Below are 108,133 nucleotides of genomic sequence, written 5' to 3' on the forward strand. Positions count from 1 at the left end.
TCTTGGTCGAATTTATATGTATATACTTATATTGAACCGAATAGTTTATTATTTCCCACTTCTTCGATATTAATTTACTTCTAGGACTTCTTATCTTTATACTTATTTAGGTGTTCTTTCTTTGTAATTTTAAATAGTTCCTTAATGGAGTGAGAATTAAAATTACTATAGTATTTTAGAAGAGATGGAAATTTAATTTAATAGAGGGTCTTTAATATGCTCTTTACTTTATAGCGGTTGATAATATCCTTTATTATTTTTAATTTAGAACTATAATTGGAATTAGTATCGATATCCTTCTCTCCTACTTATTCTAGGAAGGTTTGGTTTATAACTTTGTTTCCCTAAAGGTTTATAAGTCGACTACCCTTTATAAATACGAACGACGCGGCCTAATAAAGGTATTAATTTATAGTTAGCTATAATTCTTTATTGGAACGAGAGAAGTTGGTTATTAGAAACGCGGTTGGATTATTAGGAGGCGTAGGGAGATAGCCCTCTTTTTTATCTTTCGAATTTAAGATTGTATTTTAGAAGTCCGATGGCGATTATACGGGTAGTAATAGTAAGGGCTCTAAAGGCTTTTACAGTATTTTTAGACCTAGTGGTATTTTTAATACTTATGGGACCTTTAAAAACCTAGATTAAGTTTGTATTTTTAAAGACACTAATTCTTCCTTTTCCCTTAGTATATTCTTAGTTTTGGTAGGAAAGTCTTAGATAACGGGGCTAAGAATTCTGTTACTTACGGTGGGTATAATTTCGATTTATAGGATGTTTATTGATATGATATTTATTTAATAAAAGTCTTTTAACTATATAGCTAGTTCTTTAAGGGAGATATTAAAGGTATTATAGATTTCTTTAACGTTATTATTAGAGAAGACTTCGTTTTTATTAAATACGACGTTTTGTATAATAATAATACAGTTAGTATAGGGATTCTAGATCTTATAAATATTTGTTAATTGGTATCCAATTAGATAATCGACCTAGGTACGGTCTTTAAATTTTATTAATTTATTCTATTCTTTTATAGTTTCTATTATAAGAGTAAAAGGTTTACAATTATATATTTTAAAGTATGTGATAGTAAGAAAGGGGTCTAATTGAGAAACGATATTGTTTTTGAATTAGTAGTACGTTTCGAATCGGTTTTGGGGAGATTTTTAATAATATTCCGCTTTAGGGGTTAAGTTATATAAATATATAATTACTCTAGTAATTCTTATCTATAATTCGTAAGGAAAATTTGTATGTAATTATATTATTATACCTTTAGTTTTAATTATACCCCCTGAACGTTCTACGCCGCCGTTTTGAATTTACATATAAGGCGTTGAGGGTTTAATATTGGTTCCCTTAGTAGCAAATTAAGTAGTAATCTTCTTATTATTAATTATTTTATTATTATATTTGATTACCCGAAGTACGATTTAATATTGAATTTGTAGCTTTATATAGAGGGATTCTAAATATGTAATAATAGATTCAGTTCTTTATTGTTTAACTAATATATTTAAACGAATTTATATTATTGGTTAACGATTATTATTAAATTTAAGTATTTTAACCCCCTATTTTTATTTTTTTATAAAAGAAGAAGTCAATGGCTAATTGTAGTTTAAGGCCTTCTAAGTAGTTATAAGCTTCTCTACGTATTTAGCGTTTTAATTTAGTCTTAGTATATAGTTTGTAGTGTATTATATCCGGTCTTTTAAATTGTACGCTATATTTTTACTATATTAGTTCAATTAAAATTTCGGGTCTTAGGTAGCGAAATCGAAGATACTAGCGAAGGGGTTTATTTTTTTAGGGCTTTTGTTTAATATAATTTGTGTATTATATAGTAAAAGAAGGTTCATTCATGTTATTTTGTAGAGAGATATATTTTAAAATAAATTACTTGTATTTAGAATAGATATAATAAATAAGGGAGTTTGTAAGGTGGGAATATAAGTAGTTATTTTTATAGTTCTAATAGATTTATTTATTTTCGAATTATTTTAAGGAGACGAGGTCATAAGTTATACCTGGTATTAGGATAACGTTAGGGAGTTAGAGCTTTCTATTTTTAACGTCGTTTTAAATTGTAATTGTAATAATATTATACCCCTCGATAGGAATCTGTTTATTTCTAATTTATATATAATTACTAATGTTTAATAGGGTAAGGTCTTTAAACTGATTAATTTTATTAAAGTTATATATTGTTATACTTAAATTAAAGATTATAAAGTTTTTTAGTAGGTATATAGTATTACGTTTTATTGTAGGTATTAAGAAATTACTCTTGCTTACCCGGCGTTTATAGAGTTAATTATTTTAATCTTCGTTATTCTATTACGTTCGTAAATAGTTGACGGCTTCTTTAAGTATTTTATCCTTCTTTAAGTTAGTAAATGTACGTTTCTTAATGATAAGATTTTCGACCTAGTCTTTATAGGCTAATTATAATTTGGCATAGTAATATTTATTTAAATTATAGCCTAACTATTTATAAAGTTTGTATAGGGATTGTTGTAGTTGTTTATTAGTTTGTAAGAATAAAGAGGAGGTATATTTATTTTGATTAGTATTTTTCTTAAATTTATTATTTGTATTTATAGCTTCTCCCTATCCCTTTACTTCTGGGCTAGGGTTTTATTCGTCGCTAGAAGCGCCCACTTTAATAGGCTTACTACTTAATATAGTTGCGAATATAATACCTTTAAATAGAAGGATGTAACTTTTTCCTTAAGTGGTATTCGCTATTATTACTTTACGAAAGTGCTTAGTTATAGTACGGAAAGAAATTTTAAAATAAGAATTCCTCTCAATCTCTTTATTATATTAAAATTAGTAATTATTTGCCTAAATAATATAAGGATTCGATTTTATAATTGTATAGAATTCTAGGGATTATAAGTTTAATTTATTTATTTTAATAATTCCTCTAATAATATAGAAGGCTATAGCCGCTTCCTAATAAAAAGTCTAATTATATTAATTATAATTAATTTTATTAGGAGGTTTAACGATATTAATAAATTTAGCCCAGGCGAACTTTTTTTATTTTATAGTCGTTAAAAGCAGTAGATTTGCTGAGATTATCGTACTAATCGTATAAATTAATATATTTGGTAAAATTAGTTTCCCAGTAGTTATTTCTAATAGTTTTAAATATTTAACGATTTAGTGTAGTTTTCTTAATACCTAGGTTAGAGAAGGTCTTGACCTCTATACGCTAGTCTGACTTTTTAATTATATAATTACGGTAGTCGCGCTTATAATAGAAGCCGTAAAGTTTAGCAATAATAAATAGGGTAGTTTCCTTGTCCTTTTTAATTTCCTTAATTTCTTTAGCGATAACTTCCCCTTAGTAGTTAGCGATATTAGGTTCTACTAGTTTAGTTAGTTAGGGAATGTGGTTGATTAAGTTAATATACTTTTAGAAATCTAGGTCTTGGGCTATAGAAATGAAGGTATCTTCCTAAGCCGGCCAATCCCTGGGGCCGTTGAGGGTAACGCTATTGATTTTAGTCATAGATATTATTGGCAATCGTTTAGTCAGTTGTCATTGTTAGCGATAGCTTCAATAATCAAATTAATGAAACTCTTAATTGTAATATTATAAGTAATAATCGATATGGGGTTCAACGTAGCTTGATTGTATATATGTGTAAAACTGGCTCTGTAGACTCGAAGCTCTGGCATTTGGATAAATCCCGTATATCCCAGCCCAGCTGGGCACGTGCACGCCCAGTGGATCCCCTGGCCTCTGACAACACCCGGGATAGCCTACAGCGAGCTGGAGAATTGTTGGGCATAACGTCATTGGATTGACACGTGAAACTCAACTCGACTTGCCCATGGAAACTTCCATTCCAGTCCCATCCATCCGATGCTTCCCATGCGGAGGGAGTCCCAACATTCTTTAAAGGCCACCATGTCTGTCCTCCAGCTTTTCTTTCCCTCTCGATCTCTTGACAGCCCAACCACCAACGAACCAACAAACCAGACGCACCTGTTTCGAACACCTCCCCCAAATCATCGCCAACATGCCTCTCGTCGCCAAAGGTGTCGCCGACCTGTTCAACTTTGTTGACTACAGCAAGCCGAGCCTCGCCCGTATGCGACTCCACCAACATTCACATGCCATTTTCTGTTCGCGATCTATCTTGCTAACCTCCTTGCGCCAGTCTCTGCTGCTGCCATTGTTTTTAACCCCATCTTCTGGAAGTGAGTATCTTGTGTCCTCGACCTGATCGCGACGTCAGCTAACCCCTCCCTAGCATCGTTGCCCGCAGAGGTTCGTCCGCGCAAACCCAACCATCCCAACGGCCCAACGGTCGATAACGAGACTCCCTAACACATATCCACAGAGCACCGCACCAAGTTCCTCACCCGCGCTTTCGGCGGCAATGCCCAGGTAGCCTGCTACTTCCTGGCCGCCACCATCTTCGGCCTCGGTCTTGTCCGCGACTTTCTCTACGAGCGCGCTCTCCGTGACCAGCCCTCCCACCCGCTCCTCGAGGGCACCAACGTCAAATACGCCGCCTATGCCCTTCTCGCTCTCGGCAACACCTTCGTCATCACCTCTACACTGCGCCTGGGCATCACCGGCACCTTCCTCGGTGACTACTTTGGCATTCTGATGGATGGCATCGTCACCGGCTTTCCATTCAACGTCACCAGCGCTCCCATGTACTACGGCTCCACCATGAGCTTCCTCGGCACCGCCCTTCTGTACGGCAAGCCCGCTGGTCTTCTTCTGACTGCCTGGGTCCTCTTTGTCTACATTGTCGCTATCCAGTTCGAGAACCCCTTCACTGCCGAGATCTATGCCAAACGCGACCGCGAGAAGGCCAAGGCTGCCGGTACCGGCAAGAAGGAGCTCTAAATCCGAGCAAACAAACAAATCTGCAAAGGAAGGCGGTCCCTGAGCTGTTGACTCAGTCTTGGGGATCGCCGTGCCCAGCCGAAAGGTTGGGCATGTGGGCATGACGTAGGTCCCTCCCCTCCCTCTCAGGCGTGGACAAACGGAACACCAGCTGACTCAACTTGTGTCAACAGGAAAATTATACATCGCCGGGCTACGTACGCATACAGTCAAGTTTGATGGTGATAGTCAAACTGGCCTAGGGTCAAGCGTAGCCTCCGCTCTCAACGAACGGCTATGGTGATTGTTATACTGGTGCGTGAAAAAAAGCAGCGGACGAACAATGTTAAATACCTGCCAAGATATCAAAGAGAAGGGTGATGATGATGATGATGAAAAGTGCGAGAAACAGGTGCGTCCGGTGCGTTGGCCATCAACTGGTTCCAATAGAGACCAAAATTGGTGTGGAAAGATATTTGAACATATTACACAGATGGATTTACATAAAACCAAATGATACGGCTTGATTCGATATGAGTCAGGTCTTTTCCCCTCTACTTGTTGTTCCTTCTGTTTGTTACATTATGGCTTCATGATTGCGGCCAGGGAGAAGAAACCCGTCATGCCTCAACAGCGAAATGACCCATGCCCTACTAATGTGTCTTACTTCATGGCCATGAGGGATAGGTATAAAACGGCCCATGAGCTGCCACATGATGGTCCTCCAAATTCATTACCTACCTGGTCAGGGAACCTGACTGGAAGTTTTTCTACATGGGCCCAGCCAATTTAGCCAGTTCTTGACATCATCCAAAAGCAGTCCAAGACTGTAAAAATGCTAGGCCACCATATCTAGTTCATCAGGACAGACTCTTTCTTGCCAACGAATATTTTTCTGTACATACTGATACCACCGATCCAATCATCCAAATGTGGATTTGACACCCTTCTCATCATCCTGTATATACGCACATCCAATACCACTACTTATCACGCCGTCGAAAGACAGACCAATGACCGCGTCCACGACATGACCGACATCTTCCACAATATCTTACACCATTTGTCTCTCGCCCCCGTCACCGTCTTCAAAACAAATACGACGATATCAAAATCAGAGCGGATAGGACCCTCCGCTTCCCGAGAATCTGCCCAGCGGCGGACTCAGACTGAGACAAGTGAAACTTCCCGGCTTATCCTGGAAGCAGGAAGCTGGCCGTCATCGACGGCTGCCTACCTCTGCTCAGAATCCAACGGTTGCGGTTGGAAGAAGAAGCCGACCTGGACCTAGGACCGCTGGCCTAAGGAGCTGGATTACATGCCCAGAACACTCAGAAGAAACCAAATGAAGTGAAGAGCGAAGTAAACTGGTCCTGGTCCTCGCTCGGACTGGCGACTGGACCGAAGACAATCGAGACTCGGCTTATTACTCTGCTTACTCTGCGACGGATGCCTCAAGCAAGCGTCCGTCAGTTTCCGTCCTCGGTACTTACCTCAGGAGACCTCAGGAGATGAACCTGTTGGTGACTCTCGGCGTCCAACAACCTCTCGGCGTGCGTCCATCGAACCTCTTAGCGTCAACGTCGCACCGGCACAGCAAGCTCCAGTTGCTGTGCCTCACCCTCAGGCCCAGCCCAGCGCCCGGCCGTCCAGGCCCTGTTCACCGTGACACCGGCCACGGAGACTGAGGAAGTACATAGAACGCATCATTAGCGAGGCTTTGCAAGCGTCTTCCACGCAGCGGACGTGCTGTACGCCGGAAACGGGCAGTGCAAGCGATACTCGCCCGACAGGAATGGTGTAGAGCAGCCAGGCGGTGCACCGCACGCGTTCTGGAAGGCGCCCCGCGGGCGCTATTGCCTGGCCCATCTTGGAAACCGTCTTAGTCTCGAAAGACAGGTGGATGGATATCCATGAGAAGGGGGTGTCGTCGTGCCGGGTGCACCGTCCGCGTTTAGAAGGCGGAGTCGGGGGGCCGCGCGCCCGCTCGTGCCTCGAACACCTGGGCAACGTGCAAGCCCAGTTTGGATCTCAAAGTAGAGATCCGGGAAGCTGGCGAGGATCTCTCCTTGTTGAGGGTATTGCTGGTCTAGCTGTCTTTGGCTTGGCTATTCTGGTACCTCAGGAAGGGATATGACGTCCTTAGAAAGTCAGGATAGATAACCCGCCCCCTAACTTACTACCTACTCTCAGATCCGGGCCGTCTTCTGACACTCTGCCTAAGGTACTCTGCCCGCTCTGCCTGAGATCCCATGAATGACTCACTGGATTAATAGAACCGGCTTATACAGGAGCGGGAGTAATACCCGACCCTAATCGCTCCTCCCGCGGCCAATGCACCGGCCACCGAGTCCTTAAAGCGTCTAGTTGGATCAAAGTATGCTGTTTTTCACATCACATCACATCGCATCACATCACAGCATCAACCCTAAAGACCTACCGAGCCGAGCCGAGCCGAGCCATGGCCGTCAACTTGTTCTCTATTGTTTCTCGAGAAAATGAAACCGCGGAGGTCGACCCGTCCCATGACAGGCCGCACCAGGGACCACCTCCTCCCCTCTACCTAGGAGCCAACGAAAAAAGGAGCGAACGAACCCCCTTTCGATCTCGACACGGAGTCTACGAGTCAACCAACCACTGCATATGAGCATGTGATAGCTGGCTGTCTTTCACCACCGGCTGTGCGATGAGCACCTGACTTTTGGGGTCCTGGAGAACACCCTTGGACTCATGAGCCTCTCGAGCCCTGCTTTTGACACCCTTTCCGATCCTGCTACTCTCCCTCTTCCTATCATCCCGGATGAGGAAAACATGATCTGTTCTTCCATTGCTCGGGTCTTCCCGGAGGTTGTAGTCTACCGCTCTTTAGGTCGTCAAATGCTCATCCACTGATACCTTTCTTTGTCGTTTCTGCCAAGCCTAGTGTTCCGCTGGTATCGTTTCAAGCGGAATACCTTCGTGCTCCATCAGCACTCGATACGCTTCTCGATGATCTTGGGAATCCCCCTTCATGAGCCCGCTCAAACAAGCTCGGCAAATTGAAGGAACCCGTGTCCATCTTGGCCCCGTAACGGAGTAACACTTTCACACATTCTACCCATGCCCTTAGGTGGTCACTTTAGACCACATCGCTCGGACCCTTGGCCATGATGAATTTCGTCCCGAAGATGGCTCATATTGCCCCGATTGCTCCCTCTCCAGCCGATATCCGGGCGGGAACAGGCGAGGAGGTATGATATTCGGGGTGATATGGATGTTTGCCGTTCTATTGTTGCTAAGGATAACGTCGTCCTGATATAGAGAATGGGCGTAACTGGACCTGAGATCACATTTTCATAGGACGACGAGAGTCTCTCGCGCCTCCTCTGAATGTTATGGGGCCCTTTCACGGGCGTTTTCGGTGGGGCTTTCCCGTTGTTCATAGTTCGCCATAGCCACGCGTTACCATGACATCGGTGTTGTTGCTGTCGGATCCATCATAAAAGGGAGGACTGGGTCTGTTGTTGTTGTTGTTGTTGTTGCTACCGTGGAATTAATTGTAGACGTGGAAACTGCCGTCGGACCAAGCGTGAATGGGGTGATTGGAGCCATTGTGCTTGTTACTGTCGACTCCGCGTTACCGGGGATTGCGATAACGAAAATGTTGGACACTAGAGGGCATCAGAGTATCAGCAACCTAATACACCAACAGCCAGGAGGAACTCGAGTAAACGGAATAAAGTAAAGGGTACAATAACTTACGCCAGGCTGTGAAAAGGGACTTTCCGCGCCGAATAGCTTTGGCGGCTTCTGCGACGCTGGTGGTGCTCTCTTAGGTATAGTGAAGGTCGCTGAGCTGGATACCGTTTGAGTAGTTGCGTCTTTGTTGGACTGGAAGGAGAAACTTACGGTTATCCCCTTAAGTGCGCGCACCCAGAAGGATATTTTGGCTCCTTCTTCATAGCCGAAAGTCACAATAGCCCCGCAGACCGTGCTGGTCCCTGATCGTCCTCACTGACATGCAGGCCGAGGCGAGGTGGTAACCTCAGATGGGGTACTGGGCCATGACTGGCGGTTGCGGTCGTCAGGACAGATTGTGGCTTAGATGAGGTGAACAGAGGTGACGCGTTGGAAGATAGGATGCCCTAACATTTGCGACTGTGCCAAAGGTGATCGTTTGGTGAGGACGGTGGGACTCCGAACTTGTCGAGTTGAAGTCGGTGCTGGGTCATCTGGTGCGCCGTTGTTGGTGGGTTTTGCTTGCCATCGGTGTTTGGTGGTAGTTCAGGCCATCGTACGGGGAACCAGATGGGTGAGAGAGATGCATAGTGGGAGGAAGAAAAAAAACGCGTGCCAGACCAGGACGAAATACTCCACAGTGGCTACCGAGGAGCACGTTGAGAATATGGCACAAGGTTTTGAAGAAGAGTTAGGTATGTACATAGCGCCCGTTCTAGGAAGGAGCTAATTGAGAAACCGTTTAAGACGAAGTGTTCCTTCCTCGGGTAGGAGATGTTGTCGAGTGTTCCTTCCTTAGGAAGAATGGAAAACTCTGCTGCTGCCGCTACTGGATATTTTACTTGCCCTCCTTGTTCTCTCTGATTTTGTTCCTCTTCTCTCAATGGTTGTCCGGGGGTCCCTACCTATCCATCAACCGACGCAATGGTTACGACGAGAGCAAAGGCGGCTATTGCAGCAGCAACAATCAACGTTGACGATAAGGACAACCAAACCACACCAAGCTACGAAGAGAGCGACAATGAGTTCAGCGAGGATGAGGACGACCAAGCGCCACCAAACTCAACGTTCGGAGCACGTTTTATTAGCAAAGCTTATAAAGCATATTGTGAATATGCCGGCAATCGCCCACTCCAACTCAAGGAACGACCAAGCCACATCAAGCTACGAAGGTAGCAGCGACGAGGTTAACGATAACCAGGACGACCAAGCGGCATCAAGCTACGAGGGTAGCGACAATGACCTTGACGATGACCAGGAGGAAGAGTGGAACCGGCAGAGAGAAGGCACCACGCTGTAGCGGCCTGGCCACTCCTTCCACCAATCTGTCACCAACTCTGAAACCTCCAACTTCACGTCACGCGGGCAGGCCGTGGAGCAGTCGTCCCGCCTCCAGTAGCAGTAGCAACAACAACAACAATCGTCCCGCCCCCAAAACTCCCAATGCCAACCCAACAAACCGCCGAAATCCGCGCTCTACTCGTAGCCATCGAGGCTACGATGCATTGCATCTTCTGGTCCATGAAGAGCAACAAAGTTTGGGGCTTCCACGATGCAGATGGCAAGGACCTTTGTCCTTGACCGAAGGATCACTACGAATACATCGGCATCAATAGATCAAACCCTCTACATTGGGCCATTGCAGGACTCAAGAGGAAGCTTCATGCCATTGATGGGGAGGAAGCTACAGAGAGAAAGGCAGCAATGCGTGCGGAAGGAACAGCATGGGCTACCTTAAGCAATCGCGAGAAAACAACAAAGCAACGAAGCGGTTCTTCTGCGAGCATTGCCAGTAGCAGGGGCAGAAGTCCGGGCAATAGCGGCGGCACGGGTCATAGTGACAATAGTAGCGACAACCGTCAGTCTGGTAGTAACACTGCTCCTTCCCCAAGGGCCTTTTCCTCTGAACAGGCCACATCGTGGAGTTGGGATGGAAGGAATCACTCGGCAGGGAAATAAGATGAAAGGACACGGTGTTTTCTCTGAGAAATCCGGTGATATGATAAAAGAGACGCGTCGGATCCTTTTCAATTTTCAGGACTTCAGCGAATAGCGTGGGAATCTCGGGGCATGACCACGGCCTTCCACCTCTTTGACACATTCTCTCCGTCATCATTTCAAGCGTCCTCTCCTTTCGTCACACGACACTTGGACAAAATTCCTTTTCTCCTTTCGTCATTCAAGTCTCAAGCGATCGGCCCGTAAGTTTCCTCTGTCCTCCTCCTCCGGCCCCGAGACCCCGTGGTCGATCAACAAGACTCACAGGTGGGTATGCGATTGTTCTACAATTTCATCAACATTGCTGACAAGGCCGAGGTCAGAAACATCATGGCGAAGGTTACCACCCCGGTGCCTCCCACCAAACTCAGCCAAGCGAAGTACTACAAACATTGCACCACCATGAGAAAGGGAGTCGAAGGCGGCACCCTCAGTTTCAACGACAACCTTCGGTCAATGGATAAGAAGCCCGTGATTCATTGCGTCATGGCTACACACCGGGTGTTGGGAGGGGGGAGACGAGATGTGCAAAGTAAGGCCTTTCGGGTAATTTGATACCCATTATCGACCCGATCTTGACAACGGACAGACAAATTTCGCAACTTATCATAGTCCGAAAATCTCGATGCTACGCCAAGCGTCGCATTCGTAGCCGATCCCACATAGATAGCCGGGCGGGCATCCTTCTTCTCCAAAATCAGAACGTAGATAGCCCACTCGCGTGGGCTATAGTGATGGAGAGTAGGGAGGCTTTTCAGGTCATCTATGGTCGGAGGATGGCGGCGAGAAAGCAAACCGGCATTGCCCATCAGATGATGGGCGACACCAGCTCGTTTGAGACTTGGTCCACTGCCATGAAAGACGCAGACAGCGGTGACTGACGTACCCTCCAAGAAATTGGTGGTGTTGCAGGCGTGCCACATATTGATGAAGCCCAGAACGACGGTCTCCCATAGCATGGCACCAGGAAGTGCCTTTTCAGGCCAATCTAGAGGTGGCGGGGGGGGGATCTCCTCCGGTCGCGACTTCCAAGGTCTCGCTGTCGCCCTCTCTTGCTTGGACTAGGAACGGAGCTGATCTGTTGGTGTCGACTTCCTGATGTTCATCCAGTCGGGCGTATCTCCAGTCCGTGTTCCTATCGAAGGGCCTTGCGAGCTCGTTACGGGGCGGGCAGACTTCTCCAGGCTCAATTGGAATGCCGGGCCAGTTTTGCGCTTCCCTGTTCCAGCATTTCAGGTTGTCGTAGACCACTCGGTGGGTGTTTAGGGGGAGCCCAATGATAGTGGCAGGGGGGAGCGGATTATCTGGAGGAACGCCAGACATGCTCCGCGTGCTCGACCCATACCCCGACCGCATCAACCCAGTCGCCCCTACAAATCAGATCATATCGCGAAAGGATGGCCCGCGACCCCGTCACCATCCAGCATAATGGTTGAGGCAAAAACAACTACCATCAATCCAATCGCTATAGGAAACGATATTCGGACTAGAATTACATTTCAGCCCCAGCCTTTCAACTATCCTAAAAGCGCCGCATCCCCCGACCTTAGAGACACGCTCAAGTCCTTGCCCGAGTTCTCGAGTTTATAATAAGCCGTTCCGGACCGCCCAGACTTTACGCAAACACAAGACAAGAAGCAAGGGGCACAAGGCCAAAGTAGCCGGTGGAGCTTATGCGCCGTCTAGGAGGCGGCGCCAGCTGGGAGGGCGAATTTGATCACGTCCGTCGCGCTATGCAGATCCAGCGCTCGGTCACAGAGATGTTCAATTTCACTTGAGACTGGGGAGCCATCGCTGAACGTAGTGACGATGCCCGCAAGGGACAACCAAGAGGCGCCAGCCTCAACACCACCATATCTGTCGCCCTCATCTTCACACGATTCGTATTACTCCTTCAACCCCGTACCATTGGGTCACCAGCCATCACAATATCGAACGAGCAAGATATTGAGACCGGTGAGGAGGTGGTGAACACCCTGACATCCGCGGTAGTAACAGAGGATGCCCCGGATTGGTTTGTGCATCCCTTCTTCAAGCAGCGCCTCGGGACACGGGAGCTTTGGTCGAAGGCAACAGCCTGGCCCCTAACAGTCGCTCCTAGACTTGGGAAGATGTTGCTGGCGGACTCTCCGCCGAGCTTATTGATCTTCTTTTAGCTCCGCCGGCATTTTCGTCCACCCGCAGATACCCCTCGCCGCGGCCGCGGCCGCCCGCGGGGCAGCCGCAATAAAATACCATCCGCCCAACGAGTTAGAAAACTGGAGGAATCGGTCATGAAGGCCGAGGCGGCGGCCTCACAAGCACGTGAAGACCTTCTGGCTATGAAGGACAGAGAGGCACGCCGCATCCGCAAGGAGCACACCCGCCTCATCCTCCGCAAGGAGAAGCTGGCTCGCGCGGGAGCCCTGCTGAGTGACATCGGAGTAAGGAATTCCCGTCCTTATTTTTTTGTCATTTTCGTGCTTTTGTCCCTTTTTGACCTCGTATTTACGCTACCATTAATAGGGCCCCGCTACTCTTTCTCGTACTAATTCGCTGGTTTGTTTCTAGTGGCGCATACCTTTGGTCCTTTTACACACCTGAAAACATCCTACAACATCGGCGACAACACTTTAGACCGGTACCACGTTCAACAATTAGACCGACATGCTTAAACAATTTCCCGCGTACTTTACGAACCCCCAATACGGACACATCCTAACGGCAATGGTTCAACAAGACAATTTGATTCATACGTACTAGGTATCCTATATACAATCCGGATTAGCGATTTAAAGAACCCTACTAAGCAACAGCAATCGCCGGCCAACAAACAAAAGATTCACATAACGGCCACGTTTTACGCCATATATCTCACCTATCTTAAAACGTCTCGGACCGGCGTCAATTAGTCTAGCGACCTCTACTTCAAACAGTCCGAAGACTTCGACAAGAAGCACCACTAGGGTAGCTTCCACGCAGATGACTGGGTACGTGCCATAGTACATTATATTTATACCTTACTATCGGTCGTCGTTCTAGCAAGAATTGTTATTTTGTAGGATGCCGTACCGCATTCTGTTATCTCCCTTGACGACCGTCCCGGCATTATGAGCCGAGAGGGACACGAAGCGTCGATGGACAACGTCGCCCAAGTCTCGAGCAACAACCTGTTCCTGGAAGCGCGGAGGACCCTCAAGGCCGTCGACGATTTATCAGACGTCGACAAGCTCAGAGTATTGCCCGTGCTCACGAGGAGAGCGCTTAGAATGCGCACGTTTTGACCCGGCAGTGGCGTCACGAGGTCTTCCATCACACTCCCAAAAACGCCTGGATCATGAATGGGATTGCCAGCAGATTGGAAGAGTTTGCTCAGAAAGACAAGACCCGCAGTTCAAGGCCACATATGGTGAACTTTTTGTCCATAAGGTAAGTTCCCTCCCGTCCCCCCCCTCGAGTTCGAGGACGACGATGTTCCCAGCTCCCCCGACGTCTCCGACATCCCCAACTCCCCCGATGCCCCTGACGCCCCAGGTACTCCTACCCCGGCTCCGGGCGCCGCCGCTACACTATGAGCACCGTCCTTTTCCGCAGCCTCCTCGTCGCTCGTCTCACCGGCCTTGAGGCTTCGTGAAGGCGCTACGGTAGCGCGCGGGGGTAAAGCCTTCGAGGAGCAGGTTCGACTCCTGTATCAGCACAGTGATTCGAGTCCATGGCGAGGATTAGATAGAATGTTATACCTACCTTAGGCAAGACTCTGCGGGGCTGGCCCGGGCTCGTGTTGGCGTCTTTCTATAGTCATGCCCGGAGAACACTCTTACTCAAATCCACAATACAATTGGGCGAGCTCGAACAATTTGCTCGGCGCCCTTACGGCTTTGTTTTGCTGTATGAGCAGACGCTGGTTGACAAGGAGATTTCTGGAGAATTGCTACGAGCAGTGTGTTCGCTTCGTAGGCCCTCGAGCAAGATTATATCTCGTCAATATTTCGACTGACAATTTTCACGACGGTGTGATAACAGGTTTCGACATGAGTGATAGAACTGAGAAATGACAATGTCAGTATCAGAAGCGAGGGAAAGCCATGGCCTCGATTGCCTTCTCCTCCCCCAGGGGTTCTTATTTGAACAAGTTCAAATTACCTTCGAAGGGTTCGTGGACTTTCACGAATGCGACATCCCGATGTCTATCACCATCCGCAATGTATTGCGATGGGATGACTACCTTCGAGGCAGCGCGGCATTGTACAGTCGGATCACCAGTTGCATCTCTTTGCCGTTGTATCCAATATATGTTTGGATTTCCGTGCAACGACCGAGACCTTTTCGGTAAAGCCGCATTCCTTCCGGCGTGTCGGCGGCTCTGAAAAAGGGCTATACCATCACGTCGCGTGGTCTGCTCTGTTGGCGCCAGAGCCCGATGTCGTGCCCTCATAGGGTACCGACGAGCCGCTCCATTGGTTGTTCGTCAACGTAGTATGGATAGTTTCTCTATCCTTGGATGCGTATAATCTATATATCAACGCAGTTTCAAGAACCAAGCGAAATTCCTGCACCCAAGGCTGCCACAACCAAACCCGAGTCGGAGGTCACTGCTCCCAAGTCTGCCACAAAGCGCAAGCTCGACGAACTTACCGTCGAACCCGCGGCCACAAAGCCTATCAAGGCGAAGAACATCATCGGGCCTCTGAAAGGAGTCGTCGCCAACAACTGGGCCTACGACACGGTCAATGAGGAAAACAATCCACGAGCAGATAGAATTGAAGAAGGAGTTGTTGTAGGGCATGGTGCTGATACCAGAATTTTCTTGTGCGTAATTTGATAGCCCTTTTGGTATGCGATTGTTGTTAGTGTGGAAAGCTGTTCACCCTTGTCGTAATCTTGGAACCTGTCGTGTGTGCCTGTGGTTTTATTGATTCCGCTACTAATATAAATCAATGGTAGTTGCTTTGGCTTTTCAAGGATCAAAAGGTAGATCGAAAAAGCGTATTCGTCCTTACAAGCAAATTCCGTCAACAACTTTAGAGCAGCCAAGGTTGGAGGGTTTGGTGATTGGAGGATTGTTTTGAGGTTTTTGTCGAAATTCAACTCCAAGTCAAAGTATGTTTCCCAGAGTGATGTCGCAGTGGGAAGGTGTTGCTTGATTTGAAGTGGGCGATTGCCGGCAAATACCACCGTGTTCTGTTCCGACGCCTCGAGGCACCACTCGCCTACCAGAGTGCGTACTCACTTACACTCTACCTCAAAAATCGAGGTATGAAAGTGGGTTTTCCAGAGACTTAAACATTCTACTCCTTGAGGCGAAGAAGCGCGAACGAGCTGGGCCTCAGTCTGAGCCGGAGCTTGGGGGACAAGAAAGCTCTCAAGAGAGCGGGCATTGGGGGCAGCGGTCTTCTTGTTGTGGGCAGTGGCCAAACACAAAAGAGTTGGCGTTGAGATTGAGATCGAGACCTATGGGGCAATTGTTCGACGCCTACTTCGGCGCGACCTACGATCCCAGCAGTATGATGTGGATGCTTGGCAAAGAAGCTGTCATCAAGATCGGCGAAGTAGGACACTGCCCAAGTGCTCTCAAAGGGTGTGACGAGGACAGCGGCTTGGGCAAACGCCCCTTTTTCTCGTACCTCTATTCCCACACCACCGACCATCGAGGACTCTTGCAACTCACCAACTTCAATGCCACCCTGCTAGCGGGTGGGGTTCAGCGTTGGGAGAATACGGTGTCTCAGCAAGAGACGGGCGCGTCCGACTTGAGGTACGCCAGTATTCTTCGTATTTTTTTCGTAGTGTCGTTCGTGCCTTGGCTCAACAGTCTTCCGCCTTTTGGTAGGGCGTTCATCCTTAGGGTCGTCCGGGGGCAGGCTGAAACTTATACGGGCAGCATCTCTGACCTCCTGGTGGAGTTTGTCCATAATTCCATCTCTCTTTTCGGGAAGCAAATCTTCTTGGCTGTAGATGGTGGTCTCTTGTCCCTACAGCCCGGCGGCATGGTCGGCGATAACCGCGCTCAATGTGGAGCACCGAGGCATCCAGTGAATTTGTACCTTGCAGCCCTTGTCTGCAAGGTAGTTGGAGTCCAGTTATTTGTCGCGCTCCGCTCGGGCTGTCATCTCGAACCTTGGCCATATCAAGGTCGATCAGCATGCCCTTGAAGCCATCTGCGATTTCGGGGTCCGTGATGATGATGTTGTTTGGAGAGATTGGTGCGCCTTGATCGCATCTCGCATCGATTGTCGGGATTCCGTTGGGCTTGGGCGGGTTAAGTTCGGAAAGAGGCAACTTGCTATGCAGATGTCGGTCGTTGGCGCCTACCCGCGGCGCCTACCACCGACCACTGCCCCGCCGACACTCGTCATTCCGGAACCGGCCAACACCATTCCCACCCTCAAACGCCTTGACAGTCTTGGCACGCTAGTTGGGTTGAGCTGGCCACAACACCGACTTGAATATAGATTTGATAGATTGACTAGATTTAACCGTTTTAATCAACGCAAATTAACCACATCGCATTGTAAATTATTGAAATCTGCACCAAAAAGCCAGCATTTCAATATTGGTATATTAGCCATCGTTTTATTTAGCATTTTTATTGTCTTTACTAATCTTTTCATCGTACAACATAGTAAAGGTTCCTAACGTAAGCTAACGAGCTGTCGTAAATCTAATACTCTATAATGACGAGTATATTGATGATATTACAACGGCCGCTGGCGTGAGCGTACGTATAGTATATCGATATAAACGAAATTTTAATATTATTAGCAAGCCCGTCTTATAATCTCAATCCCCCCAAAATATTAGAAAGCTCCTTATATAGGCTATAGAGGTATATTCGTAACTATAGTAACCGTTTATCGTTTATTTATTATAATTAACGTTATAAAGAAGGTTATAAAACTATTAGTATTAAAACTATCCTTATACTTCGACGAGATCTATATTTTCGTAGTTAACGAGTACGATATATACGTATTAGACGAGACTATACAACGCTATTTATATTAAGAGCGTTGGAAAAAGAAGAAGCTAGCATTCAAAACGGTATAGTAGGAGCCTAAGTTAGTAATAAAATAAATAATAAAAATATCGATATTTATTATAAAGATATTCGTCTTTTATGATGAATTTAGTATAGACTGACGCAATAGAGTTTATTATATTAACTAAGTTCCCTACGGTGCTATTATAATAATATCGAATTATTTTAAATATAGTAAATAATATTATATTCTCCCAATTATATTAGTTAATAGCGTATTCGAAATACTAGTTTTTAAGAGATAAATAAATACTCTAAAGTTTATTAAATCATTAAAAAATCGCCTCCTTCCTATAATAAATCCCTTTCTTAATTATAATAATATTTTAATAATAAATAACGCGAATTAATATTTACGTAATAAGTTTTATTATACGTATATTAGTACGGGTGTATTATTCTAGTATTTACCGCTATATTCTTTAAAATTCAACTCGATTGAAGCGTACTCTAATAATTTTAAGAAGTATATAAAGTAGGTATATAACGACGAGGGTAGCGATAGGATAGCTAATAAAGATTTCCTTATCTTCTTCTATCGAACTATTAAAAGTATTAGGTATAGAATATAATAAATCCGTAGCTACTTTAAAAATGCGAAATTGATTATAGAGGGTATTAATAATATTGATAAAGACTATGCGATTTTGTTTACTAGCCAATTGGAGGAGTTTAAAAAGATTAATAACGTTATTAGGCGAGGGTAGATGGGGAGGGTAATTAGGTAGTATAAAGGGTAATATATAATTTATATTATAATTTAGCATTAGAAATGCTAGAAGTGCTAGAAATATTAGAAGTGCTAAAAGTGCTAGAAGTATTAAAAGCGCTAGAAGTACTAGAAGTGTGACAGCCTGGTCATCCGTCGCAACTATATAAGACTACTTGAGCAACCGAATTGCCAGCTTCGGTTACTTGTATCCTTTGCGGGGACACGGGCTGGCTAGCGTAGTGGTCTGCCACCGCCGCGACAAGAAGTGTATTTATTTATATAATAATGAAAAGAGTATGTGAAATTGCTAGAAAGCGTAGAATCCCCCCTTATAGCTAAAATAATTTACTTCTTTTATTATATATCGATTCGTTATAATTCGTTTAATATATTACCATTAGCGGTCGTATTACTTATTAGAGAGGTAAATATTTTCGTAATATTAAATTCGAGGGCGGTAGTATCGGTCGGTCATACTATAAAGCCGTATTAAGAGTTTAATATGAAATAATAATATTTAATTAAATTTATTAATTAGAAGGTAGAAGGTATACTATAGAAGCAATTTACTTGGGCGATTATTAATTACTCTTATTTGAGGAAGGTTTTAATACTACTTTTTAAGGAAGTGTAGAATTCTATTATAAAACCCAATTTTATAAACTATTTAATTAGTTAGTCTTTAAGCGCTATAATATTTATAGCGGGGGCGTTTAATCCTTTAAATACCTCCTATAATACAATTAGAGCCTGCGATGCCTACGTTGCTACTATAATTTTCTTAAAATAATATTCCTAGTAAAACGTTTTAAAGAATTTAGTAATAAATTCGTTTAAGGTATAGTTATATAGCGGAGGTAATAGCGGAGAGGAGGGAATTAGAAGGGATTTATCTTCGTCGGTAATAAAGGGAGGTATAATTAATAGAGGAACTAGAAATATAATTAAAAATAAAATAGAAGGTACCTATATAAATATAATAGATAAAGGTAGAGTGTTACATTTAATTACTAAAATTTCGTAATTAATAGGGTAATTATAGAATATAGTAATTTAATAATTAAATGGCGCGTTTGAAGCGGCGCTTAGTAGGGTTATTATAATACTTAGTACCGGTATAGTAATAATAGAAGTAGCTATAATAGAAGAAGGAGGAAAATGTCACGGTGCTGGCAGACCACTACACTAACCAGCCCGTGTCCCCGCAAAAGGGTACAAGTAACCGAAGCTGGCAATTCGGTCGCTCAAGTGGTCTTATATAGTTGTAATGACAGATGCATCCCACAAATGCCATTACAGAAAAGGCGGGAGAATTAGGTATTAAGGGTAGCTATATAGAGGGTAATATATTAGTTAGTATGGCGGGTATAGGTATAATTAATATAAAGGGTAATATAGTACTAGTAATTTCTCTTCCCTTTTTAATATTATTTATAAAAGATTATTAATAGATTTTATACGAGTATTACTATGACCGCTATTAACGTTATTAATAATATTAATATATACTAGGAGTTTATTACCGCTACGTCTCCCGCTATTCAAATTAATATTAGCCGCGGCGGTCTTTATTATAATTGTCTTTTAAATAATTAAAGTAGGGGGATTTCGTACGATAATATACACAATTGCGATAGTTTTTACTTATTTACCCGTATTTTTAATAGAGAAGTTATAATATATTTTATTATTATCAACGAGGTAATATATTTAGTAATTAATTCCCTTATTATAATTTTTATAATCGTACTTGGTATTATATTTCTACGTTTAAAAGAATTTATAGTACGTAGTGCCGCGGGACTTATATTTTCTATGTACTTCTCGTTCGTAATTTTATTTATTAAATGTATTAATCTCCTTTAGTATTATATTAATTATATTCCTCCTCCCTATATTAAATTTAGGGGTGATAAATGCGTATAATAATTACGATATAGTAATTATAAAGGGATTAGCTATATTATAAAAGGGGGTAAAGGTAGAGGGTACGCTAGTAACCGAATTAGTAATTAAATTAATAATAAAGATAGGCGTTAATATTATAGCGAGCGGGTCGAAAACGTAAAAAGTAAAGGCGAGCGTAAAAGTATAGTATTAAACGGTATTATTACGAAAGTATACCTTTATAATACCCTCGCTGTTAAAATCGCAATTACTACTATTAAATTAGGCAGCTATAATAATCTTTATATAAATTGTAACTTTATTCCTCCCGTTATTATTATAAATACTAGTAGTATATATAATATTATAAAGGATGACTTAGTGCCTAACCCCAACGGCGGCCGCGTTAGTAATAATTTCTTAAATATACCCTATCTATAAACGGAGGACCTCTTTAAGTAAAATTGTCCTAAATTATTAATTATATATTTTACTATTCTCTTATTTAACTTCGATTTTTTTATAATTATTGCGGTTTAAAATAGCAGGGGGCTTAACTTTAAAAGTAGTAAAGTATAACCCTATAATTATAAATTCTACCTAAATATAAAAAGGGAGAGCGGGCTTAGGAAGTAGCGCGATTTATTTATAAGTACGCGGTTGGGCTAGGGTTAAGAATATTATATTTTCGTTATTATTGTTAAAGAAGTAGAATAACATATTAATAGCTTTCTTTTTAGGGGTAAAGCGGACTGGGAGATTAGGGAGCTATTATTCTTCCTCTTCCTCCTCATCTTCTTTGTCGTCGTTATCTTCGTTATTATTGTCAAAAAGTTTAATAAGGGCTAGCCGTATAAACGGGGAGGAGGGTACGGAGGTAGCTTCGGCTTCGATTTCAGGTTTTAGAGAGGGCTTTAATTCTAGAGTAGGCGTTTTCCCTTTCCCTTTATTCTTAGGGGCGGCCTTCTTAGGAGTAGCCTTTTTCTTAGGGGCAACCTTCTTAGGAGCTTTCTTAGGGGCGGCCGTCTTAAGGGCAGCCTTCTTAAATAAATTAGCGATGTATTCAAATTCGATAAGAGTACGACTCTTTTTCGTAGGGCGGGTAGAGGTACGTATTGGATTCGAACCCTTGATTCCACTAGACATGGGACTCATGTATGCGGCTCTGTTGCTGGAGATGGACATTCAACGACAGTGCAGTTATTGCAAATATTCTCCAGGAGTTGTACGGGTTTGTTGGCTAGGAATTCCCGGTATGCCTTCGATACTGGCTTGCCTACCTGGAACGTGGTAGAGATTGCCTGCCGCGTGCCCCTTTTCGGGACCCCAAAACACCATTCACTCACGTCTTGCGCTCCTTCCTCACGCGTCAGCACCTGACCGCCTCTGGACCTTCCGTCTTTTCCGTCTGAACTTGCTGCCTAAAATTTTGTCGAGGCTTGCCCCTCCTCAATCTTTCTTTCCCGGCCTTCATTCTACACCAAATTGCTCACTTCCATTCTCCCAGCTTCGCGCAACCAAGCATCGATCAATTCAACTGCAACCCCAAAAGTAGTCCAGCGACAACCGCAACCATCAAGATCGGCTTCTATATACCACACATAAGAGTAAGTCACTACCTCACTCGTCTCCCGGCTCTCTGTTTTGATCTAACAAAGTGTCAACACACAGATCCAAAATGTCTTCCAACAACAACAACTTTTCAACCCAGCTGCCCACCGAGCGCGCTGCTTCTCCCTAAGAAGATTTTTCGCTTCCCCTCGAGCAAGTTGCTCACTCCTCTCGCGAGCATACTCTCCAGGGATCCAGTGACCAAGCGGTCCCTTATTCCAGCGAGCAAGTTGCTCCCTCTGCTCCCCAGTATGACACCGATCATGCTACTGAGAATGCGGTTCACCCTGCTGCAAACCATGCTGCCCAAGTTCACGTCGAGATTGAGGAAATCATCCCCTCAATTGAATCACCCACAGAGAACCTACCAAACGACGATGACTACGCCACGGACCCAACGGGCTTAGCCGAGCCTGAACTGCGCAGGCGGGCAGTGGCGTGGATGGAGCGGACATACAGTCACCTTCCAAATGGTACAATTGTCCAGCCTCCAAGCTACTTTCGGCGCACTCGATCCAGTCCGGCTGGTAGGCCGGCGGTCTGGATCAAAGATTTCGTTTGGGGGCATATCAGACCGCGACGGCTGACTAATGATCGCCTCGCTAATATGCCCCTGGCGAGAAGGGAGCGCTGGGCTCGAAGTCAAAGGAGGGAGTGTGAGGAGGAGGGCGACGAGGACGGGGAGGGAGAGAGTGAAGAAGAGGGCGATTAATTGTGATATTACTGGGAATAATCGATATGGGTTCAACGTGGCTTAATTGTATATATATGTGTGTAAGACTGGCTCTGCAGACTCGAAGCTCTGGCATCTGGATAAATCCCGCATATCCCAGCCCAACTGGGCACGTGCACGCCCAGTAGATCCCCTGGCCTCTGACATTAATCACCTATGGAACCCGCACATCGTCAACTGTGCAGACTGTTGTTCAGGAGCAGATCGGCCGGTACGTGGGCCCGGTTGAGAAACATGGTCACCGTCTCGGCTTTCTCGAGCCTAAGCAACACGGCAGCGGGAGCTTCCGGGATAACCAACAACGCCCAGCACAGCTGTGTCTTTGATAGGCGTGTTTTGGTATTTGAACAAGTTCAAAGTACCTTCGAAGGGTTCGTGGATTTTCACGAATGCGACATCCCGATGTCTATCACCATCCGCAATGTATTGACTGCAGAGAATGGGAGAATTCACCAAAAAACTGGAGGCGGTGCGTGGGGAGTTGGCGGCGACCAATGCAAAGTTCGCGGTGCTCTCTTTCAGCGGCGGAAGATCTGGTCGGAGTTTGGCTATGCAGGGAGAGAGTGTGATGCCGCTGCTGCGAAAGAGGACGAGTAGGAAGGAGACTAGAACAGGAGACTTGTCATTAAAGAAACATAAGGTGGAAAGTCTACAGCGGAATTGAGAAAAACATGTCCCCCAAGGCGACACTCCGCCATGAAACCGTGAAGCGCACTTGAACGACATCACAGCCATCACCACTCACAATGTCGAACTCCAAACAACCACCTCCTCCTATGTAACGAAGACAGCTGAACGCAACGGATGCCTCTGCTGTGTCCATGACAGACTCGGTAAGAGAAGCAGTCATGACGAACCTATCATTAGAACAGCGCCTCGAGCATCAAGCGTCGACATATTGAAGCCCCGAGGAGCTCCTCGTCCGAATGCCGTCGATATGTCAAATGTTCCAATGTGTGGGATTACCTACGAAGACTACTTCATGGAGCAAACCAGAGAGGCCACCACGCTGGGATAAGAGCTCACCCCCACGTCTTCCAGGCCTTATTCCTGATGATCATCGAGGCCCGCCAACGTTTTCACGACTTCGCCGCCAAGCACTTGCCGGCATAGGACCCTTCGCGGCACTCGCCCCTAGCCGAAGCTGTGTACGGATTTCTAGAAGCCGCTTTGTTTTGGGATGTAACCATTGTCCCAGAGTGGGCTGCCCACTATGACGTCTCCGGCAACCACGGAGGGAGTTGTCTTGCAGGTTGTGGGAACCTCAGATCTCCCCCCTCAGCCAGCCGAGCCTGCCATTAAGGAGTCATCGCAAACTTTGCAGATCCACAGTCCTAACGTGGGAGAAAAGATGGCGAACGAGGCAGCTAGCATTGAGGAGGCTAAGCTAAAGGAGAGCGACCACCTTCCATTACGCTAGACAGCAGCTTGTACTCGTCCTGCCAGTCCACACGCATGTGTGACTTTCAGCCACATTGCCTTCACCAGCCACGCCTTTTAGCAGCAGGTTGTGGCCGCCCGACGCAACGCCCCGGGCACCGGGGAAAGAATTCAACAAGCAGATGAAGGAGGCCGAGAACCGACTTTGCACTACCGGAACAGTGCTTTGGGGTGCCCACCATGAAGTATCTGACATGGACAACGATACTGGGGTTCTAAAGCACACCGGCAACCTCGCCGCCAACCTTCGTACCAGTGCTCAGATTCTCGTCACCGCCATCCACCGTCGCCTGAGTCGTTTGTGCTTCCTCCCGATTACTCCAGAGGAGCTCATGAACCGTCAACTCGTCTGCTTCCAGAATTAAAACTTTCGCGGCAACAACAACCCGGCCGCCGTCGTGCCCCAGGCTCATAATTGGGGCTTTCCCCCGAGCCCAATACAACCTGTGGTACGATTGGCCTCCGTCCCTTTTTCATCCGCTCGGGTGGCTCGAAGGCAACCATGGGAGCGTAACGCGCCTTATTCAAGGAACCCCCCTCTTCAGAACGAACGCCCAAAACGTCAGGCTACAATGGAACACTCGCCGCGAGAACATGCGCATGGAAGGAAGGGAGAAAAAACCGTCAAAAAGTTTGGATTGGCTCCAGGACCTACGCCAGCTCAAGACGCTCGAGTTATCCATTGACATAGACAGATGGTGGGACCTGGAGCGGCGTGAGCAACCTCTTGTGACTGTTGCTGAAGAGGTCAGGGGCACCCAACAGCCGGACTTTTTGGGAGATCAGCACGAAGATGGTTAAAGTCCATCATTTCTTCCCGCCCTTGTTTGGGAACGAAGTGCAGCCCCAGAAACCGATGGTTTGGGCGGATTTTACCTTTGCACCTGGGCTCGAAGCCATCCTCAACGTGATTCATGCATCGGAAAGCTAGGTACCACGCCCTGTTGGTTTCGCTGGATGGAAAGCTCTACCTTTCACCACTTGACAAGAAGAAGATTCATAGAGTGCTCGACATTGCGACAGCAAGACCGCCCCCGCTGCCAAGCGCCAGAAGAACGCGCCCCCTCCCCCTCTGAGCAGCGCCATGCTCCGCAAGCTTGTTGATAGGGATATGCGCGGCGCCTGAGTACATCCTACTCAAACTGTCGCCTTTTCGGCCACTTTTGCTTTGTGTCCCTTGCTTCTTCGCTGGTGTTGGCTTAATGCTTGGGCGTTCACGAACGGAATATTGCAGTTTTCGCAATAGTATTGCTTCAAGTTCGCGGGTTGTCTAGGAGCTACTGGGGAGCTCAGATTGATCTTTGATTTTGGGGGGCGGGAGTGCGTCTACGACACCCCTGAACTAACTACCCGGATACGAAGAGATCCCACGAAGGTGCCAACACGACACCAAGACGACGCCGACAAGCTACCGACCAGGACCAGTTTCGACCACCAAAGACCATGCAACAAACACAACCCAGAAGTACCACGGAACCGAAACGGAACCAAGTCGCCAATGTAGAGGGGGCGAACGCCACTCACCAACTACTCAGGGCCGGGGCTGTCGCGAGCATCGGGAGAGCCCAACTCGGGATCGTCAGGCTCGCTCTCATAGCTACCCTCGGACTCGTAGTTGTCCTCCTCGATATCACCATCATCCTCGGCAACATCGGCCTCGAAACTAACACGCTTCGGCAGACCCTTGCTTCCGACATCGCCTGCATGCCTTGCAGCTGCTTACAAAACTTTTGTTGGCCTTGGCTCTGACGAATGCAGTAGCTGCACCTATGGTAGTGGGCGATTATTCCGTTGGTGAGGTCTGCTCCAGGGGATAAAATGTTTAGTGATGGTCTCCCGGTGGTGGTCGCTGTCCGGTAAAGGTACATCTTCAGCCTTCCGTAGAATGTAGAAGCTCCGAGAGCAAATGAGAACTAGCTCTCCTCGCCTCCGATCGTGTTATTTCTCTGTTTGAGGAGGAGATGTACGATCTGTATGGCACAGAGCCTGAGGACGAGGACGTTCTTTTGAGAACTTGGTCTCGGTTTCAACCTCTGTGACGAATTTGAGAGGAGACTATTTGCCGGTTTGGACAGCTTCAGCTCAAACTTATAATCACGGCGACAAGATGTCGCAAACTTTCGTTTTCCTCTTCTTTAGTTACCAAGGTAAGTTCGAGTCCCCACACCCAACCTGTGACGCGTCCCAACTCCTCCCAAGACGTTTTGATTTTTAACGCGCTTCCCAGATGATATCAACAATATGTTTCGAAGGGTCGAGAACCTCTTTACAATGGAGGGGGGTACGAGGAGGATGAGGAGTACGCGGAGGGATTTGACGGTGGGGTTGGGGAGGATGTTCAAGGTATGACCGAATATTGATATTCGGATCCCCATCGCATTTTTCTCACTGACCAGTTGGTCTTTTGCGTAAACGTTATCTAACCGCTGCTTTGTCCAGACATTCTTCCATACCTTACGCAATATGGCCCATTCAAGCTCGAATGCCCGGGCTGCTCTAGCCGAATCCGAAATCCCAGAAATCATCGCCGCCGAAATCATCGACCAGCCCAATATCAACCATGCAGCCTCCGGCACATCTAATACCGATAATACATCCTTCTGCTAGGCCCGAGGCCCCCTCGGTTGTGGCCTCCCCCAGTGTCTCCAAGGCCTCGCCCCGTTACCCGCGTGTCGGCAATCCGGCTGTCGTTCCCCGCGGAGCTTTGTAGATGCTCGTTTTGAGCCCACCGCGTCTGCCGCTCGCGCTGACCGTACTACGGGTACCTCGGCTTCCGGGTCTGCTTCTCGGGCAACCCATCGGCGTTCTCCTCGTAAGCGTAATGCTTCGGGTCAGATGGCTGTTGGTAGTCCTTCCAAGAAGCGCAAATAGGGGTCGGGTCCCTTGGGGTAGGTTTGCGTGATTGGAACTTTCACCCGGTACATTTTCCGGCACATCTTCCGGCACATCTGGAGCTGCCTCCGGTCCGGGTACATCAAGTACAGGCGATGCCTCCAATGCTAATGACGATGAACCCACAGACATGGAAGCAACTGCGAAACCTCGCTTCGCACCCGACATCAAACAACCAAGTAAACTCGATGGGTTTGCAAAAAGTTCAACAACTGGACGCCGCAAACAAGGGGAACCTGAACGAAGGACCAACCATTACAACCTATCTGGGAACAATACGATGGACGAATTGCTCAGAAGCCTTCCCTTCAGCAATCAGCAAAGCATAGGAGAAATACTGCAACGAATACCCAGAGTCGGCATTGATATTGAGGCTTTCGGCCGCGGAAATGCGGCTGGTATCAGAAACCAAATGGACGGGAGGATAAATGGCCAACAGGCCGGTCAACGTCCCTCCACCCCATCACGCAAAGCCCTTCCGCGTTGGCCTCCCTGCGAATTGACAGGCGGCCCCGAAGATAGTCTGCTTCACTAGACTGGTGTCTCTATCTGCAGAGGACTTGACCGGACAATACCCCGGGAATACATTCACATCCAATCCGGATGCTCCTGTCCCAGACCAGAGCACCCGCTCCACTGCCACCTGCGACCGCACTCAGAACTCCCGCATTTGCGATTTGCCCGTCGCTATAGCGCCCCTCGGAGCGCAGCTGTAGGCCAGTTTCGCTTCCTGGGCGCTCGCTAGCTTCGACGATTGCGCCGCCGATGAGGTCGTCGCCCGCAAGCGTAGGTATTGTCGTGGTCGCGGCCACCGAATTGTACGAGGTTTAGTATAAGTACCATATAAACCACGCGGATGTCACGGAGAACCCCCTTCCCCGTGGTATTTTGGGTTGGACCATCGGCAAATTGGTCACCGAGGGCTGGCGCGCTCCTGCCCACCGCGCTCGCCTCTACAAGGCGGCTCCTATACCTCCTATTATAATTGAGGACGACGATGCCCCCGGCTCTCCTAATGCTCTCGACGTCCCCGGCTCTCCTGATGTCCCCGTCGCTACCGGTGCCTCCGCTCCGGTTCCGGACGCGGCCTCCATGCTTTTCGGCAGCCTTTTTGTCGCACGTCTCACTGCCCTCGAGACTAAGATCGACGAAATGGGCACTGCTATCGCCTCTTCCGCCGAAACCAGAGACTCAAACGGTGGCGCCGCGCACGACTGCAGGCTCCAATCCAAACGACCTGCAGGTGCTATAGCAACGGTGCAGCCTACAAAAGCTAAAAGGGCGAAAAAGAGGTCAAGCAGTAACATACCAAATTGTGGCTGCATAGCCCGGTCCAGGAAAGCTGTTTAGTTCGTTGGCCAATTGCAAAGGGTGGCCAAATTTGCGTAGGGCCTTCTGGGACACTCTTCGGGATGCATGGCCTCAGCATCAGCCAGGCCCTCCCCAGCTGAGACCTTTGCTACCTCGACCCCAACATCGTGAAGAAGAGTTCGATGAGCTACCAGAACGGGCACCGGAACCATTTCGGCCCATGGCACCTCCCATGGCACCTCCGCCCATCCCGATGGCTCCAGGTCATCGTCCTCTGGCACCTGCTCCCCCAAGACAACAAGCACACCTTCCTACTGCGGCAACTACTACTACCCAGAACAACGTCGACAAGGCCGATTCAAGGCCGAAAACGACCGAGCGAACCAGAGCCCGGTTTTCGGGCACAGGGAGAGCACAGGAAGCCAACATAAAGTGATGGCGAAGATGGAAGCCCTCTTCCTTGGCCACCACGATCTTGCTCGGAATGGTTTGGCCGGTACATGTACCCAAAACATGTTGCCGAAGACGAAACTTGAGACCGCTATTGTCGCCGCAAGTTCACACCCCACATACAAGCAAGGGGGTTCCCCATCCTTCTTACCTCTACCCTGCTTGTGCGAAGGGTATCTATGTGAAATCTCATCTTCGATTGAGGTCCCACAAGCCTCCGTGATCGGTATCAGCCAGTTCATCATCGTCAAATGCAACAAGGCCGAGGAAGTTGGTGTGTGCTTTGTCCAGGCAACCCTTTCTTCCATGTCTTGCCACGTCAATCTACTCGTCGTGAGCCATTATTATACAACGCTTGACATCGCGGGGCAAGGTTTCCTCCAAATAGGCTTCGCCAAGAGAGCCAAAAGTCTCCGGACGCGCGCAACCGACACAAAGGCCAATCCATCCTGGGTTTTCTATGTTGCCATTCCATGGTTCCCCATTGACCAAGTCGACAAGGTCGGGGTCCTCATGACGATACCAACCTCTGGGGATGTATACAGCCCGATGGTGGAAAGGGTTCTCCTCTGCAGTTGGCATATCCTGGTGGGCAAGCCACAACCAACATGGATGTCCGTCAGGTCGCTATCCTGCATCAAGTTAACACAAGTTCAGCATATGAGTAGTACAATAGAGCCAACTTACTTCTTCATCATTCAGAGGGGGGGCGGGCGTACGCGGAGGCGACGGCGACTCGAGGAAATCGGCGGCGGGTTCTGCCCATTCCAGGATATGCTGCAGAGGGTTGACGGGAACCTTATGGCTGTTGACGAGAGTGCCGTCTGTACGTTTGGTATAGAAGACCTCGAAGTTACGTCCCTCTTCATCTTGTTCAACCTTGAACGTTCGAATCAAGCGCTCGCCCCTGGGGAACGACGGCTCGAACTCCCGAAGACCCTCTAGAAGATCAGAGACCGCTTCAGGGAGGTTGGGCTGGACATGGGGAGTAGGCGGCGGCGGAAGTCCGGCCGCGGCGGCAGCACGCACGTGGTGCAAGTGAGATTTGCGGCGGTGTGCATCCCGTTCGGTTTGTTTGGCCCAAGTTAAACCCGGGCAAACATCGCAAATAAAGGTTTGCGTGTTAATGACTGCGGCGAGGAGTTGTCTGACATTCTCCGTTGAGGAGGTACCTATGTTGTTCTAGATTCGCCTGTCGGCGGCGTAGCTCGTTTAGCTCCTTCGTGATCCGCATCTTAGAATCGTCTTCTGTAACTCGTCGATGGTCAAATGCATTTCCTGCATCTTCTCGTTGGCCTCCGTTTGTGTCTGCATCTCTTTGTAGTTTGTCTTGTGAGAACCAACATAAAGGAGCGGCAGCTCATTTGGCTTCTCTAAGATTGTAGTAGATAAACAGCCCACACATTCCCATCCGTCAATTTCTAGTCGACTAACGATTGAAGGGTGCTCAGTGCTGATGATTGTGTGGCTTGTAAAATGGTAACTAAGCCTGGGTCGAAATGAAGTTCCAGATCAGAGATTGTTTCCCACAACGCCGAAGTGTTTGGTCAGTGTTGTTGGGGCCGTTACTTGGACGTAACGGGAGATCGAACGCATCATCGTTGTTATATGGGGGACTGTGTTCGCATGCTGCTTGGATACAAGGTGTCCGACCTCACAAATGGTCCATTGCAGGTCGTTCAAGACCCGGGCTACGGGCGCCGATGACGGAGAAATTATTATTGGTCTTACACACGCTAACTAACTACCTATGTAGTCCACCCAGTGGGTATGCGGTGCTGCTTCCGTTCTTACAAGTCGGTGGGAAAAACCGTACCGCAGCCGGCTGAAAACCCTCCGCTACTGTCAGCAGTTCCTGGACGAGCAGAAGGAGCAGGAGCGTGAGAAGAGCAACACCTCCACGGCCCACTATCGGATCCCCAGCGACAACGTCTGGTGCGTCCTGTGCATCCGCGCCTTGCACCGTACTGTTCCTCGCGTCGCCCTCTCCCACAAGTCTTTCTGCAGTGGCTTCGATGCTGCCCGTTGCTTCTCGGATCCGTGTAGGTCTCTCCTGCGTCTCTCTTCGTCGTCGTGTCTAACCCTCAGGCTAGTCAAGACCAGAGGCACTTGTCGCAAGTGCAAGAGGGGCAAGAAGACCGAGAAGTACCCGAAGGGACGCCGCCTCGTCCCCGGCCGCAACCTTGTCCAAGCCGCGAAGGCCATCCGGGACTCTGAGCTCGACCCTAAGTCGTCGATGACGGAGAAAGAAAGGGAATTTCCTTCTCAAACTCGGCTCGCTCGGCTCTCTCAATCATGATATCCAGCATTCTGGATCCTTCAACGTAATCGACCCAAAGGGGATCGCTTGTAGGTACCTAGGTAAGGTACCTCTCACCCCAACGGCTCCAACGACATCTGGTCCATTTCTTGTATTTGCCTCTCTTATTCATCATCGTCTAGCCGATATTCAAAGGGCACCAATTCTACAGATATATGAAGGGCCATATTCTGACGGCAGCCCCTCCGGCCCCCAACGTTCCCGACCATGTTGAGACGAACAGGTGAGGAAGTAATTGTGATGTTTGATAGTGAGATATCCGCAAGATACGCCATCTCATTTCTCTTTGACAAGAGAATTTCCTACTAGGATGAAAGTTCTTCTGCTGTAGATATTGTTGGAATTAGTTTGGACGATGTTTCCTCTGAATCAGATTTCATCCGAAGAATGACACAACTACAACCCAAGCGTGATAATATGTTCCCGGAGTTGCTGTCTGTTACTGACCTTCGCTGCTTAATGTCTGATCTGGTGTTTGCGATACTTCTAACATTCTTTGAACATGAAATTCTGAAAGCTTGAATCGTTGGTGAGGCCGGAAGCAACTTTGTCTTCCATGTATGGATTGTCAGCAGATTCTTACTAAGGTACCTACCTATGCGGCAAACATTCAGAACCCGCCAACACTTACCATCACAGAATACGAGCTTGTTCTTCGACAGTGTCCTACTTCGCCGATCTCGACGACAACTTCTTTGCTCCTTTGTTCCTGCGTCTCGTCCCAACTTCTCTTTTTCTTCTTTCTTTTCCTTTTTCCTCCCCAACTTTTCTCTTAGACCTTCCTCCAAGTTTTGAGTCCACCACGATGATCTACCTCCACATCTTCGCGAAGCGTTGGTGGCCTATCTCAGCATTTGGAAGCATCCCGGCCAAGCTTCCTCGGCGCGTGGTCTGATCCGTCCAACGATAGCCATGCCGTGGGCGTGGCTTTCGAAAAATACCTCGCCAGCCGCCACTTCAAGCAACCCTTGGCTCGGAGCCCGGCAGGTAGCCTCTTACCCGTGTTCTTCCATATGCCGAACACAAAGGTCTACTCGGTCGGAACGTCCAAGCTCAACCGGATGCAGGTCAAGGGCGCCCTAGAGCTGCTCTCAGACTTTGTCAAGTGTACCGGCAGGCCATCATCGAGGACGAGTCCGAGTCGGACGCAGAGTTGCTCCCGTTTGTCAACTTCTAGACATATGTCTCTCATATGTGAAAGTCTTCAGGTGGTTGGGTGAAGGGTGATTTCGGGATGGAGTTTCAAGTTGCTAAATGGAGCGTGTCCCCAAAGGACTTTGTCGTCATATCTGCCCACAAGCCGAACGTGGAGTATGGCAACAGGATCTTGAAATGCTTCCCGGAGCTGGAAGGCATGCGGCTGTTACAGAGTGCTGATTCATTCCAAGGCCGAGAGGGCTCGATCTCGGTAGTCATCACGCGCTGGGCTTGCTCCTTGAGTTGCACGCCTAACTCTCTCCTTGTGCCGGCTTTTCGTGAATGTCGAAAGGGCCTGAACTATACGCCCCAGCCCGATCGAAGATCCAGAGCTCCATCTTGGAGGCGCAGAGGGAGAAGGCGTGAACGAACGAATCGACTGGTCGGCTGGTCAGCGAAAACACTTCGTACATGACGGGTGAGTTGCAGGAAACCCCCCCTTGAACCTGCGAGTGGGTGACCGCGCTTCTGCAACTGAGTCACGATAAAACCGCGCTTCTGGTGTTCTGTGGCTTGTCGATCCCACTCGGCCCTATCTTCATCGCACTCCTCGGTTTCGTACCCTAACCGCTCCTAGTCGGCAGACGCACTCTCCTTGAGACGCTGGACAAGTTTCTCGTGGACCTCGCTATTCTCGTCGCGCTGCATGTAACGTTCCAGTTCTCCGCTGCGGAAGAAAACGGGGTGGATTTGGTCCACAGGGGACAGCGTGCTGCTGTCGACTGGTGAAATAAACCGGCAGACGACGCCGTGTTGAGTAGGCTCTATGAGCTGTCCGTACAAAACCGCAATTGCCGACTGCAAAGCTGGAATCGACATTTTGAATCGCAGGGCGGACAGCTGCTGCGCGCCTTGCCGATTCAGCCAGTCCCGCTGGCTCCTAGTGAGTTTCTTCCGCCTCGAAAGTTCCAGGAAAGTCCTGCCCAGCTGTTGGAAGACAGCTAGGTTCTGCATGGAGTTTTCGAGGCGGGGGGGGTTGTCGATCAATGCTCTGAGCTTGTCGACGTCTGATAGATCGTCGACGGCCTTGAGGGTCCTCCGCGCTTCCAGGAACAGGTTGTTGCTTCTGGGTTATATGATCTCTTGTGCTCTCCGACAACAAGAACGTGCTTATACTCAAAAGGGGTGGTCGCTGTCGTAGTTGGCGTTTGTATGAAAATATCCATCTGGCCTTTCCGTTCCCCAAACCGGTTGGCAGATGCGGTGGTATGGAGTTTGTATGGCGCGTCGGCGCTGATCCTTTGTGCCAGTTCCTGGAGGTTATAGTCAAATATCTCCAGAACAACCAGCTCGGTCAGCGGAAGAGTGTACTACGACACCAGAGCCCAGCTCTGTATATTCCATGTCAACATGAAGCCAGTTTGGCCGCCACCTTTGCTTTGTGGCGCGGCTTCTTGTTGTGGTTGTCGAAGTGCCATTGGGTCGCAAACGAGAGGGAGCAAGTTCCGCAAAAGAAGACGCGAGCAGCTTTCACAAGCTTTCGCCTTTCCATCTCAACGGGGTTCCACTTTTCGTTGGACCTCGCTGTTGAAGCTTTTAGGGCGGCTGAGTCCCGGTCCTCCCGTTGTCGAAGCTTGTCGTGGCGCCGGGCATTTGCTTGGCCGTCGTCGTAGAGCTTGGTAACCCTCTCAGCGGGCAACACCGGCCACGAAAGACCGAGCTGGAAATGCCCATGTCTCGGTCCAACACAATCACGGATCGGAACGAAAAGAGTTCCCACCGACAAAGAGAACCACAACCGAAAGGTGCGAGTGGGCGCCGATTGTCGTGAACCGTGCCATACACGCATCGAGCAGTTTGCGGTCCTCCGGGACCACATGAGGCCTTTCGATGAGCGCCCAGCATTCCTGCCGACGCTCGGCAACATCATGGGCTCGGCCGCAAGCGTCGGAAACGCGATGATGAGCGTCGCGTTCTACGACGCAGGAGTCGTCCACTTTTCGCTCCAAGCCATAGCCCGGCAATTCCAAGTCCCGGCTCAACCAGTTCCTGCCGTCCAGCGCGTTGCCGGCGCCGCTCCCGCTCCAGCTCCCCAGCGGAACGCCGTGCCCACATCTGCCAATTAACCGACTGACTGATAACCCCTCCTGCCGCCGCTCCAGACGCCCCAACCGCTCAGAGGGAGTCCTGGCTGTGGTCTCTTGGGTTCCGAGGCCAGCGGAAGAGCTGCGCCGAGATACGCGGAATGTAGTTAGTATTCTCGTGGAGGGGACGGTTGGCTACCGTTCATCCGGGTGGGAGTAGGTCAAGCCTACGAGCAGGAACTGCTCGGTGCTTTCGTCTGGTCCCCGCTGTCGGTTTCCTTCTCTTGAGGAGTGAGCTCCAGGTCACTTCGCCGCTCGATTCCTTCGTCGATCGCAGAATTCAAGCTCGTGGTTGTAGGATGTTTCGCGGTCAACTTAACCACGTTGTTTCCGATTGTGTCCGGGATAGCTATAGCATATGCCATAACATTGAATGCGTACGCTTCCAACTGTTGCGCCATAGCAGGTTTTGTTTGACGATGGGATGAACGCGTCGAGGTGCGTTCATTTCCACCACGGCTTGGTTGAAGTGATGTTGGGGGAGCCAGTATGGCAGGGAGCTCAGGAGGAGCTAGCTCGATTTCCTCTCTCAATGGTTGGTCGATGATGGTAGCGTCGGTGCTAGGCTTATTCAAACCACGGCTTGATTGTGCCGTTGAAGATGAGTGAGCTTGCGTTGCAGGGATCTCGGGATTGGCTCGCTCATTTTCCTCTCTGAAGAGTTCGTTGAAGTCGGCGACTGTTACACGCCTGTGATGTGGCTGGTTGCTGGTCGTGATGTTGCTGGCCATGCGTTTTTGGCGAGCTTGTTCTGCACGTCGGTCATGGTAAACGGGGCATTCAGTTCATGCCAAGTTACAGTCTCGAATTCTTCCCGTCATACTTCCCTTGCCTTCCACTTGGATATATATATGCCCTTCACTCACTCTTCCTTCCCATCTGTCGTCTCGGTCCCAAGCTGCCGTGTTCCAAATCCTCATCACAGCCAATCAATCATAACAGCCTTTTACCCGGGAAAGGGGTATATATACTAGTTCGACCGGACCCAATTCCAACAACAGAAGACGGGGCGGGCGAGCCCGAGGGGTCTTATGGCGCAGTGGTAGTAGTGTTGTCCATGGAACGCGGCAGTGGACTCAGGCTATCCTCAGGAGCCACCTATCCAAGAGGGCGTCCTAGCCTCAAGGATGGTTCAGGCTATCACCAAGCTGATCAAACTCCAGTACCTCGGGCTCGACATTGTATCTATGGAACAACAAGAATGCAATGCACTGGTGCGCATTACTTCGACCGCGCGTGACTGTGAGAATTGGGAAACTCTTTTGCCTGGTGTTGCGCTTAGGCGGCATTGCTGCGTCTTGCACTGCGAAGCAGAAAACGGCCGTTGGGTTTGAGTTTGTGTTGTTGGAGTGCGAAATCCGAACAAAGCGGCTTGGGGTTTGTGGAGGTGAAGGAGGGAAATTTGGTGGGGCAGTCTTGTGTGCCAGCAAGTTTCTGAGCGCAGTTGTGGCTGCCTCAGGTTGCCCAGCGACCTGAGATTCCGAGAATCGTTCTCATGCACAGAGACCTTTTTTGCGCGATTCCCAGCGCTGAAAGCTCTCGACCTCCACGTGGCAGGGCAAAGCACGAGGAAGTGGTTTCGAAACCGGGGCAAGTCGCTGTCTTCACCATTTTTTTTGCCTTTTTACCCCCTTTTTTTTTTGCTGTTGGCTTTTCTTTTCCTCAATCCTGTCTGCCTTGTACCTTGCTCGACCCTCAGTACAGCGACGCTATCCCAGTAGCATGATTCCCAGTGATCCTCGAGTGTTCGTCGCATATGATGGCTGGGTGTCTCTAGGTGGAGGCTTGCTGGAAGTATCGCCCTCTCAAGAGTCAACTGTGGTAGTAGAGGGTGCCGGACTGGGTGACAAGGGCGTAACAGACATCCAAGATATTGTCACGACCGTCTTCTTCGATGGAAGGGGCGCGGTAATCGTACACCTTCTGTGGTAGGATTTAATCCTGCTCAGATGATTGAAAGGAATATGAAGAAAGGATAAAAGACATAAGACACGCTGTTGAGGAGTGATCCCTGAGATTGTTAACCGAGATTGTTGATGCGGTTTTCTGTAGGTGTGCATAACTGCATAACTGCATGCATGATTTTGCATCCAGCATCACCTAGGTTGTTACTCAGTTTCTCGGAAAGACTCGACTTTTGCAAGCAGCTGCAAGGCATGCACGCACAGGCAGGCACATGAGAGGCATAGGCAGGTACAGGGTACATGATGGGCAGGTACTCTATGCGGTAGGCAGGAGGTATTGATACGCCCCCAGGCCTACATAAACCTGGCCATCCCCCCCCTGTATTGATGCTCCTCTTCTCTTCTCTTAGTCATCAGACAGACCACAATACATCTTGCATCACATTGCATCTCCACTTCTGGCTTACAACTTTTGTCCTCCGAGGCGAGGCCAGTGTCGTGGGTCCCCACTTGCCGGAATCGGGTGGGCTGCCCCGCGGCAAATGGCCCTCCCAACTTGGTTCTTGGACACTCTCCTTTTTTAATTAAGTGTTACCTAACACAGCGCGAATGGGTAAGGATTGCTTTCGAACGCCCTCCAGTCTCCTCAGCAGCCAAATGATCTTTGATCTACAAGCTAATTGCCATTTCCCTCCAGGCTCTTCCCCACCGTGCACGCAAAACCCGATCACCTCTTCGCCGTCACCCCTCGAGGACACTCCGTTCTCGTCGTCCCTTCACGTCCCCTTTTTGCCCCCGCGGTTTGGTCAGAGCAAGAAAAACGCCCCTGCCACGTTTGCCAGCGAGCTCCAAGATTCCAGCATACGATCGCAACCGTCATGACTCTCCGAATCCTGGCTCTGTTCTGGGTCAGTTCGCCAGCCAGAAGGACCACTACTACAAGATGATCAAGATGGAGTACGAGGCCGACAACAAGGAGAAAGGAAGTGACAGCGACGACGCTCAAGACGTTTATAAGTCAGCATTCTTATTCTCCAATCTCTGATAGAGTGGCCGGCGCAGACCACCAGGCCCAGCTGAACAACGCGACAAATCTCGAGCGTCCGGGTTCAACTTGGAATGACCTTCTTGGAACTTTGAGTTTCATTCCCTAGGCTCCATTTTGCAAAGACTTTCTTTGCGTGTTGTGCGCCCCCAGCCGGCTGGGAATCGTCCACCTCGAACTTGAAGTGGTCGAAAGACTCGAATAAGTCGGTTTCAAGGTCAACAACAACATCGTGAACGTTATCGCCGTCTTCAAGAAGAAAGGGGAAGACGAGGTCAATGAGGACGTGTCCAGACGATTCACATTCACCCCAACGGCTCCAACGACATCTGGTCCATTTCTTGTGTTTGGCTCTCTTGTTCATCATCGTCTGGCCGATATTCAAAGGGCACCAATTCTACAGATACATGAAGGGCCATATTCTGACGGCAGCCCCTCCGGCCCCCAACGTTACAGATGGACGACCCTCTTACGCGGATCCGGCTCCAAAAGTTACGAACGGATCGCCGGTCTCTGTCGTCGGTCCTTTCTTCGCTCTCCAGTCACGATCGACTGCGACGGACGAGGACGACGAACGACAGCATCATGACCGACACGGCCGACAGCACGATGGCCAGCACCACCAATACACTTGTGGAAGAACTGAGTACCCAGCTTTGGGCACTTGTCAATGTCGCGGAAACCATGGGCGATACCCTGAACCATTTGACCGGCGTAGAGGCGGAGAACCGCGAGTTGAAGAAGCAGAACTACGAGCTGAAGGAATATGCCGTGTACTTCTTCAGGAAGAACCACGAATTGCGTAATTGTCTCCGGTTCATCGCCAACATTCCCGAGAAACCCGCTGACGCCACAAACTTGTGGACTAACATTAAGGCGGCCATTACCAAGGCACTCCACGACGAAAGGGATGTTGTGGCAGATGCGTTGGGCGCAGACGACCCGGCGGAAGCGTTGAGGGTCTGGGATCGCATGAACTGGTCCGACGATGCGGCAATCGACACGGACGGAACGAAGTACCCGGTCATCCACATCACCCGCGATCGGCATACATTTGGCGTCGTCCAGCGCGGACCGTAGAAGCTACGGGAGAAACTGTTCAAGCGTAAAGTAGATAATATAGAGGCTGCTGAACCAGGCGCCTCTGTATCCGACGACGATGACTCCGATATGGGCAGCTTCCGCTCGGCTAGTTCGCGTACCCCTCGAGCCGAATCCGACTCTGAACTTTGATGAGGTGCACGACAAAGTCTGGGGATGGGAGGGGGGGACATATTATGAATAGGTATCGTATACAATAACACCACCGTAACGTCTGAATCAACAAAGCGTCGAAGTTGAAGTTGAAAGTGGCGTCTACTGGAAAATGGATCAACCCCCGCTTCCAGCAATTCTTGCCTAGTTTGGCAGTCATCACCAGCCTCCTCGCCAGTCTCGAGGTTACTTTCTGTCCCGGCCTTGCAGCTCTTCTCGCGTCCTCAGTTCCGCCGACACTGTCTTGGTTTAGTTTCGCCTACATTGTCCTTGTTCAAATCACTCCCCGCGGGCGGCGCGCTGCGGTTTACATTCTACGTGGGGAGGCTACGGCGTTGAGTTTCGGAACCCGATCGCCGACCCAGGCTACTCACAACCTGGATCGCCTAGTTGAGGTTGCTCAACACCTAGCTCAGGCTGCTCGCGACCAAGCTCAAGCTGCTCACAACCTAACCCAGGTCGCTGACAACGTTGTTCAGGCTGCTCACGATCTGGGTGCGCCTAACGGCCTAGTTGCCCATTTCCCGGAGGGCTACCAGCCCAACTGGAACCAAGCAAAAGCCGTTCAGATGCCCCAGGAACAATGGCGCCTACCAACTTCACCCAATGTCCCTGTCCCTCAGAACCCACACTATATTCAGGGCACCCGTGGCAATTCTGGGTGGTGCTAGGTTCCCTCTTGTGGGTAGCGCTAGACCTTGAGGAATTTGTCAGGGCGGAGTACACTACGAAAGAATCTGGGTACGAATCGTCGAAGAGCAATGGCCGAATCCCACAACGAACTCCCAAGAGTTACGAAAAGTACTTGGCCATACAGAATTGCCACAAGGCTTGCGAGCTTGCCCATCAAATGGGTAATGATGCTCAAGACATCTCTGCAGCAGCAGCAGCAGCAGCAGCAGCAGCAGCAGCAACAACAGCAGCAGCAGGAGGAGGGGGATGAGTTGCTAAGGAGGTGGTTTGAGGCGGAGGCGGAGGGGGGGTGGTTTGACGCGGAGGAGGATGGGGATGAGTGAAGAGGAGGACTTTTGCGAGGCACAGGGCCATAGGGCACCAGGTCTCGGACTGGTCCTACTGGTTCGATACACAGATGCTCCTCTCTGGAAGGGTGAAGGGGGTGGGAATAGGGATGGAAAAGGGCTGGGAGATTTACGGGGGAGTGAAGAGGGAGTGTTTGGGAATTGTTGGAGGAGGGATGGAAGAGTGGTCGGAGAGTGATGTAGGAGGGATGGAAGAGTGATGTAGGAGGGATGGAAGAGTGATGTAGGAGGGATGGAAAAAAGTCACTAGTGTGATTGTAAATGCCAGGGCAAACCTTCTTCTAGGTGGAAATCTCAATGAAGACGCTGATGAAGTCATAGGATGCTCCTCTCTACCAAGCGAACAAGCCTCTGTTCATGTCCTTACGTATCTTCCCAGTCGTCCTCCCAGTCTCAAATGTTGAAGTCGTCGTTGCCTTGTGGCCATGAAGTTGAGGGGTTCGAGAAGCAGCATGAATTGAGGCTTCCATGTTTGTCGATGAATATTTGTCGGATTTCGTCAACTTGGCCCTTGAGCTCAAGAATATCCTCAGATCCCTTTGCCTGATACGGGCTGATCCTTCTTTGGAGATTGGTTGGGGAGCAGTTATCGCTCCTCGCGAGCGATACTGATGAGAGTTGTAGGACGGAACGTTGCTCCAAGCCTCGAACCATGGACTGGGCGAGATCCCCCGTTCAGGAGCTCCTGGCCACCGCCGACCACGGGATAGCAATCATGTTGCGCGCGCCGTTTGGATGGTGTCTGGGAAGTTGATGGTTGTGATTCCGGTCCAGTTCGTTATGGTTCCGGAAGACGCCAGGATAGGGGAGTTCGATCTCGCCGAGTCTATCAGAAAGTGCATTCCGTGGATCAGGCAGTACGGGATGTCGGGTGGCTGAAGGACGCGCAGAGGAAATCCTGTAGCTCATAAAAGGCTGAGCAGATCAATAAGGACTTGTATGGCGGGCCTTTCCATTTGGCGACTGTTGATGACGCGGGAGTGAATGCTGACCTTGAGCAACGACCCATAGGAATCAGTTGAGAGACGACCTTTTGGCCGTTCATGCGGTGATGTGGAATAAGGATAATTGTTATAATCTTTGGTACGTCCTTTCTCGTGCCTATCTGATACATGCACTGATGCCTCTCAAGGTTCTGGTTACGAGTGGGCACGTGTCGAAAGTTACCGTTCCTTCCTTTTCAGGTTTGCAACTCTGGAAGGCACCCTTCACTGACGGTAATCACTTGACCGCGTCGTTTCCTGGCAACCCCAGAGGTAAAAACCCTTTCACTTGGGCCCCGCACAAAGGACAATTCTTTCTGCCACTTGATCGCGCCCGGAAATCTGTCGCACCCCTCTGTTCTTCCTCCTCACCACAACAATCTTCACCAGTTGTCGCAGCCAACTCAGCAGAATTGTTGAGAGCCCTTTTATGCCCCTCTTTATCAGCGCCTTCTCAGCGTTCAGGTTGCCGTCGTCGCCCTTGTTCTTTGTTGCGTCGCTCTTGTCGCCCCGTCTAGCGTCGTCGTCATCTTCACACGAGCTTTCTCCTTGTCAAAGTCTGGCATCATAGACTGGATCTCAAAGGTACCATCAGCATCTTTCAAAGTCGTTTGAGATACTGAATTGCCGGTAACAGTCACTGTAGGCATCAACTCCCCGCGCCGTTAAAATGGAAGTCAACCCTCCTACTACTCCTCGCGTTCCATCGAAGAGGAGGTCCCCCTTCTCTGACACCACCGACTTCCCGCAATCCCGCAACCACAAGCGTCAGAGGACCGTCGAGCGCAAAGAGCCCGCAGATAAGCCCGGCGACTCTTCTCCTCCAAACCAGCATACCACGTCGGCAGAGAAAATCGTCGAGTCAGAGCACGAAGACGAGGAGTCGGAAGGTGAAGGAACGGTGTCTGACCCCATGGACATTGAGTCCGAAGACACAGCCGGCAATCATCTTCACGTCGCCGATGACCTTGAGCGCGCCCTCGAAAGAAACACTCGCAGACCCATTTTAGCCCCAGTCGAACCCGACCTGTCGACAAGTGACATCGACGACTTACTCTCCGATTCGGAGTTTGACTTGGACTCTGAAGACGAAGAGTTCAACTCCGTCACCAAAAAATCTCCTTCTCATCGAAGCCCCAGTCGCAACGAGGAGGAATATTACATCGCCATGTGTGACATCGACTATTACAACTCCCTGCCCGAGCCGGAGCTCCGACGCGAAGCCATCCGCCGGATGGAGGACAACTCCAAGGCTGATCCCAAGGGCACTGTTGTCTATCCTCCGCCGTGGTACATCGCTACCCGCTTCGATCCGCCCCGTCCTAGGGTGTGGATCAAGGACTTCTTCTCGGGTAAAGTTCGCCCGCGTCAGTTGGTTAATGACCGGCTGGCCGAGATGAGCGTTGCCCAGAGGGAGAAGTGGGCGAGGGAGCATGGAATGGGAGGGTATGACGATGAGGACACCGAGTAGGAGACGGAGAAGTGCCAGGGAGGGGCGAAGGGTGAGCGAGGGGGTGGGAGAGGCGATGAGCCTGGGTAGGTGAATCAGAGGGGGGTGGAGGGGGGGGTTGGTCAGAGAGAAGTGCCTGTTTGTTCCCGAAGGAATGAACAGAACTGGTCCAAGTAGCAAGGCTACGAGGCGGTCCGGAAAACATTATGCTGCCTATCAAGCAAGGTCTTGATAGTGTCCCATGGGCAAGCATCCTGTTCTATTTCTTGTAGTTTTCTGTTGGTTTGGCCCATTGGTCATCTCACGTCCTTTGTCCCATTCATAGACAAAGCTCTCGAACTGTTGTACATATTTTCAAACTTCCTGTTTGCCCTATCCATATCTGTCATCTCACTGTTTGAACTTATTACATGTCAAAAGATGAGCTGTTCGACATCGATTGACATCAAGCAAACCTTCTTTTGGCACCTACTCTTCTTCGGTTCCTCGGTTTTTACGTCCTTTTTAGGGCACACCATTCCAAGAAGGTAGAACTATCGTACTCGTCGTTGGTGTCGAAGGGTGCGGTGTTGAGGCATGATTCTTCCGATTCCTTGAAGCCTTCGTCTTCTAAGTCAGTGTCGTAAGAAGACTCGAAAGATATAAAGTTTACCCAATCATCGATGGCCATAAGCGCAACATCCCAAGCGTCGCAGATTCATCACTACTAACAACAACGACCAAGAAGTGAAGACAGACCCTTCCCAGCGGTCGTCTTTACTGAGATGTCACCGAACACCGAGGATCATGGCAAGCGAGCCCAGACGGCATGGCGTTCAGATTTGACACAGAGATCCAAATTGCAGAAGCTCTGGCAATCGTCCAGGTTGTGCACCCTCCCTGCCAGTCCAGACGGTTCGAAGCCTGCCACGGTGCAGATTTTTACGACGGCTGTGAGGTGCTCCGGCACAGCCCGCTCCACAACAACAACCGGAGTACGATTGGAGCGTGGATCCTCATGGGCATCTATTCGCATCCATCCACTCCTTGATTCTCTAATACTGACACATCCTTAGCCAGATTCCTGGTTTGGAGGCGTCGGACAAAGGACCAAAGCCGACAACACAAGCATGATAATCATGTTATACCAAACGGGCCAGCTTAGGGGTGAAAGAGTCACATCAAGCTGTTTGACAAGTTTGACTCACGGTATTACCATGACTGAACGGAGATGTATTCTCTCTTTATTTCCTTCCTATAAGAACGTCCAGACCCCAAGCCGATTAACGACTACTTGTTAGACAAATATTCTTAGATTCCAACCCACACATACATTTTCTCCTTCCCTTCAGCCCACGCTCCGTTTCCATGAACTTCCTTCTCAAAAGCCCAATACTGAGACTCGATAGCAGATGCCAACAACCACCAAAGAAAGCACGATGGCTGACGAAGTCCCTCCTCCACCGCCACAAACGGCAAGCCACCAGCCACGGATGCCGCTGTATATACTCGAGGCTTACTGGGTCACTCAGTACTTTCGTAACCGGCAGTGGCATTTGGACCTCATCCATACCATCCATCCTTGCGGCGAACCCCCTCCTCCACAGGAATGGGCATCCGATACGACAGGCTGGCCTTGTGGCCAACCGCCTCCTCCACGAGAATACTAACTGTATTCCGGGTATCTCGGCGCAGCTCCTCAAGCTTCTGCATATTTCTCTTATGCTTCTGCTTCTTTCGGTCTTGGACCAGGTCGCTATTACTCCCGAAAGCATGGTTTGGGTCGCAAACGTTACAAACGAACGTCTTGTAGGCTATATGTTTGAGCCTGAGAGCCTTGGATGCATTGGGAATACCGCCGTTCTTAAGTCGCAAGGTTGAGGTCCCAGACCTCCAAGAGAACGGGGTGGCCAACATGACGGGGCCGCGGATGGGCAGGACTGGGACGGGAATCCACAACGGAGGAACCATCTACCTCTGAGTCCACCTGGCATACGCACAAGGGTCTACCAGACGGATCGAGACTCACACCTCCAACACGCGAAGTAGTCCTGAGGCTTCGTCTTTTGCTCGGCCCGGCGACATCTATCATCTTTCTCCTGTTATCTTTCTTCTTCGCTTGCCTGTGGATTTGGGGGTGGAGGGCATTGTGCGAGTTGCGATAGCGGGAAACAAGTGACGCGAAGTATGCGAGTCTGTTGATAATTCAGAGATCCCTTGCGGAGTGGTCGAATCTTGACGGTCAAAGGAAGACGCGCACTTGAAAATGCCAGTGCAATACACCATTCACCGGTGATTTGGGCTTGGCGGTTTGGTTGTCGGGCTGGTGCCGGCTGACGGCGAAATAACATGACCTATCGCCTTGTGGACAGTTCGGATGAAGTTAGGTCGTCTTTCCAGTCACCGGGCGCACAACATACTCGCTTCCACTTCTCTACCCTTGTTCCCCTCGCCACTCCTCGCACCCTAATACCCAATTTCACCAACACCAGCGCGCTCTTCATCATTAATGGGAACCTGGGGGTCTATATCACGGTACTCTCATAGTACGGTTGAATGTAAGCAAACACCATCTTTCAAAATAACCGCACACCTCAGAGAAACCATTCAACTCAGAATAACCGTTACAGGCGGATCCCTGGGCTCTGATTGGCTAGCTGGAATCTAGGAATGGGTGCTCTTGCCTTTTTTCTACTCTACACTACGAAACTACTCCACGAGGTTCTTTTCCAAGGGTAAGGTAATCAAGACCTCGGTACCTTCCCAAGATCTCGTCGCCCTCCCAAGACCTCGTCGCCTTCCAAACTTCGTCGCCCGCCCAAGTCCAAACCACCAAGTTCACCACCACTGCACCACTTTGTATGGCCGTCGCCGTCGCCGTCGTTGTCGCTCTCGTTATCGCTATCGTTTCAATTGAGCCTGCATTTCAATAATGGAGGTTAGTTGACGAATTGAAATGGGGATGCAGCCGTACCTAGGGATGTGATGGCCGTCGCTGTTGTTGTTGGTGATGTATTGATGTTGGTGTTGGTGAGAAGGTTGATGTTGGGAGAGTTGGGGAGTCGATGGGACTTTGGCATTTTGAACTCCATTTCTCTCTGCTTCTCTCTACTTCTCTTTCCTTCCACCTCCTCTCCCCATTCTTTTTCCCATTACACCTTCCTAACCTTCTTTTTTCCATCGTCCCTTCCCAAAAAGGAGTCCCACCAAGACTCTTAAACTCCCGTCCAACGCACATGGCGCCCCAATTTTCTTTCAGCCAATCAGAGCCTAGGAATCCGGCTGCAACGGTTATTTTGAGCTGAACGGTTATTTTGAGGATCACGGATCTCGCCGTTCTGTGACGGTTTTCTTGATGGCACGGTTTTCTTGCTCCCCAGATTCCGATTAATGATATTTTCCGGGTCTTCTGCGCCAGTGAGCCTCCATCGCTAGATATACTTTACATCATCGCCTTGGACCTCGCCTTCGCGATCCCTTGCTTCACTCGCTCTCGCTATTCTTTTCTTTATCACCCGTTTTCGTTCTCCTCGTTGAACAGATCGACTCAAAACAGTAAGGCTGCGCCATTTTTGTCGGCATCCCTTTGTGATGCGTTCTAGGCATCGTAGCGAACCGAAGAAACTGCATACAAGAACCCCATCTTTCTGACAAACTCTCGTCAGGGAGTCTAGGAACATTTTCATCACCAACGGTACCTTTGAATGAACAGTACCAATTGTATGATAGGTTCCCTTTTCCTTACCATTTATATACATAATGAAGTCTAACCCACACCTCAGACAACATCCAGCCATCAACATGTCGTACCAGACCCCGGTTGGCACTTCTCCCTTGAAGGCAACGGTTGCCCACGATGCAAATCAAGAACCCGACCACGCCCCCCATCGACAAGCAACCGACCAGATCAATCCCCAGGACGAACAAGAAAAGCATACGGACAACGTAGCTCTTTCCGATGACAAGCTTTCGTCTCCTTTCGACGGCACCGAATATCAGGAAGACAGTGAGCAAAACACGGCCAAACAAAACAACAAAAACCCGACGAACCAAACCGCAAACACCACCGTCGAAAGCCACGCGTCTGTGCCCTGCCACGGAGACCTCAGCGCCTCGCAAGCAAGAGCCATCTACACATGGCTGGAGAACCAGAACAACCCCGTGCCTGACGGAACCTACCACAGCGTTGAAGAGCACAGCCTGGTGGGATTCAGTGAAGAGGAACTTCGCCACAGAGCCGTGGATTGGATGGAGTTCACCCACAGTGATAAACCGAATGGTATCGTAGTCGTTCCTCCGACTTGGTACAGCTATTCCCGATTCGGGCCAAATCGTCCTCGTGCCTGGATCAAGGACTTCACCACTGGCCGGGTACGCCCACGACGGATGACTAATGATCTCCTCGTGAGTTTGTCCCTGGCTGAGCGGGAGAGGAAGCTGAATAGGGAGAGGAGGGATAGGGGAGAGCCGGCGGAGTAGGCGGAGTGGGAACAGGCTTCTGGGGAGATGGAAGTAAAGACGAGTCATTGGGATTTGATGTTGTGCTATTGCAAAGCAATATGACCTTCGCAGGAGTCATGGGTTTATCTGCTATTCAACTTTTCCTCTAGTTCCAGGTTGTTGCAATCTGGCAAGCGCTTTTTATGATTAGTTTCTACCTACTGGTAGCTTTCGTACCCCTTTTCCTTGTTATGTTTGAGGTAGTTCCTCTCGAAACCGTATTTTTGCCTTGCTGCTTTTCCTCTGCATTGGACAAAACTGGTCATGTCTGTCAATTAAAGTCCAAAAGGCAAGATGAAACGTCATCTGTTCTTTGGACTTTGACCACAATTCACCAAAAACCTCGGCCGGGCGAGGCTGAAAACAACACGTCCCGCACACGGCAGACGCCCCACGGCGGGACACTTGTAACCACAATTCACTTGTATCTACGGCCTGACCGCCCGATGTTGTTGCCTTGGTTGGTCTTGGAGCCCAAGCCCTAAGGACCGCCCACATAAATTTGCTTTCCAACCCACTCCCTTTGGGTTTTTTCTTCCCCTCTGCAACACCACGCTCTGCAAGTTCTCCCTATAGACGCAGCACACCCACTCTCAATCTACATACCACCTCCTAGACGTTGACGAGACATTCTATCGTCTCTTCGCATACATTCCTCGTAGCTTAGCTACTTCAACAAGCGTTACTATCGCCTTGACGACCGGGAGTTTCTCGCGCCGCACGAGGGACTTGCCCCGCAGACAAACACATTCACTCGGCTCTCAAACAAAAGAGTAATACACTCACCACCTCATTAATAGCTTTATATACCAGTTCTCTAACAAACACAACAGGACTATTTCATTCAACATCATGGCGCCCACTGCTGGTTTCCCGACCCTGGCAGACTCTCTGGAGGCCAGGGTCGACCTGATCTGGATGCCCGACAACAACGATCAGTCCTCGCCTCCTGATTCTCCTGGCCCCTCCACCAGTGCACAATCAGACCATATTCCCGAGAGCGAAGACGGTGATGAGGGTGTTCACAACAATACCGACGTGGAACATTCAACTCAGGACACTTCCTCTCACGTTGACAACACCGAGTTGTCGCAGGCTTCGGGTTCGAACGACATGTCATCCAACACGGCTTTATCCGACAGCGTTTCCTCAAACACCCAAGACGCCACCGAGGACGACGATGACGTCCAGGAAATCCTCCAAGCCCCTGATGTCCCTCCGCCCTCGGAGGAAACCCTTCGCAGCCAGGCGATAGCCTGGATGGAGGCCACTTACTCCGACGTTCCCAACGGCGAGGTTATCCAGCCTCCTCCCTGTTACGCCTACTCGCGTACTGAGCATCCTGAGCGCCCGCGCATCTGGATCAAAGATTTCTTCACGGGACATGTCCGTCCGCGTCGCTTGGTTAATGACCGCCTCGTAGACATGTCCCGTGCTGAACGGGAACGCTGGGCAAACCAGCAGAGGAGGATCCGAGGCGAGCCCGCTGGGTCAGCGTGGCAGATTTTACGCCGGTGTGGACATGGGAGATGTAATGAGATCCGGTGGGAACAGCGGTTAAAGTAGTTCGGCGATAGATATGAGGTCCAGTCCAGTATCAAAAAGGGTCAAGGCATCAAAAGCGTTTTATATCCCAATCTCGTTTCTTGTAGTTGAGCGTGTTTTTCAGTCAGGCTCCCAAGTGGTTGCAAGGCCATTCGGAAGCGATCTTCAATCTCCTGATACCCAGCAGGAGTAGTCGGTCCGTGATCTTGTTTGCTTCCAGCACTTGTTCAACCATTGCGTGGTCTTCATTTAACAATCAACTTTTCGTCCTTCCAAGCACGCGTAAGGAATACAGACTTGGGTTTCTTAGACTTTTATATATCTAACAATTGCACCAGAACCGTCTCCTCATAATCATGTCCCGCCGACCTACATCCACGGTCGCTTCAGGCTCCGACAGTCATTCCAACCCAAGCGAGAACGCCAACCATCTCTCTCCCTCTACTGAACAGCTCCCTGGCGAATCCGCTACTCTGATTTCACGGTCCAGCATCATCACTAATTCTCAGCTCCTGAACGTCCAGGAACAGAACGATGATCGGGACAACGACCTGGACAACACACAGATCAACAGCGCAACCTTCTATGACGCTGACGACGAACATAGGTCACAATCTCCTGATTCCCACAGCGGCTCTTGCACTACAAAAACGTCGTCGAATACATTCAAGAGCCGACCGATAACGGAGCCGACATTCCCATTCAGCAGCCAGGCCATAGCCTGGATGGAGGCCACCTAGAGGTACTCAAACATACCGAACGGCGGCGTTGTCCAGCCTCCCCCTTGGTACAGAAAGGCCGCAGTGCCCTAGGGCTTAGCCAGCAAGAGCCCAACGGCTCCACGCGTACCCTCACTGACAGACCCGTGATCTACGACATGAACACCATCCCACAACCAGTTTTTTTCCCCGTGATGCGCCTGCGAGCCCGATATCCCTTCTTCAGCTTCGCGGCTGCTGACACCGAGGTGTGACTTCGGAAGAGGAGATGAAGGACACCAAGGACAAATGTGCAATCACCTTTTGGGGAGGCTCAGCGCCTTCTCTTTCGGATACGCCTATTCCCGTATTGAGCATCCAGATCGCCCACGCATCTGGATTAAAGATTATTTCACCGGGCGTGTCCGTCTTCGGAGGCTTGTCAATGACACGTCACCTCGAGATGCAGCATAAACTGCTCGGTTGCCTCGCAAACGCTCAAAACCTGCCTACCTACGAGCCTTCCCTCTCACAGCACAACATAGATTTCCAGTCGCATGGCCCAGCGGCAAGCAGGCTCATGATTATTACCTCTTCGATCTACTGGTCGGACAAGAGAGTGGTCCCATGAACAGCGCTGAGTTCTACCTGCCAAAATCTCGTGGGCTGTTTTGAGCCTCGAGAGCATCAGCTATAGCCAGGCGGGCCTTGAAAAGTTTATCACGCGTCACGCCGACACTCTACTTGCTTTCTAGTTGTTTGACTGCCACCTGGAGTTCGACACGCCTCGTGGATTCTCTGTTATGTCTATATACTAAAAGCATACTACTCCAAGCTCAGCAGCGGCAGTTACCACAACACGTTCACCCATCGTGATCAAGAAGGAGTGTTCTGTTGACCAAGCACGAACGCGTCCTCCTTCAACGTGTTGCGTTGAAGCTGCCTTTTGATGCTTCCTCTCCGTCCGGGCCGCGACAGCAACCACCAAAGTAAAGAAAGACCTCGGGTAGCTTGCGACTCCTTGATCCGAGCCATCGAGGCCCAGTCACACAGCACTCTGCCGCTGTCTTCCTCGAGACACTTCACCTCCGTGCCGCGTGAGGGGCCAGTTAATAACCACGCTAGCTTTGGTGTAAACCGTTTAACGAAATGTTTCCAAGTCCCCTGGCACTCGAACATTCCCTCAGCTCCAGTCTCAAGAGGGAGATGTGGCATACCGTCGGGTCCCTTGGCAGAGTCGCAAACCCCCGCATTGCCCTTCCTTTCGCCGTTCCCTTCTCGCAGCAGGAGCAAGCTCCGTCCGTTCGTCGAGCCAGAACTCGACCAATCGACAGTATCGCATGGGAGAGGCCGCATCGCTGGCCGGTATTCTCGGCAAGAGGTCTACCGTTGGCGAGGCCGTATGTACTCACTTTCCTCTCGGAGTATGAGCCCGAGGCAGCAGCTGCGATTGCGACACTCGCAGAGATCGTTGCTCTTCATGCGCGTTCCTCCGCCCACCTCATTAGTCGTCACCTCCAGTCGCCCCCGACAACCAGACTGTTGACCAGTTCGAGAAGAGGGAAAGGAGTACCACCAGCCCCAGCCCCTTGACCAACTAATACCCCTCAATTACCTCGCGGGGGCACTTGAAAGAGGTAGGGAGGTAGGGAAGCTTGCGTGGGGAAAGTTTCATTTAAGTCGCGAACGAGGTAGTGCAGGGCAGACTGCCGTGATGGCAGATCTATTCCCGATTGCTGGGGTGGTCAGCAAGCGTTGTAGTGGGACTGTGAGGTTACGAAGTTTCAAGATAGAGGTAGGGAAGGATAGGAAGTGAACGGAGGTTCATGTTACGCCATGTCTCCGCCAGGTCAGATATCTCCTCCTTCAAACTCAAGGTTGTAAACAGCGGGAACTAGAGGTACCGAGTCGCGTACGGGGTCAACGGATGTAAGGAGATTGAGTTCGAGCATGTTTGGAAGTGTCTGTAATATCTAGATGATAGAACTAAGGTACCTACGGATGGTGTAGAAAATTGGGCGGGGTGTTTACGACCAGGCGGCACCGCGGTAAACGCCATGTTCTATAACTGGATGTATCTAAATAGGTGGGCCGTTCTACCGATGTGGCCGTGTTGTGTGAAGGCATCACGAGTTGCGAATGAAGAGGAGGTTCGCTTGATGGTCGAGTATTGAGTTGCAAGCTTTACTGTAAACACAAATTTGGGTACAAATAAATTTGTAGATCCTCGCAACAATATCATAGCCTGTTCCCTCGCAAAGTCCCCCTTCCACTCCTCATACTCTTACTTGTGATCCAGACGCGCCTTCCTAACGTCGTCTACGAGCGTTGTAAGACCCAACAACTTCTCCACTTCTTTGTTCACCACATCCTTTAGTTCATCCAATCCTAGATCTTTTAACTCCTCCTTCCACTTCTGACATGCTTGTGTCTTCTCGTGGCGTCTGTGGTCGAAGCCATGTTGGATTGTGGTCTTTGCTTGTTCGCGCGGGTCATCTTCTGGTTTGCGGATTGGCTTCTTTTGGGGACATGGAGGGGTTGTGCTTCTCTGCCACGGAGTTACACCCGTTGCATCCGCTGGCCTGGTTGAATCCGTTTCGGTCGTTGTGTTTATTTTTGCTGTTGCCAGTATAGCTGACAGCGCCAGTGAAGCTCTGGCCCTGGTGATGGTATCGTCGAAATTGCCACCAGAATTGGAGGTAGGGGTAGAGGAAGTGTTTTCCACCTCCACAGTAGAAGTAGCCATGGCGGGCGGCTGCTTCTGTTTTGTTGTCGTGTTCTCCCCCTCCTTCTCTGCTGATGCCTTGTTTTCTGCTTCCCCGGCAGACTTAAAAGGCTCGCCCTTTAGCGAAGAATCCTCAGCTTCTTCCTCCGCGGTCCTAAAAGGTATGCCGAGATAGCCACGTGGGCGTTCAAACCCTCCAGGAGTAGAATAACCAGGCGACCATGGCTGATAAGGCACCTGATATTGACCCCATGGCTCAGTGTACGGGTTAAATGGTCGTCTGGGAAGGTCTTTGAGAGCCATGGCTGGAGCTACATGGCCGCTGTTGTCTCTGACGAACTCGTAGTTATATTCGGGCCCCTTTCTTATCCCTCTCGGGGTAAAAAAACCACGCTTGGTAGCTTGCGTACGTTTAGTAGAAGATGTTTCAATCAACGCAGGGTCCCATCCCACAGGACAGCGGTAGGTAGAGGCTGCCGATGAGCTCCCGTCGCCGGACCCGGGTTCGCTGCTAAACAGGTCGGGATCGACAGGACTGTCAGGAAGAACCCGCATTGGGCATTCCATCTGCCTGGCTCCGTCAGCGATGGCTGTGGTAGGGTACCCGTACGTCATGTTATCGTTCGGATTGGGATGTGATCGGTCGTCTTTCGGACTGGAGATAAAAGTCTCGAAGAAGAAAGTTTGGGAGAAGAAAGTTTGATTAGTGCTCGCGGTTTTAACTGAAAGACCAAAAATTAAGGCGGAAAATGACGTGCTTGATGCTTCTCGAAATTCCTGTATGCCCGATGCTGGATTGATTACCTACATGCAATGCGTCCGAGAAGTGCCATACAGCACATTTATCGCCGACCACTGCAACATCAAGTTCCTGCAAGCCCGTCAACACGGTGCATATATGTCCTAGAAAACCGGTATCTATAGCGCACGGGGGACACTGGGACTTGCGAAAATCCGGAAGGAAGTCGGTTAGGCTCGGTTGAACTCGACGGGCCTGGGCTCCAGACCGGGAAACATGTTGCGCCTTCCCACTTGTCTCCCACTTTTCCTCACAGACAGAACATAAAAGGCCTGGTGGCATGACGTTAGAGTCTGAATTATCAAGGGTGGCTCAGGTCGAGCTAGTCCCGGGTTTTCTTTTGCGCGTCTCTGAGTCTACCGAGGACAGATGTACGAGTGTCCGAGTAGGCGGCTTTGGGTTGGGTAGAGGGTGGGTGGGCGACGACTGGAATGGGGTACACAAGGCAGGTTTCTGACTTGTAAATTGTTTCCCTGGATTCTTCCCAAGAACTTCGGTTGTTCGTTTGGTCACTAATCAATTACCATGTCGTTGAACGCCCGATAACCGTTGCACTACTTGTTCTTCTCTGGAGAGGGAAGGGCCGAAGGGGTTTGTTCAGGTTCACGATCCTCGGTACTTCATAAGATCGAAAGAAAGTTATTAGACTAACAGAGACCCTGCAGACTTGACCGACACCATGTTAAGAACTTATCTCAGTCGTTTTTGCGTAGACGTACCGTGCAATTCCGTGTGCTCTATGCCCGCAGTTGTCATTCGTTGTGTTAGTGGAGGTAAATACCTTATCATCATATTTCACTGCCGCCTGTCTTCTCTATATCACTTCGGTTTCAAGTATTACCAAACAACTGAAGTACATGTAGCCAGCCTCCTGACATATGAGGCTCTAGAATGCTGAATATTACGACTTTCCGACTCCTCTCCCATCTCCCGTCTATGATACTCATCCCTCATCTTATACCAAGCATACATATCCCGATTATACTCCTCCTCAACCTTCAACAAAGCCTCCGTTCTCTTTTTCTCTATATTCGAAAGCCTGATTGTATGGTCGTTCTTCTCGGTCAGCATTCTATAATATAGTGCTTCCCATTCATGACGCATTTTCAGAGTTTCCAATTTGTAAATCCTTCGTTTCGCTGCCTCAGGGTCCCATTCCTCCTCGTCATCTTCCTCGTCATCGTCCTCATCATCCTCCTCGTCATCTGACTCGCTTTCTTCCCCGTCCTCCTCCTCCTCCTCCTCCTTCCTCCACTCCTTCTCTATTGCTCTCCGCTCCTGTAGCTTGTTCGTCATATCCTCCAGCTGCCTCTTCAGCTCGTTCAACCTCCTGTCATCCCACCAATGTCGTCGAACTTCGCTCCTCATTAAACCGCACTCCTTGTCGATTTGTGCCTTCTTTTTGTCGTATATCTGTTTGATCTTATCTCGCTGGGCGTTGAGCTGCTGCAGCGTGAGTTCGTATTCTTCCTCTTGCAACTTCCAGCTACCCTCCTGCTCCTCGTCGCTCAGGGGCTGCGAAGAAGTAGTATCGAGCGGCTCGCTCTCATGTTTTGGTGCGTTCGTTGCGCTTGTTGTGCTGGCTGCTTCTTGTGCCATCGATGAGCTGTTGCGGATGGTCGTAGTGCCGGTGGCAGTAACGCCAGCCATTGTATTCGAATTGTTCACAGACAGTTGCCCCCGGTTATGCCCTTTGGTCGACGGCCGACGAGAAACGATGGTGTGTATGGCGTGCATGGCGTCGGCAGCAAAGTCTTCCTCTGGAAAGAAGAGAGGGACACGCCATGTTATCGGTGCTCGTCCTGGGTGGGGTCCTCGCACTGATACTCGCCTTGGAAGATACTTTGAAACGTCCAGGTGGAAGGCAGGCAACAGCCGTTTGGCGAATCCCTCGATGGCGTTGATTACGTTTCTGACGGCTTCGCTTCGTTTTGAGGAAGGCTCCGTCGGGCAGGCGTGATGAGAGAAACTTCCGTTACCGCTTCGGTCCATGGTGGGCAGTGTTGACGGGATGGTTGTGGTGATTGATGGTTGTGGTGCTTGATGGGTGTGTTGTGTTGGTTTACTGTTATGGTTGTCTTGGCTGTGTTAATGGTAATTGAAAGTGATGAAGGGTGGAAGATTCGAGGGTGAGAAGAAGAGATGTCGTCAAGGCTTTAAATACCGGTAAGTTGGGAGTTGGATCAGAATCAAGGACAAATCCAGAATTGCATGGCAAATTCCCAGATTTCCTTGCTCTAGGTGCATGTCCTTCATGTCCATATGTGCATCGCGTCTGCAGAAGCGCCCTCACCACAACGGTCAACTCCAAAAAGGAACCAGTGATGAAACGGTTATCGGGTGGGCAAGACCAGCATAACCGATTGTTTCCAAAAGGTTCCTGATTGTGATTCTGGAGGAGAACCCAGGTTAAAAGGTAAATTTACAAGTGCGATATCCGTATTTTAATCCCAGTCCAGTCGTCGCCCACCGCACAGCCGACATCGCCAACTGCAGCATCCAGGTCCTCGTCCAGCATGCCATCTCCAAAAGATGCGTGGTCCTGCATACACCCAAGTGCTAGCATAGCGAGCGGAACTACTTTGATGCGGCGCCTCTCCGTCTTTGTTTTGGCGCTGAACTACACTCCGGCCCTGCTTGTCCCCCACCGCTCTCTCGAAACACTCGAGTCTTGCGTGCCGAATTCGACCCGCGGCCATGGCCACTTCCAAAAATGCAAATGGTTCAAGAAAACAGCGGATCGTCCAAACTACGGCACGCAACGCAGATGGTGGAGACCACTTGTACTCTCCATCCTGCCGTCGCCGGCGCCGACCAGTTTCCCGCGCGAACAACCCGAACAATGTGCGGCATCGCGGATTGCGAAATGAAAAGCACACCTGGTTGATGATTGCTTTGCGAATTGAGAATGGTCCAATCCATTCCAACTTATTGTACGGGCATCGATCATTGTAGAGACTACAGTGGGTGGCATCAAAAAACGCACAACTGGTTATTTCCCCGCAAAACTCGTACTTTTCAAGTCTCGAAATTACAACACCACCCATCTTCCAGTAATCTATGAATTTCAGCGTTAGGATTATTTTACTCTTTTAAAGGAACGTGTTTTTCCGATTATTCTTTCCTCCCAAAATGCCTGAGGAAGAAGGTAATAAAGTAAGTACTTAAGGGAGAGCTCGATTGTCCATCTACTATAAGCCCCTATAAGCCCGCTATAACCGATTTGCTAACTTTACCTTCGGATAAACACCACTCTTTCACTACCACTAATAACTAAAATTACTCAAGAGTCCCTTTGACATTAAAAGGTATTAAAAACACTAACCTCAAGGAAATGCATTTGGTTTAGGATATAGTAAAGTGGTCAAATCGAGGAGTGACGAAGGTGATTTTTTGATGTAGTTTGCGGGGAAATTTCCAAGTTGTGCGTTTATTTGTGGTACTCACTGTACCTCTAGAAAGATTGAGGTGGATGCGGTCCTTTATTCCTGGTTAGGCTGTGGATATACTCCCCTCCCATCCGTCCGGAGGTATAGCTGAGAACACTGGGAACTATCGCTATATACATCCATTTGAGTTACGATAGAAGCTTGAAGGTAGGTAGAAAATGAATTCGCTGTTGATAGTCTTCTTCTCTTGTGCCCAGCCGGCCAGCCGTGCCAGCCGTGCCGCCTGCTGTGATATTACTGGTAATAATCGATATGGGTTCAACGTGGCTTAATTGTATATATGTGTGTAAGACTGGCTCTGCAGACTTAAAGCTCTAGTATCTGGATAAATTCCGTATATCCTAGCCCAATTAGGCACGTGCACGCCCAGTGGATCCCCTAGCCTCTAACACACCCCCTTAGATTTGGTATACAAGCTACGCTAGATCTACTTAAAAAATGCCTTAAAATGCCTTGAAATCCTCCTAAAACTAGCTAGAAATAATATTATCCCCAAATTACTTCCTTATTATAGTAACTTTCAAATTATTATTCGTAAAAATCTTGCCCTACTATATTTACCGTTATACTTACCGATTCGTTGCCCGAATCCTCCTCTATAAAATCCTCTATACCCTTCGGGCGGCCTGTAATAATATTTCCGATATTAAATTCTCGGAATTAAATTTATAATTATTATAACTCTACGAATCCTAACTATTTTATAGATTTTAAATATACTATAGGAAGGAAGCTTTTAATAAAACTATTTACAATCTATTCTTTAAGACGTACGTAAATTATATTTATAAATTTCCTTTCTTATATTTACTTTATTTAATATTTATATATATCGACGTATTTAAATTTGAGAAAGTCTTTTCGCACCGTCGTGAACGTCTTTAGGCACCGTCGACCCACCCTCCCCCCACCCTTCCCGCCTACGTCCTACCCTTCCTACTTTCCTGTCCAATAAAAATCGGTGAATTTAAAGCGCGGACTATATTGTCTCTACCTTGCACTGATCCCCTTCGTACCGCGCCTGCCAAGCTCCTAGATTTGTGATTAATTGAGTGCAATTGAGTAAAATATACGACCGTACCACTAACTACCCTACAGATACCTTATAAAATACCCTATAAAATAATCGCTATAAAAGTGCACATTTGGGCGGACACTACAATCTAATATTATACTATAAAATAATATAATGCCTAGATTTCTAGGCGAAATCTATAAAAGAATACCACGCTAAAGCGAAGATAGTCCGCGCTTTGGATACACCGATTTTTATTGGTCGGGAAAGCGGGAAAGGTGGGGAGAGAGCGGGAGAGGGTGGGTCGACGGTGCCTGAAGACTTTTACGACGGTGCGATAAAGACTTTCTCTTAAATTTAATTACCAGCCGAACACCATCCTTTATAATAAATTATATCGTCTATTCATTATTCTAATTTATAGGTATAACCTTTTAATCTTCGAACCTTAGGGTAAGTTCGTTAAAGAGACAGCGAATGTAAATAGCCTCTTTAATTCTTTAATTAAAGGATACTAATTTAATTTCTATAGATAAAATTGTAATTATATTTTAATTATTAGTTCGCTAATCAATTATAGCGCTTAAAAATTTAAATATAAACGCTTTTGAATTGTTTTAATTAAAAGTATTATTTATAAATAAAGATTTAATTATAACGTAAAAATCCTAATAATTTTTACTATTTAATTAAAGAGCGTAATTTTAAATTGTAAAAAGGTAAAATAATATTTTGTCTATAACTCTATAATATACTAAAGTAGAATTTAAATTAAATCGAATAGATTTAGAGACCGGGAAAATTACGTTTAGTCGTGATATAATAACAATATAGAAAATTAAACCGATTTTGACTTAATATACGTAAATTTCGTACGGGGCTACATTATTTTGATAAAATAGGAATTCCTCTCTAACTATAAACGTAGAATATAATCTTTTAATACGTTTAACCTTTTTTACGATTTTTTAAATATAATTGTACTATAATAACTAAATTAATCTCTTCTTTCGGTTTCGAATAATTTCGATGCCCAAAAACTATTTTAATAGTTCTCTACTTATTAATTAATATTTTCTCTCTATAGTAACTACTACCCCCTTAGTTATAGTAATTTCTTTATTTCTATATTTTTAAATAATAATAATATCGTTAATATAAAAGAAAAAGAATACGTTATTTCTAATTAGGATACTAAACTCTATAGAGAAAGGATTTATACTTATAGTTACGAAAATTTTAATAAATTCCTATTACTAAAGGAAAGGAAATTTCTATCAATTCTATAACGTACGTAATAATTAAAATACTTAACATTTCTTAATATATTTAGGGGGAACTTTTATAAATATTATTTTATTAAATATGATATTAATAAACGTATTCTTTACGTTGTATTAAACTAAATTAAAGTTGAAGTAGGCAGCTATAATTATTAGGATATAGAACGACCTAATTATTAAAATCGTTATGTATACTTTACGTACGCTATCTTTAAACTGTTAATCCCTATATATAATTAAGTACGCCTTATATTTAAAGAACTAACCGTTTTTATTAAATTTATAGGTATATACTTATATTAAACCGAATATCTCCTTATTTCCCGCTTCTTCGATACTAATTTACCTTTAAAATTTCTTATCCTTATATTTATTTAAATATTCCTTTTCTATAACTTTGAAGAATTCTTCAAAAGGATAAAAATTGAAATTATTCTAGTATTTTGGAAGAGGTAAAAAGTTAGTTCGATAAAGGGTCTTTAATATACCCTTTACTCTATAGCGGTTAATAATTTCCTTTATTATTTTTAATTTAAAATTATAGCCGGGATTAATATCAATACCCCTCTTTCTTATTTATTCTAAGAAAGTTTAATCTACAACCTTATTTCTCTAAAGGCCTATAGGTTGATTACCCTTTATAAATAAGAACAACGAAGCCTAATAAAGGTATTAATTTATAATTCACTATAATTCTTTATTAGAACGAAAAAGGTTAATTATTAAAAACGCGGCTAGGCTATTAGGAGGCGTAAGAAAATAGCCCTTTTCTTTATCCTTCGAATTTAAAATTGTATTCTAAAAATTTAACGGCGATTATTCGGGCGGTAATAGTAAGGGTTCTAAAAACCCTTACGGTATTTCTAAACTTAATAATTATATTTTTAATATTCATAGGACCTCTAAAAATCCAAATTATATTTATATTTCCAGAAACTCTAATTCCTCTTCTTCCTTTAATATATTCTTAATTTCGGTAGGAAAATTTTAAAGAATAGGGCTAGGAATTCCGTTATTTACAGCGGGTACGGCCTCGATCTATAAGATATTTATTTATACGATATTTATTTAATAAAAATCTTTTAATTATATAATCAATTCTTTAAGGGAGATATTAAGAATATTATAGATTCTTTAACGTTATTATTAAGGAAGACTTCGTCTTTATCAAATATACCGTTTCGTATAATAATAATAAAATTAGTATAAGGATTCTAAATCCTATAAATATTCATTAATTAATATCCAACCAAATAATTAACCTAAATACAATCCTTAAACTTTATTAATTTATTCTATTCTTTTATAATTTTTATTATAAGAGTAAAAGCCTCATAATTATATATTTTAAGGTACATAATAATAAAGGAAGGATTTAATAGAAGAATATTACCGTTGTTAAATTAATAATATATTTTAAATCGGTCTTAGGGAGACTTTTATTAGTATTCCGCTTTAGGAGTTAGGTTATATAAATATACAATTACTCTAATAATTTCTATCTATAATTCGTAAGGAAGATTTATATTTAGTTATATTACTATACCCTTAATTTTAATTATACCTCTTAAACGCTCTACGCTGCTATTTTAAATCTACGCACAAAGCGCTAAAGGTTCAATAGTAATTTCCTTAGTCATAAATTAAATAATAATTCTTTTATTATTCATTATTTCATTATTATATTCGATTACCCGAAATATAATTTCATACTGAATTTATAACCCTATATAAAGGGATTCTACATACGCGATAATGAATTTGGCTTCTCTATTACTTAAATAATATATTTAAACGAATTTAAATTATTAGTTTATAATTACTATTAAATTTAAATACTTCTAGCACCCTACTTTTATTTTCTTATGAAAGAAGAAATCGACGGCTAATTATAACTTAAGCCCCTCTAAATAATTACAAACTTCTCTATACATTTAACGCTTTAATTTAACCTTAACATATAGTTCGCAATATATTATATCTAATCCCTTAAATTGTACGTTATATTCTTATTCCGTTAATTTAATTAAAATTTGGAATTTTAGGTAATTAAATCAAATATATTAATTAAAGAGCTTACCTTTTTAAGGCTTCTATTTAATATAATTTATATATTATATAAAAAAGAAGATTCGTTAGCGTTATTTTGGAAAGGGATACATTCTAAAATACATTATTCATATTTAGAAAGGATATAATAAATAAAGAAGTCCGTAAGGCGGGAGCGTAAGTAATTATTCTCATAATTTTAATAGATTCATTTATTTTCGAATTATTTTAAAAAAAAGAAATTATAAACTATACCCAGTATTAGAACGACGTTAAGGAATGAAAACTCTTTATTTCTATTATCGTCCTAAATTATAATTATAATAATATTATACTCCTTTATAAGAATCCATTTAATTCCTACCTATATATAATTACTAATATTTAAAGGGGTAAAATCTCTAAGGCGATTAATTTTATTAAAAATGTATATTATTATACCTAAATCGAAGATTATACAATCTCTCAATAGGTATATAACGCTATATTTCGCTATAAATACTAAGAAATTATTCTTACTTACCTGGCGACTATAGAATTAATTATTTTAATCCTTATTATCCTATTATATTTATAAACGGTTAACGGCTTCTTTAAATATTTTATCCTTCTTTAAATTAGTAAGTACACGCTTCTTAATTATAATATTTTCAATCTAACTTTTATAAATCAATTATAATTTAGCGTAGTAATATTTATTTAAATTATAGGCCGACTATTTATAAAATTTATATAAGGATTAATATAATCGTTTATTCGTTAGTTAGTAAAGACGAAGAAGAAGTATATTTATTCTTATTAATATTCTTCTTAAATTTACCGTTTTTACTTATACCCTCTCTCCGTCCCTTTACCTCCGAGTTAAAATTTTATTTATCGCTAGGAATATCCTCTTTAATAGACTTATTATTTAACGTAGCTACGAACGTAGTACTTTTAAATAGGGGGGCACGACCCTTTCCCTAGGTAGTATTCGTTATTATTACTTTGCGAAAATCTTTAACTATAGTATAGAAAAAGATTTTGAAATTAAAATTTCTGTGGATTTCTTTATTATAATAGAATTAATAATTATTTACCTAAACGGTATAAAAATTTAACCTTATAATTATATAGAATTCTAAGAATTAAAAATTTAATTTGTTTATTCTAATAATTCCTCTAATAATATAGAGGGCTATAGCCGCCTCCTATTAAAAGGTCTAATTATATTAATTATAATTAGCTCTATTAAAGGGCTTAGAATATTAATAAATCTAACCCGGGCGAATTTCTTTACTTTACAGTCGTTAAAAGCGGTAGATTTATTAAAATTATTATACTATTCGTATAGATTAATACGTTTAATAAAATTAATTTCCTAAGAATTATTTCTAATAGTTTTAAATATTTAACGATTTAATATAATCTTCTTAATACTTAAGTTGGAAAAGGTGTTAATCTCTATATACTAATCTAATTTTTTAATTATATAATTATAATAATTATATTTATAATAGAAGCTATATAGTTTAGCAGTAATAAAGAGGGTAACCTCCTTATCCTTCTTAGCTTCTTTAATTTTTCTAACGGGAACTTCCTTTTAGTAATTGGCGATATTGGATTCTACTGGTTCGGTTGGTTAGGGAACGCGGTTATTCGGGTCGATATACTTCTAAAAATCTAAAATTTAGGCTATAGAAATAAAGGCATCTTCCTAGGCCGGTTAATCCTTAGGGCCGTTGAGGGTAACGCTATTAATTTTAATTATAGATATTATTACCAATCATTTAGTCGGTTATTATTATTAGTGATAACTTTAATAGTTGAATTAATAAGACTCTTAATTGTAATATTATTGGTAATAATCGATATAAGTTCAACGTGGCTTAATTGTGTATGTGTGTGTGTAAGACTGGCTCTGTAGATTTGAAGCTCTGGTATCTGGATAAATCCCGCATATCCCAGCCCAACTGGGCACGTGCACGCCCAGTGGATCCCCTGGCCTCTGACACCTGCCTGCTGGGCTGGGCCCACTTCCCACCACCACCTCTCTCCCTTAGCTAGCTTTTCCCCGCGTTCGTCTGTAGCCTCGTCTTCTCTCCGAATACATCAACAACTTCCACTCGCCTTCTGTCCCACACTATCGTGACAGTTCAAGATCTTCTCTTATACTAGAGGTACCTATCCAATTCCCCTTCTGTATTCCCTTTTGATACCTCCAGTCGTTTCCCACCCTGCTCCTTCCTCGCCCTCACCATCCCACCTCCCACGGCGGTACATCTCTAGAGGTACTCCAAGTCCCCCACCTCATCTCAGTCACTCTTCATTGGGCAGAGGGCAAAGCCAAGGAAGGCGTCTGCCCTCCTTGAGATAACCCCCGCTGACATATCTCCTCGCATACCTCCATCCACCTCCTTCTCACATCCTCTTGGACCGTCACGATAGTACCTAGGAACAAGAAGGCGAGAGAGAACTTGTAGTATTCGGAAGGAAAACAAGGCTACGAACGAGCGCGGGGGAAAGCTACCTAGCTAAAGGTGGTGCTGGAGAGTGGGCCCAGCCCGGCAGGCAGGCGGCTGGCCGGCTGGGCACAAGACATCCTCATTCGTCATTCTAACCCTCACCTCTCCCACAGTCCTCGCAACCTCCTCTAAACCCCTCCCCCTCCCTTCTGCTCGACTCCTCCATCCACCTCCTAAACCTCTCCTCGTTCCTCCTACTAGCGTCCTTCAACTCCCTCCCCATCCCCCTCGGCCGCTCCTCGGATTCCTCCACCTCTGCCCCCCTCAGCCTCGCCTCAAACTCCCCCACCTCCCTCCGTCTCCTCTCCCTCTCCCGTTCCAAATACCTCTCCCTCTCCTCCCTCTGCCTCCTACCCATCTCCTCCAACCTTCTAGCCTCCTCCCTCCGTCTAACCATCTCCTGCACCACCCTCTCCAACCTAACCCTCCTCTCCTCCACCTCCACCCGTTCCAACTGCCTCCCCCTCTCCTCCCTCTCCTCCCTCTCCCTCCTAACCACCTCCTCCCACCTCCTCATCTCCTCCCTCTGTCTTTGTCTACCCATCTCCTCCTCCCTCTCCCTCCACACCCCCTCCGCATACGCCCTCACCATCTCTACCAGCCTTGGATGGTCAATATTTACCAAATCCCACAACTTCCACTCTGCCTCGCGCAAAAGGCGCCGTTCGTCCCAAGTGAATTGGGCTACGAGCCACTGGCGGTCGTCCTCCGACATGGTATGGTACCGGGAGATGATGTGGTTCAGTTGATCCCATGTGGTGTCGTGGATTTGAGCGGCGCGGAGGAAGGAGAGGCGGGCCTGTTCTACGGCGTAGAGGTGGTAGATCCAAGTGGACTGGAGGCGGAGGAATTGGGGGGAGTGGGGGTGGTGGTGGTGGTGGTAATGTTGATCCGGGTGGTGCTGGTCCGGGTGGTACTGGTCCGGGTGCTGGTGGTGGCAATGTTGATACTGGTGGTGCTGGTGGTCCTGGTGTGGAATCTGGGCTGGGGCTGGTGCTTGGTTCTGGCTCTCCTGCACATGCTGGTGCTGGTCTGGGATTGAGGTCGTTGTTGCAGGGCTGGAGCTCGAGTGGGAGTTTGAGCTGCCAGCTGTGACCGCCACTGAGGAGTCGGTGGAGGAGGAGTACCTCCTCTCAACTTCAGACGTAACGTTGGGCATCTTGGTAGAGTTTTCTTCGATCCGTTGGGGGATATGTTGTTCGTGGAGAATGTGAATGACCTGCTCGTGGAGATTGGAGTTCAGTTTGTGATGTTGACACTTGAGAGTTTTTAGTTCAAGACAAGATTGGTGTGTGTTTGTTGGAGGATTTATCGGTCGTGGAGATGAGAGATGTGTATTTGATGATGACACTTTGTCCGGCAAGAAAAGAAATGGGAAGGATGGAATGGGGAGAGTCCCGACACTTTATACTCTTTTCCCAAGGATAATTTCCTGTTCGCCGCCGTGTATATTCGATGCCTGATTCGCCATCAAACGTAGTCCTCGGACATCCAGATATGAGATGCAGTAGAAGAGTGGCCACAAACGATATGACCGGCAGCTTAAACTATCCGGGCTTGGGTGGTGCATGAATATCTCGGACTTATATGTTCTTCGCATTGGATATATGCGCTGTGTTTGAGCCTCATAGATATTCCACCACCTACATATCAGATATCCATTAGCCCAGTCACCAAATTCCCCTTCATGCCTTGCATGTGCATAGCTGCTGGACAAAGAAATTCGATGCCCCGAGTTTCTTCGGGTTTGGGGGCTCCAAAGCCACGCTCAGGGGGGAAAGATTACCTGGACGGCCTGGCAGGATGTGTGAAGAATAAATGCAACGCATATGGTGGCCGTTGTTCCTGTGAGCATTGAGGTTTTTTTTTTTTTTTTTTTTTTCAGACAACCCAGCTTGTCGGGCAAGGAGCACACACATATATGCACGCAGCAACTTACCACTGCCCTCCGCCCGATAACAGATCCAAGCATTACCGGCCATGATCATGATCATGAGTCTGAGACGATGCCGTGCTTTTGCGCCGAAGGACACAGTCCGAGGCTTGCGTTGGGACTTGGGGGATGTCCAAGGAGTTTGTTCGTGACGGCGTGTCCCGGCGTCGAAACTTGAATCTCCGACCTGAACTCCTGAAAGCCCCCGAGTCCGACATGTTCCTTGTCAGGAAACTTCAACAACATCTGCCCGAATCGGATACAACACATTCTTGAATCCGTCTGCCTCTTTGCTGCCCGTTGAGTGCATGTTCCGTAGTCGGGTGCATCTTCTGTAGCTCGGACTTCCCACACAACATTGGAAGTATGCATCATATTTCGACGAGTACAGCCCGACGACAAAGTCATACACAAGCATTACCTTCGAAAAAGAATTCCTGGAAACCTGTAGTCTGAGTGAGATATATCAACCGGGCACCCCCCTCACGTAAAACTTCCCATCTCATCACCATCAACCCCAACTCCAACACAACACGACAAATTTGCTACTCAGTCAATTCAAAACAGTCCCGTCACACTCTTCTTCTCCTACTATTCACACAGAATCTTCCATCCAGAAAGGAAAACCGCCACAATGCCCCCCTCAGAGACCTCCTCAGAGTCCATCCCCTACCGCGCCTCTCTCTTCCTCAATCTCTCCGGCCCCAGCGCCGTCTACCTGGCCATTTACCCAGGTCACTCACACGCCCGAGTAGTCTCGGCATTCGAAGAGCACCATCTCACCCGGGGTCACCATGCCGCCTTCACGACCGTCACTCGCGGCACCACAACCAAAACCAACTCCACCACCACCAGCACCTCGTCCACAACGACCGCCATCCGTTACCCTCCATACCGGTCCACCCGCTTTCCGCAGCGGTCCGACCGTTCCTCTAAATCATACCGAAGGTCCTCCCGGCCTATCTTCCCTAACCCCGCCCCAGACTACGAACTGGACCCCGACGCTAGCTACTTCAGCGACCCGTCTCACCCCTCAGCACTCATCGTCCCAGATACGGATGGGATCGCCGAGAGGGTCCTCCATGATAAACATAGACGGCTTTATAACGATACCGTCCACTGCCTTCTTGGGTCGGAGACAGCCATCCCTGACTTCTACCACCGCGCACAGTTTGCGGTATTTAAGATGAGCGTCGATGAGCGTTTATTGGACGAGGACGTGCTTGCCGCGGTCCAAAGGTTTGGTGAGGGTGTCGGGCTTCCTTGCCCTATTGCTGCCGATTTTTGCGAGGGGTTTTTGGGCACTCTAACCAATGGGAAGGCGGATATTTTGGACTGGACCCTTTTTGAATGGAGTGAGTCGGAGACTGATCCGTCGCTCTTAAGTGGGAACTGGGATGTTTCCGTTGTTAATCGCATTGCGCAGGGGCCGCGGACGGAATCCCAGAGAGACGTATATGTGGTCGCGGAGATCGAAAAGTTTCTAGATCGTCATTACGATATCTTCGGAAATGATTCAGACCCTCAGATGACCTGGGCCAATGTGCCCGACGAGGAGACGAGGAACGCGGCGCTGGAGGTATTTAGGAGTTTGGGAAGCAGGGAAGATGTATGGGAGCAGTGGGAGGGGAGTCAGAATGTGAAGGGGTTCATGGATGTTTGGGGGTGGGTTCTCGAGACACGGAATCGTCTCGGTCCTTGCTGGCAAGGTGCTGTTGTTTATAGGTAGTTTGGGCGAAGTGAAGGCGCGGTCAGAGCTTTGTTCTCCCGGATGCCCTGAGAATGGTGTTTGTTTTTAGAAACGGTGTTGTTGGTTTCAGGGCTGTGATGTTGTACCTGCTCTCCTGTCAAGCTAGACGCGCTTGCGATCAGGTTGGTGTTTCGAAGACTAGCACAAGGGTACATTGTGGCGGACCGGAAGCCGCATTGTGATTCCTTTGGAACAACTCAGATAGCGACTGTGATAATTAGGAGAACGAAGTATCAGCCTCTGTGCTTGTTCTTTTGTCGTGTTCGTGTGTCTGTGTCTCTGTCTTATCCAGCCTGCCGGACTCGACCATGGAGGTTCTTCCTAGCTTGTCCACCTTTCGACCGTGGGAATGCCCTGTGTCGGAAGGCTCTTGTTCTATGCGGCGAGGTGCTAGCCTGGCAGAGTGGCTGTGTCGTTCGTCGTATCTCGGTTTCCGGTCGGTGAAATCTAGGGATGGTCTCTGTCGCGAGCTGTCTGTTGGACATGTATTCGGATGATCGGATCGCGTTGTGTTGGGTGCGGCTGTCTTAGTGGATGGGGCAGGGGATTCCATGTGAGGTGGCGACGGCCGGGGAGCTGCAACTGCTGGTAGGTATCTTGCACCGTGGCTCTAAATGTAGCAGCGACGGTGGAAATGAAGCATGTGCTATTCTTCCAGGTTGTGTTTGCGTGTGTGTGTGTGTGTGCTCCGTCTTCACGTCCTCGTGCGAGCCTGTTTGACCCCGACGACTACTCCCCCTATTGTTCTCTCGATCAAGAAGCTGTGGGTGCCGGGATGCTCTTGTTTTGTGCGGCGGTTGGCAAGTGTGTTCTTTGTTCGTTCGGTATTCTGCGATGTCCGCCACTCCGTCATCGTTGTCCCGGCCCTGTCCTCTAGGAAGGAGGAGTTTTTGCGAGGACACCCCAAGGCAAGTGTCGATGTGGGCAAGTTCTTTCGTCTCAGTCTGCGCTTGGCCATCTTCGAGATGTTGATATTTTTCGGTAGGCTGGGTCGTGAGGACGTGAGGGAAGACTGACGACGGACCTTGGGGGACGGTTGCCTCGGTCGGTGAGCTTGTCCCGTTGGGAAGAGGTACCGGATGCTAATGAGCTGACGGGAGGAAGTCCTTTCATAGCGACAGCTTGAGACGGGGAGCTTCTCCGGAATCGACATTGTACTCGGCGGTCGCGAGGAGGCGGGTTGTTGCTGAAGAAGGGAAAGAGGACAGGAAAATTGGATTTGTCGGGCCTGTCAAGCATGGCGCCACCTCAAGGGCAAGTTCAAACGAGGAAGGTTCTGCCTGTCGACCTCTGGGTCGGCACCGACGGGACCGTGGCGCGTCGAGTCCATGAGACGGGAAGGAGCCGCGGCAGATTGATGGTGGAGAGGTACTCGGGACTGTAGTTGCTCTGTGGTAGCGTCACAGTAGGATCAGGGGCAGGCGCGAGGGCAGAAAGCAGTTCGCGATCCTCTTGCATCCGTCCTGTTCTTATCCCAATCAGTCGTGTCTGGTGGAAGAAAGAAGGGACGGGCCCGGAGCTGCAGAGGCACTGACGGGAGGTGACAAGTGGGGCTTGCAAGTGGAAGTTAAAGTGGGACTGCCTCTTTCGTCAGCGTGATGACATGTGATTGGCTGCAACCTGGCTCACGTAGCTAGGTACTTGGGTACCGCCCTGCCTCGGAGTCGGCGCTCGCCTGCTCCTTTGGCCGTGAGAGCCTTCTGTGTTGTAGGGGCTGCCTGCTCAACTCATCATGCCTCGCCCTCTCTTACCGGACACTCAAGATAGCGCTCCTACCGCGACAGCCAACATCTCGTCAGGATGCTGTCAACACGGGAAGGTGATACAAGATGAGTCCACACGGCCTCCCGGAGTGATTGGGACCTCTGGACTGGTATAAGATCCCCCAGTCCCCCCGGCTTTCTCACCTCTCACTACTCGACAAACCAGCACTCTTAACATATATTTTCCATCATCTCATCAGTTCACATATCTTGTATATTTCGCCATCTCAACATATCCTTCCACCTTTTTCTTTCTTTTTCTTGCTTTTGCCTTTCTTGCTTGTGTCCATCAGCGAAACCCATCTCAACTCCCGTCTTCGTCAAATCAGCATTGTTGGCCACGTCCAACATCGAGTCAGTGTTTCCACTGGAGCAAATACGTGTACCACCCAGGTCAGTCGACTCGACGTCCACTCTTGACCCCTTCGTTTGTGTCAGACGCTAACATTCAGTGTCAGTGCAGGAGAATTCCATCTCAACCGGGAAGTGTTCATGTGGCATCAGCAGCGTTATACGCCGCAGCTCAGCCTTTGAGCAGGATCGCCTCTTCCTCGACCTCTCCGACCGTAGCAACTTCTACCTGGCCATCTACCACTCAGGGAGTCCAACATCACTCAGGCTGTCATAACCCAACACTGGGTTGACAACCAGGTTGATTCCGCACAGTCGCCTTGGTGACAAACAGTCACAGAAGAACCTGCAGGACTGGGTCAACCTCGAGTGGAAGTGAGGATGTCAAAGACGTCGTCAATTTGACGAAAACCCAGTCTGGCGTCCGAAATGGTAAGTTCAAACACAAAGACACAAATCCACGAACAATGACCACGATGCAAACAGAGAGGCAGACACCGTGTCTCCCCAAATCTGCCAGCAGATTCGACCTGCGCAGATCTATCAGGAGGCCAAACCTCCACAGGTCCTTATTGACCTGACGAAACCTTCGAACGCCTCTCTCCCTCCTCAATCTCTCTCCAAACACGTCCGAGGTTCAGAAATGTTTGAAGACGAGACGCCCATTGCGTACAGCCCAAGCCCAAGCAGCGAGCCCGAACCGGGCATCGCACTTCATGGTATCATTGCCAACAGTCAAATGACGCAAGACTTGGAACAAGTGATATCTCGGATCAACGACTTCGTCCTAGGAGCCAAGTGCCGGGCTCTTGTGTTGGGCTTTTGGGCTGCCGTGACCTCCGTCACCAAGCCTCCACCGACGCCATCAGCACGACGCCGTCACATACTTGTATTACCTCGTATACATCCACGCCATTGTAACGATGGCATTCCCCCTCTCCTTGATGTTTCTCCTCGCAACATACATGGTGGTTGTGGTAGGGGGAGTGGTCCTGGGGTTCCTGATGATCTTGGCCGTGGCTGGGATTATATGTTAAGTGGATGCCATCTTCGCCGGAGTCACCTTCCCCGGCTCCCAGTCCCCGGGAGGAGGCACCCAAGAGACCGCTGCTCCTGATGTCCGTCCTTCCATCGGAGTTGAAATGAGTCCATCGATGGAGGCGGTAATGCGTCGAGTATCTGCTCACGCTTCACTCAAAAGAGAAATTTATCCTTTTTTTCCGTCCAAATCAGCACCAAATGGCCAAGATTCGAAACAACGGTCACCACGGGCACCAGGCCCGCCCTGGCCAAAGTTCTCGCACCTCGACCGCCTCTTCGGTCACCTCCATCACATCCGCCGCAACCACCAAGACCTCAAGAACATCGCCGTCACAGCCCAGGTTGGGTTTTGCACTGCCCGTCTACGGCCAAATCATGTTGGTCTGGCTTTTGGGTCTTCGCCTCAGCGCGGCGTCCAAAGCAATTGCTAAAACTCTCCTCCTCCAACCTACGACCAGATCATGCGGTCTTGCTTCGGGGTTGTTGCACGTTTGGGGCGAGTCTGGCAACATCAAAGGCGTCATGAAGTATCTGACCAAAAGAGGTTCAGTTCTGAGCACTGCCGGTCTACGACCCAATCATGTTGGTCTTGCTTTGGGGTTGTTGCACTGCCCGTCTACGACCAAATCATGTTGGTCTGGCTAAGCAGCACGATTTTGTCAACGGGTCAGTTCTCGAGACTCAGCGAATTCTCGACGAATGCCAGACCAGAGTGACAACCCTCGATCGATACCAAGAGCACAACCAAATCTCGCCGGCTACCTACGACCTGAGTCGTACCCGGGGTGTTTGTTATCGACCTTATCAGGGGCGTTTGCATTGGGCTCGACGATATGTTCAATTTTTTCCCCAACTACGAACCAAAATTCAGGGGGGACCGCACCTAAGTTCCCTCCATCGTTTTGTCTGCGAAGATACCTGTTTCCTGCGCAACTGGCTGTTTGTGCAGGACATGCTCTTTCGGATCTCCTGGGTCTCCCGCTCGCCCATCAGGACCAGAATGCGCAGCACTTCAACCAGCAGGTCATAGCTGCACAACTACCCCCCGAGCCAGCCCCGGTGGTGCCTCATCATGATGAACATTTTGAGACACAGGTCGTTAATGGCCTCCCCACGCCAGTCCTCGTACCCCATCATCACGAGCATCACGAGGCACAAATCGTGATGGGGCTGCTCACGCCAGCACCAGAGGCCGAGCTGGCGCTGCACTTACCAGTTGTCCCAAACGATGGGTTTGCTTTGCCTCCGCCTGCGCTGCAGCCGCGAAGATCACCAGGCTACCAAGCCCAAGACGAGAAGTTGTGAGGATGACGTGAGGTCGAGGGACGTGAGGAACGGGCTGAGCGAAGGCGCAGAATGAACGCTCGTACAACCTCGGCTTCGATGATAACGGAGACAAATATCAATACAATGGGGTCCGCACTGCAGCAGACAGTCAATATGTGCTCGTCTTCGACCCAGACCGCAAGGCTTTCGTCCTCCACCAGGTGGATTCAATGTTTAACATGAACATCACAAAAACACCGACTTGGTCGACAACCTCCGGGAAGATGAGGAAAGTCTTCCGACCAAACGAATGCTCGCAGAGATCAAGTCGCAGGGTTTTGAGAACCGGTCGTACTTCGACGCCTCCGCTATCGACAACCCCAACGGCCACGTGGGCACCACGAGTGCAGGGATGACTGCGAACTCCATAAGATTTGTTATGGAGAACGGTGCGGTTGCAATAGTCAGGAGGGCCGAAGGTTGGATTGGGTCGCCGAGGAGACAGAGCGCATGCTTGAAGACGCCAGGATAACGGACGAGTTGTTAGATAGTCCCGACGCCTGGGGTGATTCCGTCATCAATCCAATTGCGGAGGGGCTACGGACGGAATCCCAACGTTCCTCTAAGTCCTACCGAAGGTCCTCCCGGCCTGTCTGTCCCACCTCTACGCCGTCGAACAAGCCCACCTCTCCGTCCGCCGCGCCGCTCAAATCCACAACACCAATTGATATCAACTGAACTATATCATCTCCCGGTACTATTCCATATCGGAGGACGACCGCCAGTGGCTCGTAGCCCACTTGACTTGGGACGAACGGAAAGAGTTACGAGACGCGGAGTGGACGCTTTGGCGGTTCGTGGCCCACTTGACTTGGGACGAACGGAAAGAGTTACGGGACGCGGAGTGGACGCTTTGGCGGCTTGTGAATGAGGACCATCCAAGGCTGGTGGCCTAATGCTAGCTTTTTCAGCAATTCGTCCCATCCTTCAGCACTCGTGGTCACAGATACCGATGGGATGGCTTAGAGGGCGAGTTCGAGCTTCTCCTCTACGAAGCCATGCTGGATTTCCGCGACAGAGTCTACGTCCAATCCTTCCACCTCCCACCGGCCTACGTAAACCAGTGGGACGCGTGGCGTGCGCCGGTACCCTTTAATGCACAGGCATGGCAACAACCTGAGCGCCACTTTTTCCGGGAAGCGATGGCTGCCCACCCCAGGGGAGGCATGTGCGCGGCCTGTATGGCGCGCTATGGAAATGGGGTAGAGGACGCAGAGATTGCCGCGTGGTTAGCAGAGAGGGATGCGAACGACGAGGCGAAGAAGACACCCAAGGCACGCAAGGCACCCAAGCCCCCAAGCTTCCCAAAGCCCCCAAGAAAGAGACCAGCCGGAAGAGAAAGAGACCCACCGATGATCCGGTAGACGAAGGAGGATGTATTGGAGTTGTTCCACTCGTGGTCCCAGATACCGATGGGAACGGAGCAGCAGCTGCTGCTGCGGGAGGATGAGGAGGACAGGGCGGAGCGGCTGCGCAGAAGTAACGCGCCAACCCCTTCTTCGACCCGATCCCCCACCCGTTCTCATTCTCCTTCCCCTGTTTCTGCCCCCGGTTCTTCTTCTCCCCGTCATTCTCATCATTCTTGTTCGCTTTCTCCCCCATGCCCCCGGTGTGGGACGTGTGGGACATGCAGGAGGAGGAGGATGGAGGTATGTAAGCCTGCCTGCTGGTGGTGAGTCTGCTGGGCTACTTGACCGGATTTGGGAAATGGAAAGCAACATGAGGCGAGGATATCGCTTAGAGGGTCCTTCCAGACGGCTGTATAAGGATACCCTCCACTGTCTGCTCGGGTCTGAGACCTCCATACGTGATCGTCGAGATCATAGGCTCGGAAGAGGAGAAACGGAGGATGGTGGAGAAGCCTACGATGGAATCGTCTACCAGTGGCCGGGACTCAAACGGTCTCAAACGAAAACGAGAACAAAGCCCAGGAACAGAGCGGAGACAAAGAAAAAGAATTGATCAAGGACAGGCAGGACCTGCACGCTAAGAAACTGAGCCCACAAGGGGGCAAACGAGAAGCCTCTTGAGCTTCCTACTCTTCCTCCATGCCATAGGCCAACGACGGTAATCGTCAAGATGAGTAAGTACTAACAATCTACAACAATTCCCTCCCTTCCATCTCCCCACCCTTGGTTTTACCTCAAGATTACACCCCTACTGGTCTGCCTGTATAGGCTCCAAAGTAATTATGTGTCGCTAATACATCTCCCTCATCTTAGGGGCAAGACTCGCGCCTTCGGGGAAGCGAATGCTGAGTCCTGAGCCCGAAAACGATAAAAGTTAAGAGGAGGAGGAGGGACGAAAGAAGAATACGTGCACCGGGAAGAAGCGGAAGTGGACGCAGAGTGGAAGTTGTGGGATTTGGTAAATATTGACCACCCTAGGTTGGCGGCGATGGTGAGGGCGTATGCGGAGGGGGTGTGGAGGGAGCAGGAGGAGATGGGTAGACAAAGACAAAGGGAGGAGATGAGGAGGTGGGAGGAGGAGGTTAGGAGGGAGAGGGAGGAGGTTATTCGGTTTGACAACGCTAGTAGACGATGTTATGAAGGCGGGTCTGGCTCGCAAGCCAGAGTCCACCATGAGTGGAAGAAGGATGGGAGAAGCCAGCCTCTCGAGAGTTGTCTTGCTCCAAGTCCTCCTCAACCTCCATTTTCATGGCCTCATTAGGTAGAGAAACCTTGAACAGAGATGTGGCCCTGAGGGAAAGAGAGCTGGACCAGTTTAATGCTCTATTCAAGAGGAAAGGTATTAGTGTAATGTGGTAGATTAGTAGATTAGGCTTTCTCCAAGACGATGACAGCGTTTCTATACATTTGAGACTTGACCGTGCAATTGTGAATGCGGGTTGCGTGGTTAACCTTTCCATTGATTAGAAACAGTGATTGTACCAGACAGAAGCAGGGTTTTGGATCTTGTTGATGGTCAGTCTCCTTGGGTAAAGGTATCTTCGGGAGTCTGGCGTGGCGTATTACTGACTCGCGCAGTTTCGAAGCCCTGTGAAGGAGTTGATGCTTGGGACGTAAGATTTGGTGCTAACAGTTGGAAGGCGATGATGTTTGTGTAGACAGAGGTAGAGGTAAGTAAGGTAGGTAAGGGGTGATAGTCACGTTGTAGATCATTTTCAAGCTCGCATGATGGAGGCAGTGTCGGTATGAAGTTAGTTGCACGTTTGGACTTTGTGTTATGGATGGAGTTTGCTATGGTTTGGATGGTTTTATGTTGCTTCTCAACCCGCATAATGAAGAGACCCGATAGCGTACCCCGAGAACGCAATGAAGTTTGAAGTTATTCTTTCGTTGTTTCTCTAGAGATAGTTGTGCTAAGATCGGAGATTTGGGATCCTGAATGGCTGTTGTGCTTGTAGTGCTGCGTGAGTGTTTAGCTCTTCTAAATGGATCCGAGTTGAGTTTCTTGCTTGCCATTAAATGCAATTTACTCCTATATCTGCCCAAGGTACTTTACGCGAGCAAGGTGATAGGAAATGTTATGGGAATAGCTTGAGTCAGGTCTAGGAAGCATGCCACTACGGAGGCCCGATATTGGCGCCGCAGACCCCCGGAGTTCTCGGTACGGGACGTCGGGCATGTGGTGTTGGAGTGGCTCGGGTTATCATTGATCTGGGCCTGCAACACAGTCATGGGTACCTTAGCTGTCCGAATCAAGATAGTAGCTGTCGGGCCCTTCACTTCCTAAGAGAAGGGTCACAAATCAATGCTCGTTTCTTCTACACCCTACCTTTGGGCCTTTGGCATCACGTCCCTGTTCGAGGAGCAGTGACTCGATTGCTATGAAGGTTGAGCAGTCTTCATTGGAGGGAATGTGTAGTCTAATAGCTTGGTCCTTCCGAGGTTCCTTAACTGGTATGTAGGAGGTGTGGTATGAGATGAGATGAAGAAAGCCTCAAGGCAGATAGATAGCATAGATCTTGATCCGTCTGAGAGCGATGAAGTACAGAGGCATATAATGAAAGCGGCGGGTGCAGGGGATGGAAGTATGAGACTGCGAGGGACCGCTTGACCTCTTGCGATCTACAATAACGCATAGCAAAGCCACTCGCTTCCGTTAGCGAAACCTCTCACGAGGCTACGTTGACGTCGTTCGAGTCTAGAACAGCAGACATTGGGTCCAGTAGCGAGGCCGATGGCATCACTTTGTCCTCACGTGCCGGACTTCGCTCCCGAGGATATGGTACGATGAGGTCACAGTTCCTATCCGTCAGATAGTCTCGTTCCTTGTTCCCGCGAAGCTTTTGAGGCGCCAGACGCGTGTGAGATAAGACACAAGGGGTCCAAGTGCTAATGGATGGCATCTGAGTCAAGACTGGGTGATGTGGACGTCGGGGAGAGGCTGGATCTTGAGGTGAGTGAGACAAATAGGGTCCGTATGAGACCTGTTTAGAAGGCCGCCTTGGTCTTCTGGAAAGAAGCTTTCATGTTCCGACCCAGAAAATGCAGAAGTGGTGTGGATGGGGATTTCAGTTGTTTTGATCTCTCCGCCGTTGGGTGGAGTTGAGAGAGTGGAAGAGGGTGTGGATGACGGGCGGCTGGTAAAATGGGGGATGTCCACGAGATTTATGGTCAGGGGAAGTGATGGGTCGAGGGGTGGTACGAGAAGGTGGAATTAAACGAGGAAAGACTGGATTGAATATTTATTATTCTTTTTCTCGAAAACCATCGTACCTCGCAAGTAACCATAACGGTGCCATTTGAGGAGAGATGAAAACGGTCGGGCATTTATTATGAACCTCTCGATCTCGCGAGGCGACCACTTGGTGTAGCATCAGTTTGTGAGTTCCTGACGCACTGCCAGGCCGAAGAAAATCATCTGCAATGCAATGCAGCGCCGTGCAGCCCCAGGTTGGATCTTGATGTGAGCAATTCGTCGATGCCGAATGAAACTCGACTTGTCGATTGCGGATTTATGATGTGCTGCCTGAAACGCGGTTGAGTGAAACGTGTTAAGGAAGCGATGTTGTCCTTCATGATCTGTCGTTTGCGGTCGACTGTAAGACTGCGTTTGTTCTGGTACGATTTTCGTACAAAGAGCCTCATACGACCTTTTTCATACTCAAAAAGGTGGCCAATTCACTGGCTGTCCCAAGTTGAGTTGTAACTCGCCTTGGGGGTCTCGAATTGAGTTTAGTTGGGTTGAGTTAAGTCGAGTTGGTTGAGTAAGTTGAGTTATTCTAAGCGCTGTACGAAAACCGTACGAGAACAAACGCAGCCTAATGGAAATTGTGACAGAGAGAAAGAGTACAAGTGGAATGCCTTCAAGCGCGGAAAGAAGTCTGCGGTGAATTGGAGGGGCGTGCGTCTTCCTCCTTCCTCCTTCCTCCTTCCTCCTTCCTCCTTCCTCCTTCCTCCTTCCTCCTTCCTCCTTCCTCCTTCCTCCTTCCTCCTTCCTCCTTCCTCCTTCCTCCTTCCTCCTTCCTCCTTCCTCCTTCCTCCTTCCTCCTCCTCGACACCTCATCTGAGAACGTTCCTTCCTCGACCAGGCAGATGCGCCTTTGGCCGTTTAATTGCCATTGGACGGCCATATTTCGATATTCCGCGAGAAAACCAAAACCCATTTCCTCCTTTTCTTTCTTTCTCAAACTTGCCGTGTCAACACGACAAGAAAATGTCACCTTCGTACCAAATATCATCCAATCCTGGATAATCTCGCAATCACATGGCCTCGCTTCGCCGTCCCGTTTATCCCACCGTCCCGTCCCTCCTTTGGCAGCCAGGGCAGCTTATCTAGCGCGACCATCCCACCTTCACGACAGAGATGATGGTGTGTAGAGGAGGGGCTGCCCAGTACCAATACCCACCCATTGCTACAACCCTCATTGCCTTCCAGCCTGGCACGCAACCGATTCAAATGCTTGAAATGGTGGTCATCTGGCCATGAAACCGCCGAGGTCATGATTGCCAACTCATCAATTTCCATCACCGGTGAGTCCTTCGCGTCCCCTCCCGCATAGCGCCATCTACCACAGAATCAAGCGACCCGGACTTTAACCCCAGATCCAGCAGGTGCTTCCAAACAGCCCATTACGGCGGAGGCTGACCGATACCTCCTACACTCTGGCCTACGAGCTGCTCTCCCGAACCGACGGCGTTGAAGAGCCGATGCGATTGCGCAAATCCAAGAATCACTCCACGTCGAATGAATCTCCGTCAATCATACCCCGTCACCGCTCACCCGCGCCGCATTTCCCTCCCCGCATTTCCCTCCCCGCGCCCAATTACCGCCGGGCTAAGCGCATCGTGACTCTCTGATCTGGCAACGTCCAAGGCAGGATAGTGACAGCCTACACTTGTTCCCGCCCCAAGTTGTCTGCCTTGGCTTCCCAGTATGCAGAGACACACTTACGGAAACGTCAAAAGTGACGATAGCGGACAACTGGACAACTGGCGAGTCATCCGACAGACCACATGCGCCGGCCCCCGTGGTTGGGCCCCAATAAGCCGGCCGAGGGGAACGGCCCATTCGATCGACCGTTCTTTCCCTTTTCCACTTTCTCCATCCAACATGCCCGCAGTCCGCAGACTCGGGTTGCGACATAGTCAGTACCTGTGACCAGTAGCCTCGTGGCGTTCGATTGGTACACACTGCGCCGTCATCTTACCAACATCCGCGCTGCAAGTTGGATACGCCACGCAGATGCCGTCACTTACACATCTCAAGCCTTTACGGAAACGCCATGGAGATCCGATTCGAGCGCCAGGCCTAGGTCTTCTGCGTGGCGCATGCCGTGCGATCCCCCAAGACGCCCTTCTCACATTGTGATAATGTTGAGATACGAGTGCGTGATTCCCGGGGTAAACAAGCTTTTTGCCCCGGTGCGGGTTGTGCTTGGTGAAGCTTGACCGATATGCTCGGTGGGATATCGTGCCCACATCACGGTGCTTCTTACTCGTGAGTATCGCTCACTCTGGGTTGAGACGTTCGTTGTACATGATTGCGCACTCAGATCAGCTGGAGGTCATTCGTCATGTTGTGTTTATGAAATTGCAGCTTGTCATATTTCGGATCGTCTGCCAGTTCATTCGGCCCTTGCAAGTGCTAAGTGCTTTCTGTTGGTCAAACACGCGTTGAAGACGTGCGGGTAAGTATACTCGGCTGTACCTGATGGACGAATGTCGTGAATATGAACAATCTAATCGTCTTTGATAGCCATGATCCTTTGCTACTGGCCTCTTTGCGGGATTCCTAGGTCCATTAACCCGACGCGTTATCGTACATTCGGGCCTTTTGCAACACCACTGCTGTTGTCTTGGCGCAGAGGGAGATGTCGGGACCGAGAAGTTGCGAGTATCGAGCTTCAACGAGCAAGGCCTACAGGGGTTTCTCGGCGTCAACTTACCCATGGGCGCGAGTCGGCCTGCGCAAGCAAGCCTTGTATGGGAAAGCGGGTAAATGGATGTGACGCGGCCGCCCACGTGGGCGACCGGGAATTGATAGAACGGTGTTTTGGTGTTTCACGGTAGTTTAGATATAATCTCTGGGCGATCAAATGATTTCAATACCGGGAGTCCGTTGAGCAGTTCTTACCCGTTGGATGTAAACAAACAGAACACATCGCCCTCACCTTAGCAGGAGAAGAGAAAGGGGTTCACCGTGAACTGTGGTCTGTGCGCTCAAGGTGAGCTTGTGAAAAGCGCCAAGGCTGCCCCACCTTTCGTGGAAGTCGAAGTCTGTCATCAGTCTTGACCACAACTGTTGACAGAGAAAGCATTCTACTACTCCTGGAAAATGTATTGAGTCGTCGCGAGACCTGATAGGGACTCACATTCAATTTCCATTCGAAACTTCCATGTTTTTTATGTCCCCAAAGCTCTTCCGCGCTGCGAAAGCCGTGGAAGGACAGAGTTCTCGCCACTAGTGGTCCGAGCGTCTCCAGCGGCGATTGCATCTCCATTCAGCTTCATCCAATTTGGTCCATGATTGATTATGATTCATAATCACCCATAGCTCTTTCCAACGCCGGCCGCCATTGATTCTCATCCCGCCTTCTCGATTGTAATAAAACTGTCGATTGACACAAGTCCTTCTTTCTCAGCCACACAACTTTTCAGTGCTTTCACCATCTTCTAGGCGCAGACGGGCCGGCATCACAATCTCTCACTCAAACCTCACCATTCTCTCGCCTTCACCATACACACACCTTCAACTTCGGATCCCTGCCCAGAAGTGAAGATGATTCCCATCCGTCCCAAACCCGACGGCAACAAATCCGATGACAGCGGCTCTCCACCCCGCCGCGACAAACAAGCCGTCCAAGCCCCCTCCCCTTCCCGCATCGCCAGCAAACCCGTCCCCGAGCGCCAGCTCCGCTCCCCGCGCGAGTACCAAATCGACCAACTCAAGCGGCGCTTCTCACCCAAGGAGACCACCGACTCCAGCACAGGCGAGACCTCCCTGCTCTTCTCCCTCAAACCCTCGGACCCGGATTTCCCGTACGATTTGGAGAAGCTGGAATGCGATCTGAGGATCCCCGAAGAGTATCCCAAGCAGCCGGCGAGACTGCTGGTGAGGAATAAAGATATCCCGCGCGGGTTTGCGGTGAATATTGAGCGCGGGTGGGATCGATTGGTGGAGGAGAGGAAGGGGAAGGGCTTGAAGGGCGGAACGACGTTGTTGGCGGTTATGAATGCGTTAGATCGTGGGCTGGAAGGGTTTCTGGCGGAGGAGAAGAAGGAGACGGTTAAGATTACTGTGTTTAAGGATTCAAGGCACTTGGAGGGTGAGCCGAGCGGGGTGGTTGGGAAGGAGGTAATTAAGGAGGTACCAAAGCCGCCGGTAGAGCAACCGAAGCCGAGGCCCTATATCCCGCTGGAGGTCTTCACGAGAGATCAGATCGCCGAAGCCAAGGCCAGGAGAGCGCAGGAGGTGCGCCAGCTGGAGGCCAGGATGAGCAGATTGCCGCTTTATCACAAGTCGAGCGACGGGGTGATTTACACGTTGCCGCTGGATCCGAAGAGGAGGAGCAGTTTGCCGCCGGGTCTGCAGAGTGTGCATTCGGTGCAGCTGGTCATTCCGCTGCTGTACCCGCTGCAGCCGTTGAGGGTGTTGTTGAATGATGTCGATGCCAACGAGGCCGAGGCGGTGGAGGAGCTGTTTACGCAGAAGGCGGTGGAGCAGAAGCAGATGAGTCTGACGAGCCATTTGAATTATTTGGCGACCAATTTACATGCTTTGGCGAAGCAGGCGGCGCAGCAGAAGTTGCAGGAGATGAAAGCTGCTGCTGCTCTAGAAGAGGAGGAGGGGAGGAAGAAGGCGGCGGATGAAGAGGCCAAGGAGGCAGAACATGTAGCTTCGGCGGTAGTTGGAGAAAGGGGACATGTACATGTCATTCCCAGACCTCTGGAATGGACGCTCGTCAACGCCGGTGGCTCTTCCGAATCAGAATCCGAAACCGACTCCGACGACGACTACGAGTTTGTCGACGGTGAAGGCAACACCTCCGCCCTAACACCCGGCACCACCCTCCCCACCGCCACCGCCGAGCGCGGCACCGCCATCTCCTTCCCCTCCATCGAGCTACACGGCATCGAGCTCCTCCAAGTACCCCTGCTCTCGCTCTCCGTCAAATGCAACCGGTGCAAAACCCTCAACGACATGACCTCGCTCAAATCCGACGTCGAAAAGCTTGCCTCATGCAAAAAATGCGCCACCTCCTTCACCGTCCGCTTCCGCGCCGAGCTCGTCCACGCCAACTCCACGCGCGCCGGCTTCATCGATCTCTCCGGTTGCACCATAGCCGACATGCTCCCCTCCTCCTTCATCCCCACCTGCGGCCGGTGTTCCACGCCCTACCCTTCCCCGGGCTTCGTCTCGGTGAGGGGCGAAACAACCACCAACGTGTGCAGGGAATGCCACGCGCGCTTCACCTTCAAAATCCCCGACGTCAAATTCCTCACCTACAGCACCTCCTCTTCTTCTTCCTTACCCCCCACCCAGGGCCCCAAGCGCAGAGACCAAAAGTTAGGTCTCCACGCCGGCGAGCCGCTCCCCGACAAGGGCGCCTGCGCGCACTACAAGCGGTCGTACCGGTGGTTCAGGTTCAGCTGCTGTAATAAGGTGTATCCGTGCGACAAGTGTCATCAGCAAGCGGAAGATCATGTGGATGAGTGGGCGAACAGGATGATTTGCGGGTGGTGCTCGCGGGAGCAGAATTATCGGGTGGAGAACTGTGCGTTTTGCGGGAGGAGCGTGGTGAGGAAGCGGACGGGCGGGTTTTGGGAGGGCGGGAAGGGGACGAGGGATAAGGTTTTGATGAGGAGGGGTGATAGGAGGAAGTATAGGAATAAGAAGGATGGTAACAAAGTCAACAAATAAAGGCAGCGCAAGGATATAGGGGATGGTATGGGGTTTCTCTGGTGTTGTTGCGTTCATATCACTAGCATGGCATAGCATGTTTACGGCGTTGGTCATGACGCGTTATCAAAATACCTTACTGTTTAACTCCAAAATCATGCTCTCCGAGCTGATCGAATTGTAGGTATTGACATTCGCTACCAAAGAAGCCTTCTCTACGTTTACGTCTTGTAGGCACAATTCCCGATATAAAATCCAAGTCCGATCCATGTAAGGCATCACCGATATGCGAATCTCCCAATGGTCTGGTAGCGAGAAGTATGCTTCTACATGATGCGATGTACGCAATGACCGAAGCCACAAGTTAGACCGCATGGCCCTTACAGCACGCAAGGTACGACCATTCAGTCCAATGGCCTTTGTTTACTTCCGCATTGCTTCACGCATTTATTTCCACGTTGGCATTAACCGCGTAGCCGTGGTTGAACTTGAAATAGGCGCGGCAATAGCACAACAGCAAACACCTAGACGCGGCCGTAAATCCAGACCGGTGTGTCCCCTTCCAGTCCCTTTTCAGTCGTCCTCGTGATGCTCACTGCCTGCATGCCTACCCTGCCTATGCCTGCCGATGGGATGTTTGCGCCAGTGCGCCCAGTTGAATCCCCAAAGGGTGTGATCTCACAGTGTCTCAGGATTGCTGAGTTGTTCAATATTTCGAGGCTTTAAGGGCCTGAAGGGTCATGTTTCGGGCATAGTGTGGGGGTGATGAGGTGACGGACGGGTGACGAGCCTCACAGTAGCCGCGGCTCACGGATAGTCCATGGGTGACCCGCGGGTGGTTTACAACTGATCGGGGTGGTGGAGGGATAAATAATCATAGGTGGGGGATGTTGGGTAGGGGGGTGGTGTTGTGTATGGTTTGTATGGTTTGGTATTGAAATGGTGGTGTGGTGGTGTGGTGGGGGGCAGAAATGGTGGCTTGAGGGTGGTCATGGGATGTGGGAAAATGGCGAAATGGCATAAACAGGGAAGAAATTGATGGGAAATTGAAGGAAAATAGGAAAGGAAAACGGGGAATGTAATGCCAAAAGGGCATGTGAATTTTGTGATTGGAGGAGAGGAGGAAAGGACCAGGAAAGAATTAGAGGCAAAAAAAAAGAAAAAAGAAAATGGAAATGAAAATGGAAAAGAAGAAGAAAAGAAATAAGTTAATAACAATTAGGCTGAACTGTTGACAGATACTGGCTGCAAGCCTGCCTGTGCTGTCGTGGGAGGTGTTTTTGCTTTTCCCCAGTGCCCCTGGTTTTCGTTCATCCTGTCGTGCCGTGGTGTTCAACACTGACTCGTTCCTTTGGCGCGTTTGCCAACGCGCCCGATTTTGAAACTCTGACGAGTATTCATATCCAACAATACTTTGTCGAAAAATACATTGAGCTTCTTCCACGTCGAAATCTCAAGTTCTCAACCGTTTGTCCATCGTGGCAATGTTTGTCCCCAAATATCCGTAGAGGTACCTAATTTATCACATCCCCTGACAAGATGTCAGTTGACCACCAAAACCGGGCTAGGATGCCCTGACAGGTCATCAAAGCCAAGATTTCCGGGGGAGCCGGGGAACTGAAACCCCTGGCTTCCGGGGCCGTTTGGGGCGCTCATGCCCGCTGGCTGAAATGTGGGGGTTTGTTTGACGCCGACCCCCGCCCCGGCTGCCCCGGCCGGGGCCCGAACGGCCAGGGACACGGAGGTTCGGAGGTTGTGATATTGCTCTCATTCCTTTTGGGGCGTAGAGGATGAAATGGGAAAGCGAACAAGAGAAACGGAGAGATGACATGGGGTTTGTTTCTTACCGGACACTGTTGGGATGCCTACCTACTTGCAGTTCTATTGTCACTTGTCACCTATAGAAAACTGTATCAGCGGTTCCAAGGGAAAATAACAATTGCTTCAAATTCGATCAACACCCCCAATTACCCTCTCTAGAACCCGGCGACTACTTGTCACCGTTCCCAGCAGATACATGATACATATACGAACCTGCAAGTTATGCCTATTATGGCTCTCTTTCCACAAGACGGCAGTGATCTCCCAATCTCATCAAGCACGTGCATGCCTTCCATTCCGGTTTCCAGGAGCCCAGGTGCCATAAAACTTCAACCAAAAAGGGAGAGATCGTCAGTCCAAAGAACCATGATTGGCAGCCTCACATACAGTACGTATCAATGATGGGAATCTGACGTCGAGCGTAAGATCGAGACTTTCTCGATGATACGCAGTACCTGTTGGAATAGCCTCACCTTGCAAGATTGACGATGTCGAATTCCTTGGTGTAACCTCAACTCCAATCGTCTCCGCAGAGCGCAGACACGCCTTGCGCGCTTAATGGCGTCAATTATGGAGCTGATTTTCCGCTGCAGTGGTACAGGTAACAGGCAAAAACAAGGTGAAGCTATTCCCATGCATTAGTACCGAGGACTATCGTTGTTTCCGTTGCTTCCCCGGAGTTGGTGTTGGTACGCTGTGACTTCGGTGAGACACACAGACGTATCACCAATAGAACAGAACAGAAGCAGTTTGTGCCAAGGCAAAAGAAACCCCAGATCCAGAAAATAAAGACATTGGAAACATTGGAAACGTTGGGAAAGGAAACGCGGCTCCGGCCCGCAATGCCAGGCTGTCGGGGACGGTTGTGTAACATTGAAACTTTGATGTGGGGAGAATCGCATTGACGATCAATGCTCACTAACCCCGTGAACACTTTGTCCGTGGGTTTAACTCGTTCGTTATAGTATTGTTCCTGAAGAAGACGTGCGATGAACCGGAGGTCAGTGCAGACAATGGAAATCCGGGGAAGACCAGAGAACGGTGTCGGCTGAAATCATAGTTTCCAATGCTAGACATGCTAGAGTTTAAACGACGGGCCGAATACCCCAAGGCATTGGGGAGCTAGCACCGGTAGGCGATATGTCAACGGCCTGTCCGAGGGCATGTTCCTGGTGATGTCTCACCAAAGCACTTCCACAGACGTTTTGGAAAGATTCCATCCAGGTGACCACCGCATCTAATTTGGACGATATCCGGATCGGGAGCCAGAGAACGCCGAACAAGGGACCTGGTAGAGGCCGATGCTCATTTCGGTGTCGTCGCTGGGACGAACCTGGAATCCGTTTTGGTGGTTTGGGCACAGTACGTCACTGGCCCGGTCATCTGAGGTGGGCCTGTCCAGCGCCATGGTACCTGGAATGGTTGTTAGTTGTGGGGACAGGAAACGCTGCTGGGAACGTTGACCAGTCAGTTGTGATATTACTGATAATAATCGATATGGGTTCAATGTGGTTTGATTGTGTGTATGTGTGTAAGACTGGCTCTGCAGACTTGAAGCTCTGATATCTGGGTAAAAATCCTGCATATCCCAGTCCAGCTGGGCACGTGCACGCCCAGTGGATCCCCTGGCCTCTGACATCAGTTGGATATAATGGAAGAAAATAAAATCAGATAAAATCAGAAAATCAACTAAAAATGGGGAAAGTAGATGCAAGTAGTTGGAGGCTCCGCTGTTACCCATGTGCATCCTTCCCCAGGTCAGCGGTAGGGATCGGCGACGATGCGCGGAATTGGGTCCCCTGATTGAATTTGGGATCGAGATTGATGTCATTTGTTCAGTGGAATTCCTGCGCGCCAGGCTACACAAGTAATTCCCTCTACAGCGTACCTGAACCGTGCCAGCGAAACAGTTTTCTGTAGCTTCGGCGCTCCTCACTTCAACCTCCAGCTCCTCCCACTTCCCGTCCCGCCTGACAACAACCACATCAAACACCGAACCAATGCAAAAGCTTACACCTATCTTCCCGCGCTGAAAATCCTGCCTCATCCGAGGTCAAAATCAACGGACAGAACCCTTTTCGGATGCCATCTCGATCCGCTCAAGACAATTGACGACATCAAAGCAGTCCCGTGGCATCCGCCCGGCCGCTGGCTGCCCCTCCATCATCATGACCGTCCCGAGTCCAAGCCCAACCATCCTCGACACTTCCATCGAACCTAACTTCCTACCGTACCGTACCGTAAACTACTACCGAATAACCGAGCCAGTCCAACAAGAAAAAACCATGATAACCGAACACTTTTGAGCCTCCTCGTTTCTCCCATGATCCTAGCCTTGGATACAAAAAAGTGGGATTGTCTCGGGTGACTGGGTGATTGGGGATGGATCGTGGATTTACCCCGCAGTTTTGTTAACATCCAAGGACGACACATTCAAGAACCAAGGACCAAGACAAAAAGAGCCGCCAAAGTTGTCAGACAAAGACAAGACAAGACAAGCAACAGAACTGGGCCAAGTTCCCAACCTCTGACGTCGATGTGCCCATCGCGAGCCCTCCATGATTAGGTGATCCGGAGGATGGGATCTGGGATCTAGATTTCTTCCCCTGTGTAAGCTGTGTTAGCGAGGCACAATAACCGAGGCTGATCGGTTGAGCATCCAAGACCTGGCAAGCAATGCTTGCGTTGTCTCGGATTTAGTAACAGAAAAAGCTGAAAAGGGGGCGGCGTAAACAAGCGACTTGGCCTGGCGACCTAACAAGCTGGATCAAAGGCATCGGTCACATATACACAGTACATCGCTGATCGTTTCCTTCGCAGTCAAGAAACGTCGGTGCATTGAAATACATGTTTGGATATGCCATGCCGCCAGAGACAATACGATTGAAAAAAAAAGACCCCATCTGCTGGAGATAGCTACCTAGGTAGAGGAGCATGTCTCACATCAACTTCGCGACCAGCGCTGTTGCTTGCCTTGTTGTTGTTGTTTTCGACAGACGGATGCCGCAGGGGCGGGGCTCTTTCTGCTCAGCTCCCTAATTGAAGGATGGCGCAGGTTTAATCGATTTCCCATCGCCATCTGTTTTCGTCTGTCACCTTGTTGTGCATTCGGTCCTGGGTTCTTCTATCGGCTCTCACGTTCAGAGAAGGACTCAAGCTATGTCAGCCTAGGTTGCCATGCGTTGGGAATATTTGTCTTGTTAGAATTTCGCAGCTCTCCTCCCGGTGAATATTACGAAGATGGTTGCCAGCAAGATCTAGCCTTGATAACTCGGGTGCTTTCTCGCCATAGCAGGCCGTAGACATCCGTATCTATCTGTTGTGCTGGGAGGGAGTGAGTGCTTCAATTCCGGAGGAGAAGGTTAAAATTAATGTAATATAATATCTCTTCTATATCTTCTTTTAGCTTCTACCAGCTACTAGATTAGATGAGTGATAGGGTGGCCTCTGGTAGAGGATGATGATGTAGCAAACCTGTCAACCCTTTGAGCGAGGTGCTTTGCTTGCTGGATTAAGATAGGCGAACGAAGCAATCACTTATGATGCTTTAGACTAATCCTATGGGAGGTCAAGATATGCGCATCCTTTGAGCGTTCGTTGCTTATGGAAAAAGGTTCAGATCTCCATACAGTGGCAGACACTCGGTAATTGTGTTAGTACATAAGGCTAGAACACGTTGAAAATTATGTTATTCCGTGTCCGGATACACCCAGAAGTTACAATGAGAAATATGTTTGATGAAGGGGAAACCAGAATATTAAAAAGGGGGTTGGGGGGGGGGGGGCCTGAAAGGAACTGTTAGAAGGCAATTATGTTGGAGAGAAGTACCTTATCAAGCTAGGGTTAGGGTATACGATCCCGACTGCCACCCCCTTGAACAAGCTGATAGAATCATTATAAATATACAAGGCCGGTACCTTACCTATGTATCTATCAATTTACCTCCCACCGTAACGTCTTTTACATGGCTCTTACAAGCAACGTACTATCGAAATACGTATCGGGACACATAGAGAAGACACCCCATCCCCGGCACGCCCCTCCACCGGCCCCTCCACCGGCGTCTACCGGCCCTCACGGCTCCCAACCCCGTGGAACCCCAGCTCCATTACCGACCTCCACCGACCAGGTCTGGCGATCACCGACGGGCCTTGGAGGCCGGCAATCGGACCGGACCGGACCGGACCCCCCAGCCTATGGGGACCCAAACATAGACGTACTTTGCAAACCACCATCGGACACTAACGATCCGGCGATGACCGAAGGGAAGCGCGGCGTGGCCGTTACCGTGACCGTGATGTACCTACTCATCGCATCCCCCACGTATGTAGTATCTCTCGCGCATGCATCTCCGGGCTGAATCTTGAAAGCTCCACAGGAAAAGATGTTGTACATAAGCGAACGTTGACCAAGTTTTTAAGCGAATGTCATTCAGCAAACGTTGCCAAGATGTTGTTTAAAGATCCTATAATGGTTACATAGATATCTCGACTCTGAGCGGGAGTGTCACCCGGTTCTGACTTTGGTAGGTTTCTCGTAAGCGGCACGGTTCAATGTGTTCATCATCATGGACGTGAGTTTTTCACCATGTACCTACCCAGACGAACGATACATAGGTAGGTGCGTCGTGAAAAACGGAGGACACCTAACCACCACCACAACCACTCTACCCGTACACCGGACTGGACTGGAGGCGTCGTGTATGCAAGCCACCAAGCATGAGGAAAAAGCCACGGGTGCCGGTAGTGGAGCCAGCAGGGCGAAATACAACGTTCTTGTGTTTTCTCATTATTTGCAGTAGTCTTACGACAGGATGATGGGAGGGGAAGTGTAAAAGAGATGCATATAGATTCGGTTCATCGACCCGTTTACCTCTGTTAGACGGTTGCGCGTAAAGATTTATCCTTCTCTGATGGCGAGGCAGACTGCTAAGAGCTGTGGTAAAATACCGGAATTTGGAACAACAAAGAGAAACAGAAAACACAAGGGAATAACGGTGATTATTCTCGACCTTTTCCAACCGTTTGATCTTTGTATTAGCTTCAGGCGAACCGTTTCTCAGAAACGCACTCGCATCTCTTGTCTCCAGCTCCAGTCATTCTCAATCACCCCGCGACACGTACCCGAGAGCGGCTTAGTATCAGCTTACAAAAATGAAAACACGGGAAGCTAAAGCAGGGCAAAAGATCTAGATGCCAGCGGTTTTGAGATTTTGAGATTTTGAGAGGGGTGATTGAGGGGTAGCTGTGACTTTAGCGAATGGCGCAAGTTGTGAGAAAGGCAATACTGAGGCTGTGGTTGGTCCCAAGTGTTTGGACGTCTTGGTAATAGAGGGGTACTCGTTAGGTCTTCAAAACCGACCGTTTGATTAGCGGGCGGGCTACTAATTAGGGATATTAAATCGTATATACCTAGCAATTCGTACCTAAAATTGGGGGTACCTCCCTATATTGCCATTTTGCTAGCAAATTAATATAAATCTATTCAATAGTATATTTTTTAGTTGCATATAGCCCAATTCCCCGCACTACCCAATACTCTAAATATATACTACCGGTTTGTACTTTGAATCCCCCTTTTGTACTCGAATTACTTGAACCGCTATTGCATTAATATTATCGATTATTATACCTATCTTTATATATAATCAATCTTAATCGATCATAAATACCTTTGAGTGCCTTATTTTGCTATCTCCTTTACTATACCTCTTCTAAACCGTAAATTTGCCAATGGTTCCTTACGCCTTAAAATGAAGCTTAGCGAAATATTTTCTAATATAGAAGATATTATAGATAACGTATAAATATCTCTCCTATTGGAAGGGAGAATTTAAGTGGTTGTAAAAGTATTTTAGAATAAAGGGTTTAAGATTATAGTAAATGCAACGAAAGTATTTCGAACTCTATATAAATGAGTTGTTAATTACTATAAAAGTGTAAGTTCGAAGGTAAGGAATAGGGGTTATAACTTACTATTAATTGGAGAGGAGGATTATATTATATATATTTAGATTAATATATAAATATCCGTCGGTTAATATTATTTCTCTCTATTTCTTACTTTATTACTTTTACGTACTTTGATTAACTATACCTTACAGGTATCGAAATAAATCCCTAGCGGTTAGTATTAATTATGATTACTTTAATAAGATTTAATTAGAATAATAGTAATAATAATACCTTTATACCTCAAGGTTCAATTAAATAGGTATAATATTACTTATAAAGGGGGGGTTTTTATAACGTTCGAACTAAATCGATAGTATAGGTACGCAAAATATCCTAAATTAGGGTAAATATTGAGAAAGTCTTTTATTTATTTAATAATAACATTACTGTTAACGTGTGGCTAGTACTGTGCCTTGTAACTGCCTTGTACTACCTTGTAGTATAGAAGGCTAGTTGAACTATTCCTTCTACGGAATCAGTTGACTCAGTCCCCACAGAATGTACTAGAATACAAGAGGTTTTGCCACTGTATTCTAGAGTCTTATAACTTAGCTAGCATTTCTTCCAGACTGATTTGTCATCACAGGATTCAACAGAAGCTTCTAGATGCTTAGTGTCCATGTATATAGAGACCTCTCCTCTCCTTCAGTTCGTCACTCCTTAAGCAAGCAAGCAAGCACAAGTCAAGCAATACAATATAGTCTTTTCTCACAGTGCAGAGTCCACTGTAATCTTCTGTCTTGAGAGCAGAGTCCTCTCTAAGACCTCTTTTACAACATCCTTTTATTGTACTTGCAACTACGCTGCTTCCTTCAGCATTGCTGTCGTACTTCCTACCGCTTCCGCTCCGCTCTGCTACAAGTGCATAGTTCACTGTAGCAACCTTGTACTGGTGCTATCATTATAGGCCAGTCAGGGCACCGCAGCAAACAATTACTAAATATAAAATTAAATTAGATAACGTCTAGAATAGTAATGAATTTAGTTTTAATGTTAGTATTTTAAATAAGGCTTATTATATATAGATTTATATTAAAATAACCGAAGTGCAATTTATTAACCCTAATTAGAAAATTGTTATTACTATCTTTAAAGCTATTTTTATATTTAATTGGACTATACCTCCCTTCGTTTTACTTCCTAGCGTTAATATTATATACAAGTATATTAATAACTTCTTTAAAGACGGGATAATTATTACTACTTTTCTACAAAGTTATAAAGATAATTAATATATATTAGATTAGTTCAAATACCAGGAGGAGCATTCTCGTCTCCTTAATAAAGAAGAGAAGAGAGTTTTAGTACTAAATAATTATAGTAGTTATTGCACTATCGAATTTTACGAGTAATATAGGAGGAATAATATTACCCTCTTTCTTTTACCCCTTTATTTAATATACTTCCTTTAACCTCTTAACGTTAGGATATTTCAGATCTATAAATACTTTTATTAAGTTAATATACGTAAAAGGCACGCCTTTAATAATGTTGATTATATTAAATTAGACTTTCTAGATAGCTTCAAATACGTCCGTAAGAAAGTAATAAAAAAAAAGAACATCTATTCTATTTAGAAACGTATTAGTTTAATTCTATTCAATCCTAATTTAATATTATTAAACCTTCGTAATCTATTAACCTTAATAATAAATGAGGAGTATATTAAATAGAGGCGAGGCTATATTATTTGTTTTGCTAAGTAGGGGATTATTAATTTTACTCTAAAAAAAGAAAAAATAGTATTTCGTATATTAGGGGAGCCTTCTAATGATACCGCTATATTAAGTAGCCTCCTTATTGTAATTAAAGTTACTATAGTAAAGGAATTCCCTACTATATTAGAGCCTTTTATATTAAAGTAGTAAGACCGCTCTTAGAAAGATTAGAATAGTATAATTATATTAATACTTAACTTCCCTTCTATTAAGAAATATAGTAATTATATCAATTAACGGCTTTTATTTATAATTAAAGGAGATTGCCTAATATTATTAATGGTTTTATATATATTTGCTAAGTGAGATAAGGTTAGTAATACCCTTAATTTAGTAATCGTAAGGGAGGTAGAATTTAAATGCAAACGTAAAGAAGAAGTAATTGAAGAGGTATTGCGTAATTAGTATAATATTAATTATTTATTAAGATATAGTAATATTATTATTATTAGTAATAGCCGTTTACGCGCTGTAATAGATAAATACCAGCGTATTATTCTTACTAAGAAAGAAAACAAATATATTTATAATTATAAACTTTAATAACAGTAAAGTATATTAAAGGGATAGATTAGTAGTTTTATTATTGTATAAAAAGTATAATTAATTAACGAACGGTTACAGTTATATATTTTCAAAATATTAAGGAAAGAGATTTAAGAATATATTAAACTATATATTATATATTTTTCTAATTTCGATTAGCTAATTAATAAATATCGTAAGGAGAGGGCTAACTATTAGAATTGCTATTAAATTAAGAAGTAAAAGGCTATAGATAAGGAGGTTAAGTAGTTAAGGTTTAACCATATCCGTACTATATAAAATATTATTCTACCCTTATATTAGTAATTTCTTAGTAATCCTCCCAAACTACGTACTCTATAGGTATTTAATAAGGTAAGAAAGAAGGTAGTAAACGATGCTATTACTACTTAGCTAACGAGTAAGGGTAATATATTAGTAACAAAAGAGGAATTAGAGGAAGTTAAAATCGTTAAAGATAATGAGTTAGTAGATGCATAAAAAGACTCGGATTAGTAATATCCTAATAATAGACGATAGGTATAGATGAATTAAGAAGACGAGGAGTATAAAGAGTATAAAGACGAAGACGAGGATAACGTTAATAAAGTTATTCCTAGTAATAATAATAACGACGAGGAGGAAGAGGAGGGTTATAGGAATTTTGATTGTAAGGAGGTTAAACTGTTATAGTAATAAGAGTTATGTAAATAATCTATGTTATTAGATTTATGCATATGTAAAATAATGATAATTTTACATATTGATACATATATTAGTCGTGTTAGCGATATTGCATGCAATTAGAAAATATGGATATATTATTAAAAAAAATTATTAGTTCCGGATGAGCGATTTTTATTTGCTAGTTAAAATGCGGGTGGGAGAAGTACCCCGCTCGGTACGAATTGCTGGGCATGTACGATTTGATGTCCCTGATTAGTGGCCCGCCCGCTAGTCAGACGGTCGGTTTTGAAGACTTGACGAGTATCGTGACATTAAGGGCGGATGTCAACCCGAGCTGAGGACATTTGGTGCGCAAACCAAGACGGCAACTTTGCTTTCGGTTGGCTACCTCGACCAACTGTGCGGTGAAAGTGCATCCGGCGCATGAATGTTGATGCCAACAAGAAGAGTCGGTGAGTTTGGTGTGGTATAGATATTTGGACAATATTGAACTGTCAAGGCGTAGTGTAGAGAAATGGGAAGGGTGTCTTGAGAGATCCTATCAGCCACAAGTGCACAACATGAACTTGGGTTGGCCAGAAGCGAGTCGGCGATATCAAGGCAACCAATGGATAACTGGAAAACAGCATCATCACTGTCAAGCCCCAACGACCGCATTGATCCGTGGTTTGATGTTGATAGTCGTCGAGAAACATAGGGTGTCTCAGCCCTACTTGAGGTCAAATCTGATAAGCCGGACCTGAAGATCACATCCATCCGGCCGGAGGATTCGATGTCGGCCCGTTGATGGTGATTGTGAATTCGATCTTGCCGTTTCTCGTCACATCATATTCGTGACCTTCGTGACGTCCAAGGTCGGGGATAACGAATTGGAATGGCCAGGTTCCAGGGCGAGAATCACAGACAAGCGGCTCCGGAGATATGTATCGTAGCCGCGGTGTGATGTGACGGCGCCATCGCCTGGTGGTGAACGGAGGGCTGACGGGGGTGGTGCCTTGATGTTGAAAAATGTGAAGAGAAAAAAGAAAAGAATTAAAAAATGATTTAATCGTACGAAATATTGAATGTTTAACTCGTGGCAAATGTCCAACCGGGCGCTATCTCGGCCGTGCCTTGAATTGACCGTTAACAACTCATCAGACGTGAGGTTCGGTGTCGTCCGGTTGGATCGTAGGTGCCCGCAGTGCATTAGCCCCCCGTGGCTACTGCTAAGCTTCTGCTAAGCTAATGCTAGCCTGCGCTATGCGACATGCGCGACAGCGACACCACAGCGACGAGCCCCGCATGGAAAGAGGGGCTGTTAGGCGCAACTGTTTAGGTAATGTAAGGTAATGCCGGCCCGGCTTGTTCACCGACTTTCCATCACCACCTTTCCATCACCTCCTTCAGCTCCTTTGATTTCATGCACGAAAATGGATCGCGACGGTTGCAAAATTTTCATGGCCGACTTCAAACACTGGCGGCCGGCTTCGGGGGCGTGCGGAGTCGGTGGGATGAGGCAGACTCGGACTGTTTCCCAACCACCATCACCTTCATCATCATGATACACGTTGCATCACTCCCCCATCCCACGACAAATATCTCCGTCGTCGCCGGCGCCAAGATTCGAGTTTACCCAGCCACATGGAACTCGACACTCCCAACAGAGGCAAGCCCCAAGCAGCGACAAGCGAGAAAGCAAGGGTAGCATCCAAGGAATCTGCAACTTGTAAAAATTCTCGTGCGTCCTGCCTGCATCGCGGAGATCTCCTGACAACCAGTCGTCCGGTTCGCAGTCTTCACGTCTCCATGCGAGTGCGTTACCAGCCAAGAGGAAACGAACCACCAGAAATCAAGAGCCTCCGATCGGAGCTGTCGCCGAAGGCTTCTTCGTTCCTCAACAATTGAATCTCAAAGACGTCATTGGCCCGCTTGTAGGGAGGCAGATTGTCGCTCCGAGGAAATGGAAACAACGAACGTAGTTCGAATTCTTCAACTCCCATACATGATACGTTGCTGAGGCTCCGAAAAGGTTGGGTACCGTGACCAACAAATATCAAAAAGTCAGCCTGCCAGCACACCGCAAACCCACATCGAGAGGTACTGTAGGTCAAGACGGGAAAGAATGACACCGTCTGCTTCATCTTTTTGTCGTCAGTTGCGGCTATATGTTCGAACAACGACCGTTGGGCAGCATTCATTAGTAAAAGCGACGCGATATCAAACACCAAAGAAAGCCACATCATGGCATCCACAAGGCTGTGGTGAGTGTCAACTGTCAAGTGTCAGAAGTCACTCTTCGGTCAACGTCGGCATTGAACCGTACATTCAACATCACTGACGGTGGTTCGCCCCGCACTCCGGGTGATAGGTGTGTACTGGTACGTATCCAACCCGGACGGAGGTGTGCAACTGCGGCGGTGCCTCGGCCAACGTCCCAACGTCCCGGCTCATCCCGAGATTACAAAGACGAAACGCTTCCTCAAGTTCCGGGTTTGGAAACCTTCCAGAAGAATTCCAAATCCCAGACAAAACCTAAAAGAGGTCCGACCAACGGTCCCACAGTCGTGCCCCTTATTTCGGGACATCCGTTTTAGGAAGAGAAAGATTCTGGCCACCTCATCTGGAGTCTCGTGTCACAAGCCAAGGCAAGGGTTCGGCTTTAGATCCATCCAGTCTGAAGGATTCGGGCCCTTTTTTCCAATGACAAGCCAACGAAGAGCTGCGATATGGATATGCCCCTTTCCGGGCGGGACCAGCTAACTGACGGAACGGTGTGTTTCAACTCGAGTCATCTCCATCGCCAACGAGACGAGCCAGGCACACGCCAGGGACAGCGGACGGACATGGACACGGACAACGACGGATGGACAAAGCCATGTGGCATGGCTTGTGCTTCATCCACTTTGAGCTTTGGATCGGATCGCCATCTGGCTCGTGAAAGGCGGTACTTTTCGATACCTCTTTCCATTTTATTTTTTTGATGTTTTATTGATTTTTTTTCGAAGTGTTCCGAGTCCGCATTTCATAGGCGGACTAGGTGCGAGACCTAAACCTCACACATGCAGACACGCTCCCGGACACTTTTCAGTTTTCACATGTTACAAGATCCACATCGAACCTCTCGGTTCGGGACGCAGGACCGTTTCGTCTTGGCTTTCCAAACCTTTGCTTGTGCTTCATAGGGTCCGTAACACTGGACTGGCATCGCAAGTCGCCGCTATCCCTGACTCCCTGTGTACCTCAAAGGAAAAAAAAACGGGAATTGCACGTCCATCACACACGAAGGCTTCTCTCCTCCTTCCTGATTCCTTGTTCTCCCAGCGGATCCCCACGTGGGTTGTGTGCGTGGACGTGGGCGTCGGCGTGGGCTTTCACGTTTCACGTTTCAGCGATCTGGAAAGATGGAAGTGGTGATCTTTTCGTTACTCGTGGGCTGACTCGTCAAACGGAAGAGACCTCGGGAAGTTCTCTAACGCAACTAACACATGGCATATGATCAACAATTGAATCGCCAAGTATCATGTTCGTTTTGACCGGACGTCTGAGTGCCACGAGTGCCAAAGCGGAAGGGGTAAGTAAAGTCTTGCCACAAAAGCTTGTCTTGACTCTTCTTTCTAGGGTTGATCTGGGGAAATAATGTAGCTCACGTCCACTTGTCATTACGCTACATGCAGTTGAACTGGGTGTGATATCGAGATTACACTACTTCACTTCGTTGACGGCCTAAAAACCCCTGAAAACGGAGGGAATGTGAAGATGCGGAACGGGTTTGTTGGTTGCCCTCCCGCTGGTGAGGGAACTAACAACGGCTGTTGGTGATTTGGCTTGCGGCGAGACAAAGGCATCAAACACTTTTCTGAATTCGCAGGATAATTGTCACGGTAGGATATCAAACCAGAGATCATTTACTTTCAACTTTTATTGTTACTCTAATCCTTCATGCAAGGAGTTTCGGCTTTCTTTGAAGCAAATATTCCCTCCCACTTGTACACACTGTCATACAACCTCACGAGCCTCATCACAAATACTAGACATTGTTCTTTTCATTGAACACCTCACCCTCATCCACTCTTTTAGCACTGTACTATCACGACCTCTTCATAGATACGGACAACCGCCTTTCTCCCCTGTCACGGTCCCGCTCCGGCCCCAGGTTACGGCCGGTTGGTCGGGATGAAGGTCGGCACGTGAACCGAATTCCGAAAGTGTTTTCCGCAGTAAACAAAGACGGGAAAGGTCTAGACCTCCCATAGTACGTATCGTCCTTTGATGTTCCCCCAGATCCCAGCATGAAGGTTCCAGGGGAAAGGGACCGCAACGGACGAGTTGTGCCTTGCGAGGCCGCCGAGGTGGCGCCACCCACCTAGGTATGCCCTTGTTGTTGCGGTTGATTTCTTTGGTAAAAGGTGGGGGTTGGTAAGTGGTTAGGTACTGATCAGGTTAAGTACACATGTGGAGGGGCTGTTGGATTGCAAGATGCGATGTGTTTGGGATGTTGTCAGGTGGGAGGAAGTGGTGATTGATGGGTGACAAAGGGGAAGGGGGAGGGCCCGATGGGTTCCTGCTGATGGCACAGTGAGCTCGAACTTGCCTATACAACAACTCGTGGAATACCTTAGTCAGTGAGCTGAGATGCTCGCCTGCGAAATAGTTTACTTAAATGATATCCGGGTGAATAAAGTGCAGCTTCGAGTCCCTGAATTCGACCTGAAGTCGAAGAAACGGAGGTACGAAGGTACATCCACTTACATGACGCAGAGACGACTGTGGGGTTAGGGTTAAGCACGGCACAATCTGCCTCGAAGCTGCATCGTCGCCTCCATGCTTCTCCTCCTGCCATTTCAATGATACCAGACCTGTGCTTGGTGAGTGGATGGCTTCATCAAATTCACCCGGTAATTACCTTGGAAAGTTTATGGGTCGGCAACACCCGAACTTATGCCATGTGACCATTCATTTTACCCTCCTCCGCGCCAACAGCGCGATCGATCGAAGGTTCTTAGAATGCTGAAGTCATCCGTTCCCGAAGGCCATTTCGTTCGGAGGAAACACCGTTCAAATGGGGCATCTTCTCCGTCGTCATCATCATATTTGGGAGGATGGACTGCGCTTTGCACATACACGTGAATGAAAGAGGGGCATCCAGCCCTGCCAACCATGATGAATCCGGCGGTTTTCGGGCCTTTGAAAAAGTGCCTGTGTCTGCGCGTGCTTCTCAAGAACAAAGGAAAGAACGAAAGATGTCGTTGCCCTCTAGTTGAATCATCGGATGAAGATTTTGGGGTTCTGGTGGCATGTGAAGTTGGGGTAGGCACATGAGCGATGCGAAATGGGATGATAGCGAGGCGCATCACATCATAACCGGTCCGTCCTTTCAGTCTGGTGATTGAAGTGGTGATGCGGGCGGTCAAGCGGTGGCTTGGGCTCTTTGACATTTTAGATCTCTTGACTTTTGCATTCGTTCGAAAATCGATATCGGTCAGGTCATGAAGTCAGGGGATTGCAAGATGCCGTTCGTTGGTGAAGCGACTTGTCCGCCTGGCCCCCGGCCTTCTGCAATTCGGACCTGTAAAAAGTGCCTGTAGGAAGCAGCAGCATGACGGGAAGTTTTCGCGCCCCGGTGACCGGCACCGGTATCTTCCTGTATCCTCTCAAAATTACGAAAAATACCGGCCCCGGTAATCTTCAGCAGCCATCTTACAGGCTACCCTCCTCCGCGGAGCTGGTAAATTTTCTTCCACAAAGTCCAACAGCGGGCCGATTGTCATGTCTGGAACTTCTGTTCTGCCCTGTCAAATTGTCCAACTAACCCTCGCACTATCATCTTGGTCTACTTGGAAAAGGGTAGTTTGCCGTCGATCACCCAACAGACCAAAATGCGGCATGCGGCACCAACAGAAAACGGTATCCCGAGATCGGGTTGTACGGGTTGTTGTGTGCGGGTTTGCGTCGGAGTGTCGCGGGAAGTTACCTTACCAGGCGGTGAGCCCTCCCTCTGGAATGCAACAAGTCTAGGCTGGTAGGTAGCCCTCTCGCTGAGAGAGCCTCTGGAACGGTGAGTGGTGTTTGCGATTTGGGTGCGGCGGTTGGGTATGACGTCTTTCGCGACCCTCCATCAGCTTCCCTTCGTGTGAGGGCTCTCTCTAAGGTAGGTGAATCTCGTCCCGTTCGCAGTCGCTAGCTAGCGGTGATGGTAAATGATACCAGTAGAGATCACCAAGATTTACATTCTTCAATCTTGAAAAGGTTTACCATCTTTGATCTCTAAATGCGGGGAAAAGTGGGAAGTGGAAAAGATGAGATCTTCCCCTCACCAAACATGGCATTTTTCATCCGAAAGACAGCGTTGGAGCCGTAACCCGATCTTCTATCCGATATTCTCCGGGTCTTTTCGGGGCTCCAAGTTCCAGGTTTCTTTACCAAAAGTTTACCCCATTGATTTACGGTCATGACCAGAATCCAGATATTCCCCAGATGTGATCTTCATCCCTTTACGTAGTCTCGGTAGTGCCGCTGCTTGGCCTTTTGTCTCAATTACCCCACGGGGTTTTGTTTTGGGTTTGGGGGATTTCGGACCTAGGGGGAGAAGGTTTGTTGTGGACAATCAGGGATACAAGGGGGAGCGGGCGGACCTGAGGTTCGGCGGTTTGGATACTCTCTGTTGTTGGGAAGTCTGTCGTCGCGATCGCGAAGTGATGGAGCGAGATGAAGGTGAGGAGAGAGGGGAGAGGACACGGACAGACCGGGAGGGAGAAATGGCATGTGAACAAATATCCAGCGACATGGGGAATTGAGCAAGAAATGGATTCTCATGTTGAAGATGGATATGTATTCGGCAGCCAAGAATTAGCGATTATCATTAGGCAGTAGTACGTAATGAAAAGTACATGATATGATGATGCCAATGATGCCGACAATTTTCCGCCGCCCCTGGCCTGTGTTTACGGTTGAGTAACCGCCGCAATTATTGAGGCTCCAAACACCTCGACACCACACCTCACCCATTCCCAATACAGCCTCAATCAATCCAAGCGGCAGTCACATGTAAAGAGATGTAATAGCAAATTTGGTGAATCCTTCTGCAATCGTTTTTGGCTCACAATGAGGTTTTGATAAGTATGCAGTTTCGGTGTACTCGGCCTGAGGCTCATTATGGCATCCGCCGTCGCCGCCGCGGCCGCCGCCGTTTGTTTTGTCCTTCCATTACCAGCCGCCATTATGAAATATCACTATCCGTTTTGTGTAGACACTTGAACTGTGATGAAAATTCGCGTTTTTCGCGTTTTGTTTTGCTCGCTCGCTCGCTTTCTCCTTTTTGTTTTCCTTCTCGCAACCTGCATTCCGCTAGACGCTAGCCTGCTCAGCTGTCAAGAAAAGATTGGGCGGAAGCGCGAACCACGCGGAAGGATTTGTCCGTAGCGTAGCGCAGCGCCCTGACCGATCAGCCTTTTTCAGAAGAAAAAAGTATCGTACAAAGTATCGTACACGCAGCCAGCAGCTGTTTCGTTTTTGTTGTTCCACCCCCCATCCATGCGAGAAGAAGGCCTGCGATGCCACGCCATGTCACAAAGAGAAGTCACTAGTGTGAAACATGTGAAAGGTAAGAAGTTTTGTGAGAAGCGGTCTGCATTTTGCATCGAACCGCGAAGGACAGACAAGAAGAAACACCCCGGCAAATGCAAGGACTTTGGTATCATGGTGATGAGAGAGAAAGTAGAAACGCCGTTCAATGTTGCCAGATGTGAAAAGAGAAAAAGAAAACTTGATTTCAGAAGCCCGCAACCGATGCATGATAATAAGTAGCCCGCCTGTCCCCATTTACCCCCAATTCCGCTTGATGAACCCAGGGCAGTGATGCCATCATTGTAAACATCGGCCGTTTCACGCCAGCCTGTAATCCCGAAGGCTGTCCACCCGTGAAAGACCATTTGACCCAGATCCACCATGAATATTAAGGCCAAAATGATGCGTACAATGCGCGAGCTCAAAGAAAATCATAAACAATCAAACGCCGGCCGGGTCATGCAGTGAAGTTCGTTAATGTGTGTCGCTCCCAATGCTGGAATCAAGTGTACACGGCAGCCGAACCGGTCTGCCAATTGGGTTACCCAGTTAATGGGCCCCAAGGGTATCTTTTGTTGTGTTGAGATATGTGCATAAGTGATGTAGGATGGTAACAAATGTTTACCAACCCTGTGCGTGATAGCCGCTGTAGGCGTTTTTGTTGAAGTATTGGTCCCAACGCTCCTTGTCGTTGTCGTCCTTCATGCAGGGACGCTCAGGATACTGCTTAAGGTTGGCAACATCCTGAGAAGTGTGGCGACGCTTGAGCACCGCAGAGGCTGTCGAGTTCTTGTGGGATCTCTCCCAGAGCAGGTTGCGGCGAAGAGACTCTGTAAGCTCGGTGGCAAGCATGTTACGCCGCGTGGTACGAGGAGACAGGCAAGCTTGGTGGTGGATACCGGTGGCAACCGCGTTGATGGGCTGGGCGACGGACCTAGGAATCTCGTTGATGGGACGCATAGGAGGAGCACGCTTGCCTCTCATCATCAACGGCGCTTCGTCGGAGTCGTTCGGGGAAGGAACCACAGACGGTCCGTTGAGCTGGGTGCGGGCACGCGGGATAGCCGAAGTGGACTGCGAGGCGACGTTGCCAAGCTTCTGAGCCCGGGTGTTGTTGTGCAGCATCAGGGTGATGAGCGATCGCCGAGAAGTAAGGTTGACCTTGGAGTCGACACGCTGGAAGTTGAACTTGTCATCCACGCTCGACTTTCCGCTCTCCTCAACCGAATCCTCCCAGTCCGACGAATCATCATCGTCATCAATGGCGCTCTCGTCGACATAGTCGCTATCCGAGTCGTCGCTAATGGCCGAGCTGTCCTGGATGACGACTTGCTTGCTAAGGGCACCTGTCCTCTTCAGGTCCCTTGGGGATTCCTCCTCCTCAGATGATCCCCTGCCGACCTGGAACATCTTCTTCTTAGGCGGAAGAGGAATCTGCTGCTTCCTATGGTCGAAGCTCTGCTCGCGGTCAGTGTAGGAATCGTCGCCAGAGTTGGACGCGCCCAATGCAAAGCGGGCCTGTTGCTTCTTAGGCTGGACAGGCTTGGCAGCAGGAGCGGCGGTAGGCTCGGGAATCACGCTCGGAGAGGGCTGACGAGAAGCATGGGCAGAAGCATGTTGAATGATGGGAAGTTGAGAGGGAGAGACAGAGAAGCCACGGGTGATGATGGTGGGTCGTAGCTGAGGGGCGGGTTGGGGAGATGCAGCGTTCTGCAGCGACTCCATGGAGGGGGTCTCCGAGGTGTTGCAGGAAGACTCTGTCGTAGTCGACCCCGACCGCTCGAGCTGGTGCAAGACAGGCGCAGGCTTGGTCTCCTCGACGGGAGGTGGGGCGAGAGTGATGCTCGGGAGGGGAGCGTTCAGAGGCGTCTTGGCCTCAATGATGGAAACGACCATCTTCTCAAGATCACCGGAGGTGATGTGACGCTCACGACCACGGCTGCGGGTGCTGGCGCACGAGTCTTGCCGTTGTATCCGGGGGCGGAGGTACTCAAGAGGCTCGGCGTCGGTATCGTTGCCAAAGTCAACGGCTTCCTCGTCCAAAGCTGAATCAACACTACCGGACAGTTGGGGCATGTCCTCGCCGCCACCCGGATACCTTTGAATGTCCTGAGGCTGGCTGGTAGCGGAGGACTCGATGTCGGCGACTTCGCTTTCACAGCAGAATGTCTCCCGGTTCCAGAGGCGCCAACTCAGGTTTTCAAGGCGACGGCCTTGGTGAACGGAGTCACGGCAGCGGGCAAAGACTGGAGAGAGGGAGAAGAGTCCAAGGTTAGCAGTTGCTACTGGGGCGCGGGGGTGGCGCCATGCGGGTAGATAAAGGGCAGGAGTCAGGAGACTGGGCTCGTACCTGTCCACATGCTAAACAGGTTGGCGGGGTTGGTAGTGTCGACCTTGTGGATGACATTGGCGTCGACCTGCAGGACGGGCGTCTCTAATGACAGAGGCATGATGAGGGGAAGGCTGCTCGTTGGGTCCAAGCAGACGCACAAATGCAAGTAAGGCGAATGGTGACGGCTAACTTCGCGAAAACGACCGCGAAAGTCGAGCCTGTGACTGGGGATTTGGTGCGGCTTTTGGTTTATTGTCTCTGTCGAGGCGAGTTGGTTGTGAAATTGGATTCACGGTTGCTTTCAGCGGATGCGATCCTGGAGTGGTTGTGGAATCAGGATCTGCTCTGCACCGAAAGTGGACCCAAGTTGAGATGGCTCCGCAGCAAGTGTCGGATGACAATTGAGATCTAGTATCGAATTGCTTCTTGTTGTTGTCGTTGTTGTCGACGGGTTCGGAGACCGGAGATGTCCCAAGTGTAAATCTCTTCGCTTGGGAGTGCCCGCTTTTTTCGACTTCGTGGCCGGCTGTGGTGGGTCTGTTATGTCGGCGATGGAAGGTACAGTAGTGCGGGTGTTGGCGCAGGAGTCGCTTCAATGCAAGTCGGAGTCCTCCTCTATTGCGTCCCTTTATTCCCTCAGATGTCTCGCGTGATCGTTGAAAGCGTTGTCGTCGAGATCGTTGATGTCGTCGTCGTCGGCTTCCTTCAAGTTCCACAGATACCAAGCGCAGTGGCGGGTTTGTGGTGAGAGTCGCAGCAATTAGTAATTACTGAGATGCTGTCGGAGTCGGTGTGTCGGAGACCAATGCGTGATGTGGGTGGTAACTTGTTGTTATGTGTTGGTGTTGGAACGGGAGTTGGTGCCAAAGACGAGAAGATCGAACGAATTCGGACCGTGGTGGGGGACAGGATATTGATGTCTAATTGTACTGCAGTGGTTGGCAAGGAAGGGGTGGACGTCAAAGTCAATCGAAGCGGAGGCCCAGGCCGACCGTGACTGCTCGCTGTTTCCACTGCCCTGTCCTGGTCTTCTCCTGCTTGTATTTCGGTACGTACTGTCAGTCATCCACTTTGCTTCTTGTGCTGGCACTGGAGCGCGGGATGGGACCGAACGGGGCCCTTGGACCACTGGCCAGTACCAGAGTGGCCGCTCACAAGACGCGATGAACGAGGCCAATTGGTTCAATACCGTACCGTCCACACTCGGCCCCTGCTCAAGTGTGTTGTCGGTTACAGTACAGGTACAAACAATACGTACCGGCGACCCCTTGGTGGCTCCAGGTCGTAATGGAGGGCCGAATTGGAGGGTGGTGGTGGGTGGTAGCGGCGGGGGTTACGGTACGCGGGTACGGAGCGGTACGCGGTACTCCCCCGTGAAAGTAAGCCAACCGAAACGGGTAACTGATCGGTGCATCACTTTTGTAATCGTAAAGTACCGGTCAGTCAGGCTCAACCCTTGCACTGTCATCCGTTTTCTGCTGCCCCCGTGCCCACCCACGACTTCACGCTTTCAGTTCCAGTCAGTTCAGTCAAAAGTCAAACTCGCAGCATTACAGAACGGACGAAAATCACAGCCAAAACTCCACATGTCAGGCAGGGCAGTTGGAAGTTGTGCCTTGTGATGAGGTGCATCGTCGCGACCATCCCTTCAAAAACAGCATCACGGACTCGAGATCAACATAGTCTGACACGACCGTCTCAGGGCGTCATAGTGGAAATAACATGCCCAAACTGTACAAGTCCAGTCTGGTGATGGACGTTCCGCGGTCTGGAATTCGCTCGAATTGCATCAACATCAATCGCGTCCCCGGAACGGCAACCGTCTGCGCTCGTCCCGACAAAGCGTCAAATCTGGGGCACAATCAACGACTGGACACTGGACACCCGTTGGAACCCAAGGTTCAGGGCCGTCAACAGCATGTCTTGGGGCTGAACTGCCTCGATTTCCTGGAAGGGTAGCATCCGTTGAGATACATACCGCATGAGGCTTAGTCCGGAATCTAAGTCTAGACCAATTGGGATATTAACGCGCCTGTGGGGTTCGGGAGCATTTTCGGCCCCAGCCCACGGTTTGAATCATGCGTGCCTGTGTGTCGCAAACGGTCGGCTGCTCAGGCCCCAGGGACGCCGGACGGGACACAAATGCCAGAGACATGTCGACGGTGTCTAGCAGAGTGCCTCAACTGGAATGATGGGTTACTTTGAGCGACAACCACGATGCTGGAATGGGAACTATTCTCCCAAATGGGTTGCCATCCCTCATGATGAGTTGGGCTACTCGGGGAGATCTCCCGGAAATCCGGGTTTCATTCTCACCATACCTAGGTATGTATTAATATCAATCACGATGGATGTCCGTTGGTGGTTGTCTACCACATTGTGTTCGAAAACGGTCAATCATTTCTCCCATCTCGGCCCATCTACTGATTTCCAGTACATTGGACGTCAGGTCAGGTGCAACAAAACGGACCCTTTCAAACTGCGGCACAGCCTGAAAGCCTTGCCGCCGTCGAGTCAAAGTCAGGTGCTCAGGTGGCCTTGAAGCTGGAAAAGGCCAGGCCTTCTTCCCCGCAAATCGCCACGCTGACTCTCTTGAACCTCAGCATGCTGAACCGTTCCTGGGAGCTGTGAGTGGTCAGTGCTCGAGACCAGGGATCTGCCAAGTGTCAAACCTGCTTTCTGTCCCTGTCTGTTCCTGATGCAATGACTGGCAGCGGGTGCCTGACACCTGTCGCCCAATGTTACAGATCGTTGGCCCGCATTGCAATCTACCTGCGATGCCTGCACTCAGTGCCAATTCAACAACCCACGGCAGTGAGGCCCTCTTGATCACGAGTCCTCATCGTCAATTGCCGGCCCCAAATGAAGGGTTCGACTGTTCCATGGCTGCTTCCGGCCACCCAGGGCGAGTCGGCGACATGGAACAACCAACAGAGAAGCACACGAGACTGCCAGAGATTGACAAGATTGGGACCATCCGGCACTGCCGTCGACTAGAATGGTCGGCAATCACCTCTCAAAGCCTGAAATAGGGTCACCCCGCCGGCCAACAATGGAAATGGAACAACGGGCACCACGGCCTGTGATCGAATCGACAGCGGGAAGCCATCCGGAGTGCTGACACGGCTGTGATTGTGACGGCGTCTGGTTGGAAGCAAGGGCAGCAAGGGCAGGGCAGTTTGCCCCTCCCTGAGCTGACCTCGTGATTTCATCCTCATCACAGGGAGCAGGCGGCTCCGTTTTGCCGCGGCCAACAACAACCCACACACCTCGCCTACCCGTCCGTAGTTAAACAAAACATTCGGCCTCACGATGTGTCTTTCGAATGGAAGAGGACGCAAAGGCGCATGCGGACGACAGCCCTCTTCTGTTGGTACGGCTTGTTGGGGACCATCCGTCCGCTGAGCACATTCGTAGCAAGTCAATGGCATGAGAAACCTCCCGTCTGATTTGTACTGCCAGTTCCAGTAATATCTCATATGCGGGGAGTTGGTCAGTTGCCATATCAACCTCTTCTCACTGGACAACAGTTGGCCATCGAGCCACCATCACGATGCCGTCCTGCCAAAGACCAAAAGGATGCCGTACGCTTCTGGGCCAGCCACGTTTCGACAATGACCTCAGCCTCGAGGGGAGAAGCCTGGATTTGCCTGGGAACGTCGGTTGCACCCATCATGTCTTGAGTTGACCAACAACCCCAGCAGAGTCTGTTTGTCTCTTGTTTCCTTTGCGCTGTGCAACAAGACACATCCGAATCGACGATGCACCCCACGCTGTATTATTCATTTTAGCAGTGTCCCTGGTCGATGATTTGCAGTGAAGTCGCACTCGCCAGGCGCAGAACTTCAACTTCCGCGGACGCACTAGAAAAGGGAAATTCGGATCTCCGGCTGCGGGAGGATACGACGGCGCCCTACCATCACTGCAAACCAATTCCTTCACAACTCAAATCTGACGGAAGCATTCTCGCTGTTTATCTTTTCGTTATTAAAAACCAAAACCACTTTGTTACGACTGTTTTTCTTGACTTCGATATGACAGACGAGCTTTATGCGCCGTTTCATCCCCCGGTATGTATTGTCAACAATGCCTTCTCCACGCCTTCTGTAAGTTCTGTTACAGTGGGTGATGTAACAGTTCTCTCGACGCCATGGCATTCGGTCATTCGCAGCCGGCATCACATTCTAGCCTCGGGGTTTTTGTGGATCTCCGTAATCCTGCGGGTGGATATTCGAATACCCGTAAAACCCTGCAACCATGGAGTTGCCTGGGATCGAGGCATTTCGTTGCTCGGCACGTGAGCACCCAGTCTCATCATAACGGTCCAGGGATAGGGATATTTGCTACTGGTGACGGCTGAGGGTCGGCCTTCCTTCCTCACCACCATGTCTTTCGTACGGCCCCGGTATTCCAAACGGTCATGTCCGGATTCGAAATGCTGCAATCTCAAGCCAGCCGATTACGTCTGTGGAGATTCGCTGCCCCTGAGGGCCAGCATCATTCGCAAAATGACCTGCCTTACATAGTACACGTGTACTGCCCTGCCCTGCCCTGCCTCCTCTCGCTTCCAGAGAGACGGTAACGGCGATCAAGATTCAAGCGTGCCCTGCGTTGCCCTACGTGCCTCATGAAACGAGAGGCTATGTACACGAAGGGCATTCGATCAAAAGCAACTTGTGCAAAGCGACCTATTGCATCTCATAAAACCTCCAGCCTTGTCATCAAAAAACGAAGAGGCCGCCCAATCAGGCCATGCCTAGAGAAAAGCATACCCGGCAGTCTGGAAGCGAAGACAGATGACAACAGCCTTCGTGTGATGAAGTGGTGAAAAGAGGGCGAAAAGTCACCCCATGTTTGCTACCTCTACCTTCGCGAACGACTCTGTCGTGAACCTAGACGCTTCCTGATGTTCCTGGCGTTCCTGACTTTCAAAATGGGTCCCTCCCAATTCCCCGGGGTGGACGGGGGTTGATGATTGCACTCCAGGTCCGGGGAAGTGGATACTAGACGGCCGGCGCTGTTCACTCCGTGCGCAGGTGTTGTGAACGGCGGGAGGCCGTCCGGTGCACGACACGGCTCGGTAATCGTAAAATGCCAAACGGACTTGCGACGGACAAACAGAAAACGTTGAAGTCAACACTGTGTCGCTGAGGAGATGGTGGTGGTCAACACCCCCCAAATTCCCCCAATTATCTTTTCGTTTCTTCTTTTTGCGCCATTGAAAAAAAAAAAAAAAGGGTGGTCAAGTGCGCTGCTTAAGAAAAAGGGACAACCACCAACCATCCCACATGCTATCCGGGAAGAGAAGCTGTGTTTTGGTTGGTCGGAAAAGTCGCTGTTGATCCGGTATTTCTCGCTCTTTTTTTCTAGACGTAGTGAGACGGAATGACAGCCCAAGCCCAAGCCCAAGCAGCTGAAAACTGAACTGGATCAAGGGACGAAATCCAGGCAGCTGCTGTGCACCCTCGAGTCCGTTTCGTTCATCAAAACTGACAACTGAGAGACAGGGAACAAGCTGTGTTTTTATATTGCCACTTACACAAGACAAGACTGTGTGGTTTTGATCATATGGGCATTTTCTGTCTGGACTATCCATGGCTTCCAATCTTGACTTCGACACAATGGTATAGTGGACTGTATGTGTCTGGAACACCTTTGGATGAACATGCCCTCGATCTCTCGGTCGGTCGAATTGCACGGGGATCTCCGTCTCAGAGAATGGTCACAAAGAAGTCAAACGGCATTCCATGCGAGTCTCGTGATCGCGTGCCGGACGCCATCCCGTTTCTGTTGCCCTTTGTTCCCCAGACTCTAAAAATCCATGCTGGAAAGCAGTTTGAAGGGCTCCTTTTTACTCATCATTAGACAAAGTCCAACTAAGTCGTAGACAGAAGACGTAACAGCACTTCTCTCATCTTCCCACTGCAGTTTCCTCAAACCCCCGCGCAACTAAGTACAGTTACTAACGGCACACGTACTCGCCAACACACGCCCACCGAATACTCGCAACAGCTGGCGCACCTCGTGAGTATGTGCATCTGTCGGTTCAAGGCGTAACTGGCGTTTAAATGCACACAGCACGACATAAACGCCAACTACCCTATCTACTGGATTGGACGTGGTGTTTAGGTGTGACATCTTCCCCCACGCTCCACGCTTTTTGTACGGGGACTAGTAATACCAGGGCCGGTTGAGGCCAGTAAAGCACCCTTGTTGGGGAGGAAGATTTGCAACCACACCTCTTTTTACATCAAAATCGCTTTCTTTTGCTTCAGCTTTTGGATTTTCGATATTTGGTTTGGTAACCGTGGTGGTGTGTGTCTTCGTGTTCGAAAACTGCCATGTCGAGGACGAAAATACGTCCTTGGTTTTTGGCCCGTCTTTCGTTTCTTTTCCACACAAGGACATGATCCGAGGCTGAACTGAAGGTTTTGCGGAATGACTTGAACCCTTCAGCTTCACTTGCCGGGCTGAAACGAAACAACACAGATTTGAAGACAAGAGAAGACAAGGAAAAAAAGCACCGCATTTCCAACTTCGGTCAGCGCAGCTCGAGTATCAACTAAAAACTCAAATGACGAGGCTCCCATCTATCCGAATTATATAACCCCTCCTCCCCTCCCTCC

At 48.6% G+C, this 108,133-nt stretch overlaps 23 protein-coding genes across 23 annotated transcripts in view; 14 read left to right on the top strand and 9 right to left on the bottom strand.

Moving 5' to 3' along the window:
* The first annotated feature begins 3,802 nt into the window (after positions 1-3,802).
* Positions 3,803-5,078, top strand: B0H65DRAFT_468066 (methylene-fatty-acyl-phospholipid synthase). Its single transcript, XM_062826941.1, has 4 exons — positions 3,803-4,110; positions 4,182-4,221; positions 4,275-4,291; positions 4,365-5,078. The coding sequence occupies exons 1-4, from the start codon at positions 4,041-4,043 to the stop codon at positions 4,880-4,882; spliced, it is 645 nt and encodes a 214-aa protein (XP_062680160.1). The 5' UTR covers positions 3,803-4,040; the 3' UTR covers positions 4,883-5,078.
* Positions 5,079-6,258: 1,180 nt separating this feature from the next.
* On the bottom strand, positions 6,259-6,861 carry B0H65DRAFT_468075 (uncharacterized protein). Its single transcript, XM_062826942.1, has one exon. It carries the CDS (start codon positions 6,728-6,730, stop codon positions 6,485-6,487), a length of 246 nt encoding a protein of 81 aa, XP_062680161.1. The 5' UTR covers positions 6,731-6,861; the 3' UTR covers positions 6,259-6,484.
* A 5,782-nt stretch (positions 6,862-12,643) lies between these two features.
* On the top strand, positions 12,644-17,825 carry B0H65DRAFT_540064 (uncharacterized protein; the record flags this gene model as incomplete). The annotated part of the gene is made up of 11 exons (XM_062829139.1): positions 12,644-12,999; positions 13,618-13,791; positions 13,848-13,984; positions 14,354-14,495; positions 15,084-15,281; positions 15,500-15,526; positions 15,964-16,310; positions 16,437-16,620; positions 16,688-17,066; positions 17,179-17,192; positions 17,802-17,825. Exons 1-11 carry the CDS (start codon positions 12,850-12,852, stop codon positions 17,823-17,825), a joined length of 1,776 nt encoding a protein of 591 aa, XP_062680162.1. The 5' UTR covers positions 12,644-12,849.
* Positions 17,826-21,337: 3,512 nt separating this feature from the next.
* On the top strand, positions 21,338-22,516 carry B0H65DRAFT_558663 (uncharacterized protein; the record flags this gene model as incomplete). Its single annotated transcript, XM_062830111.1, has 3 exons — positions 21,338-21,348; positions 21,754-21,800; positions 21,939-22,516. The coding sequence occupies 3 exons, from the start codon at positions 21,338-21,340 to the stop codon at positions 22,514-22,516; spliced, it is 636 nt and encodes a 211-aa protein (XP_062680163.1).
* Positions 22,517-22,798: 282 nt separating this feature from the next.
* Positions 22,799-23,387, bottom strand: B0H65DRAFT_443212 (uncharacterized protein; the record flags this gene model as incomplete). The annotated part of the gene is made up of 2 exons (XM_062825620.1): positions 22,799-23,085; positions 23,276-23,387. The coding sequence occupies 2 exons, from the start codon at positions 23,385-23,387 to the stop codon at positions 22,799-22,801; spliced, it is 399 nt and encodes a 132-aa protein (XP_062680164.1).
* A 4,247-nt stretch (positions 23,388-27,634) lies between these two features.
* Positions 27,635-28,616, top strand: B0H65DRAFT_443214 (uncharacterized protein; the record flags this gene model as incomplete). Its single annotated transcript, XM_062825621.1, has 3 exons — positions 27,635-27,655; positions 27,737-28,126; positions 28,197-28,616. 3 exons carry the CDS (start codon positions 27,635-27,637, stop codon positions 28,614-28,616), a joined length of 831 nt encoding a protein of 276 aa, XP_062680165.1.
* A 1,490-nt stretch (positions 28,617-30,106) lies between these two features.
* Positions 30,107-31,472, top strand: B0H65DRAFT_443215 (uncharacterized protein; the record flags this gene model as incomplete). Its single annotated transcript, XM_062825622.1, has 4 exons — positions 30,107-30,109; positions 30,387-30,672; positions 31,086-31,173; positions 31,298-31,472. 4 exons carry the CDS (start codon positions 30,107-30,109, stop codon positions 31,470-31,472), a joined length of 552 nt encoding a protein of 183 aa, XP_062680166.1.
* Positions 31,473-32,347: 875 nt separating this feature from the next.
* B0H65DRAFT_468083 (uncharacterized protein) lies at positions 32,348-32,703 on the bottom strand. The gene has a single exon (XM_062826943.1). It carries the CDS (start codon positions 32,558-32,560, stop codon positions 32,399-32,401), a length of 162 nt encoding a protein of 53 aa, XP_062680167.1. The 5' UTR covers positions 32,561-32,703; the 3' UTR covers positions 32,348-32,398.
* A 1,684-nt stretch (positions 32,704-34,387) lies between these two features.
* B0H65DRAFT_575510 (uncharacterized protein) lies at positions 34,388-35,023 on the bottom strand. The gene has a single exon (XM_062830622.1). It carries the CDS (start codon positions 34,960-34,962, stop codon positions 34,399-34,401), a length of 564 nt encoding a protein of 187 aa, XP_062680168.1. The 5' UTR covers positions 34,963-35,023; the 3' UTR covers positions 34,388-34,398.
* A 6,104-nt stretch (positions 35,024-41,127) lies between these two features.
* Positions 41,128-41,928, top strand: B0H65DRAFT_428027 (uncharacterized protein; the record flags this gene model as incomplete). The annotated part of the gene is made up of 1 exon (XM_062824725.1): positions 41,128-41,928. The coding sequence occupies one exon, from the start codon at positions 41,128-41,130 to the stop codon at positions 41,926-41,928; it is 801 nt and encodes a 266-aa protein (XP_062680169.1).
* Positions 41,929-42,671: 743 nt separating this feature from the next.
* Positions 42,672-43,020, top strand: B0H65DRAFT_549594 (uncharacterized protein; the record flags this gene model as incomplete). The annotated part of the gene is made up of 2 exons (XM_062829669.1): positions 42,672-42,881; positions 42,967-43,020. 2 exons carry the CDS (start codon positions 42,672-42,674, stop codon positions 43,018-43,020), a joined length of 264 nt encoding a protein of 87 aa, XP_062680170.1.
* Positions 43,021-45,426: 2,406 nt separating this feature from the next.
* On the top strand, positions 45,427-46,406 carry B0H65DRAFT_589446 (uncharacterized protein). Its single transcript, XM_062831033.1, has 2 exons — positions 45,427-45,606; positions 45,669-46,406. The coding sequence occupies exon 2, from the start codon at positions 45,688-45,690 to the stop codon at positions 46,363-46,365; it is 678 nt and encodes a 225-aa protein (XP_062680171.1). The 5' UTR covers positions 45,427-45,606; positions 45,669-45,687; the 3' UTR covers positions 46,366-46,406.
* An 832-nt stretch (positions 46,407-47,238) lies between these two features.
* B0H65DRAFT_428489 (uncharacterized protein) lies at positions 47,239-47,952 on the top strand (the record flags this gene model as incomplete). The annotated part of the gene is made up of 1 exon (XM_062824764.1): positions 47,239-47,952. The coding sequence occupies one exon, from the start codon at positions 47,239-47,241 to the stop codon at positions 47,950-47,952; it is 714 nt and encodes a 237-aa protein (XP_062680172.1).
* A 335-nt stretch (positions 47,953-48,287) lies between these two features.
* On the top strand, positions 48,288-48,671 carry B0H65DRAFT_443222 (uncharacterized protein; the record flags this gene model as incomplete). The annotated part of the gene is made up of 1 exon (XM_062825623.1): positions 48,288-48,671. The coding sequence occupies one exon, from the start codon at positions 48,288-48,290 to the stop codon at positions 48,669-48,671; it is 384 nt and encodes a 127-aa protein (XP_062680173.1).
* Positions 48,672-50,913: 2,242 nt separating this feature from the next.
* Positions 50,914-51,969, bottom strand: B0H65DRAFT_443223 (uncharacterized protein; the record flags this gene model as incomplete). Its single annotated transcript, XM_062825624.1, has 1 exon — positions 50,914-51,969. The coding sequence occupies one exon, from the start codon at positions 51,967-51,969 to the stop codon at positions 50,914-50,916; it is 1,056 nt and encodes a 351-aa protein (XP_062680174.1).
* A 1,021-nt stretch (positions 51,970-52,990) lies between these two features.
* B0H65DRAFT_443224 (uncharacterized protein) lies at positions 52,991-54,145 on the bottom strand (the record flags this gene model as incomplete). Its single annotated transcript, XM_062825625.1, has 1 exon — positions 52,991-54,145. The coding sequence occupies one exon, from the start codon at positions 54,143-54,145 to the stop codon at positions 52,991-52,993; it is 1,155 nt and encodes a 384-aa protein (XP_062680175.1).
* An 8,399-nt stretch (positions 54,146-62,544) lies between these two features.
* On the bottom strand, positions 62,545-63,612 carry B0H65DRAFT_549599 (uncharacterized protein; the record flags this gene model as incomplete). Its single annotated transcript, XM_062829670.1, has 1 exon — positions 62,545-63,612. One exon carries the CDS (start codon positions 63,610-63,612, stop codon positions 62,545-62,547), a length of 1,068 nt encoding a protein of 355 aa, XP_062680176.1.
* Positions 63,613-65,020: 1,408 nt separating this feature from the next.
* On the top strand, positions 65,021-66,115 carry B0H65DRAFT_443225 (uncharacterized protein; the record flags this gene model as incomplete). The annotated part of the gene is made up of 1 exon (XM_062825626.1): positions 65,021-66,115. The coding sequence occupies one exon, from the start codon at positions 65,021-65,023 to the stop codon at positions 66,113-66,115; it is 1,095 nt and encodes a 364-aa protein (XP_062680177.1).
* A 2,564-nt stretch (positions 66,116-68,679) lies between these two features.
* B0H65DRAFT_443226 (uncharacterized protein) lies at positions 68,680-70,596 on the top strand (the record flags this gene model as incomplete). Its single annotated transcript, XM_062825627.1, has 5 exons — positions 68,680-68,682; positions 68,774-69,167; positions 69,289-69,413; positions 69,484-69,835; positions 70,163-70,596. The coding sequence occupies 5 exons, from the start codon at positions 68,680-68,682 to the stop codon at positions 70,594-70,596; spliced, it is 1,308 nt and encodes a 435-aa protein (XP_062680178.1).
* Positions 70,597-78,665: 8,069 nt separating this feature from the next.
* B0H65DRAFT_217623 (uncharacterized protein) lies at positions 78,666-81,177 on the top strand. The gene has a single exon (XM_062822009.1). The coding sequence runs from the start codon at positions 78,805-78,807 to the stop codon at positions 80,944-80,946; it is 2,142 nt and encodes a 713-aa protein (XP_062680179.1). The 5' UTR covers positions 78,666-78,804; the 3' UTR covers positions 80,947-81,177.
* Positions 81,178-89,782: 8,605 nt separating this feature from the next.
* B0H65DRAFT_429243 (uncharacterized protein) lies at positions 89,783-89,932 on the top strand (the record flags this gene model as incomplete). The annotated part of the gene is made up of 1 exon (XM_062824810.1): positions 89,783-89,932. A coding segment is annotated over one exon (150 nt), but the record flags the coding sequence as incomplete, so codon positions are not given.
* A 9,864-nt stretch (positions 89,933-99,796) lies between these two features.
* B0H65DRAFT_509501 (uncharacterized protein) lies at positions 99,797-101,625 on the bottom strand (the record flags this gene model as incomplete). Its single annotated transcript, XM_062828321.1, has 2 exons — positions 99,797-101,421; positions 101,526-101,625. 2 exons carry the CDS (start codon positions 101,623-101,625, stop codon positions 99,797-99,799), a joined length of 1,725 nt encoding a protein of 574 aa, XP_062680181.1.
* A 5,685-nt stretch (positions 101,626-107,310) lies between these two features.
* Positions 107,311-108,133, bottom strand: part of B0H65DRAFT_468112 (uncharacterized protein) — a 2,215-nt gene continuing 1,392 nt past the window's right edge. The window contains exon 2 of the mRNA XM_062826944.1: positions 107,311-108,133. This exon is cut by the window's right edge and continues 770 nt beyond it. Within this exon, the coding sequence (XP_062680182.1) occupies positions 107,779-108,036 (258 nt within the window). The 5' untranslated portion in view covers positions 108,037-108,133 and the 3' untranslated portion in view covers positions 107,311-107,778.

Source organism: Neurospora tetraspora, assembly GCF_033439725.1.
Source record: "Neurospora tetraspora strain CBS 560.94 chromosome Unknown B0H65scaffold_5, whole genome shotgun sequence".
In the NCBI taxonomy this organism is placed as follows: domain Eukaryota; kingdom Fungi; phylum Ascomycota; class Sordariomycetes; order Sordariales; family Sordariaceae; genus Neurospora; species Neurospora tetraspora.

Bases quoted from the DNA above. Each gene is read 5' to 3' on its own strand.
- B0H65DRAFT_468066 (XM_062826941.1), top strand. From the start codon at position 4,041: ATGCCTCTCGTCGCCAAAGGTGTCGCCGACCTGTTCAACTTTGTTGAC. The intron at 4,111-4,181 runs GTATGCGACTCC...TCCTTGCGCCAG, and splicing joins CAGCAAGCCGAGCCTCGCCC to TCTCTGCTGCTGCCATTGTT.
- B0H65DRAFT_468075 (XM_062826942.1), bottom strand. From the start codon at position 6,730: ATGGGCCAGGCAATAGCGCCCGCGGGGCGCCTTCCAGAACGCGTGCGG.
- B0H65DRAFT_468083 (XM_062826943.1), bottom strand. From the start codon at position 32,560: ATGTACGAAGTGTTTTCGCTGACCAGCCGACCAGTCGATTCGTTCGTT.
- B0H65DRAFT_575510 (XM_062830622.1), bottom strand. From the start codon at position 34,962: ATGGCCAGCAACATCACGACCAGCAACCAGCCACATCACAGGCGTGTA.
- B0H65DRAFT_589446 (XM_062831033.1), top strand. From the start codon at position 45,688: ATGTCGTACCAGACCCCGGTTGGCACTTCTCCCTTGAAGGCAACGGTT.
- B0H65DRAFT_217623 (XM_062822009.1), top strand. From the start codon at position 78,805: ATGATTCCCATCCGTCCCAAACCCGACGGCAACAAATCCGATGACAGC.